This window comes from Pelobates fuscus, chromosome 4, assembly GCF_036172605.1.
Source record: "Pelobates fuscus isolate aPelFus1 chromosome 4, aPelFus1.pri, whole genome shotgun sequence".
Taxonomy (NCBI): Eukaryota; Metazoa; Chordata; class Amphibia; order Anura; family Pelobatidae; genus Pelobates; species Pelobates fuscus.
Window position 1 is genome coordinate 15,076,366 of NC_086320.1, and position 144,179 is coordinate 15,220,544.

General features: G+C 43.5%; 3 protein-coding genes and 1 long non-coding RNA gene across 4 annotated transcripts; 2 read left to right on the forward strand and 2 right to left on the reverse strand.

Annotated features, from left to right (window-relative positions):
• Nucleotides 1-14,146: 14,146 nt before the first annotated feature.
• Nucleotides 14,147-56,836, reverse strand: OPLAH (5-oxoprolinase, ATP-hydrolysing). Its single transcript, XM_063450995.1, has 29 exons — nt 56,744-56,836; nt 56,419-56,507; nt 53,121-53,307; nt 52,351-52,542; nt 49,182-49,296; nt 48,576-48,699; nt 47,951-48,146; nt 46,942-47,107; nt 45,434-45,572; nt 44,736-44,803; nt 44,295-44,560; nt 43,073-43,185; nt 42,304-42,474; nt 41,566-41,703; nt 40,704-40,842; nt 39,918-40,030; nt 30,557-30,708; nt 30,278-30,438; nt 29,786-29,887; nt 23,534-23,708; nt 22,848-23,032; nt 20,773-20,919; nt 19,950-20,084; nt 19,723-19,872; nt 19,420-19,577; nt 19,155-19,315; nt 17,533-17,630; nt 15,022-15,173; nt 14,147-14,575 (listed from the first exon to the last, which is right to left on the reverse strand). Exons 1-28 carry the CDS (start codon nt 56,801-56,803, stop codon nt 15,024-15,026), a joined length of 4,050 nt encoding a protein of 1,349 aa, XP_063307065.1. The 5' UTR covers nt 56,804-56,836; the 3' UTR covers nt 14,147-14,575; nt 15,022-15,023.
• Nucleotides 21,033-21,727, reverse strand: LOC134608300 (uncharacterized). Its single transcript, XR_010090732.1, has 3 exons — nt 21,508-21,727; nt 21,351-21,470; nt 21,033-21,306 (listed from the first exon to the last, which is right to left on the reverse strand). It is a non-coding gene; the product is annotated as an uncharacterized LOC134608300 (long non-coding RNA).
• Nucleotides 56,837-62,672: 5,836 nt separating the features above from the next.
• On the forward strand, nt 62,673-66,588 carry EXOSC4 (exosome component 4). The gene is made up of 3 exons (XM_063450245.1): nt 62,673-62,854; nt 64,622-64,828; nt 65,933-66,588. The coding sequence occupies exons 1-3, from the start codon at nt 62,684-62,686 to the stop codon at nt 66,302-66,304; spliced, it is 750 nt and encodes a 249-aa protein (XP_063306315.1). The 5' UTR covers nt 62,673-62,683; the 3' UTR covers nt 66,305-66,588.
• An 11,368-nt stretch (nt 66,589-77,956) lies between these two features.
• On the forward strand, nt 77,957-104,224 carry GPAA1 (glycosylphosphatidylinositol anchor attachment 1). The gene is made up of 13 exons (XM_063450994.1): nt 77,957-78,053; nt 81,320-81,431; nt 81,714-81,893; nt 82,592-82,703; nt 85,058-85,205; nt 85,538-85,639; nt 94,367-94,563; nt 94,808-95,004; nt 97,038-97,191; nt 99,387-99,461; nt 100,895-101,091; nt 102,172-102,342; nt 103,477-104,224. Exons 2-13 carry the CDS (start codon nt 81,358-81,360, stop codon nt 103,718-103,720), a joined length of 1,851 nt encoding a protein of 616 aa, XP_063307064.1. The 5' UTR covers nt 77,957-78,053; nt 81,320-81,357; the 3' UTR covers nt 103,721-104,224.
• The last annotated feature ends 39,955 nt before the right edge of the window (nt 104,225-144,179 follow it).

Consider the following 144,179-nt stretch of genomic DNA (forward strand, 5'->3'; position numbering starts at 1 on the left):
TCCCACATTTTCTTTATTAATCGACAATTCACCACATCTGCATCATACGTCTTTGTCTTTCCACATCTCCAACAGTATATTTCTGCTACTTTTCAATGTACCGTATATACTCGAGTATAAGCCGAGTTTTTCAGCACATTTTTTGTGCTGAAAAACCCCAACTCGGCTTATACTCGAGTCAGTGTCTGTATTATGGCAATTTACATAATATTGCCATAATACAGACTGGGGGCTGGCAGCGAGCGCTTACCTCTCCTGCAGCTCCTGTCAGCTCCCTTCTCCTCCGCGCCGGTCCTTTCAGCACCTCTGTCAGCTCCCAGTGTAAATCTCGCGAGAGCCGCGGGGTCATAGTGCGGCTCTCGCGAGACTTACAGTGTGAGCTGACAGAGGAGCTGCACGGACCGGCGCGGAGGAGAAGGGAGCTGACAGGAGCTGCAAGAGAGGTAAGTAAACTCACTGCCAGCCCCCCTCCTACACAGTGCCCATCCACTGGATCACCAGGGAGTGACAGCCCCCCTCCCTGCCAATATATCAAGCATGGAGGGGGGACGAAAAAAAAAATTAATAATAATAAAATAATAATAATAAAAATATTTAAAATGCCCACCCCACCAAGGCTCTGCATCACACTCACACACACTGCATTCATACACACTGCATTCACACACACAAACACTGCACTCATACACACACTGCATTCATACACACACTGCACTCATACACACACTGCACTCATACACACACACTGCAGTCATACACACACTGCAGTCATACACACACTGCAGTCATACACACACTGCACTCATACACACACTGCACTCATACACACACTGCATTCATAATACATACTGCACTCATACACACACACACTGCAGTCATACACACTGCACTCATATACACACACACTGCACTCATATACACACACACTGCATTCATATACACACACTGCATTCATTATATACACACACTGCATTCATTATATACACACACACTGTAAATAAATATTCAATTAATATAATTTTTTTAGGATCTAATTTTATTTAGAAATTTACCAGTAGCTGCTGCATTTCCCACCCTAGTCTTATACTCGAGTCAATACGTTTTCCCAGTTTTTTGGGGTAAAATTAGGGGCCTCGGCTTATATTAGGGTCGGCTTATACTCGAGTATATACGGTAGTTATACATTTCATGACTTCTTTCTCTTCAATTTGAGTATTTAACATTTCTTTTTAATCTGTTGTTAATTGAGGTAAATCTATATATTGGAATTATTCATTCATATCTATATTATTGGTCTTAGGTTGTAAATTACAGTGGAAAATGTATTCATACTTACCGTAATTTTCTTTTCCTGGCTATTATTCATGGCAGCATATACATCATGTATTGCTCCGCCCCTTACAGCCGATAGGACAGGAAAAACACTCAAACCTTTAAAGGAGGACCCCTTCCTAGAATCCCCAGTCAGTACCAAGCTATACAGAAAAGTCTAAACACAGATTAAAAGGGTGGGGAGTATATGCTGCCATGAATAATAGCCAGGAAAAGAAAATTACGGTAAGTATGAATACATTTTCCACTTTCCTGGCCAATCATGGCAGCATATACATCATGGGAATACCCAAGCTAACAAAAGTGAGGGACCAAGCCAAAATAGCTGCAAATAAATTTATTCAAATGAACAAATACATTAACTGTGACCAGCACTATGAATTGAATTGAGGACCAAAGTGAGTATCATTAGCGGATCGAACGTCCAACTGATAATGCCTGATAAAGGTGTTAACAGAAGACCATGTGCCAGCTCTGCAAATACTGTCTGGAGAGACCTTTGCCACAGATGCCCAAGAGGCAGATACTGCTCGGGTAGAATGAGTCTTGATATCTACAGGTAGAGGCGTATACTGGCAACGATAAGCCTTGGAGATAGAAGTTACTATCCATTGTCTCAGAGTAGAAGTAGAAGCTGCTTCACCTTTTCTACGGCCCCCAAGGTAAAACAAACAGTCTGGAAGATTTGCGGAAAAGGCTTGTCCTCTCAATGTAGACAGAGAGTGCTCTAACAACATCCAGGTTATGCCACCTCTCTTCCTCAGGAGAGGTAGGGCAAGGATAAAAGAAGGGTAAGACCACATCCTCATTCAAATGAAACTTCGAGACCACATTGGGAAGGAAATCTGGCACAGGGCAAAGAATCACCTTATCCTGATGAAAGACAGTAAATGGAGGTTCACAAGACAAGACCACAAACAAAAGTGGGAACCACATCCAATAAGCATACAAAAATTGGAATACAACCTGGAAAATAGAATCCGGAAAAATTCCAACTCTGGTATATCCTCTGTGAGCGAAAAAGTGGAATAGTGGTTGATGGAAGATATATCAGGCCTGATTTGTTAAACAGCAGCCAGAGAATTTTCAGTTAAATGCCCCAGGGAGAGAGGTTAAAATTTGCAATATACATTGCTGATGCTCTACAAAACACGGTATGGGTCCCTGGGGCGGAGTATTTGGAGAGCAGGGTGGGCCAATGCTCCAACAGCACTAGTTGCTGTGTAACTAACCAGAATTTTGATTTAGCTTAAGAATTAACTAATTGGCACTCACCTGTAGCTGGTCGAGGAGAGGAGAGGAAAAAAAAAAACAACAATTGTGTTTATTGCAAATCCATTTTGTTTTTTTGGGAAAATTGGTAAGTGGGAAAGCCACCCAATTACAGATAGTGATTTCTGTCTAGTAAGAGCAAGGAATTTTTGTTTGTTTATTATTATTTAGAGCACCTGTTTTTCTTATCAAATAAAAAAGGAAAACCGAGCTGAATGTGTCCTGGACTTTGTATACCCTAGAAGGCTGTGGTTACTGCAAGATCAGTGACAAAATCCTACCTGTAAAATAGGTGGTTTGTTACACCTCCTATATCTTTATATGCAATTAAGGGGTATTGCATTGCAATTTATTGTATATTGACACTGTAGGTCTCCAGGGTCATATGATTCAATTATTATATTTTTTTTGCGTTATAAGTATTTTATGCAGTTTATGCATCTACTGCAAGTTATATTATTTTCATGTTTTTTGATGAGGTTTTTTACTTTTTTATATAGTATATATTTTTACATTATTTATGCAAATGACTCGGAGACACTTTGAGTGTACTAACTCATCTTGTGATTGTCATCTAATTTATGTGGGGTTTTTCATTTATTGTCCTGTTCATTTTTCTTTAAACTTTTATGGCGACAGATCGCCTGTATTGTGTATTTGTTCTCTTCTGCATAGATCTCTTTTGTGTGCGTTATAGCACGCTTTATGGTGGTTATGCTTCAGTGTTTGAAACTCTGTTTCGATCTACGCTTGCGCCAGCTCCCCGCTGGATGTCACAAGTACGTCATTGCGTTCCAGGGTGGAACGCACGCCGCCAGTGAACGGCTTTAAGGTGAATTACTACGGATATAAGAAGCTCCTTCATTGAAAGATTTACCACATATCCCTGAAGAAGTCCCTTATACTACTTGGATGAAACGCATCAGATATTGGACTCTTGATTTGTTTTATTTGTTATTTTATTATATTTCTTTCTGCTTTTCCATTTGCCTGCGGTCAGAGTTGGAATTTTTCCGGTTTCCAGTTCCACCACGCTGCGGTTTTGTTCCACTTGAAGTGGAGATATGCCTGTTTACATCTGTCTGTAAGTGTAATTTAATAAACGTATTTTGTACTTTAACATACTTCACCATGTATGGTTCTTCTCATCCATTCCTTTGAAGACATTCCTATAACCAGAATCTACTATCAAGTTCATACTATATATACCCCAGGGGGGTGAAAGGCCTGATTTCGACTTCTGTTAGTGTGTTTGCTACTAGCACCTTATTTCCTATATTCATTATACTGTGTTACGCTATGATATGTATTTTCTATTATTCTAGATTCACTATTATTCTTGTATAGAATATTTCAGCCTTGGATTCTATTTTTCAGGTTGTATTCCAATTTTTGTACGCTTATTGGATGTGGTTCCCACTTTTGTTTGTTGTCTATATCTGTGGGTGTTAGTGAGGTACACCTGGGATCCCTTCAATTTAGCAGATTACTATTCTGTCTTTAGTGTGTATACTGTTTTTTTTGTTCACAAGACAAGGCCTGAAGTTCACATATCCTCCTAGCTGAGGAGATAGCCGTTAGCAAAAGGACCTTTTGGGACAATAGTATCTCAGAAATACTCTCCAATGGTTCAAAAGGTGCCGCAGTCAAGGCACGTAACACCAAAGGCAAATCCCGGGTTGGCATAAAAGCCTTGAGTGGAGGTCGGATCTTCATAACAGCCTTCATGAATCTCATAACCAAAGGTTGTAAGGCCCACCTGGTGCCGGTTAGAGCAGAGAGAGCCGAAACATGGACCCTAGGGGTGTTATAGCCAAACCCCTTATCCAAACCTGCTTGTAGGAAGCTTAGAACTGCAGCCAAGGATGGAGGAATGATAACAATCTTATTATCACAGGCCCAACTGACAAAAGCCTGCCAGATCCTGTAATAGGTAGATGAAGTCGAGACCTTACGAGTCTGTTTAACCAAATCAGTTATACCCTCCTTCAAGAGAGATTCCCGCTCAATCTCCAGGCCCTCAAATGTAGAGCATGAGACTCTGGATGCCTCAAAGGACCTTGCATCAGGAGGTCTGGCCGGACTGGGAGTTCCCACGGATCTTCCCGACTCATCCGTGTCGCCATAGGGAACCAAGGTCAACATGGCCAAAATGGGAGAATGGCAATAGCCTCTACCTTGTCCCTCTGTATCTTCCTCAACACAGTATAGATTAGAGGTATCGGAGGGAAGACATAAGTCAGTTTGAAGTCCCAATCAGGTACTCTGTTGCCATGCGTAGGTCCCAAATTGTGTCACGGAGATCTTGTCTTTTGACACCTCTTTCCACATCAGAGTCCAGTTCTCTCAGCCAACTCTTCATAGATCTGGACACTGCCATAAGGGCCACAGCAGGGTGACAGCCAGCACCTGTAGCAGTATAGATCTTGGATAGATTAATATCCAACTTGCGGTCCATAGGTTCCCTCAATGAAGCGGAACTGTCAAGAGGTAACATCACCTTTCTTGCCACTCTTGAGATAAGAGCATCTACCTTTGGTGGGGTTATCCACATCCTAGAGGTCTCTTCCTCTAATGGATAGAGCTTTGACAGTTTACCCTGGAAGGGAAGACGGTTCTCCGGTCTTTTCCATTCCGACGTCACTATCTCTTTAATGGCTCTATGGAGTGGGAAGGACAGCTTTTGTTTCTGCAGATCAGCAAAATGCTTATCTGATCCCTCCACCGTGTGTGTATCATCAGGAATTTCAAGTGTCTTCCTTACCATAAGAATCAGTTTCTCCACTGATTCATCCAGGGATTCAGAATGCATTTCACTTTCACTCTCACAGGAATCTACCTGGTCCAAGATCTCGAATTCGCCAAAGGGTTCCAATACATCTGAATTAGATGAGTTAGAGGAGTCCAGCCTTTGTCTGGGTCTCTTCTCAACCCGGTTTCTTACCTCCATAGCAGCAGAGATGCCTTGAGCGACCTCCTTTCTAATCCAGGCCAGTATGTCTGGAGATTGGGCCTATATAGTGGAGGAAGAAGTGGCAATCTTCTGGAGACAATCCATACAAAGTTGTTTCCCCTCTACCACCTTTCCTTCAAAGCCGGAACAGTGGGTAGCTTTCTCCCTTCTTTTCCTGGGAGGAGATGATATTATCCGTTCCTCATTACTAAAAATCAATTGGAGAATAGACTCAGATACCACGAAAACATGAGAGGAAGTTTAACTAATAAAAGTGAACTTTATACATACCTAGAAGGAGCAGTGGATAAATATAGCCTTGATTGTGAAGCCATAATGGGCTAAAAAATAAATAAATAGATAAATTCTAGAACCCCCTAAGGAGTGTTAAGAAGCTACAAAAAAAATAATAAAAAAAAAATAAACTTACCTGTGACAAAGATCTTGAAAGAGTACTGGCACTTTAAGAACAACTTCCAAACACACCAAACTACTTCCAGGAACACACTGAGGCAAGAATAGGTGCCAAGGCACCTACCCCAAGCCCTCAAGGGCCTTAACCCCTTAAGGACACATGACATGTCTGACATGTCATGATTCCCTTTTATTCCAGAAGTTTGGTCCTTAAGGGGTTAAATACCGTCACTTTATGTTTTGCATTCATTCAGGGCCAATTTCCGTTTTTGCCCATACTTAAAATGGCCGCCGCGACCTACTATTCCCTTAGTACGCGTCATCGGTTTCGCCTCAAAATTGCACAATTGCGCATGCGCGAGTGTACTTATCATGCCGCCAGCCTGTTAAGCCTGAATACCAGGTTTAAAACACTACCAGGCAAACACACAGGGGCCGTGGAGAGAGAATGCACTAATGGGGGATGATCCCCAGGTAAGTATATGAATCCTCTGAAAGAGAGGAAGTCCCAGAGATCCAAGGTAAGTAAACCTTAAGTAAATATTAAAGTGACAAGTGCAGAATACTTTGAAGCATCACTTAAAAGGTATATTCTGTTAAAAAACAAACCTAAAACTGAAAGGGAAAAAAAAGTAGTACTTATCTTTGTGGGGAGCTCCCAGCTCCCTTGCTAAGGGCTGTAGGACAGGAAAAAGACTGGGGATCCTAGGAAGGGGATCCTAGGAAGTGGAAAATGTATTCATACTTACCGTAATTTTCTTTTCCTGGCTATTATTCATGGCAGCATATACTCCCCACCCTTTTAATCTGTGTTTATACTTTTCTGTATAGCTTGGTACTGACTGGGGATCCTAGGAAGGGGTCCTCCTTTAAAGGTTTGAGTGTTTTTCCTGTCCTATCGGCTGTAAGGGGCGGAGCTAACCCATGATGTATATGCTGCCATGATTGGCCAGGAAATAGATTATAATAATATTTAGCAGGGGGTGAATGAATCCGTCAAGGATTTTTTGGTTGATACATTTTTCTTCTGTGCTCTCTCTCAGGAATTTTACCACATGACAGGAGGCTTCATATTTGCATATCTTTCTTTACTGAAAACTCCAGCAGCATAGAAACAGTAACAACCAATCAGAGAAAAGATATGGTGCCCATAAAAGGCCCTGTCTATGACATCACTTCCTCTTTCTTTGCTGCTGCAGCCAAGATCAGGTCAGAGTATTTTGCCTCTCTGGCAATTGCTTACTATACTTTGTTGTTTAATGAACTTTGTTTGTTTCACTGTACATTGATTTATTTTTCGATTGCCCCTACCTTGGTCCCCTTATCCCTGTCCCTGTATTCTGTGACTTTATGCTTATGCCCCCTGTTAGTTCCCACTTTTCTGCCGTTACCCGCGAGCACAACGGCTCTCAGTGCCGCACGCGCCACGCGGGCCGGCCCCTTCTAATTTCGTGGGGGCCTGTATGGGGACGGGTGGAGGGAGACTGGGGTCAGCGGTTATTTCGTGTATCTAATTCCCTTCACGCGGGCGGCAGCCATCTTGGATCTCGCGGCTCGGGAGATACCGGACGGCCGCCTTCCCCGCTCGCTCGGCGGATCGGAAACTCACCCGACCGCCGGGCTCCACATCTGTATACCCTCCCTAGTGTACACTAAGGGAGTGAATTAGAAAATTATAGTTATTTTGTTCCATGTTTTTCCCCCTGTGGGGATTTGCCTCAGTGCCTGCCAACTGTTCTGGCTCAATTACAATGCACGCACGCATTTAAAGAGACAAACTCATTATTTTCAACACAATGCAATGTCTGGCTTAATCCCACATGAAAGGTGTGTTATGGGAAATGACAGGCAGGACATGACATTGTATGGTGGCTCAGGGGTTACAGGCTTGCACTGGGAATTTTCCTCCATGAGTTCAACTCCCCTGTACAGCAAGAGTTCAATCTGCGGTGGAATTACACACTGGCTAGAGGATCATGTGTGCTGATTTTTCTTTAACATTCCCCTGTTGCTATTTTTTGCCACAATGCCTGCCAACAGTGTCTGCCAAACAAATACTTACAGGCAGGCATTAAAGGAGACACAATGTTTTTCCTATACCCCAGGATCTTTATGTCTTTGTACCTTACTCAGGGTCACTCTATATTACTATACCCTATCCAGGGTCATACTATATTACTATACACTACAGGAATCACCCGATCACCGCGCCCTGCATCTGGGATAAACCCCTTCAGGGGTTCCCCTCTCTGGGCACATTCATTTATTTATACAATTATACATTTTATTCTCAGGGATATATCTCTCATGGTGCTTTACACTGGATGACTATATGTTGAGCACGCACACAATCTAGGTATTATTGTGAAGCCATACAACATCACAGTTGTTATACAAAACATATACTGTACCTATTACAAGATCAACTATATCACTGTACCCCACAAGGGCATTTTGTATTACTGTACCCTACAAAGGGCATATTCTATTATATTATTGTACCCTACAAAGGGTCATATTATATTACTGTACCTGACGGTGCAAATTTATGTGGGTGTCCTCTGGGTATTTTTTCATGGCACACCACCTGGGGTGACCCCCCCAGATATGCATGCAAGGTTATTCATAGACCATTACGTTGATGTGGGTGTCCTCTGGGTATTTTTCATGGCACACCACCCGGGGTGACCCCCCAGATATGCACGCAAGGTCATTCATAGACCATTACGTTGATGTGGGTGTCCTCTGGATTACCATGGCACGCCACCCGGGGTGAACCCCGATGAAATGCACGAAGTCCTATGCCTCAACGTTATCACTGATTACTGCATACATATATGGATGTTTTAACACTGCCTGGCAGTTCTACATTAAAGCAACAGTACCACCTTGCTGGATACGATTTGCAGACAGGATCATGAGTGAACTGAGTGTATTGCGGAGTACCCTTCACAGGGATACATATCTGTACATTTACCTACCTGGCGTACATATTGAACGTGGGTGTCCTCTGAGTAGATTCTCATGGCACACCGCCTGGGGTGACCCCCAGACATGCATGCAATGCTTGTAAAGTGCAAACAATTATAATGTGGGTGTCCTCTGGGTTTACCATGGCACACCACCTGGGATGACCCCAGTCTAATACACGTGGGCCCTGTTGCTGCAGACTTTATGGAAACAGGTCCCACGGGCTTCTATAATAAGCCTGTATAGTTACATCCGTGCATACAGCTCTGGCGTGCATTTATGGTGAACCCGGCTAACCGGACCAGCACTACCGGTCAATCGTGCCTACGCCACAGCTCCCAATAGCCGGATTAATTTAATGGAAGTGACCCCTCTACAATTGACACGAATATTTCATACACTCTGACAATCTGATGCAGGTGATTCAAGCTGCTTTACCTGGGTGATCCCCAGTGCTACCAGGAGTCTAGCACCCCTACGTGCGGACCCTCAAACTCTACTCCCACTGACGGGTCATGAAGAACACTCTCAACCCCCTAGGACTTCTGGGCATTGATAAACGACGCAGTAGCGGCCTCGGTGGAGAAGGTTTTCTTGTTATGAGCTCTGCCCCAAACTGCTTGCTGGAGACCTCAGCAACAAGGTAGCGTGGCCGAGCGGTCTAAGGCGCTGGTTTTAGGCTCCAGTCTCTCTGGAGGCGTGGGTTCGAATCCCAGCCCCACGAGCCTTCATGTAAAAACGGCAAGAGAAGGGCTCCAACCCCCCTGCCACTAGGGTCTAAGGCAAGTCGCCCATGGAACAGACCAAGTAGATGGAACACTGGGAATTCGTGACCCGGTCCACCACAATCTTCCGACAAAGAAGACTACTATCCACCATGCATGTTGTACAATAATAGATCACTCACACGAAGACTTCTGAGGAAGTGGAATGTAAGAACGACTAATATTCGGCCCTGAAGCACAAGATCTACTATTTGACAGCGGGAACTTACCCACCACACTAACTTTAGTCCAAACCTCGCTGAAGCAAATCCTCCACACCCCTTTGGGGAAAGGTGTTTTGGGAAGACTGGTTGGTAGCGGAACCGAACCACCAACCGCTTAATCTACTAGTGAGCCATCCTATCATCAAGGAAACGTGGTATATCCTACGTGGTATACAAACGCTTCAGGATAGAGAAAATCGACCTTCTACTAGACCTCCTGAATGATAACGACTGGTTTACACATCTGGACCCCGAGGACACATACTTGTCAATATCCGCTACCCTACACTACCTAATTTTCCTCCGATCCCAGTGATGAGGACTAACACAGCAGTTTACGACTCTGTGGTACCCACAAAGCTACTGAAGACGGTGAGGGCTCACATCCGTGAATTTGGACGTGCGATGTCTCGGGTACCTGGAAGACTTGCTGACCCTCTGCGAATCCAGGCTACGTTTGCAGTCAAAGTGGCGTTCACGTTCTGGACTCCATGGGTTTTTTGGTAGTACGCAGACTAATTGTTCCCCCATCTGTGTCGCGTCAGTTCCTCGTTTCGACATCGGCTTGGAAAACTACGTTCCGCGTCGGTCCCCGACAAGATAACACCTATACGGATGGATGTCGGACACGCTCTAAGGTTGGATACGATTCATCTCAGAATACTCACCGGATGGTGGGATCCCTCTCCTCCTCTCCTCTTCCATACAATCGAGATTCCCTGGCCCACTACACTACGGGACCATGCAACGACTGCTGGCTAGATACATACACGCCGGTCACTCATGCGACCACTGGATCCCACTGTCGGCAGAAGTGAGGATGGAATTTCGATGGTGACTACTTCACTTGCAAACTTGGATCGGCAATCGATCTTTGACTCTTCCTCTGGATACGTAGTGGCGGATGAACCCATGCAAACGGACCCAACCGCTCTCCACAATGGCAAGGGTGCTTTGAAACACACACACACACACACACTGGTTATTGCTCATACTCATGACACCCCTCGGACAATGCCAACCGTGATTTCCCGGATCGCCTGGGGACATCTCGCGAAGACCCTCTACCACTCCCTACCTTCCCTCTGCTTTTGACAGGACCTCAGGGGAAGCCCACTCCTTTGTCAGGGAAGTATGACTGGCCCAAGTGGACTGGACGATTTCAGGGCCTCCAGAAATGTCCACGACCTATTGCATCAACTAAGACCTCTGATGGGACTCAGGTCCCCGGCACCAGGAAATGCTATGTTTCTGCCTGACCGGCCTGGAGTGTTTGTAGGGTGGAAAGGGATTCCGATCCCTTTACCGCACCTGCCCCACTGATCCTTAACTATCTGTTACACCTGGTCTCGTTGGGGCGGTCATATCGATCCCTCAACGTGATCGGATCCGCCATATCGGTGGCGCACGTTCCGGTACAGGACGGACCAGTAGGTCAAGATCCACGGGGTTGTCGACTACTACGGGGTGCCGAATTATCGAGACCCGGCACCCAAGTATTCACACCTCTGGCAGGTGGACGTGGTGCTGTGATTCCTTGAGGGAATAGCAGGACAATCCTTACTTGTCACGGAAACAACTTTCAGCCAAACTAGCCCTCTTGTTATGCCTCGTCTTATTTAGACGGGTGACGGACGTTAGGGCTTTCGATATGAATGGTTTTCTCTATGACACCACATGGGATTACCTTTACCATATCGAGACGAACTAAGTCCAGTTCATCTTCGGTGTCATACCCATACTTTGTGTCAGACACCAAACTAGGTGTGGTCGGAACGCTAATGGAGTATACCGAAATCATTCCCCCTTCGTATTCATGCAACGGGTCTACTCCTGACTTCTTACGTGGAACCTCATGGAGAGGTGCCTACCGCTACACTGGCCAGATGGAGCCGCTGGCTATTGCATCTGGCGGGCGTCAAACCTTTTTCGGAGCCCACTCGGTCAAGGGAGCGGTGGCCCCACAAGTCCTTTTCGGCCGACGCTTCCCTAACCGACACTACACGATGCGCAGTTTGAGCGCGAGAGGGTACGTTTAGAACGCTCTATTTCAGCAAACATCTCATACTTCCTTCACACTGGTCAATTCTAAGCTTTAAAAATGCAAATATGAAGCCTCCTGTCATGTGGTAAAATTGAAGATTATGCTAGCTTTAGTGTACTAATAATCTTAATTTTAGTAATGACAGGAGGCGAATATTTCCCACCCTATAGGATCCCTCCCATGTTTTTCTCGTGTTTAACAGAATATGCCCTCTATGTTCAGGAAGGTAAGTACGTTATGGTTGTATGTTTGCTACTTAGATATGTGGCTTGAGAGACTTGTATAGGTTGAATAATTAGACATGTACCTTGAATTATGTTGTATTTATAGATTCTTAAATATCATTGCTTTAGAATTAATATATATGGATATGTTACTCATTCTAGTATCCATTGGTATATCAGATTCTTAATGTTTATTGTATGCGGACAAGTTATCACGCCAGAGTCCTTTCACCTTTTTCTTATTCTTACAGCGTGAACGTCTTCTCCTCAAGACAAAGACTCACCTCCCATAACTCTACATCACGGAACTACTGGAGTTGATTATTCTACTATGTTGTGGAACTGTTGACGTAATATGATTATGTTTATTGTTGCTATTTATTGTTTCGCTTCAAAGAAAGAGGAAGTGATGTCATAGACAGGGCCTTTTATGGGCACCATATCTTTTCTCTGATTGGTTGTTACTGTTTCTATGCTGCTGGAGTTTTCAGTAAAGAAAGATATGCAAATATTCGCCTCCTGTCATTACTAAAATTAAGATTATTAGTACACTAAAGCTAGCATAATCTTCAATTTACAATGAAAACATACATATTTACATTCTTTCAAATGCATATCAAAAACCTAAAACAATCAATATTCTTCTGTACTTTCATGCCCAGAGCTATCCCCCCCTTTAGTTCTGTCATGCCAAATCTTTTTCCCCTTTATGTTTCTTCCTTCCCTTTTCTTAATTATTTATTATTTTTCCTTCCTTTACCTTCCTCTTCCTTTCCTTTTTCATATTTTTCCACTTCTTTCTTTATTGCTGAAATTTGATTACTTGCTATCAACACATGTCTGGCACTCAAAACCAGATTTCCAAAAAAAACAAAAAAAAAACAATTGTATTAGCTAGATAGTTTTCCCTCATTTTTTCTCCTGTTTCCTTCTCTTCTTCCCCCTCCTCCTTCAGTTTTATAATTGCTTATAGATCAGCTTTTAAACCTGTTTAACAGGTTCAGCAAGTTTTAGCACGGTCAAGCAAGTTACCACAGTCTCACCACAAGTCTACAGCAGGCTGCAGCATGGCTCGCCAGAGCTCGGCCGGAGACAGCCAAAATCACAGACATCTGTTTTATCTGTAGCAGTCCGAAAGCAGTGAACATGAGGGACGCTTCGGCGTGCTAGGGCTTCATTAATTAATGGCTTTGCCCGTCGGCTCCCCTTCTTGGCGCCAGGGTATGAGCCTCACAGCGGGCGGATGATCAGAAGCGCAGCCATACGTGCAGCGTCACATCTCTCCACCCTATCAGGTGATTGCCTTTGCAGGTGTTGTAGTTTAATTGAAAACAATAGCTTAAATACAACTACCAGAAATCAAAATCATGTGTAGCAGAAGGTTTTGAGAAAAAATTGTAAACAGTGCAGGTGAGAAAGGAGGGCAAAACGGGAGCGTTTATGGTGCAAGATAAAATAAAAATATACTCACATAACTAAAATGTATCTAAGCTACATATGGCACCAAACAGCTGGAGTTGCCTGGAGTATCCCTCAATTTGCATTTTTTAAGAATGATACCCTATTAGAGCAGACTTACAGTATTTACTCTTTCTGTCATGATGAGTACTTAAACCAGGAAATGTCTATGATCTCCCAGCCAATCCTAGTCCTCCACTGGCTTTAGGTGAGAGTGCTAAATGTATCCCATAAACTCCTGTGATACAACAATGAGTAATAGGAGCACTCTCAGGTTCTCATTCATTGAAATCGGAGATAAATCGAAATAATGTTCCCACATTCAATCTTTACATACACAGTATAACATTCAACATTTGAAATAGACAAAAAAGGACACTAATTTTAATGGTGTGTGTGGCCAGGGGCAGGCTGTTCTGAGAACTTTTAGGTGACTTATAAATAATTTATACGACTAAAATGTCATTTAGAACAAGAAGATTTACACAGACTGATTTATAAACTCATTTATTGTAGTTTAGACACACATTATTGTGAGTTTTCTTGTGGTTTTAAACTTGGATACACCAACAATATGGCGCTCAAAGAAAAGAGAGACACTAGGATAGTGAAAGAGGGAGAGAGGGTTTGGGCCCAAATTAAAGACTTTCTCTCTTAAATAGGGACACTTGGATGGTATTTACACAGTGATATTATTCATGTGATCCAGTTAACGTTTTATCATGGAAACTACATAATAAACTCCACCGCTCAGTCACAAATCGGATGACTTGTTTTGGTAATCTTAAGTACTATAATGTTCATCAGCACCTTCATGCAGATAAGTCAAAATGGTCAGTAGCCTTCACGAGTCCATCTTGTTCAGTATTTCAGCATCTTCTTGGATGGACATGCCTGGTTTCTAGAATCATTCCTTCTGTCTAAAAAAAAAAAAAATCTAAAAGGGATTGTATCCATGGGAGCTGAAGCTGACTTTATACTATATTAGGGATCTTAAGGACAATCTTGATGTACCTTAGTGTGGAAGAAAGAGCTATGAAAGCTTCAGATTTGGGTAGAAGCATTCTGTTACTAAGCTGTAAGAGCTTCTAACATACAAATATCTTATTTATATAATCACTTGTGATTATGGATCATGGTAGCGGACAACTACTAGCCTTCTTCTCCAAATTCTGGGCTGATATGGCTACTGGGGACCAACTGACAGAGTTAAAGCGGTTTACAAGTAATCTGTGATTTTATTTGGCCTTTAGACCTAATAACTGTAACCTGCACATCTTTTCTTTCAACACTCTCTCCGTATCATGTCCCATCTCAACGTGGCCATGAACAGTTTATACACATAAGGTTAACAAAGGTATGGTACTTTTACACGGTTTCCTGAGCCAATCGGTACTCAAACACGCTTCCTCGTTCTACAAAGCTGTGACTCTGGATCTTGGAAACTAAGTGAGCTTCTTCGATCTCTTTGTTGTCACCATAACCACCTCCAGCTGGGGTGTGAAGAGTGAACACATCCTAGGGAAAGGAAACAGGACCCAACACACATTTACATTATGCAACAAAAAGGATTGGATTGCTTATTATATGCACAAGGCTATTTTGTACAAAAAGTATAAAAGTCTGAAATTTCAAAATGTGCCAACCATCTAGATGGGCTGGTGAGATCTATTTATTGGTATATCTGTGTACGAAGTACGAATAAAAATCTAGAAACAATTTTAAAAGGCAGATAACAATTTGAAGAAAATAGCAAAATGAAAATGTTAACCTTGCAGTCATATACCATTTAAATCCTTTTAAAAAATCACAACAATTGTAGCATTATAAAAAAAAAAAATGTAAGCCTTAAAACCGTTTGTGAATGCAATGCTTACATTTTCCTCACTACAAAAAAAAAAAAAATACGAAAGCTGTAATGAACAATGTGAAACCCGCCCGTACCAGAACGGTGTCTTTAACCAGAGTTCTGTAGTATAGCGATTAGCACTGTTTATTTCTGTGTATTTATTCCCCATTCATTATCCAGACTTTATTCTGGATTTTATTTCTCCATTCGGTTAAGTGTCAAGTCTAACCCTCTCTCCATATTACTGGTCCCCAGCAAATCACCTGGAAAAATATGTCCCTTTCATCTACACATCCTTCAGTTAAATTACACATTGAGATCTTGCTGTCTACCAGAGATAGACCTAGATTTGCAGTTGGTGCCATACAGAGCCGCCATCACACATCCCACTGCGTTTCTCTTGTTCTCAGTATAAGTCACATCTTACTTTCTTGGTTTTACTTAGAATGTGAATTCCTCTCAGAATAAAATAAATGAGTTTTTTCAGGCTCATTCATCAATATTATTTCATAATGATTGAATCTTTATACTCATTAATACTGAAATTCCAACCCAGTCAAGATATATACAGAGACAAACTAGGGACTACTAGTCTAAGTGTCAATCCTGACAGCCGTCACCAGTACAGGGAATTGGCTGTGTCTATGGAGAATCCTGCATAGACCTTGTGAAGAAATTACCCTTTTTATACATTATTTCTTCATTCTCCATTCGGTAGATGTAACTACCGAACAAACACCACCCCCTGGCTCATTAAACTTCAAAGCCTGCTTCAATTAAACTCTCTATGTGTGCGGCCAGCGTTCGTACTACCGAACGCCACGTGGCTGAGAAAACCGCGGCCATCTTTTTTCAGACGAACAAAGGCAGCGGGACTTGGTCGTCAAGTGTCTGGAACTAAAATCGGACACTCGACTTCCCGAACACCGGTCCCTAACACACGAACGCTGGATCTATATGTACCGATTAGATAGAAGAGCGCTATTCGGTACGGTTGTGCATACGAATGAGGGGAACAATTGCTGCTAGGAGCCAGGGGGATCCATTCGGTACTTTGTTCGTTTTTCCCCTTTTACTGAAGTGACCAGCAAAACCACTCAAACTTGTGGAACTATTTTGGGCAGCCCACTCACGCTGAACCGGTCACAGAAGACTTCCATAGTTTTTGAGAACCCCTGAACCGATCTGGGTGAAATTTGAATATGTTGGTCACCCAGATCGGGGCTATCAGGGGACATATTGTGGGGATACCTCATGTATAAATGGGTGTTCCAGATATTGGGGAAAACTGTGATTTTTCTGCCTGGAGATAATCAAGTTACTACTTTATCAGACTTGATTATCTCCAGGACTAGGGAAGGGAATTGTAGATGTGTGCTATGTTTTTGCTGTGCCCGATTGGTTAATCTCTGTCCCTCCTTGTGGGATGTCCCCTTGCATGGGGACTTGCATAAAAGCCTGTGTATGATCATTAAAGCTCAGTTCTATTTGTACCCTTCTTCTTGACTTCGGCTGATGTTTGGGGATTCGTATGCTTTATTAAGGGAATTATCTTATAAAGCTATTTGTATTTTGTATGGATTTCGTCTACTTTAACTGCCGATCGGAGAGCTATATTCACTAGGCTCTGGCGGTTCGGGAGGAAACTACCGAAGGAGGTTTAAATGCACTTCGTTTCCTTACAGATCTCAATGCTGTACTCTTGCACATGCATGAGAGTACAGCAGTCATGTTGGAGCAGACTGAACAAGATGTCCATGCCCATGACGTACAGGCTCTGGTATGTAAATCTCACCCTTACATGCCCCCTGGGCGATATCACCATCCGAGGACTTTACGAATTCAGCAAAGCGCCCAAACTGTGACAGTGTCACTTTGAACTACATTTTGCTGAAATTAACAGAAACCAAACCAATAATCAATAAAAGGATAGACAGGGCTCTTGTTCTTACAGCCCGTTCTTCATCATGTGTTATGGAGGCAGTGTAAGGTGACTGATAATTATTTCCGATGGGGAGGCATTCTTACCCCAGGCTTTACAGGCACTGATGTCTTCCCTCCTAGGTTAATCGTTCTCCCGTCTCTGCGGCGCAGAAGATTTAGCCCTGGAGCTCCAGGAGACCCCCCTGGAGAGAAAAGAGTGTGGGTGAGAATGTTCTGGAAAAATTGAAAAAAGGGTGAAAAATAAGGAAAAGCAAAGGATGTGACTAGATACTGAACAAGGAACAAGAGCAGGGAAGAGCCAGGAATAGTAAAATGCACCTACAGTGACACACACACAGAAATGCACCTACAGTGACACACACATAGAAATGCTCCTACAGTGACACACACATAGAAATGCTCCTACAGTGACACACATAGAAATGCTCCTACAGTGACACACATATAAATACCCCTACAGTGACACACACATAGAAATACCCCTACAGTGACACACACATAGAAATGCTCCTACAGTGACACACACATAGAAATGCTCCTACAGTGACACACACATAGAAATGCTCCTACAGTGACACACATATAAATACCCCTACAGTGACACACACATAGAAATACCCCTACAGTGACACACACATAGAAATACCCCTACAGTGACACACACATAGAAATGCTCCTACAGTGAAACACACATAGAAATGCTCCTACAGTGACACACAAAACATTTGGACACTATTACACAAACCGTCCAAGTATTTAACCATGAATGAATGTGTTGATGTATTGATATTTGAATAGATTATTGGGGTGTTCCCTGAACCCCTGAGAATTATAGAGAATTGACAGATATTTTTCCAAATGGTCATTTTGCCAAGAGTTTACAATTTCTGTCTCACTTCATCACAATTCCAGTTTAGTAACGATACCCTTATATTATTGGGAAGACTATTTAATTATCCTAGTTACCTTAGAGCACCATAGCCACCTCAACTGAACAAAGCGAGTAAAACAAAAGAAATAAAAAAAAAAAAAAAAAAAGCAAAACAAACAAACTAATATCTAGATGCCCAGATAAAGCTAGTAAAAGCCTTTTCACTGTTATGTCTAGAGAGAGTAACTGAAGTAAGGATCCGATAGGTCTAGCAATCTGGGTCAAATGCTGCATAGTCACCTAAGACTGTTAGGTTCCATAACCCATGCATATCTAGAACCTTCTGACTACAGAGGACATGAGGACATGAGTTTCTAATAGATATTATATGGAATTTCATCTTATGGCTACGTAATGAGCGCAGTCTTAAAAAACAAAACAAAAAAAGACAAAAACAAATTGGTGCAAAGCACTAATTTCAATGTCAAACCTACTGTTCAAGGTCTAACTGGAAACATTTGGTGTTGTGTTTCCCCAAATGTATTGTGATGAACAAATCTAAGCACACACACACTTCTAAATATCCTTACCCTGCAAGTAATTAAAGAAATGTTAACAAAGATAGCTTTAAAAGAAAGCAAACAGACAAATTGATCAGTGAGAAGACCTGAACAGCTTAATTATGTAATGAGTTTGAGGGGGTGGGAGGGGGGGAATGGGCAGGTTTACTATCAAGTTTGATCAATAAGTTTAAAAGGCTGATGATGAGAGCAGAGATTGGAGAAATGTTACATGAAGATGGTGGAATAAGTATCATATCCATGCAGAACATCACCTTGGAGTCCGTAGGGTTTGAACACTCTACGTTCTGTCAACACCGACAGAATAAAATCATTCCTAAAGAGCAGCTCCCGGATAACTCCATCCCCACCACGGAATTGACCAAGACCACCTGATCCAGGTGACAGCTCAAATCGCTTCAGAACCACACCGTATCTAAGAGTTAAAAAGACATGACATGGTAGCCACACACTTTGTGATTGTCGTCAACATGCAAATGGCTAACAACCACTTTATATTGTAATTTGTATGCAATGTACCGCTTCTCAAGGATCTCAGGATCCGTGATGCGGGTGTTCGTCATGTGGGTGTGGATGCCACTCCTTCCATTCCAGTGGGGTCCTGCACCTGCTCCCCCTGCTACAGTTTCATAGTAACTGGTTCTCTGATTCCCGAAGGTGATATTGTTCATACAGCCCTGTGGTACAGACAAAAAATAAAGAAAGTAATAGTTTGAGGTTCTGAATAAATGAAAGCAGTGTCTTTACCACATCTTGCATTCCTTCCAATACAAACTATGTAGACACAGCTACACCTAGGTTTGTATTTCTAACACATCTTACTTGTGATGCAGCACAGACCCCAAAAGCTTTAAAGATCACATCAACGATCCTTTGTGACGTAAGAACATTTCCCCCCACAACAGCAGCATCTGGAGATGGGTCCAGTATGGATCCTTTGGGAATGACGACATGAATAGGTACAAGGCACCCCTGAAGATGAGAAAGAAGACATGTCAAAGGCTGAATCACAGGAGACATGGAAATATGTGCTTGCATTTAGTATCTACCTGATTTAGCGGAATATCCTGACCAACCATGCAACGCAAACAGTAAATAAGAGCAGAGAAAGTGATGGCACGAGGGGCATTGCAGTTCCCGAAAACCTCATGGCCAGATCCACTGAAGTCAAATATAGCCCTGCCCTGCAAGAGAACAAAGAGCTTTTTATCTTAAAAAGTAATACATTTATCACTGTATCTTTTCATCGCTTGTATGAAACTCCCATCCACCCTCAGTCATTGCTTATTATAGTCTATGAAAGTTAGCAAACTGTGCAATATATTAAAATTACTATAGTCTAATTATTAGATGGGCCCCATGACACCTGCTCTTCAAATCTTCACAGTAAGATGATGATCTGCACATAACGTAATAGTAGTCCCACGTGCTAGTACCAGCTGTAACTCGATCCAACTATATACTGTTTCAGTGGACAGGGTTACTTCATGTACAAGGCTAATATGCAAGCTTATCGCAAGGACAAGTTGCCCATACAAGGCTAATATGTATTACTATGGTAGATACAAGGCTAACACGTAGGGGCCTACAGGTGCTGCTCCCCGTCTCCACTACTTTCCATGGAGAGCCAGGAGCTTCTACGTTAGCTCTTCTGAGTCATAACTTGGTCCTAACTTAGGAAGGCTAGTCTAAAATCTGTTCCTATATGAGATCACTTTAACTCCTTACATTATTATCATTAAATATTAAGGGAGATCATTTATGGCACTTTCAAGCTCTACACAGAATCAGGCAAGGCAAGCACAGCGACACTTTGAACGCCTATACCTTGTAACATCTTAGCTGCATTTTATTAGTGACACATAGCGTTACCTCCTCCTTATTAATTTGTACTCTTAGTTTGATTGGCGAGCCATCGTCCATGTGATCGACTGACTCCACCTCCAGCACACCTGTCTGACGTTCCCATCGGTCTGCAAAGTCCTTCAACATGTCTCTCACAGCTACCTCTGCATTGGCCTGAGGGTCGGACCACAGAAATATCAGAGATAGAGATACGATCACAGGTCAAATATAAGAACATATGTATATGTATATGTATATATATATATAAAAACACATTAAAAAAACACTCTAACATATATAACAACACCCATTAAGGGTCGTAGTCTGCATGTGTGGTCATGAGTTCCCACCTATGGCAGTGCTTAAATAAGTACTAGGGACTGTAGTAGTTTTGGTGCTAAGAATGTCCCTTTAAATCTTATTCTCCTGATCCTAAACTAAACTCTGGTAAAGCTAGTTCTCCTGACACTAAACCCTTACTGATGGAGTCTGGGGTTTTGAGGACAAGGAAATCAAAGAAATGTGGTTATAGGGCAAGGAGAATTGAAAATAATTCTCAAACTTTCTAAGACTACCCATAATATGCAAAAATAAATCTTCCAAACCTCTTTCTCTTAAATCACTCAACAAACCCTGACACTAAACACCCCTCCAATAACAGACACCAACACGATACACACATACACCCCTCCAATAATAGACCCTAAAAATACACACATACACCCCTCCATTAACAGACCCTAACACTATACACACATACACCCCTCCAATAATAGACCCTAAAAATACACACATACACCCCTCCATTAACAGACCCTAACACTATACACACATACAGCCCTCCATTAACAGACCCCAACACTATACACACACATACAGCCCTCCAATAACAGACCCTAACACTATACAAACATACAGCCCTCCATTAACAGACCCTATTACTATACACACATACAGCCCTCCATTAACAGACCCTATTACTATACACACATACAGCCCTCCATTAACAGACCCTATTACTATACACACATGCAGCCCTCCAATAACAGACCCTAACACTATACACACATACAGCCCTCCAATAACAGACCCTAACACTATACACACATACAGCCCTCCAATAACAGACCCTATTACTATACACACATGCAGCCCTCCAATAACAGACCCTATTACTATACACACATACAGCCCTCCATTAACAGACCCTAACACTATACAAACATACAGCCCTCCATTAACAGACCCTATTACTATACACACATACAGCCCTCCATTAACAGACCCTATTACTATACACACATACAGCCCTCCATTAACAGACCCTATTACTATACACACATGCAGCCCTCCAATAACAGACCCTAACACTATACACACATACAGCCCTCCAATAACAGACCCCAACACTATACACACATACAGCCCTCCAATAACAGACCCCAACACTATACACACATACAGCCCTCCAATAACAGACCCTATTACTATACACACATACAGCCCTCCAATAACAGACCCTATCACGCTACACACATACAGCCCTCCATTAACAGACCCTATTACCATACACACATACAGACCCCCAACACTATACACACATCCAGCCCTCCAATAACAGACGCTAACACTATACACACTCATACACCCCTCCAGTGAAAGATCCTAACACTATTCAAATATACACCCCTGCTTTAGCCATCCCTGACTGTTTACACAAATACGCCCCTCTCATAACAAATCATACCAGACATGGTGAGCATTTGGGGTAGGGCACTGCTGTGCTAGATACAGATAGATATAAATGTTTGTAATGCATTTGTAACAAAACCTGCAAACCCAATTTACAGCAGGAATGCAACCAGGCAAAACACTTAGTGCAATGTTATGAGTGGTAATTCAATAGAATATTCATTCGAATCCATTTTTCTCACATAGATGCAGACAGTATCACATTTGTGTTGTCTACGCAGATTGTAATTATTTACTCTGGATAAATGTGTCTCGGCAGGGTGTTCCGGTTAGCCAAGAGCATGGTCAATGTCTAAAGAAGTTTTAGGGTTCATTCAAATTTGCTCGCTTCCAGTGTATGAGCATCTTACCTGAATATGACTCATGTAAGCCTGTACTACCTGCAGCCCATACACATCAATCAATTCATTAACTAGCTGGATGCCCTTCTGATTGGCTGCCACTTGTGCTCGAAGGTCCGATATATTGTCATGTAGACTACGGGTTCCACTGCTCCCTGGGATAAGACCTGGAGCCATCAAGGCCTCTGTGACAGCTGAAAAGACAATAGACAAAGAAATATGTCACATGAAATATGCCCTGTGTAAGAAAAATGAACAAAATGCAAAACTTGTAATAGCCAATTTAGAATCTCTTTAGGTCTCAGGTACATTGTTCTTATTACAGGTTTCACTATAGCAAAGGTTCCCACGTATAACATAATGGCATTGCATTTTATAACAAACAAAAAAGGTTCCATGAATAAAGGCGCTTTTGTAATCTATAAGCAATGTATATAATAAACCACATTTTATTAGCCTCTTCCCACACTAATGATATATACTTTAGCACACTAAATAAAAAACAAACAATAGTGTAGAGCTTACAATCAAAATATGGGAGAAGTGTAAGAATTGTAAGCGTGCCGCTCATTTTCTATGCTTTCAATCTCATATTGGACATTCTAATTGATTAAAAATGATTAAAACCAATCATCTCCTGTTCCGCACTAGAGTTAATCATTGCCTACCCTTCAGTCATACAAGGCTGCTCTCACCTTCCTCCTGAAATTCACCGCCTCGCACCAGTTTAAAGGATGTGAAAACAGCTCCCTCTTCCTGCAGGGATTTAGAGTGTGGCGGCATGGAACCTGGTGTTACACCACCAATATCAGCGTGGTGCCCGCGAGAAGCAACAAAGAAAACAGGACGAGGGACTTCAACACGAAACACCTGCAGCGTTTAATAGACAAGGATGTAACACATTGCAAACATTTTTAAATTCATGCCCAAAGTGGGAAATCACTAAAAATTGATTTATGTTTTTTTTTGTCTATAAAAATTTAATGAAACAGATTTATAACTTCTCTAGGGCTGCACCGTTCCTGTGGAACTCCCTTCCCTCCTCCGTTAGATGTTCACCCAGTCTCCACTCCTTCAAAAAATCATTGAAAACTCACTTTCACAAAAGCATATCAATTAAACTGTTAATAGCTCCAAAAAAAATAAATAAAAACACATTAAGTCTTCAATGAATACTATTCTACCAATCTACTTCCCTAATACTTCAACCCAATCCCTCTAGCATGTAAGCTCATTGAGCAGGGCCCTCAATCACTCTGATTCTGTGTGTCCAACTTGACTGGTTACATAGTTACATAGCTTAAAAGAGACTTGCGTCCATCAAGTTTAGCCTTCCTCACATATGTTTTTGCTGTTTGTGGCGAAACCAGCTTCGCCACTGTGAACTGGAGAGGCCTGGTTGCTAGCCTCCTGCCCGCTGACTATGGCCCCTGGACATGCTGCACTTTAAAAACTATATTTGGGCATGTAATAATTTATATTGCTGCTACTGGCCCTTTAAAATCAGCGATGGACATTTTGGGACTACTGTCCCTTTAAGACTGTGAAGCATATTCTATTGTACTGCCTGTATATTGTATATGTATTCATGTGTTAAGTTTAACCTGGGTGATATGTATGCAGCATTCATCTGATTGTTCGCTAGAATCACTCCATTCATTATATTGAGTGAAACTACCGAACAACCAGACCACCCAGGAATAAGTGTGCCTCCAATTACCGTTTGCAACAATGTTGCAAACAGGTAATTGGCAATCCATGTAATGTATTCTTTGTCCTCTGGGTGGCCGCCATTCGGGAAACAAACACGTGGCGGCGGCCATCTTAAACTACCGAACAGCGGTGTTTTGCCGTCGAGTGTCTGGAACTGAAATCGGACACTCGACTAGGCAAACACCGCTGAGACCTCCATACTCCCAGAAATTCGTATAGAAACTACCGAATGACCCGCCGTTCGGTAGAAAGAAACATACGAACTAGGGGATTCATGCGAATCCCCCTTAGTCTCTATAACCCAAGTAATTCGTCTGTTTCATTCACTTGTTTGTGACCGACCGCAGGGCCAAAATGCAGGGAACTGTTTTCGGATACTTTACCCATGCGGTCGGTCAAATCTTTGGAACCTCATATCTCCCGAACCATTCATCCGAATGACCTGATTCTTGAATATGTTGTCCCCCTGAATAAGGGCTATCAGGGGATACCTGTTTTGGAGGTGTAGCATATGTATTTGGGGTACATCCAGGAATTGGGGAAAAGGGTGTACGGTATAATTATGTTAAGTGCTAATCTAAGGGGAGGAAATGTGTGGGAGGTACATCCATGTGATTGGTTAAATTCATCCTCCCCCTGGGAGTGTCCTGTATGTACTTGTTTGTAATAAAAGCCAGACTGGGTGTCCCAGTCCAGAGTTCTTGTTTAACCCTCAAAGCGATGTGTCGTCTCGGTCTTTGGGGGAATGGGATTGTATGCTGACTGCCAAGAGTGTAAGCCGATGTCTGCTTTTCTTGTTCAGCTGTTCCAGTGTTCGTGTGGTTCCAGTCGGGAGAATGGTGTTTGCAGTAGCTGCCTGTGCATCTGGAAAGGGGATTATCGCCTAAACTGGGTTTTATCCTCCTGTAAGTGAAACGGTCCGTTACACTGTTGATCCAAAAGAAGGCAAAAAACCCAGTCTGAAGCGCTTCCAATTTTGCAACAAACTAGGAACAAATTCCTTCTTGACCCCAAAACAGCAGTCAGATGTCTCCTTGGATCAAGCAGCTATTACCCCACTAATTAGAAATTATATCCCTGTATGTTGTGTTTTTGCAAGTATTTATCCAATTGCAGTTTAAACATCTGTATAGACTCTGACCAAACCACCTCTTCAGGCAGAGAATTCCATATCCTTATTGCTCTTAATGTAAAAAAAAAAAACCTTTTATTTGCCTTAGATGAAATCTCCTTTCTTCCAGCCTAAATGTGTGACCTCGTGTCCTTTGTATAGCCCTGTTTATGAATAGATTTCCAGATAATGGTTTATACTGGCCCCGGGTTACAATTACAGGTTTGTTAGTCCACCCATTGTAAAGCTCTGTGGTATATAAATAATAACGCAACATAATAATAAGCACAAGCTATATAATAATAATAATAATAATAATTATAATAACCACCTAGATGCAATTATGTCCCAATAAACCAATATAATAAAATCATATAAAATGGAAATTATGGTCATGAGAAGTGCATGTCTAGTGTTCCATATTGCCGTACACTAAACAGCCATGCCACTTGGGGCAGCAATTATTAGTCATGAATCAATATCATCACCAAGGAAGCCACTGAAAGAGCAACATTACAAATTAGCAGACGTATTCACTAAAATGGAAATTCAAAGTGAAATTTAAATTTCAGATCAAAATGTCCTTAAATCTAAATTACCCCATCCTTAAGGGGTTAAATATAGTCTCCTCCTTTACTGTGTTGATTCCCTTTATGTATTTAAATATTTCTATCATATCCCCCCTATCTTGTCTTTCCTTCAAGATATACATGTTAAGTTCCTTTAACCTTTCCTTGTAAGTTTTATCCTGCAATCCATGAACCAGTTTAGTAGCCCTTCTCTGAACTCTCTCTAAGTATCAATATCCTTCTGGAGATACGGTCTCCAGTAATGCGTACAATACTCAGAGTGAGGTCTCCCACTTCCCTCTTTCTACTGCTAATACCTCTCCCTATACAACCAAGCATTCTGCTAGCATTTTCTGCTGCTCTATTACATTGTCTGCCTACCTTTAAGTCACCTGAAATAATCACCCCTAAATCCCTTTCCTCAGATGTTGAGGTTAGGACTCTATCAAATATTATGTACTCTGCCCTTGGGTTTTTACATCCAAGATGCATTATCTTGCACTTATCCACATTAAATGTCAGCTGCCACAACTCTGACCATTTTTCTAGTTTAATCATTTGCCATTTGGCTTATCCCTCCTGGAACATCAACCCTGTTACATATCTTAGTATCAGCAGCAAAAAGACACACCTTACCATCAAGACCTTCTGCAATATCACTAATAAAAATATTAAAGAGAATGGGTCCAAGTACAGATCCCTGAGGTACCCCACTGGTGACAAACCCATGCTTCGAATATACTCCATTGACTACAACCCTCTGTTGCCTGTCACTTAGCCACTGCCTTACCCATTCAACAATATTGGAATCCAAACTGTCAGGATCGGGACAGGGATCCAACACGCAGAGTACAAACAGTAGCCAGATACGTATACCGGACCTTAGAATGGCCGGACTAACGTAAGTAGTACAGTATAGAATGGTCAAAGACAAGCCGAGGTCGAGGGTAACAGAAGACAGGTAAGCGAGAGACAAGCCGAATCAAGGGTAACAGAGATAAGCAGAGTAGGTAAACAAGCCGGGTCAAAACCAAAAGGGATAATAGAATACACAAGCACTGAGTGACTAGAACAAGCTAGAATCACGACAGGGCAATGAGCTAATGAAAGAAGCTCTGTTAAATACCCTGTTCAGAGCAGTAACCACGCCTCCGAGGCGTCCTGATTGGTCCTGCAGCAATTGACTGACAGGTCGTTCCCGGGGGAGTGTCCTGATGACTACTTCCTGCCTAGATGCTGTAAAAGGCAGTCACTCCCTCGCGGCCGGCCTAGCATGACCGGATGGACCGCGGGGAAGGGAGCCATCAGACCGTCTGGATGGAGGAACAGCTAAGTCTCTACCTCTTTCGGAGGTAGAGACCACAGGTACCCTGACACAAACTTAAAGATAGCAATTTATTAATAAGCCTTCTATGTGCAACAGTGTCAAAAGCCTTATCGAAATCTAGGTAAGCAATGTCTACTGCACCACCCTGATCTATTATTTTAGTTACCCAATCAAAAAAAATCAATAAGATTAGTTTGGCATGATCTCCCTGAAGTAAACTCAAGTTGTCTTTGATCTTGAACATCTAAAAATACATGGATTTCAATAGTGATGTCGCGAACATGACATTTTCCGTTCGCGAACGGCGAACGCGAACTTCCGCAAATGTTCGCGAACGGGCGAACCCGGCGAACCGCCATAGACTTCAATAAGCAGGCGAATTTTAAAACCCACAGGGACTCTTTCTGGCCACAAAAGTGATGGGCCACCACCCACCTGAGCGGCGGGTGGGGGCCCTAAATACCAATAGGGGGGGTACACCAATTGTCCTCCCCCCTGCCCCCACCCCTGATCGGCGGGTGGGGGCCCTAAATATCAATGGGGGGGGGAAACCTATTGTCCTCCCCCCCGGCCGCCACCCCTGAGCGGCGGGTGGAGGCCCTAAAAAAAAAATGTTGTCGTCCCCCAGGTGACTAGGGGTCCCCAAACCCCTAGTCACCCCCTCCCCCCCCCCAAAAAAAATGATCCCCCTACCTACCCCCCTCACCCTAAATATATGAGGGGGGGGGTTCAATAAAGCTAAAAACCTGTAAATAAATAAAAATAAACTTACCATTAGATGTCTTCTTTTTTCTAAAATCTTCTTTCTTCAGCCCCCAAAAAGGCCAAATAAAAAGTCAATATAACCGTCGCACTTTGAAAAAAAAAAAAACAAGCGCAAAAAAAATTAATCCTTGTTCACTCTTCGATGGCACGCCGCGTACTGAGCTCCGCAGGGCGGGTCAAGGCTTATAAAGCCTTGCCACGCCCTGCAATACGGCTTAGAACACTCTGATTGGTTGGTTTAAGCCAATCAGAGTGCTCTGTGTCATTTTACACAGCGTGGGAAAATACCAAAGAACTTTCCCACGCTGTGTAAAATGACACAGAGCACTCTGATTGGGTGGCTTGAAATCCACCCAATCAGAGTGCTCTGTGTCATTTTACACAGCGTGGGAAAGTTCTTTGGAATTTTTTTTTTTTTTTTAAAGTGCGACGGTTATATTGGCTTTTTATTTGACCTTTTTGGGGGCTGAAGAAAGAAGATTTTAGAAAAAAGAAGACATCTAATGGTAAGTTTATTTTTATTTATTTACAGGTTTTTAGCTTTATTGACTCCCTACTCATTATTTTTAGGGTGAGGGGGGGTTGGTAGGGAAATATTTTTTTTTTGGGGGGGGGGGGGGGGGGTGACTAGGGGTTTGGGGACCCCTTGTCATCTGGGGGGGGGGGACACATTTTTTTTAGGGCCCCCACCTGCCGCTCAGGGGTGGGGGTCGGGGGGGGAGGACAATAGGTCCCCCCGCTATTGGTATTTAGGGCCCCCACCCGCCGCTCAGGGGTGGGAGGACAATAGGTCCCCCCCCCCCCCCCATTGGTATTAAGGGTCCCCACCGGCCGCTCAGAGGTGGGGGCTGGGGGGGGGGGGGGAGGACAATAGGTCCCCCCCCCCCCCATTGGTATTTAGGACCCCCACCCACCGCTCAGGGGTGGGAGCCGGAGAGGGAGGACAATAGGTCCCCCCCTATTGGTATTTAGGGCCCCCACCCGCCGCTCAGAGGTGGGAGCCGGGGGGGGGGGAAGGACAATAGGTCCCCCCCCTATTGGTATTTAGGACCCCCACCCGCCGCTCAGGGGTGGGAGCCGGAGGGGAGGACAATAGGTCCCCCCCTTATTGGTATTCAGGGCCCCCACCCGCCGCTCAGGGGTGGGGGCCAGGGGGGAGGAAAATAGGTCCCCCCCCTATTGGTATTTAGGGCCCCCACCCGCCGCTCAGGGGTGGGGGCCAGGGGGGAGGACAATATGTCCTCCCCCCTTTTTTTACTTTAGGGCCCCCATCCGCTTACTACCTCCTTACTACCTTTCTTGTGAATGGGCACAACACTTGCTTACTTCCAATCTTCTGGGACTACTCCTGTTAATAAAGGTACAAAGATTTGAGGAATGATGTAAGGTCAGAGTGCTCAAGCTCCCTGATCATCAAATGTCACAATTATCATCTCTAGCTGATGACCCATTGAGTACTTACCGGGGTAATGACTGTGAGGTCAGGAAGGTGACTTCCTCCAGCACATGGGTGGTTGCTCAGGAGGACATCTCCTTCTTTCAGGTCATCCTGAAGATTTCGAAGCTATGTTTCAATTACACAAAAGATACAGCAGAAATGTAGTCAGTCTGGATACGTTTGTGCTACATATTGTCTGATACAGACACATCCCAAGCAAATTTTCTCATAATACTCTATTTGTTAATCTTTCCATTTACTTTTAATTAAACTGGATGACATATAAAGGTGGTGGATTGAAATAAAAAGAATAGGAATAAATCACTGAAAACTATTTACTACTGATCATTTATTAAGTATTGCTTTGTATAATTTTTACGGATTTTATTGCTTGATAAATACGTAAATTAATTATGAATTAATACAAAATGGATGTTAAACTCCAGCCTGAGTATTCCGCAAGCCTGGAATCTAAACCAACAATATCTTTTTGAGTTATTTTAGGTCTGATCTCACCTGGAACTGGACAGCTTCTTGCATTGCACCCAAGTGGACGGGTATATGGGGGGCATTAGACACCAGACCTCCATCAGGGCCAAAAAGAGCACATGAAAAATCCAAGCGCTCCTTGATATTGGTGGATATGGCTGTCCTTTGTAAGATACGACCCATTTGTTCTGTAAAACAGTCAGAAGTACAAACTGTAAACTAAGAAAAAACACGTGCAGAAAAAAGCCAGATTGGACAAAAGTATTGAATAGTAAAGAATAGAGGAGCATGGGGATCTGTAATGACCTGCAATGCTCATGAAGCGATGGGAGAAGATGGACAGCTGTATCGTGTCAAGCTCTGTCCCAATTGGTCGCTGATGCTCACTTCCTACTGAGATCTGAATATCTCCATATTCTGTAACAGTGGCTGTGCAATTGGGTTCAACAAGGATGGTGCTGTAAGAAAAAAAAAAAAAAAGAGGCCATATTTGGACTTCTTAAACGTCTACAGTCATCCAATAAGAAGCAGTAGGAGGCTTCCTGCCTCCATGTTACATGTCATGTCAATGACAAGTATTTAGAGACCAGTAATGTAACTCCTGAGTTTTAGCTTGGCTGAGGAACTGCAAAGATCAATAGATGGCCGGGTCACTGATTGCCAAGCATTTACCAAGTTTAATCCTTATTGATTTGAAATAGGACCCTCTTGGGGAAAACAATCTGAAATCCCAAATAGTTGCAGAGCCATTAAATTTCCATTGAGTTGGGGAATAGGGAGTCACCAAATGTCCATAGAGTTAGGAAATGGGGAGTCACTGAATTTCCATATGGTTGGGTATGGGCAGCCACTGAATCTCTATAGGGTTGGGGAATACAGAGTCACTTAATTTACAAAGGGTTGGGGAATGTGGATTCACTGAATTTACATAGAGTTGGGGAATGCGGAATCACTCAATTTACATAGAGTTGGGGAATGCGGAGTCACTGAATTTACATAGGATTAGGGTATGGGGAGTTACTAAATTTAAATAGTGTTGGGGTATGGGGAAATGTTGGGCAAATGGTTTGCTTGAGGACACCAAGTCATAGACAAGAGTTTACCAGTCATCTAGATTGTTACATGATCAGTAAAGTCACCCACATTTTATTCAACATAGTAAAGGAGGACGCATCATATATTACTTATTTTAATTATACTGGAATTACTGGTAAACTCTTTAGGCCGGGGGGCGGAGCCTAACACCGTACCGGAGCAGTCGCCATTGCTCAGAGCTCCGACGAAATTTTTCTAAAATCCGCTGACATCGGGGCCATACAACGAGCCCGGTGATCCCCAACAGCGACGCAGCACTCAGACCACCCCTCCAGTAAAGCTGATGCCGTTCTTTTCCACACCCGGCACGAAAACTCGTAAACGAGGCGGTAAGGCCTACCGCGCGGGCGGACGATACGGAGAGCGGGAGGAGAGGGACTGGCCGTGGCAAATCTCTGCCTTTGGGGATCTGCAGTCATACCAGCCTAGAGAAGGTGAGATGGGACGGAAAACCCCAAAACCGACCCCGGCCGCCGTGAAACCGCGGCTGGACATCAGCCAAATGCTGCAAACACCCAGGGCATCGCAAGCTCCCACCCCCTGTGGGGCCTCACCAGTGCCCTCAGACGAAGAACCCACATATAACAGCCCCTCACCTGACCCCCGTGGCCCAGAACCTTCACTGGCACCAAAGGACTGTACCCCTGCCACGAAAGGGGATATTCAAAGCATGCTGGCAGGCCTCCAACATAATCTCAAACTAATGTGGGAAGCGGATCTGGCAGCACTCAACACAAAAGTCCAAACAGTGACCGCACGCACTCAGGCCACGGAAGGGGCCATAACAGACTTGACACACAGCATCCACACAATGGGCGACAAGATCCAGCAAATACAAACTGCCCAGGACAATCTTGCTAACCACGTCCACCTTCTGGACGACAGGAGCCGGCGGAAAAATATAAAGATCAGAGGGGTACTAGAATCTGTGCCACTGGAGGAACTGCCTCATTATGTTAGACGCCTAGTAACAGAGATAATGCCGACAAAACAGGCTAAATCTTTTCAATTTGATGGGGTGTACAGAATCTCCAAGTCGCCGCAGGCACCCAACACAGCATCACGAGACATTATACTCAGATGTCAAACGATGTCAGATAAACTAGGGCTATTGGCTGCACTTCGGGGCAAGACCCCATTGGAGTTTGAATCATGTCGTCTTTCATTCTTCCAAGACCTAAGCAGAGCCACGCTCCTCTGGCGCAGGGACATGCAAACGGTTACTAAACCGCTACATACCGCTGGAATAACCTACAAATGGGCAACCCCCAGAACTTTGTGGGTGACTGCAAATGGAGAACAACACAAAGCCACGAACCCCCAGGAAGGCCAAAGTATACTGGACTTTTTAGGACTCCCACGCCAGAGCCGCACGACGGCTACACAGCCTCACCCTCAAACGGCAATAGCTGACAAAGCTCCAATCTTCCGGCCCAGAGAGGCGAAAACTCCTAAGACATGAACTGAGACCCTTCATCGGCTCCCTGTACTTGATCCGGTGGTCCGGTACCAACAGTACGGACCTGTCTTACCTCTCGACTATGCTTATTATGTTTATTACGCTTATTATCAGTTTATATTAAGTTTGGTTATGTGTTAGAAAATGCAAACACACTGATCCCCGGGGGCGAAGATGGGACCTTCACGGGGATGCTCTTAGCTGCTCTGGTAACGACCCCCCCCCCCCCCTCACCCCTAGGATATGGGGACATGCACACAGAGAGCCGCCAACCTTACACTCACACCAGACTGCAACTAGCGCCACGACGCTATACAGCAGCACACGACAATCTAGGCTCTACACTACATGATAGGATTGACATAGTTGTGCCTATTTAATGGCGAAAAATAGCACTAACACTCGACCACAATATATTGTGAGGGTGCGTATCGCCCTCAAGGCCACCACTCGTTATGACATCCCAGAATGTAACGCTATATAAGCTAACCACTAGTTGTTTAATTAGTTGCTCTCCGCACAGATACTAGACGGCACTGTTTGGAAAATTACCCATTTAACTGAGCATACCAATATTATAACGATTATGCCTCATTGTTTTATTTGCTTAGTCTGTTTAACCTGTACGGACAACTTTACTGTTAAACTTTAAAAAAAAAAAAAAAGAGGCTGCTACTCTTGGGAATACATGCAACTATTGTGTACACTTAAGCAAACTGTATGTTTTACATGCATTAACCCATCACTTTATTTTCTGTACTGAACCATCATATGCCTCAATAAAAACAAAGATTGACAAAAAACTCTTTAGGCCAATGGGTCTGAAACCTTTTCTTTAAAGGTACCCAGATTATGTACATTACATAGTATGGCAACATCGTCTCCAAATTCAGTGACCCATTCCTCAAGTTAAATAATTGTAGATTATGCTAGCTTTAGTGTACCTATAATCTTAATTTTATTAATGACAGGAGGCGAGTATTTGCTTAAGTCTCTCTTTACTAGAACTCCACAGCAGCACAGAAAAAACAACCAATCCGAAAAAAGTTAGGTACTATAAAACTCCCCTCCCCATGCATCATTTCCTCTTTCAAGCTGCGACAAAACAGAATAAAAGGCAGAGAACATCATGGGGAAGAAATGAAGTCCTAGATACGATGAATATAACGATGTCCACCATCCGAGAGTAACCGTCAAACTAGATAGTGTTGATGGACTGTAAACTGAAACGAGAGAAAAACAGAATCGAACAGGTTGATTATCCAATTAAATGTACTCAGAATAAACATGTAGGTACCCAATGTAGCAACCAAAATTAACCCTAATATGTAGATATCCCAACCCTACTTATGAAAAGAAACACAGACATAATGAACAAGCGACCGGTATCAGAGACAACAAACAGAGTTGCATACGTACCTGATAATCTAAACTATAACATTAAACAAGGGAGGGACAAGAATGGGTGGGAAATACTCGCCTCCTGTCATTAATAAAATTAAGATTATAGGTACACTAAAGCTAGCATAATCTACAATTTTATAACATGACAGGAGGCTTCGTATTTGCTGTTTCAACGCTCAATTCACCAATCCAACGCTGTTTGTGTCGCTGGTATCTATTGCAGGAAATATCAGAGTAATCCTAATTGAACATTCCAAGTTCGATAATTGACAGTAGACGGATAAAAGAAAATGCCAGCCGACGAAGCATCTCAATTACGGAAAAAAGTACCATCCGCTGGTAAATCCATTGTATGTGGTTGCGACTTGTTTCCTAGCAGCCGGTCCATGAGCTGGCAAGCTGACCTATCAGCCACCTTCCTGTAGTTTTAATATCAAAGGTCAAGTTCGGACCTGGGGACGCGAGAAGAAACTGTCACCCTGTCACAACTCATGATCCGTATGGCCGGTCCTCCGATCGTGCCAGGGATATTCGGCGATGCGGTCTTGCAGGTAGATCTCCAATTTCAAGGAATGCGCCCAAGTCCACTACCAAAATCGCATTAGAAACCGAGGAGGATCTTTCGTTCCTTCCTGTCCTACCCGGTGATATGTCTCATCCGAGAATAATTTCATAATGCAGGCAAAAGCGTGGCCAAACTAGCCGTATTCTAAGTGATTCTAAGATTCCAAATGGACTGAGTAAACCTTGGACGCAGAAGAGAAAGACTCCAAAGGACGTCCATTCAGGGTTCCGAACTGAACTTGTGTGGAAGGACGGTGGTCGACTATACTGGGAATAGCGAATCCTGGAAACCTTCAAAGGAAGGGAAAAGCCAACCGGAACGCAGATTTCCATCCAGCAATGCCCTCATCAAAGAGTGAAAGATGTCTGTAGGAGTCGGGGTACACCAGGTACCTCCGTAAAGTCTCATAGATCCTCTCGACGGTAGTTGAAAAAAGGGGGTAGCGCGAATCCAAAAACAGACGGCTCCCGTGAGGGATGAATAAAGTATAGACGAAGGGTCCTCCATCTCCGAACCATGTTCACCAGGTATGCGCTCCGATTTTATCCCAAGATCGTAAAGACCGGAGAAGTCAAGACAAACGAGGATTCCTGATTTACCATATGACCCATACGTACGGTTTTACCTTCAGACCGGGCAATAGTCCTTCCTTAATGTTGTTACCCGAGCAAGGCGGTGCCTGTTTGCTCCATGAAGGTCTCCGTATCTCCCGACATCTTGACATGGGGGAAACTTTCTGCTCAGTTTGCTAGTAATGGTCTGGATATCTAAAACAGAAAGCAAACTCTGTATTATATGGTGCCGAATATGCCAAAAACCTGCACTCTCAAAACACCGGAGGACCATCCGTTAGTGTACCATCTCCAGGAGTGTGTGTAAATAAATGGGAGACTCCCCCCGTTATACCTCTGAGTATTTCTCGCGTGTTTTACAGCAGCCCGGATCCAGTAGATCCATCACGGGAGATAGAATAGAGGGATCTAGTCCAAACATGTAATACTTGCATGACCAGGCAGTCCTCTAGGACGAAGCCAGTAGCGTGGATGGCAGCTCTAATTGAATTCCGGAGGGACGCCCCTCTATGTAGTCATCAATGTCTTGCACAGGCACAAGCCTGTGTGATGAACAAATGGCCGGTACTGTAGAGCGTCGAGTGCATGAAAGAGCCGCGCTCTCTACTACTGTGATCGCATACCGTGAGAGCGTCCGGGTGCTAGCCTGAGCGGGCCGCACCCGTTAATAACCAACAGCAGAGTCTACATCCGAGACCGGTTCTCTCTATGAGAATGGGTCCACCCAACTTGTACTTTGTATCCAGCCCAGTATCTGGTTGATGACGAGTGAGGGGCTGCGCCCTCTAATAACAAATCAGTATCCGGTTCCGTATGAGAGGATTCGCCCACTGTTCCTGAAAATAAATATACTCGGATCGAGGTGATGGAGGGCCGCACCCTCCTGTGGTGCAAACTAGAGTCCCTAGAGATTCAGGGCGACCAAAACCGTAGGGCGCACCAATTACAAATGTCAGCATAAGGCTGAGGGCAATCTGGGAAACAAGGAATGGAAAACTATCAACCGACTATCCGGATCCCGTGCGCGCGCGCGGGGTCCTGGTAGGCTGTTGGTAGTCCAAGGAAAGCTGGAGACGTTCTCCGCAATCCACGAGTGCCCGGGAGGTCGGAGGAGACCAAGTCAGGCCTCACGACGACCCGAGCGAATAGGAAAAGGAAGTCATGAAAAAAACAAAACAAAACAAAAAAGCAACAATAAAAGTAGATCCCACTGGACAGGGCCAGGAGCTAACCTAACGCAGGAAAAAACTACCGAACCTATAAGGACTCCGGGAGGCATATACAGAGTAGATGGTAAAGACAAGGGAAAAACACAGCTTTCTCCTGAAGGAGTCTGAATACCGGTCCCTGCCGGTGCGAAGTTCTCCTTGGAGATGTGCAGTCGCCGGTTTGGAGTAAACCGTGGATGTGTCCGGGGTCTTCATAAGAAACTTTGCCCTTCAGGCATGAGGTTTAGGGCCTTCACCCTTCCCGCCATATTCAGATGGCCGTATACTGGTGTCCTCTCGAACACTATGGCAATGGTGTTTGCCCGGACACCTGCCTATCTCCATGTCACTGGTGTGCACTGGGTTTTCCTCAGTGATATTACCCCAGGCCTGCGGCCAAAAGGGGTTCGGTACCAATAGCGTAGGCCCGTCCTTAGGGCATAGTCTCAGCAGGTCAAACGAATGGACACAGAAAGGTTAGCCAAGCAAATAGTCACAGGCATAGCCGGCCATCCGAGTAGGCACCGACATAGCAGGCTATCCAATGGGGCACAGACATAGCAGGCCATTTTATTGGGCACAGGTATTGCAGGCCAATCTTATGGGCCAGACCTAGCAGGCCAATCTTATGGGCACAGACATAGCAGGCCAATCTTATGGGCACAGACATAGCAGGCCAATCTTATGGGCACAGACATAGCAGGCCAATCTTATGGGCACAGACATAGCAGGCCAATCTTATGGGCACAGACACAGCAGGCCAATCTTATGGGCACAGACACAGCAGGCCAATCTTATGGGCACAGACACAGCAGGCCAATCGTATGGGCACAGACACAGCAGGCCAATCTTATGGGCACAGACACAGCAGGCCAATCTTATGGGCACAGACATAGCAGGCCGTTCTTATGGGCACAGGCATAGCAGGCCAATCAATGGGGCACAGACATAGCAGGGCATACCCCGGTGTTGTATTCCGACAATAGCAGGGGGTCAATCTGTGTAGAGCCCCCTATATGTGTAATGAAAACCAGGGAAACTAGGGTGAAATAACTCCAATATGCAAACCCAGGCAGAGGTAATGTGTCTACAGATATACAGGAAACTGTTAGACCTTAATGCTTGTGGCCAAAAATAAGGATATCCTGTTGCAGGAAAACTCAGAAGTACAGGGTGTATTGCCTACAGGCTGTTCTCCAGCCCTTGAAGAAATATAGAAGTAAAAATATATAATATATATGCTTCATCACATAATTGCTATATGTCTCTATATGGATATGCACCCTGAGCAGGGTGGGAGGTGGTCCTCCCAGACTGCCAGCGAATTAGGTTGGGGTCTGAATACACCCTGACTATAGATGGGGGAGGAGAAAGCCCCTCCACAGACCTCCGCCAAGAACGGTACTGGCGGGGAAGGAGCTGCGCGTGGGCACACCCCCCCCCCCCTCCCGCACATACGCGGTCCGCGGGCGGAGGCGGCCGCAGTGAAGCCTCTACGTGGAGGAAACGATCCGACCACCGGGTACTCGCGCTCACTCGCGAGTACCCCTGCGACCGCGTAGAACACACAGGACCCACGTGGTCCGCGGCGGAGACGGCTGTTGCGAAGCAGCCATGTGGGAAAGAAGATCCGGTCGCCGGGTACTCGTGCTCACTCGCGAGTACCCCTGCGACCGGGTAAAACACACGGGACCCACGGGGGGGGGGGGGGGGGGGGGGGGGGGACGGCTGCAGCGAAGCAGCCACGTGGGAAAGAAGATCCGGCCGCCGGGTGGTCGTGCTCACTCGCGAGCATACCGGCAGCTGGAAAAAACACACTGGGCTGGCGGAGATGAACTCCGCGGTCCCCGATCTTGGGGGACAGAGGAGGCAAATGCTTTGGAGGTAGAAGCAGCGATGAGCCGAAGTACAGACACCGAAGAAAAATCCCACAAGGCCTATAACCTACTGCATTTACAGGAAAAAAATCCCATAAGCACAAAACACACTGCATTATAAAAAATAAAATGCCACAAGGCCTATAACCTACTGCATTTACAGGAAAAAATCCCATAAGCACAAAACACACTGCATTATAAAAAATAAAATGCCACAAGGCCTATAACCTACTGCATTTACAGGAAAAAATCCCATAAGCACAAAACACACTGCATTATAAAAAATAAAATGCCACAATGCCTATAACCTACTGCATTTACAGGAAAAAATCCCATAAGCACAAAACACACTGCATTATAAAAAATAAAATGCGACAAGGCCTATAACATACTGCATTTACAGGAAAAAATCCCATAAGCACAAAACACACTGCATTATAAAAAATAAAATGCCACAAGGCCTATAACCTACTGCATTTACAGGAAAAAATCCCATAAGCACAAAACACACTGCATTATAAAAAATAAAATGCCACAAGGCCTATAACCTACTGCATTTACAGGAAAAAATCCCATAAGCACAAAACACACTGCATTATAAAAAATAAAATGCCACAAGGCCTATAACATACTGCATTTACAGGAAAAAATCCCATAAGCACAAAACACACTGCATTATAAAAAATAAAATGCCACAAGGCCTATAACATACTGCATTTACAGGAAAAAATCCCATAAGCACAAAACACACTGCATTATAAAAAATAAAATGCCACAAGGATAAAACACTGTATATAAAAATAAAATGCCATAAGGATAAAACATACTGCATTATAAAAATAAAATGCCATAAGGATAAAACCTACTGTATATAAAAATAAAATGCCATAAGGATAAAACCTACTGTATATAAAAATAAAATGCCATAAGGATAAAACATACTGCATTATAAACATAGAATGCCATAAGGAAAAAACATACTGCATACAAAAGTAAAATGCCATAAGGATAAAAATATTGCATTTACATGAATACAATCCCACATGGATAGAACATACTGCATAATAAGAATAGAATCCCACAAGGATATAACATACTGCATATAAGAATAAAATCCCACAAGGATATAACATACTGCATATAAGAATAAAATCCCCTAAGGATTACAACAATACTGCATTTATAAGGCTAAAAGACTGAATATAAGCAATAAAAACCCAAAGCCACCCACTATAAGCAGGAGGCAGTGGTACTCTGACCTGTACTGACTGCAGAGCAGCAAAGAAAGAGGAAATGATGCATGGGGAGGGGAGTTTTATAGTACCTAACTTTTTTCGGATTGGTTGTTTTTTCTGTGCTGCTGTGGAGTTCTAGTAAAGAGAGACTTAAGCAAATACGAAGCCTCCTGTCATGTTATAAAATTAGCTAAAAACTCCTAACATTTCACTAGTAAATGTCACCATTAACATTTCCACTATTTCTCATACCTGTTTTTGTCAATTATGATGGCCGGCCCTTGAATGGTGTGATCACATGCCAGTTCTTGCAGGAGATACACTGAGGTGTCCTTATACCCATCTTCAAAGTAACATTTAGTGACCTATACAGTAAGGGCAGAAACCTATTGGGTTAATAATGCTGCATATGGGAATTATTTGTATGAGGAAGCACGGAACAAATTAAAAAGTGTTCTTAAGTACTCTAATGAAGACACAAATTATAGTGTTGCACACAGAAAAGTATTGTTGCAATTAAAATTGTAGCAAAGTGGAGGTAAAAAAAAAACAACAACTTAAGTCCAACCTATCAAGTCTGTTGATCCCAAAGAAGGTGAAACCCCTACATGAAGCAACATGTCGTTCTGTACAGAAGGGAAACACTTAATGGGTGACATCAGAAAACACTTTTTAAAAGAGGTGGAGAAGGTGTAAAGTCTGCAGAAAGAGGGCGTTTTTACACAAATGTCCAATGATTTAGACATGCTCAGTTGTTCTCATCACAGATTCTCCAGATGGCCATCTATCGAGGGAGAGGAACCTGCAAAATGTGAACCATTACAGAGACAGAGATACATGTTTTTTAATTCACATATTTAGCCTTATATAAGACAGTTTACTTAATTTTTTTATTCCATTTTTCAAGTTATCCCCCCCGTTCAGATGAAAAAGATCTTAGTGGTTTTAGTGACTCTTATTCCAAAGGGCCCCTAGACTTGAACACCCATTGATACATTTAATGACAGAGAAAGAATACCAACAATGACAAGCACGTACGGTCTCCACGCGGGCAGGCTGTCCGCTAGGCTTGATACAGCTCTCACAGCGGATACCAGTGCTACCAGTTCCCCGGACACGGATGTCGTCCACTACAATGTTACGAGATGGAATCGTGAAGCCAAACTCTGTCATGTATCTGTGAGTGATTACATGCATACATCTAGATTCTCAGTACAGCTTGTATAATAAAATATTATCTTCTAAACTCTAACCAATTTCCTAATCTTCAAACACAAACAGGCAAAGAAATGCAAGATGCAAATGAGCCAATAAAACCCGCTTCCCTACCCTTTGCTCCACTGGTGTGTGGTCTTCACTTTGCACAGTAACTAGCTCCATACTACCCTCTGCATCTCTGAAGAGGGACTTAATGGTAACTCTCATTCTCCCACCCCATATGCTTCCTAGGTTTCAAATACATGTAATTTTTAAATTAAAACAACAATAATGAAAAGTTATAAGCCATTAATTGACAGATAATGTAGCAGACCATTAGTAATACGAAACTTGGTCACGGATAACACTATACTCCATTTATTTTAATATTCCTGCTGTGGGTTTTATTTACCAAACAGTGAAAGTTCATGAACTTAAAATCAAATTAAAAAATTTACACCAGAACAACAAATAAAATAAAAATCCATCTGTATTCCAGAAGTATTAATATAAAATACAAACACTAAATCTCAACTGTTAAAAGAGAATGGTCCATAAAAGAGGGTACCTAATAATTAGCATGCATTCAATTTGATTGCCAGTTTTTATGGACTTTTATATAGAGTTAGGAAGAGGTCCAATTTTAGTCCATTAACATGTTTAACACTAGTTTTATCCCCATTATCTCACTATACATCTTCACCTGGAGCAGAAGGCCTTTCTGAAATCACCGACTCGACATGAATCGGCAGTTGCAGGGTATCCCTTGGAGGAGCACATGAGGGAACAGTCTGTACCCTCATATCGCAGATGTAAGAACGGCTCCGAGTCAATCTGAGACCTAAACAAGAAAAACAATCCATTTGTTCCCAGAGACATGCTGTGCTCGTAATATGCAAATAAGTAAATTGGAGGCCTTAGCAAATTGCATGTAGGTCTCTACAGAAATGTTCCTCAAAGGTTTCCTCTCTCACTCATTCCCTCTAGATTGTTAGCCAAGCTCTTTTTATACCTCATTTTTATGCTGTACCCAATTCCATCTAGATTGCAAGCTATTTCTATACCTCATATTTTCCCTCCACCCCATACCATCTAGATTGCAAGCTTGTATGCCAAGCTCTTTCTATACCTCATTTTTACTGTCGTAGATTCTCTGTATATTATAAGCTTATAAACTCTATATGTTGTTTCCCCCTGTACCCATTCTCTGTAGATTATAAAATTTATACCACGTGTTTCCCCTGTACCCATTCTCTGTAGATTATAAGCCATCTCGCTTTATACCACGTGTTTCCCCCGTACCCATTCTCTGTTGATTGTAAGGTGGGCTCTTTCTATACCTCGTGTCAGTGAGCTTGTCATTATCTTTAAGTGTATAATCTCAGTTAGCCGAACTTGGTGGCACCCATCCCTAATTTGAATTATGCTGCCATCGTGTCACCTGTGAAATCCTTGCTTTTGTAGTTCCTCAATACACTGTTTCTCGAGTGCAGCAATGTGCTCCTCCAGGTAGCGGTAGGAATTTGCGTTATACACCATGGAACAAGGTTCCTGTGCCTCATGTACAACATCGGCAAGAGCCATGCCAAATGCTGAGAGGATGCCTCCATACCTATTCAATGAAAAATATGGTGAAATCAACCAACTGTGGAAAACCAGCATGTAACAAAAAAATGGTATGGGTGACAGTAACCTTCCAGCCTCTTACAGCTGCCCGTTGCTGGAATGAGCTAGTGGCTAAAACAAAGTATATTCTCCACCTTAGCCGTATCTGCTGCGGGCGACAAGCTGCAAGCTGCCATGGACCCTAATTCAGTGTTAAACGGTTAAAAATAATTGCTTAACACTGAATGGAGGGATAGCACCAGGGAACTCCAAGCACCACGGAACTCCAAGCTCCATAACTACTCCAATGAAATAAAGTGGTTATATTGCCTAGAGTGTACCTTTAAGTATTGATATCAATATCTGAACAAGCATAATAATATGACATTTGGTCACGGATAACTCTATACCAATCCCCTATGCTTCACAATAGATTAATTACAAATATCAAGATCTGATCAAATTATGGTGGAAGGGGCTTGGGAAGACCTCCCTATGTCTTTCCCATGTAGGTGATGCTCCCCAATGGCCAAACTCTAGAAACCAACAACCCCGATAGTTGTCGGTGGATTTAACAGAGATCTCTTTAAGAAGTTGGAACATACTTGTGGATAAACACGGATTTCATCCCTAGCGAACGAGCAATGGCACATGCGTGCTGACCCCCAGCACCCCCAAAGCAGGACAACACATGGCGGGATGTGTCATGACCTCTGGCCTGAGCAAAAAAAATAAAACAAAAATACCACAAGTTGTTACAAAATAACATTATGGACAAAAAAATAACTTTATTATAAAAATTGTTTAAATACAGGAGTTCGGGCTAAGATTGTCGCAAGGGTTTACATAAAAGGCGTTGAGAGCAGAATCTATGATAAAATCATTGTTTACGTGATAGTAAATGAGAGCTCTCTGCAAGTTCCAAAGGACAGGCTATGTTTCCAGTGTGCATGACCATGCTTTCACTATATAATCCCAGAAATATGATGCAGTGAACCATAGAAACATAGAATGTGATGGCAGAATTTGGCCCATCCAGTCTGCCCAGTTTTCTAAATACTTTCATTAGTCCCTGGCCTTATCTTATAGTTAGGATAGCCTTATGCCTATCGCACGCATGCTTAAACTCCTTTACTGTGTTAACCTCTACCACTTCAGCTGGAAGGCTATTCCATGCATCCACTACCCTCTCAGTAAAGTAATACTTCCTGATATTAGTTTTAAACCTTTGTCCCTCTAATTTAAGACTATGTCCTCTTGGTGTGGTAGTTTTTCTTCTTTTAAATATAGTCTCCTCCTTTACTGTGTTGATTCCCTTTATGTATTTAAATGTTTCTATCATATCCCCCCTGTCTCGTCTTTCCTCCAAGCTATACATGTTAAGATCCTTTAACCTTTCCTGGTAAGTTTTATCCTGCAATCCATGAACCAGTTATAACCAGATATAAAGACTCTCAGTGATATGCTTTCAGTTTGGCTACTCTGGCCTTAAATGTAAAATTCCCTTTAACCCCTTAAGGACACATGACATGTCTGACATGTCATGATTCCCTTTTATTCCAGAAGTTTGGTCCTTAAGGGGTTAAATGTACGTACTTTGAATTTTCACATTAGTAAATAACCCATTCTCTGTCACTGTGGTAAACACTAATCTCAGTTAATTTAGTGTTGAAAAAATATATATATATAAAATTGAATCTAATGGCAAAAATATTTAATGCAAGAGAAATAAAAATCTGACTTTGGAAACCTGGATTATTTTGTCTGTATCTCATAACAGAAAATATGGAATTTCCGATTCAGAGTTTTGAAACCTGCCCACGTTACCTGGGTGAGCGACCTGATTGGCCGACACATGGCTTCATTGGCTACTCTAATAAAACCCATAGCCACTTCCTCTACGGTCAGAGACTCTCCTGTACCCATCCTTTCAGACTGGAAGAGGTTAATTTCAGCCGTGAGTTCCTGAAACATACGCAACGTGTCATCTTTAGAAAGCGGCTGGTCCTCTGAAGGGCCGAAGATTCTGGGAAAGTAATCTGGAAGGAGTCGGCCTAGGCACAGATTGGCATCAGTGACGGTTAAAGGGCCTCCTGGAATGATTGGAAGGAAGATTCTAGTTAGTGATAAATAAACAAATTAAGGTCCCCCCCCCCCTCCCCAGAGTATAGGAGGATACAATTATAGAAAAGAAGAAAAAAAACTACTCAGTTAAAAATGATCCTACTGTATATAAAACAAACAAAAACAAGAAAAAAAATCCATTACCTTTTCTGTAACAAGCTGGGCCAGGGTGAGCACCTGCTGATTCAGGGCCAACCACAAACAATCCTGATCTGTAATTTCAATATTGAGTCATTATAATCATTAATGCATTATCTGCTGCACAGCTAGTTCACAGCTCCTCCTTAAACATGCAAACCTTCCCCTATCAATATGTAGGTCAAAGCCTTGACCCTGCTCTTAGCACCCGATAGATAACATAACACCTTCTATTCCTGTATTTTATCTTCCTTTACTCCCAAAAATCCCACCAATTATCCCAACAGAAATAATGACGGTATCACTGCCCTGCGTCATGTACTATTATACCTGCCCAAAGCAGACACATTATTCTCCTTAACCGGTTACCTCCAGTTTAAAGTGGACATTAAAAGGGAAATTCTGGGGTGGGCACCACAGAGGGTGGTAGCCTATTAGTAGCTCCCTATTCACAAACCAAGTGAGAAACATAAATACTTAGTTTCACTCACTTATGTGAATTTGGAGCCATTGATCGGTTGAGAGCTCCTACAGGAAGGCTTCCTGTTTAAACCCTCAGAGGAATAAACAAAGTGCCGGGGCATAACTTTAACTTCGGGATTAAAATGTTCATTAAAAGGTTTAACCCCTCGAGGTAAGTCAGAATTTTAGACTTCTTCATTCTGGTGAAGAGGAGGCTTTCACAAAATCCCTGTAACCCCCACCTGAAGAAGAGCATGGAGCCTCCTCCTGCAGCCACCGTGTTCACATCCAGCTGTGGGGCTTGGATACTGATTCCAGCTGTTATGGCTTCAAACACATGTTCATATTCTCCGGCATATCTGCTGACGTCTGTGGACGTTCCTGTTAGTGTGAATGAGACATTGTACAAGAAAAAATGATTGGAATTGCATAAACCAGAGATAGCAGAGCTGGTAAGTGTGCCAATTGCAGTATCTCTAGAAACAAACCTCAGGCTTGTGATTTCAACCGCAGTATAGCCTCTCACCCAGCCATTAAACAAACATCCCTCAAAAGGCCAGTCTTGCCCACAAGGTTATTATTATTATTATTATAGTGCCACCATATTCTGCAGCACTTTACAATTATAAAATTGGGATATTTGACAAGTGATTGACATACAGAATATACCATAAGACAAGAGGCGAAGAAGACCCTGCACAGATAAGCATACAGTCTATAAAAAAGGGGTAAAGACAAAAAAAAGAAATAACAGCATGTCAGAGGGGGTAGGGGTTGATGGATAAGATACTTGTGTCAAAGTAAGCTGGTAACAAGTGTTGAGTGGAATGAGAGAGTGAAGGAAGCAAGGGAACCGACGGTCAATTGTAATGAGAGAAGGGTCAGCCAGGAAGATGTTAGATTCTCCTAAACAGGTCTTTGACTTCTTATAGGACTGGAGGCTAGAGGACAGTCTGATGGCAATATCAAGTAGTAGGTAAACATAGGGACACAGGTTTGAAACATATATCCACCTACCTCAAATCCTCATAGATTGGTAGCTCATTTGAGCAGGAACTTCATCTCTACATTTTTTTCTATGATTAATAATGTAATTAAAAAGTGGTAAGGATTATGTTGGTACTATATAAACTATAATCGTGTGTCATTTGGGTTTGTGCAGTTTATTTTACAACCACTAGATGGAAGCACCTTGCATTTTTCTTTTTTTAAATATTATGATGAGAGCAACCTCATGTGATACCCCTGTGAATTAATTCTGTGATAGATACAGGCGTGCTGCAAGGTTCCAGAAACGCTTAATGCTTGAACCCTAAGGAAAATTGAATGGACAATACTCTAATAGAGTGGAGGGCAATGGCATGCCATGACATCTCCCCACCTTTCTATATTATTTGTACCCATGAATAGCATGCGATTGGTGCTCTCTGGGATCTCAATGAAAGCACAGTCAGAAACAAGCACATGTTGCTCAGCAGGTATTCAATGCAATCACCACACTACCTAACTAGTAGGCTGTTGGAGCTCTATACTACTATGCTGCATTCTTCTAACACACTGCAGCTTTGAGAGCTACCGAATGGAAAATGAAAACACAAATTTAACTTGGGTGTCAATAAATATCAGCACCATTAATGTAACAATACTACCAGGTGTGTGACTAGTTAATTACTCAATGGAATTTTATGTACAATAAAATAAAACTTCATTTTAGGAACTTACAAAAACACCCACACTATTCATTCCTCACCTCCCATATCAAAACCAATGACAGGCTGTGGGTGATCATGATTATAGGTGGTGATAGCGTAACCAACAACGCCCCCTGCTGGACCCGAGAGGATAGCGCGAGACCCACTGAAGCTGTGCATTGGTGTCAGCCCCCCATCTGATTGCATGAAGAGCACTTGCAAATCCTGTGGAAGAAAAACACTTTCAGGCTGTTGAATAAAGAACCTGCTTTGGCGGGCAGTGCACTGTTAATTCAAACCATAACCAAGTTAATTAATAATATACGGTGACATTGGCTTTGAGGTATAGGATCTATTCTGCCTGGTCTCAGTGTGAAAGTTCCTTTATTGGGGGTCTCATTGCCCATTATGAAATGGAACATTGGGAGAGATGGATACAATCTGGTTTGTATGTTGTGTTAGCCCTATAGAGCGTAAAAGCTACAGTATGTATAACTCATTTACGATATCTCACAAAGGAACACAAATCAACGCAGGAAAAAATGACAAGAGGAAAGTATTATTATCACGTGGCAGGAACTCATTCCAGAAAAGCATGCAGACAGTCAACCATTTCTGTTTGTTGTTAAAAACCAACATCAGAATAGGGGATTAAATGTGGTCAAAGTGGTTAAAGGTAATAGCTCAGCAACACAACCGCTTCAGGGACTTGAAGTTGTCATGGTGCCTTGAGTTTGTATGTGCAGCGTCTGGCTATGGACCGATGCACATATGGAGATTTATACTACAGTAGTGGTTATGGTGCTCTTCTCCCCAAAAAATAAAAAGAAAATTGGTAAAACTCCCCTCGATTTCATTGTCAATTTCTCCCTCAGCCCGATCCTTCATCGCTGACATCACTCCCCCTCTAGGAACGGCTGTCAGGGAGGGCAGACTAAGGGGAGGATATGGAAGCATGAAGGAGGGTGCTGCCATTGGCAGTCTGTTGACAGCATGCCGTGCGTGTGGATGGTAGGCGCCAAACATGCACAAAATTAACTGGGATAACTGAAAGTCCTTGCCTCTTACCTTTAGCCGATTTTGAAATCCATTGCTGAACCCATCCAGATATCTTTGTATGCAGGGGGTGAGATATGCATCAGCACAGGCTGTATACCCACGGGGGACCATGCGAATCATTGGCATCACCTCTGAAGACAGCGACACATGGGTAAATCCCAAAGAACGGGCCAGCTCTCCTATCTGACGCTCATGTTCCGACCACCTAAGATATTTTAGCATCTCGTCTCATAAGTGTAATACTCCAATTCAAAAATGTTACAATAACCACTGAAACCACTATTCTCATAACACTAGAGGGCTATGTATCCTTAACGCTGTTGAGTAGTTTCACAGTTGGCGCATTTAGAAAACTTATTTTTCAGACCATTAGTAGCAAAGTATTTGAATGAATTGGCTGCATATTCACTAGCTATTAGATGACCGTGTATGATAATAACATTAGCTACTCAAGTCAAGATTAGCTGTAGAATGACAAGATTCTATTTAAAGTGATCCAGGGCCTTGGTGTTAGAGATACTAAATAAGCAAATAATAAGGGTAAAGTAGAGAGCAAGCCTCATGGATGTTAAAGCTATGGCAGAGACTGACATTAAATACAGATTCACTAGTATATTCAGATCGATATTCTCACGTGTAAGAATGCATGAGGACGACAGCCAGGCTCCGTATCCCACGGGACAGCACACCCAACAGCTCGACCTTCAACTGCTCCAGGTTGACCGGTTCCCAAACTTCCAATGAATCTCCTGTGGAACCTAAACATAGGAATTTCTACGACTTCAATGCAGAACGGTAAATTGAGAATATATTTACTGTAGTGATGTCTTAGGGGAGGGATTTATAACATATGGAGGAACTAAACCATAGAATAGTGGAGCAGTCACCATGGAAACCAAGGACAAGCTTCTGTAGTTTGCATTGTAATTGTCCACTTTTAGGGTTTTGTGCCAATTTTCCCTTTCTATTTATAAACTCCCCATTTTGTGATTGTGGATCTCTGTAAAAAGATATTGGACTTCAGTGAAAAACTTTAACACTAGGATTGGACTTTTCTTGTGAATAATACATTCTACAATGTATACCCAACAAACATGCAAGTAAACCCAGAACAAACCATATATCAATAATTGAAAGACAGAAATACCTGTCCTGACAGTAAGTCAGGATCCAGTTGCCTCCAGTTGACCTTTTAGAAATCACTTAAATAAAAGCTGACTAAACTATAACCGCTACTCACCTACAAATGATTTTATGCATGGGTCCTTGGGGAGACCACAGTCTTCACGCTGCAGGACAACTCGTTCCTGTACCTCAATAACCTCCTCATAGAGAACGTCGGGCATTTGGATTTCCTGAGGACAGAGGACCACGAGATGTCACAGAGGATGATTTGCAAACACTGTAGCATTGTGATGACAGCTGCCATCGTGTTATATTCACAGTGACAAATAATAAAGTGATGGTTCAGCTTGTCAAAGAGGTTTTTTCTTCATTGTTAAGCATTTTGTACAAGACTTGTATAACTCTTAATTACCTTCTGGTGTTTGTTTGTCTGTTTTAATTAATCTGGGCACAGATTAAATATCTCATCGTCAGGCTCTAAAACAGCCACCTAACAGCTAATTAGCTAAACTGGACAAACGTCAGGTGCTGCTTGTGTCAATCACATGGACACTAATCTACAGAAGGCTAGAAACAGTGTTTTTTTTGTTTTTGTTTAATTGGTTTCTCCCAAGTCACTAAAGTGGTTATATTTACACCATAATAATGTAAAAATTATCCTGGAAGGAAGGGCACATCTAAAGATCCAGCAGGTGTGGACTACAGCTGTCACACACATATACACAAGAGGATTGCACAAAGGAACCTAAATTCCACAGTATTATATGATTCTGTGAAGAGAAGTAGATTTGTGTCAATACAAAGAAGAGTTATTGTTAAGTATTGTATATATTGTTATATTGATCCGGTTGGATGGGATACAAGACAAGATATTATGTTTCAGATGACATGCATCATACAGCTGACATGCATCATAGGATTTGAAATTTGTTGATAAACTTTTATAATAATATATTGAAAGCTATTTTATTATAGGTATATATGTGTGGCAGAACCCCTGCCTGTTCGTGGATTCCTTTTTTATATTAGGTGTATGTTTTCGTGTATTGTGCCTGTTTCCCATTCGGGAGTGCTTCCACAAAGGGAATCCATTCCCATCCCGAACAGGGACCACCCCGAGATCTCATTCAGAATGTTAGGTTAGAATGTTCTCACCTCGTCACATAAGTGGCAAACCGCAAGGGAAACAATTAATAAGCACTTCCTGGGTGGCCCCCATTTCATTAGATGAACGCCAACCAGGGGAAGCGTTCATGGGTTGTTTCCCGGCCTGTTCATTCCCCGAACAAGGACCTCCCCAGCGCCCCATTAGAACGTTTGCACAAATTAATCAGAACGTTCGCACTTGCAACATAGGTGTGAAACAGCAAGGGAAGTATTTAATGAATGCTCCCCTGGTTGCACGCCATTCGTACCGACGAACGTCGGGAAAATTGTGCAACCATGACTTCCTGTTTCGCAGGGGTATAAATAGGAGATAACACATAGGCCAAATTCCCATAGTCATTCATCACAATGGGTAAGACCAACGGATGTAGCTGTGATGTGCATCAAAAGGTTGTTGAGCTTCACAAAATTTGAAGTGACTATCAGAAAATAACAGAAGCATTGAAAATGACAATTTCCGCCATTAAGGCAATAATAAGAAGTTCCAGTCAGCTGGAAATGTTATGAATCAACCTGGAAGAGGACATGTGTCTATATTGTCTCAACGCAATGTATAATGATGGTTCAAGTGGCCACAAAATCTCCAAGGATCACAGCTGGAGAATTGCAGAAGTTAGTTGCATCTACAATTCAACGTCACCTACATCACCACAAGTTGTTTGGAAGGGTTTCAAGAAAAAAGCCTCTACTGTCATCCAAAAACAAATTCAACCAACTTCAGTTTGCCAGACTATACTGGAAGTTCATAATGGGATCGGCTTCTATGGTCAGACAAAACCGAAATAGAGCTCTTTGGCAGTAAACACCAGAGGTGAGTTTGATGCACACAGAGGGATAGCCATATGGAAAAGTACCTCATGTCCATGGTTAAATATGGTGATAGTCCTTTAATGTTTTGGGGCTGTTTTTCTAACAGATGACTTGGACATTTTGTTAAGATAAAAACAGCATTATGGACTCTATTAAATAAATACCTGACTACCTCTGCCAGAAACCTTAAAATGGGCCGTGGTTGGATCTTCCAGCTGGACGAAAATGGTTTACTGATCACAAAATCAATATCCTGGAATGGCCATCCCAGTCCCCTTACTTGAACCCCACAGAAAACCATGAAATGAAGAGGAGAGGCCACGAGCGTCAATGAAAGGGACACTATAGTCACCAGAACAACTACAGCTTAATGTAGTTGTTCTGGTGAGTATAATCATTGCCTTCAGGCATTTTGATGCAAACACTGCCTTTTCAGAGAACAGGCAATGTTTACATTTCCCCTAGGGACACCTCCAAGCGGCCACTCCTCAGATGGCCACTGGAGGGGCTTCCTGGCTCAGGGCTGCACAGTAGGCAGCTCTGCCGTTCAGCGTCCACACGCTCTGCATGGGGATGCTGAATTTTCCTCAGAGATGCATTGATTCAATGAATCTCTATAAGGAGGTGCTGAACGGTCACGATGGCCCCCTTGCCGATTTTAGCCAATCCAATGTTTTCCCCATGGGAAAGCATTGGATTGGCTAAAAATCGGCAATTCTTATGATGTCACAAAGAGGGCGGGGCCAGTGCCGGCGGACCAGCGCGGTGCTGGATATAAGGTGAGCTTTTCATGCTTTTAAGGGGGGTAAGGCAGGGAGAGGGGGGGAAACCACCTAAATGGTGGGTTTTGCACTAAAGGGTCAGGGATACATGTTTGTGTTCCTGACCCTATAGTGATCCTTTAAATTTTAAGGATCTGGAGAGATTCTGTATGGAAGAAATGTCTCAGACCCATTGCCATATATTCTCCAAACTCATCAGGATTCATAGGAGAAGATTCAAAGCGGTTTTCTTGACAAAGGACAATAGTGCAAAGTATTGACTAAAAAGGCGCCACAAATACAGACTGTTGTTTTTATTGGTAAACCTGTGTTTTTTGTTTGCAATTGTTTGATATCCATGAAAGTAGAACATTTTTGTGTATTTTTTTTTTAAAACTTTAAAATAAATAGTAAAGGGTGATTAGCTGCTCTAACTCATCCTTCAAACCTAGTGAATATGGTAGCTGACTGTATCTAAACACATCCAATTTTCTATTTACAGTTTTTGCTACACAATATGCTTAAACACAGTGATTTGTAACATACCAGGTCAAAGATCTTTGGTCGAGACTGGTTCCCGATATGGAGAAGGTCCCGAAAGCCACGGGTAATGAGCAGTGCAATACGTTCCCCTTTCCTCTCCAATAAGGCATTGGTAGCTACAGTGGTTCCCATCCTTATCCATTCTATGTGGTTGGTATTGAGTGGGCAATCACGTGGGAAGGCAAGCTTGGTTTCCTGTGGTATACAGAACTACAAAGTCAGTGGACTCTTCTGGGAATTCTTCAATTCTTTCAGCAACATAATGAATATTATACAGACAAAACACTCATCACCCACTGAATCACTAACTAACAAAGTCAGTCACAGAGTGAGATGTCACACAACAATCACCTAGAAGTACCAACAATCCATGCCAGGCTCTACCACTTTGTCAGATACACTGTCAGATAGAACAACTAACTCGCACTACAATTACACTTATTCAGATCACCGGTAAAACTATGTCTTTAGAATATTTTATTTTATTACCAGCTATTTAACTTCATAATTGGAGAGAACTTGCAATTTGTAAAATGTTTGGTTTTCAAGACAAATACCAGAATAGCCCACCTGTTACATTATTGAGATTGACAAACCATTATAGGAATCCCTATGGCCCAGGTATCTCAAACTCTGGCCCTCCAGTTGTTGCCAAAACAATTCTTAAGACTCTCTGGCTATCTATTGCATTCATATTTTTATAGGAGTTGCAGGCCATCAACATCTGGGGAATTAAAGTTTGAGATCCCTACTGTAGCCCCTGTGTCTCGTACCTCCTCCAAGATCCGACGTATACCCTCTGTAGGGGCATCTTTATAGTTTGCCGGATCCTCGGACAGCAACTTCATTATACGAACTTTCCCCCCAGGGCACCGAGCGAAGACATCTGTGAACGTACCACCTCGATCTATGGCAAACTGGAACTTGTGTGGACCGTCCATGGTCACAGATCTGCCCTGTCTGGTGAGAAAAACAAATCATGGGGCATGGACGATCAGATGGAACATTTACATGCTTATAGCTCGGGATTTATATAATTAAAAAGCATTGCCAAACAGGAAATAAGCATGCAGCCTACGAATAAGGAGCACGGATTAATACCCTGGGCATTTGTGTCTAATTTACTCACAGCATAGCATTCAACAGTCTCAGATCTGCTGTAGGAGCATTGCGAATATAGATAATGCAAAATTAATGTGATAAAAACCACAATTAAAAAAAATGACAGTATTAAAACTAAACAATTGAAGTTATAGTGCATTGATTTTTTTTTTATTTAATATTCATTTTCATTTGATATAGAGCAGATATATGATATGCATTGTGAGTATATACACATTAAAGCACTATCACTTTAAATTGTTTAACATTGACACTGTATTTTTTTTAAATTGTGCATTATATAAGTTTTCATTAATTTTCCATTTATATAGATTCACAATACTCTTACAACATATGAATTAAATACAGTCTGGCTCATTTGGCACTACCACTATATAATTTGTCTCATACATTGGTATTAGTGTATTAGGACCCACCGATATTGGAGTATTGTGAAGTGGTGGTGGGCTTAAATGACACTGTAGGCACCCAGGCCACTTCAGTTCATTGCAATGGTCTGGGTGCAAAGTCCCATGTCCCTTAACCCTACAGTGGTAATTAGTGCAGTTTCTGAGAAACATTAATAATTACCTCTGAGGGTTAACGCCTCCTCTAGGCTGTCTACCAGACAGACACTTGAGAGACTTCCGGAACTGACCTACAGCATCAGATTTTTCCCTATAGGAAAGCACTGAATAATGCTTTCCTATGGGGAAGTCCTAATGCGAGTGCGGCCATTGCCGCGCATGCGCATTAGGTCTCCCCGCCGGCTGATGTCGGCGAGGGAGGAGCGTGAGTGGAGACCGACCCAGCACCGAGGGTCATCAGCGCTGGATTCAGGTAAGTGACTGAAGGGGGAAAGGGCGGTGGGAGGGGGAGCGCTGTAGGATTCTATAAAATCAGGAATGCCGGCATGAGTTAAACGATTTAAAGGAGCATTCTGCTTTAATCACACAGCATAAATGCTGACATTCTTCAGACTAATTATTAACCCAGTCTGCACTCAGACCCATTAGAAATCAAATGTCTGCTTCATAATTGCAGAAATGAAGCAGGTTTGGGTGTAGATTGGGATCATAACTACTACAGTGCACTGTATTGGTTATGTTGCCAAAAATCCCCTTTGTGCCATCCCATGGTAACACTTTTATGCTAAAGTGGCAGTAAGAGTCATAATATGAATTCTTCATTGTGTTGGAGAGGGTTCGAAGGTGCTGTCTGACTGTATGTGAAATTCATAATCTCCAAATACGAGTCCAGTTCTTCATGACCAGAATCATTACCGTGATTTGAAGATTAGGTTCACACCAGGAGCCTATGAATTCCATCTACTGCTGGGTAGCACTTTCAATCATTGTCCCGAAAAATAAAGAATTCATAATCAGCCCCCCCTCTGCAACAATTGAAGAGCTGACAGACTTCTGTGAATACACAAAGCTAAACGGATCACATGGGATTACTACATTACATTATTATATAGATTTGCTTTCCAAACTCTATGCCTCGGTGAACACTTGGGAACATGTTTTGGGCAGATCCCTGTATCACCACAACTCACGCAATTAATTTGTGAGTAATTAACCCATCAGTGCTGACACAGAGATCAAAGGTTAAACAAGGACCGACTGTAAGACTCTCTCGTGACTGTGATTTATTTCCCAGCTACACATTCAATGTGTTTATACTTCATGGGGCTCGGCTGTGTTACTGAGGTTTACGTTCTCTGCTCTGAAAGAGTAATGCACATTATATATGTTGTAGCTTAAATAAGCAGATTAGGTTTTATTCCGTTCTCCAGCGCCCTCTCACTCCATCAAAGCCTAGCAAGATGCGGTCAGTGTTCCCAGCAACTAGCTATATTTATATCATGCTATGTATACTCATCTCATTTTATGTCTGGGGCAGGGACCCCCATCCAAACTAAACTTACTGTATCTTCCTCTACTGCAATTTACATCTGTAAGCGCTATATAAATAAAATATACATACACAGTATACCTACTGTACCTCCCTCTACTGTAATGTAACCTGTAAAGTGCTGAGTACACCTGTTAGTGCTATATAAATATAATATACATACACTGTATACCTACTGCACTTACTGTACCTCCCTCTACTGTAATGTAACCTGTAAAGTGCTGAGTACACCTGTAAGCGCTATATAAATATAATAGACATACACAGTATACCTACTGTACCTCCCTCTACTGTAATGTAACCTGTAAAGTCCTGAGTACACCTGTTAGCGCTATATAAATAAAATATACATTCACTGTATACCTACTGCACTTACTGTACCTCCCTCTACTGTAATGTAACCTGTAAAGTGCTGAGTATACCTGTTAGCGCTATATAAATAAAATATACATACACTGTATACCTACTGCACTTACTGTACCTCCCTCTACTGTAATGTAACCTGTAAAGTGCTGAGTACACCTGTTAGCGCTAAATAAATAAAATATACATACACTGTATACCTACTGCACTTACTGTACCTCCCTCTACTGTAATGTAACCTGTAAAGCGCTGAGTACACCTGTTAGCGCTATATAAATAAAATATACATACACTGTATACCTACTGCACTTACTGTACCTCCCTCTACTGTAATGTAACCTGTAAAGCGCTGAGTACACCTGTTAGCGCTATATAAATAAAATATACATACACTGTATACCTACTGCACTTACTGTACCTCCCTCTACTGTAATGTAACCTGTAAAGCGCTGAGTACACCTGTTAGCGCAGTATACAATATACCTACATTTTCACGCTAAAGTCTGTGCTGCACTGTGGTTACAATGTAGACAACGAGTGATTACACACAGAGCCAAACGTTTCAGATAAATTCACTAAATGCAAAGAAGGAGTTAAAGAGTATGACAATGGAACACAGAGGCCACGTCTCCTGCTCTAGACGTGCCTCTTCGTGGCTCCTTTAATCCTGCGCTGTGTCCCTGCTCTCACCTGGTCTCTTCAGGATGCAGGCTTTTTAAGGTCACGGAGCTGGTGTGGCGATGGTCTTGCGGTGTAGCTAAAGACAATTCCAATAACTCCTGCAAAGAAAATCCAGGGAAATAATTAGGTGTCAATAGTACCCACACTGTGACTCTCTCTGCTCACTAAGTCTATAAACCCCGCTGTGCAATTATACTTATAAGGCAGCATATGTGTTTCAAGCACTGCCTGCTAGTGCAAAGTGCCTTAGGCACTGGAATAAAGAACACGCCAGACATGTACATCTAGTTATCCTAACCGAAAGAGACAGACAGACAGACAGACAGAGTCTGACCAGCAGGCACTGTGTCCCAAGACTGAGTGATCTCTCTCTGATAAACCAGTTTCTGCACATGTAAATGTCTCAGGCACTGAAAGAGTTAACCATTTATCCAGGACCACATTCCATTACCGGGTTTCTCGACACGCCTCCTGGTCAACCAATCATGAAGCAATTAGGATAGGAAGGCATCTGTCATTGGCTGGATACCCGTCTTGGGCCCCACCCTTTACCCTGTCATTGAAGAAAAAAACAATTGTATAAGGAGCCTACCCCATCTCCCTATGGATAACGATGGCAAATATCTTTCCACATACACATGGGGTTAATAATGGGTGTACCCTGCAATCTAACCCATAAAATACAAGGGGGAAATAGACTTTAGGCTATAAATGTCTACCGGCTGTTTGCATATGTTAATCCAATATATATATATATATAATATGCATTGGTATACAAGAATAAACTAAGTACAAATAAAAGGGAAAATAAATATATATTTGGGTACCTGCAGCTTCTGCACTTGCACAGACAAGCTATAACTGCAGGAATCCCCTCCCAGATTGGGAAGGGACGCCATCAATCAAGTGTCAGAGTCAGATTTATGGGGTCTGGTCTTATCCCATAAACCTCTGTATGGGTTTATAGGTCAGTGTGTGAATGCATAGGTGCATTTGTGGGCATTGTTTATGTACGTAAATGCAAAAAATAAATTTGTGTGCAGCGTCAGTATATTTTAATATATTGTAGTTTAAAGACACATTGCTGGGAGTAATAATTTTTGTGGAGCTCTGTTATACAATTACACACCAACAATATGGAGCTCCTAGATAAAGAGAATAGTATAGAAAAGAGGGACAGAGGGATTTGGGCCTAAAATTGGGACTGTCCCTTCTAAATAGGGACACTTGGGAGGTATGCTCTCAGAATGTCCATTCGCCATAAAGTTCCTTTCAGCAGATGTACAGGGTAACTATACTGTGAATTGGTGGGAATGTGGAAATGTTAGGCAAAAATAGTAGAATAGAAAAAAAAATAATAAAAAAAAGATGGTGGACTGCTAAACTCTACCCCAAGAATTCAGACATCTCAACTCTCCCAGGCGCTCCGGGAGTATCCCGCATTTTAATTGTGGCTCCCGGACGCCCGCGGATTCTATGTAAAATCCTGGTAAGCGATCTGCTGGCCCAATGTAAAGGTAATAGGTGATACCACAAATCATGGTAAAGCAGACTAAGCATGTCTGAGGGCTCTATATTCAGAAAATAGGGAATCAGAGTTTGACAGGCTGAATGTTGTCGGAAGGGAATATGATGGGCTGGCTGAGGGTTGGTTGGCAGGGAATGTGGTGGGCTGGCTGAGGGTTGATTGGCGGGGAATGTGATGGGCTGGCTGAGGGTTGAGTGGCGGGGAATGTGATGGGCTGGCTGAGGGTTGATTGGCGGGGAATGTGATGGGCTGGCTGAGGGATGATTGGCTGGGAATGTGATGGGCTGGCTGAGGGATGATTGGCGGGGAATGTGATGGGCTGGCTGAGGGATGATTGGCGGGGAATGTGATGGGCTGGCTGAGGGATGATTGGCGGGGAATGTGATGGGCTGGCTGAGGGTTGATTGGCGGGGAATGTGATGGGCTGGCTGAGGGTTGGTTGGCAGGGAATGTGATGGGCTGGCTGAGGGATAATTGGCGGGGAATGTGATGGGCTGGCTGAGGGTTGGTTGGCGGGGAATGTGATGGGCTGGCTGAGGGTTGGTTGGCGGGGAATGTGGTGGGATGGCTGAGGGTTGGTTGGCGGGGAATGTGATGGGCTGGCTGAGGGTTGATTGGAAGGGAATGTGATGGGCTGGTTGAGGGATGATTGGCGGGGAATGTGATGGGCTGGCTAAGGGTTGGTTGGCTGGGGCTGGCTGAGGGTTGATTGGCGGGGAATGTGATGGGCTGGCTGAGGGTTGATTGCAGGGGAATGTGATGGGCTGGCTGAGGGATGATTGGCGGGGAATGTGATGGGCTGGCTAAGGGTTGGTTGGCTGGGGCTGGCTGAGGTTTGATTGGCAGGGAATGTGATGGGCTGGCTGAGGGTTGATTGGAGGGGAATGTGATGGGCTGGCTGAGGGTTGGTTGGCAGGGAATGTGGTGGGCTGGCTAAGGGTTGATTGGCGGGGAATGTGATGGGCTGGCTGAAGGTTGATTGGCGGGGAATGTGATGGGCTGGCTGAGGGATGATTGGCGGGGAATGTGATGGGCTGGCTGAGGGATGATTGGCGGGGAATGTGATGGGCTGGCTGAGGGATGATTGGCGGGGAATGTGATGGGCTGGCTGAGGGATGATTGGCGGGGAATGTGATGGGCTGGCTGAGGGATGATTGGCGGGGAATGTGATGGGCTGGCTGAGGGTTGATTGGCGGGGAATGTGATGGGCTGGCTGAGGGTTGGTTGGCAGGGAATGTGATGGGCTGGCTGAGGGTTGATTGGCGGGGAATGTGGTGGGATGGCTGAGGGTTGGTTGGCAGGGAATGTGATGGGCTGGCTGAGGGTTGATTGGCAGGGAATGTGATGGGCTGGCTGAGGGTTGATTGGCAGGGAATGTGATTGGCTGGCTGAGGGTTGATTGGAGGGGAATGTGATGGGCTGGTTGAGGGTTGGTTGGCAGGGAATGTGATGGGCTGGCTGAGGGTTGATTGGCGGGGAATGTGATGGGCTGGCTGAGGGTTGATTGGCAGGGAATGTTATGGGCTGGCTGAGGGTTGATTGGAGGGGAATATGATGGGCTGGCTGAGGGATGGTTGGCAGGGAATGTGATGGGCTGGCTGAGGGTTGATTGGCAGGGAATGTGATGGGCTGGCTGAGGGTTGATTGGCAGGGAATGTGATGGGCTGGCTGAGGGTTGATTGGCAGGGAATGTGATGGGCTGGCTGAGGGTTGATTGGAGGGGAATGTGAAGGGCTGGTTGAGGGTTGGTTGGCAGGGAATGTGATGGGCTGGCTGAGGGTTGATTGGCGGGGAATGTGATGGGCTGGCTGAGGGTTGATTGGAGGGGAATGTGATGGGCTGGCTAAGGGTTGGTTGGCTGGGGCTGGCTGAGGTTTGATTGGCAGGGAATGTGATGGGCTGGCTTAGGGTTGGTTGGCTGGGGCTGGCTGAGGGTTGATTGGCGGGGAATGTGATGGGTTGGCTGAGGGTTGATTGGAGGGGAATGTGATGGGCTGGCTGAGGGATGATTGGCGGGGAATGTGATGGGCTGGCTAAGGGTTGGTTGGCTGGGGCTGGCTGAGGTTTGATTGGCAGGGAATGTGATGGGCTGGCTGAGGGTTGATTGGAGGGGAATGTGATGGGCTGGTTGAGGGTTGGTTGGCAGGGAATGTGATGGGCTGGCTAAGGGTTGGTTGGCTGGGGCTGGCTGAGGTTTGATTGGCAGGGAATGTGATGGGCTGGCTGAGGGTTGATTGGAGGGGAATGTGATGGGCTAGTTGTGGGATGATTGGAGGGGAATGTGATGGGCTGGCTAAGGGTTGGTTGGCTGGGGCTGGCTGAGGGTTGATTGGCGGGGAATGTGATGGGCTGGCTGAGGGTTGATTGGAGGGGAATGTGATGGGCTGGCTGAGGGATGATTGGCGGGGAATGTGATGGGCTGGCTGAGGGTTGATTGACGGGGAATGTGATGGGCTGGCTGAGGGATGATTGGCGGGGAATGTGATGGGCTGGCTGAGGGATGATTGGCGGGGAATGTGATGGGCTGGCTGAGGGATGATTGGCGGGGAATGTGATGGGCTGGCTGAGGGTTGATTGGCGGGGAATGTGATGGGCTGGCTGAGGGTTGATTGGCGGGGAATGTGATGGGCTGGCTGAGGGTTGGTTGGCAGGGAATGTGATGGGCTGGCTGAGGGTTGATTGGCGGGGAATGTGGTGGGATGGCTGAGAGTTGGTTGGCAGGGAATGTGATGGGCTGGCTGAGGGTTGATTGGCAGGGAATGTGATTGGCTGGCTGAGGGTTGATTGGAGGGGAATGTGATGGGCTGGTTGAGGGTTGGTTGGCAGGGAATGTGATGGGCTGGCTGAGGGTTGATTGGCGGGGAATGTGATGGGCTGGCTGAGGGTTGATTGGCAGGGAATGTTATGGGCTGGCTGAGGGTTGATTGGAGGGGAATATGATGGGCTGGCTGAGGGATGGTTGGCAGGGAATGTGATGGGCTGGCTGAGGGTTGATTGGCAGGGAATGTGATGGGCTGGCTGAGGGTTGATTGGCAGGGAATGTGATGGGCTGGCTGAGGGTTGATTGGAGGGGAATATGATGGGCTGGCTGAGGGATGGTTGGCAGGGAATGTGATGGGCTGGCTGAGGGTTGGTTGGCAGGGAATGTGATGGGCTGGCTGAGGGTTGGTTGGCAGGGAATGTGATGGGCTGGCTGAGGGTTGATTGGCAGGGAATGTGATGGGCTGGCTGAGGGTTGATTGGAGGGGAATGTGAAGGGCTGGTTGAGGGTTGGTTGGCAGGGAATGTGATGGGCTGGCTGAGGGTTGATTGGCGGGGAATGTGATGGGCTGGCTGAGGGTTGATTGGCAGGGAATGTTATGGGCTGGCTGAGGGTTGATTGGAGGGGAATGTGATGGGCTGGCTAAGGGTTGGTTGGCTGGGGCTGGCTGAGGTTTGATTGGCAGGGAATGTGATGGGCTGGCTTAGGGTTGGTTGGCTGGGGCTGGCTGAGGGTTGATTGGCGGGGAATGTGATGGGCTGGCTGAGGGTTGATTGGAGGGGAATGTGATGGGCTGGCTGAGGGATGATTGGCGGGGAATGTGATGGGCTGGCTAAGGGTTGGTTGGCTGGGGCTGGCTGAGGTTTGATTGGCAGGGAATGTGATGGGCTGGCTGAGGGTTGATTGGAGGGGAATGTGATGGGCTGGTTGAGGGTTGGTTGGCAGGGAATGTGATGGGCTGGCTGAGGGTTGGTTGGCTGGGGCTGGCTGAGGTTTGATTGGCAGGGAATGTGATGGGCTGGCTGAGGGTTGATTGGAGGGGAATGTGATGGGCTAGTTGTGGGATGATTGAAGGGGAATGTGATGGGCTGGCTAAGGGTTGGTTGGCTGGGGCTGGCTGAGGGTTGATTGGCGGGGAATGTGATGGGCTGGCTGAGGGTTGATTGGAGGGGAATGTGATGGGCTGGCTGAGGGATGATTGGCGGGGAATGTGATGGCTGGCTAAGGGTTGGTTGGCTGGGGCTGGCTGAGGTTTGATTGTCAGGGAATGTGATGGGCTGGCTGAGGGTTGATTGGAGGGGAATGTGATGGGCTGGCTGAGGGTTGATTGGCAGGGAATGTGATGGGCTGGCTGAGGGTTGATTGGAGGGGAATGTGATGGGCTGGCTGAGGGTTGATTGGCAGGGAATGTGATGGGCTGGCTGAGGGTTGATTGGAGGGGAATGTGATGGGCTGGCTGAGGGTTGATTGGCAGGGAATGTGATGGGCTGGCTGAGGGTTGATTGGCAGGGAATGTGATGGGCTGGCTGAGGGTTGATTGGCGGGGAATGTGATGGGCTGGCTGAGGGTTGATTGGAGGGTAATGTGATCGGCTGGCTGAGGGATGATTGGCGGGGAATGTGATGGGCTGGCTGAGGGTTGTTGGCAGAGGGTGAGCTGGTCTCTCTGTAGTCACACAGGCATGTTTCAGTGATATACAGCAGTTAGAAGGAGCTGGGACTACATTTCCCGGCAGGCATTGCTTATATATATTTATGCGCCATACCATCTATCCAGTAGGTGAACGTATTCCTGGAGCTGGCAGTGGCTGCCGGGAGTTGTAGTTAGTCAGTGGAGGCTGCCGGGAGATGTAGTCGGATTGCCGCAGAGCCTGCCGGGAGTTGTAGTTAGTCAGTGGAGGCTGCCGGGAGTTGTAGTCGTATTGCCGCAGAGCCTGTCGGGAGTTGTAGTTCAGTGGCAGTCTGTCCCCCCACGTGTGCTCCAGCATGGCGGGCTTGGAGCTGCTCTCCGATCAGGGGTACCGGGTGGATGGCAGGAAGGCCGGGGAGCTCAGGAAGATCCAGTGCCGGATGGGAGTGTTCGCTCAGGCTGATGGCTCCGCGTACATCGAACAGGGCAACACCAAGGCCCTGGCTGTGGTCTATGGCCCGCATGAGGTGAGTGTGAGTGGGACTCCCGAGGTGAGTGAGGGCCCGTGTTATATAGGGGAGGGGGGGTGATGGATGGTGGTGAGGAGTTGGGGGGGGGGGGGGTGATGGATGGTGGTGGTGGGGGGGGGTGATGGATGGAGGTGAGGAGTTTGGGGGGGGGGTGATGGATGGAGGTGAGGAGGGGGGGGGGGGGGGTGATGGAGGTGAGGAGGGGGGGGGGGTGATGGAGGTGAGGAGTTTGGGGGGGTGATGGATGGAGGTGAGGAGTTTGGGGGGGGTGATGGATGGAGGTGAGGAGTTTGGGGGGGGTGATGGATGGAGGTGAGGAGTTTGGGGGGGGTGATGGATGGAGGTGAGGAGTTTGGGTGGGGGTGATGGATGGAGGTGAGGAGTTTGGGGGGGGGGGTGATGGATGGAGGTGAGGAGTTTGGGGGGGGGGTGATGGATGGAGGTGAGGAGTTTGGGGGGGGGGTGATGGATGGAGGTGAGGAGTTTGGGGGGGGGTGATGGATGGAGGTGAGGAGTTTGGGGGGGGTGATGGATGGAGGTGAGGAGTTTGGGGGGGGGTGATGGATGGAGGTGAGGAGTTTGGGGGGGGTGATGGATGGAGGTGAGGAGTTTGGGGGGGGGTGATGGATGGAGGTGAGGAGTTTGGGGGGGGGGTGATGGATGGAGGTGAGGAGTTTGGGGGGGGGGGTGATGGATGGAGGTGAGGAGTTTGGGGGGGGGTGATGGATGGAGGTGAGGAGTTTGGGGGGGGGTGATGGATGGAGGTGAGGAGTTTGGGGGGGGGGTGATGGATGGAGGTGAGGAGTTTGGGGGGGGGGTGATGGATGGAGGTGAGGAGTTTGGGGGGGGGTGATGGATGGAGGTGAGGAGTTTGGGGGGGGTGATGGATGGAGGTGAGGAGTTTGGGGGGGGGTGATGGATGGAGGTGAGGAGTTTGGGGGGGGGGGTGATGGATGGAGGTGAGGAGTTTGGGGGGGGGGTGATGGATGGAGGTGAGGAGTTTGGGGGGGGGTGGTGATGGATGGAGGTGAGGAGTTTGGGGGGGGGTGGTGATGGATGAAGGTGAGGAGTTTGGGGGGGGGTGGTGATGGATGGAGGTGAGGAGTTTGGGGGGGGGGTGGTGATGGATGGAGGTGAGGAGTTTGGGGGGGGGGGTGGTGATGGATGGAGGTGAGGAGTTTGGGGGGGGGGTGGTGATGGATGGAGGTGAGGAGTTTGGGGGGGGGGTGGTGATGGATGGAGGTGAGGAGTTTGGGGGGGGGTGATGGATGGAGGTGAGGAGTTTGGGGGGGGTGATGGATTAAGGTTAGTACGGCCTCTAACACCAACTACCGTCTCTAACACCAACTACATTTCCAATTACTACTGCCCCTCTCCCGTCAGATCCAAGACAAGTTGTCAAACTTCTTCTAATGGTTTGGGTACTTACTCTTGGGGGGGCACCACGGTACTCCTGACATCATAACCACTACAGAGGGCTGCAGCGGTTATTGTGCCTGGAGTTTTCCTTTAAATAATCTACTAGTGCCCCTTCCCAGACTAGGTTATGGATCAGGCCCTGCTGGAGGGGGAGTGCGCCTGCTTTGGACTTGATGGATACCTATCAATCCCTTGCATGGGCAGGGCGAAACATAAGATTTGGCAACTTTTTACTATATATTATTCTGTAAACTATTCAGTCTATTCACTTTGTGATAAAATTATAACTGTTTTGGTGTTAAAGTTTTAGTGGAAATAAGAAATCTTATGTTATTAATTCTTTAGATCCGTGGGTCCCGCAGTAAAATGCTGCACGATCGTGCTGTTGTGAACTGCCAATACAGCATGGCCACCTTCAGCACCGGAGAACGGAAACGCCGTCCACATGGTGATCGCAAGTCATCTGAGATGACGTTACACCTGAAACAGACTTTTGAAGCCGCAATTCTTACCCAGCTTTACCCGCGTTCACAGATTGATATCTATGTGCAGGTGAGATTTCTCTGTCCCTACATCTGTTAATGGGCCTGAGAAATTAGGATTTTCATGCTCACCAAAGAGTATTGGAAGACAAGATCCAAACCTGTTCCTACATGGTCACGTTTTGCCTTTAATGGAACCGTCACATTTACTATAAAATTATGTATTTGGGATATATTCATGTTACAAACTGCAAGTTAATACTGTAAGGGTCACTTTTCTGTGTGTGCTTGCGAATTCCATGTATTGGATACATATTCATTATGTCTTTTTGTGCTTTTGCCCAAGCATCTTTTTAAATTCAAGTAAAATGTTTTATTAAAGCATGAGTTTTAACATACGGTAACTTAATTCTAACCTAACCTAATTCTGGTTTCTTGAAATACTAATAGTTTTGTTTATTGGTGTGATACAGGTGTCATGCACATTATTTGTTATATCTTTTACCCATCACTAATACTGAACTTAAAATATTTTGCTGTCAGTCAGAGCTTATCCTTTTTGTTTATAAATGGTTTAACTCCTTGAGTTAAGACACGTCTAGAACAGGGTTGCTCAGAAGGTAGGTACTCAGATGTTGTAGAACTAAAAATCCCTTGATGCCATAGTTTTAAAACTTCTGGGGGTCTACCTTTTGGGCACCCCTAGTCTAGAACCTCCAGCCACCATAACAACTTCATTGAGTTGTCATTACTGTGCGTAGAGTGCCTCACAATGCTGTTACACCCAACCTAAAGGCACTGAGACAACACCATCACATTGCACATGGCATCAACGTATTAATTACATGTTAATTATCTCACATGACCTTTTTATCCAGTTTATATTGGCTAGATTAAAAAAATAAGAGGTTACAAAGCCAGTGAAATAAAGAGATGATTTTTAAATGCATATACACATATAATACAATATATTGCTTATGACAATTTTTGTGATGACCTTAAGGGTAGTAGAACTAGGTTTCCAATGGTGCTCATTCAGCCAGATTTATCTTGATAGAGCATCATGGGAGACTTAGTTTTCATATATCTTTATGCAAAGCTTTAACAATACTGGTATATGTGGTGCAAAGCAATCAATATAATAAAGTTTCTTGTGTGCCTCATTCCACTCTAGATCCTTCAGGCTGATGGGGGTAATTACTGCACCTGTGTAAACGCAGCCACTCTGGCAGTGATCGACGCTGGCATCCCCATGAAGGACTATGTGTGCGCCTGCTCGGCAGGTTTTATTGAGGACACTCCACTGGCCGATTTAAGTTACGTGGAGGAAGCAGCCGGTGGTCCCCAGCTGGCATTGGCCCTGCTTCCCAAATCAGATCAGATTGCACTCCTGGAAATGAACTCGCGGCTGCACGAGGATCACCTTGAGCGAGTGATGGACGCTGCTAGTAAAGCCTGTAAGGATGTCTATGCTGTGCTGGACCAGGCGGTGAGGGAACACCTGCAAGAAGTCAGCACGATGCTGGGGGATAGGGGATCGGTGTAAAGGGCGCTAAGTCATACGTTACATGTGCTCTTTCTGGTTCTACTGTCTTCATTTCCTGGGTTCTAGATGGCGTTAACAAAGGTCTGTGAGAAGAGTACGGAATAGATACCACAGGATTTATAGCTCCCTGTTTTGGGAAGTCTAAAACTCCAGATGTTGACAGAGTTTTGTTTAAATCAAAAAAAGGAGTTACGTTTGTCAAAATGTAGAGCTGTGACATTCAGCAAAGGATGTTGTTGGTTAATGTATAATTAATAGATGCTGAATCTTCAGATCATGGCTGAAATGTACCGTATATACTCGAGTATGAGCCGAGTTTTTCAGCACATTTTTTGTGCTGAAAAAACCCAACTCGGCTTATACTCGAGTCATAGTCTGTATTATGGCAATTTACATTGCCATAATACAGACTGGGGGGAGAGGGAGGCTGGCAGAGCTGTACTTACCTTTCCTGCAGCTCCTGTCAGCTCCCTCCTCCTCCGCGCCGTCCGTTCAGCACCTCGGTTAGCTCCCAGTGTAAATCTCGCGAGAGCCGCGGCTCTCGCGAGACTTACACTGGGAGCTGCACAGACCGCGCGGAGGAGGAGAGAGCTGACAGGAGCTGCAGGAGAGGTAAGTACAGCTCTGCCAGCCCCCCTCTCCCCCCCACTGAACTACCAATGACACTGGACCACCAGGGAAGGAGCCCCCCTCCCTGCTATGTATCAAGCAGGGAGGGGGGACGAAAAAAAAATATAATTAAAAAAATAAAAATAATAATAATTAAATAATAATACAAAAAAAATAATAATAATTAATAATATATTAAATGCCCACCCCCACCAACACATACACAAACACACACTGCATCACACACACTCACACTTCATTCATATACACACTGCACTCACACACACACACTGCACTCACACACACTGCACTCACACACACACACACTGCACTCACACACACACACACTGCACTCACACACACACACACTGCACTCACACACACACACACTGCACTCACACACACACACACTGCACTCACACACACACACACTGCACTCACACACACACACACTGCACTCACACACACACACACACTGCACTCACACACACACACACTGCACTCACACACACACACTGCATTCATACACACACTGCACTCATACACTGCATTCACACACACTGCATTCATACACACACTGCATCACACACACTCACACTTCATTCATACACACTGCACTCACACACACTGCACTCACACACACTGCACTCACACACACTGCACTCACACACACTGCACTCATTATATACACACACTGGAAATAAATATTCAATTAATATATACGCACACACACTGCACTCATACACGCACTGCACTCATACACGCACTGCACTCATACGCACACACTGCATTCATTATATACACACACTGTAAATAAATATTCAATTAATATAATTTTTTTTAGGATCTAATTTTATTTAGAAATTTACCAGTAGCTGCTGCATTTCCCACCCTAGTCTTATACTCGAGTCAATACGTTTTCCAAGTTTTTTGGGGTAAAATTAGGGGCCTCGGCTTATATTCGGGTCGGCTTATACTCGAGTATATACGGTATATTGAAAACGGTGACTCCAGTTTGGCTCACCAAGTAAATGTACAAAAGACGACTACATGGGCTAAAATGTATATTATGATACATAATGTCATTCATCACTGATTTGGGCTATTTTCTGCTCAGGATTTTTTATTTTTTTTTTGTTAAATGTTTTTATAACAGTTATTACATATAATCTCTAATCTACATGCTGCACAAGCATGCGGCTGAAAATGTATGACCAACAGCTGATGCAAATGTGTTCCTGGATTGGAAACCTGTATTTCAAAGAGAGAGAGATTCTGGTATGTGTTCAGCATCCTGCTCCTAGTGTAACGGGTAAATACACAATACATCCTTTTCCCAATCCCTGCTGTCTGTGTGTTATTTAAATCAGGCCTTTTAATGTCTTCTATTCTAAAGAGGAACTGTCATTCACCAGGATTTTAAGAGGTTTCTCCAACGTCCATAACGACTTTTGCTTATATAAGCGGTCGTCGTGGTGGTAGGAGGCTTGAAACACTGCACATACAGAAATATCAGCACTTTTGTGCCGGTGGGCTAGTTGCATCCCAGCACATGTGACTTGGGCATCCACTGGATCTCTATTCCAGACTAACCAATGTCAATTCTGTGCATCTTACATCTGCCATCAGCACTCCGTGCAAAGAGCAGGTGTAATCTGCAACCTCACTTGCAGGTAGAGCTACCTGTATTGTGAAACCCTTCTTCCCCCTTCGCTTCGAGTTAAAAAAAAATCCATCTCTCCCTCAGTGCAGCCTTGCCTCTTACACCTTTAAGTACTGTATAGGCTCTGCCCTCTCTGTGCAGCATCCATCTCCTTCCTCTTCAATCCATCTATTAACCCCTCCTCTCCCTTTGGGCAGCTCTGGCTTCTTCCCTTTTACTTACTCTATTATTTTAAAGCTCCCTTTGTGGAGTGCCCCCTTCTCCTTCAAATAGAAATAGATAGGAGAGAACTTGGTGCAGTGCTAGATTCAAGGTAAGTTTTCACTATATTTGTTTTGACAATTGAACTTTATTGAGGATTCATGAGAGAGAGAAGAAGAAAGAAAGAAGGAATGGTAATAAGGGCATCACCACACAATGGTATATTACAAATGGAACAAAGTCTACAATACATCTATTGAATCCAAGCTCCCAGTATAATAGACCAATAATGTTACCCTGAAACATGTATACCAGATCTCCGTAAACCACATTTATACATTCCATGTATCCACTCATTCAACTATCCCAATCCAACAATCTCACCTATTGGACAAATCTCTTGAGCTAATGCTGGTATTTGCACCTGATCTCCATGTGCTCCACAACAGCCACGTCTTATGAAAAAATATGTTTTTGGTACATATACCAAAGTGTACTTGCTCTCATATGTTCTGGATATCGATTGATTTCTTTACCATTGACCATTGGTTGTGTTCGGGATTTCTATGTGTTGTATCGTCAATATAAGGTGTAGAATCAAGTTTTAAGAAGCTGTCGGATACTCCAAGATAAACCCAAATAGCAGGTATGCTAAAGGTGTAAAAGGTAATGAAATACCAGTCAGACACTAAAGACTAGGTGGGAAAAATGTTATGTAAGCCAAGAGGCACCATATACCATCTATATAGTATTTTTCTCTGCTTTTCCACTAGGTATGTAGAGCATAACTTACCTTTATGTACTGTGAGTATTCTTGCCCATTGTAGTAATAATAATAATAATAAAGTATTTTACCAGGAAAGGCACATTCAGATTACTCTGGTAATGGTGGAATTTTAATACGTGAGTCTGATTCCCAGCTGCTGGCTATGTACGACTAATAAAAATGTATGTGCGTGGCCAGTAGTTTGTCACATGGAGATGGATTTGCATTCTGGCAGGAGTTTGCCATTGATACATGTTTGTTGAATAGCAGTTAACCTAGGCTAAAGGTGTGCTGCCCAGTACCCTTGTTTTTTTTTTGTTTTTTTTATCCTATAGTCATATAAGATTTAGGTTGAGAATAAGAATACGGAGAGGTCTTGGTGTGTTTTTGCATGGTTTTAAAATCCAGTGAAGCGTAATCTTTCGCAATGTGATTTGGGTTATTCCATACCCTACGAATAAAAGGTAGGTAAGGCAGAGATCGGTGTGGTTAAAGATAACTGTAAATTAGAGCAACTTAAGGATGGCTATTCGTCCCATATTTTTATTTTATTTTATTATTTTTGCAGTGCTTAGAGTTACAAACATGCTTGTGTTGCCATGACAGCAGGTACAAGCTAATAAGTAAAACGGCAAACAGTATCATGGCATGCAAGAAACAGCACAATTTTGTGTTAAGTTCAGGTTAAGAAGGTATGTCTGAGGCTTTCTCTATACTTAAGTAGGAAATATAATCAGAGGAGGGACAAAGACAGAAACATATGAGATACAAGCTAGGTCATCTGATTATGTAGCTTTGACAGGTGTAAATAAACGAGTAGTGAGTGATTTATAGAGCGACTTCTCACATTATGTATTCAGGAACGAACTGCGAGTGGTAAAGCGGGTGAGTCCATATGGGGTCAGCCGATGCCCAGTCTGGAGGCTGTGGTTACATGCCTGGAAGTAACCTTGATGAGCCACCCCAGCTGCTCTTCGGTACCCCGTGTGTCCTCATAAGTCTTACAGGACAGTCCGGATGAGGCGCCCCTTCTGCCCTGAGACTTTCTTAGAGCCCATTTGTCCCATATTCTAAGGATTAGGATGGTCAACTGGGAAGCCCCAGGCAATTGTGGAAGGGCCATAGGAGGCGAGAGATCAAATCTGCAAAGAAGAAAAGTTATTTGTGCACTATTACACATCCCTATGCATCTTTAAATAAATGGAGGTTATCAAGTAACTACAATGTCCATTAGATTTCAGCCCACCTGCCATGTCAAGGCAAACCTCTTTGGTGGGTCCTACACTAACAATTCACATTGCTTGCTTCAGATTCAGGCAAAAAAATCTCTGAGACAGAATAACCTTTTTCTTTGTATTTTATTATATATATATATATATATATAGAGAGAGAGAGAGAGAGGCTGATGTGTAGTATGGTCATTGCTGTGGCCAAGGAGTAGTGTGAATCTGAGCCCAGGACTTATTTTTGAGAAATCAAATATGGTTGAATAAGAATTTTTCATATTTACTGATTGAGGTGGGTCTACTCGATGAAAGTGAGGGAATACTGAAGCTGCAATGAAAGCATTAAAATATATTTGTAAATTAGGTACTCCCAAACCCCCTGAAGAGATTGGCGCAACGTAATTCTTGACCTCCCGCCAGCCCACCCAAACCTTACCATGTCAGAGGTGACTTATTTTAAAAGGGATTTAAACAGCTCCAGAGGGATTGTCTACAATGTGTACATCAGCTTAAATAATACTGACATCTTAAAGGCAACTAACCTATCTGACCACGTCAAAAACATGGGGTTCCACTGATGTAATAGTGATCGACACAACATAGTTAGAAGAGTGTAACTCTGATCTATTCTTTGTGAGTTGGAGGCCTAAATATTTAAAGTCATTCTGTACCCATTCAAAGTTAAATTCCAACACATAAGGCTTGTGTCTTGGAAGTGTTCAGAGAGTAATAAGACACATTAAGTTATACTCTTGGATAGCTGAAAAAGATGATTTCCTCACGTATAGTGGCAGTACTGTAACAAGTGGGTTGTATCTTCTCCAGTGGACAAGTGCTCCCCCAAAATTTAAATATTCAATTGAGATCCTGCCTGCTGCTTCCCTTATAATCCCTGTACCTCCAATGTTCTCCAGTTCTTCTTGTCCCAGCACACAGGACGGACAGGCTCCTCCAGGCATAGGTGAAAAGAAATCGGTCTGGCCAACATAGGCTGTTGGCCGGGGAGGTGGGTGCCCGTAAGCTACCCAGGTGGGAGCTGAGCGGCAGAGTCTTCTGATCCGTTGCGTTGCGGAACGCAACTAGTAGCCGCCTTATGTGGCCAGATCCTAGGAGGTCCCTGGCAGTGGAATGCACGCCCAGAAGGCGTTTGCGTTCCACTGAACTTTCGATCATGCCAGATCGGAAGTTTGAGAATTTGGTGCTAAATTCAAAATTAAAAGCTGTGCAGGACCTGTCTGACCCTAGGGGTGGTTGCCAGAAGGGTGATGGGAGATTCGCGGATTTGCTTGCTATTTATGCTGTTCTTCTTGTAATATCCTGCTTGTTCCTGAGTAGCTGTTGGAGTACCAGCAGAGGAGAGTACATGCTGAACTAGCACTCCGCTACATTCAGAGAGCTGAAGGCAGTTATGAATGCTCTGGTAGCTTTCAGTCCTGTTATTGCAGACTTAAGGATTCAGTCCAACGCCACCACGGTTGCTTACTTGAACCGTCAAGGAGGCACAAAAGTAAATTCTCTACAGGGTCTGTGCTATCATATCATGTCTTGGGCACAGTCAAAAGTAACATCTCTCTCAGCAACTCATATCAGAGGTACTCAAAACATCATCGCAGACCTCAGCAGACAACGTTGGTCTCAAGCGGATTGGTCTCTAAAACCCCAGATATTCTTGAGTCTGGTATTCCAATTCGGTTTACCAGACATCGATCTTATGGCCCAAGAAAAAACTGTCTCACGCTTTGCTTCTATCCAGGCACTGAATTTTCCAGACTTCCTAGACGGCTTGTCCCTCATCTGGAACTTCAACACGGGATATGTTTTCCCTCCGGTAGCCTTGATACCAAGGATAATTCAAAAGATCACATGGGAAAAAGCAAGGGTTCTAGCCATTGTTTGCTTCTGGACAAACTAAAGCTGGTTTTCCGAAATAGAGCGTATGACTATTTCACTCTGACTTCTTCCAATTTCAAGCAACTTCATAGAGAAGGTGGATCTTCCAGAAGAGACTCTAGAAATGTTTAAACTGACGGCATGGTTGCTGCAAGGATGATCCTCCGTGAGCAGGGGCTTTTGGAGAAATTGAGTGAGGTTATTTTGGCATTTGTCCGTTCATCCACGTCCATGATTTATTTTAGGATTTGAATAAAGTTCCTGAACTGGTGTTATCTGAAAGTCTGCGTTCCAGATAATCCCTCCATACCTGATATTCTGTCTTTCCTGCAGGATAGGTTTCTAGCTGGTCTAGGTGTATCAACACTTAAAGTCCAGATTTCAGCATTGAGGCACTTCCTTGTGCGTTATCTAGCTTCCAACTTTCTTATCCGAAGATATTTTAAGTCAATCTTGCTGAAATTACCTCCTAAGCTTTCAACTTTTCCTACCTGGGATTTATCATTGGTTCTTGAGACTCTTTGTGAACCTCCATTTGAACCATTACAGGATGTTTCCTTGAAGATGCTTTCACTCAAGACGGTCTTCTTAGTGGCTATAACTTGCGCAAAGAGGATAGGAGTACTGCAGGCTCTTTCTTCAGCATCCGAGTTTACCATTTTCCATCAAGACAAAGTGATCTTGCATCCCAGGCTTTCCTTTTTTCCTATAGTTATTTCAAGAAAATCTACGGGTCAGCCCATTGTTTTGCCTTCCTTATGCCAGTCTCAATCGTCAGAGTTGGAAAGAAAGTGGCTTCTTATAGAAATTAAAAGATCTTTGGAATCATATCTTCGGAGGTCACAGGACTTAAGAGTCTCAGATCACCTCTTTGTCACATTTCAAGGCTCTGGAAAAGGTAGAGAAGCTTCCAGACCTACAATCGCCAGGTAGCTAACAGAAGCTATAAAGCTGGCGTTTGTAACCCGTGGTGTTCCCTTCAAGTTTGCATTAAAGGCACACTCCAGGAGTGCGATGGCTACTTCCTGGGCAGAAAGATCTGCAGCTTCTCCTGAAGACATCTGTAAGGCGGCTACTTGGTCTTCATTCCATACCTTCATAAAATATTATAGGTTGGACATATTCTCTTCCTCTGAAGCTGCTTTTGGGCGAAAGGTTCTTCAGGCAGTAGCCTACTGAATTCCCACCCTATTTTGTTGTAGGGATCTTGCCATATCCCACTATACATGAGGAAAAAGTCATTTTACTTACTGTGAATTCCTTTTTCCTTAGTATAGTGGCAGTACTGCCTTTTCCCTCCTCTTTTTGTATGGATTAAATTATTTAGCAGTTTACGGTCTCCGTTTAGTTCTATTTAATGATTGGGGAACCTTGGAGGAGGTACAGGGGTTATAAGGGAAGCAGCAGGCGGGATCTCAATTGAATATTTACATTTTGATGGGAGCTTCTTGTCCACTGGAGAAGATACAACCCACTTGTTAATTGTGTACTGCCACTATACTAAGAAAAATTGAATTTACGGTAAGTAAAATTACTGTTTTCTGGCTGCATGGTGGAAAGGAGCACATTGTCCACCAATGCACTTTACTTTGTGCTCCCTTACACCATCCACGTGCCGTGAATGTAGGGATGAGATCGGATTGCTTGCAAGAGAGGTTCTAAAGCCAAAATATGTAAAAAGGGTCAAAAAAGCCAGAGATACAAAGCCTACATCTAAAATCTGTGCTTTTGATGCAGTCAAGTGCAAAAATAGTTGTAATAAAGTAAGTGGGAAACTAAGTATCTCAAGCACTGCTCTCTGGAATCTCCAGATCAAGTGGTCAAAGGCCTTCTCCACATCTAATGCTAAAAGAAGACTGCCTTTGCCGGAGATCCTGAGTTACCTCATGACCAAAGCCAGATTCCTCGTATCGTCCACTCCTTGCTGTCAACACACGAATCCCGTTTGGTCGTTGTTTATTAATTGGGTTAGAAATTATTGTAATCTATTTGCTAAGAGTTTGGAATATATTTTCTCGTCAATATTCAACAGTGATATAGGGCAATATTTTTTGCATAAAGTAGATTTTGGTAAAGTAATAATGGTAGCCAAGAGCATCTACTGTGGTACAGTACTCGATACTACTGCTTTTTGAAATAATTGTGAAAGTAGTTATGGTGCTAGGATCCTGTCAGATTTTTTATAATATGTCCCAAAAAAATCTGGTTCTCAGAAGTTCTTCTAGGGTAATAGGGCGTGTCAGGACTTCAACCTTTTTTGAGTTTAGTGATGTATGACTATATTATCTACCGTTTTCCCCCCGAAAATAAGCCCTAGTTGAGATCGTTGCTAGTTCGCTAATCTATGTTCAGGAATTTTCACCCGTCATCGCGGGATTCCACGCCCTAGTGAACTGGTCTATGTTCGGGGGAATCCCCCGAATGTAGACCTGCTTTCTTGCACATGCTTGCTACAGTTTTAACCCAAAAATTAAGACATACCCCGAAAATAAGCCTTGGTGTGTTTTTTTTTAGCAAAAGTTTATATAAGACTGTGGCTGTATACCCTTCTGAAGATGGTTTTCTACCGCCTCTGGTCGCCCCTTCCTAGTTCTGATAGCTCCAGAGTAATTATAGCTGCCAGTAATTATAGGTATTGCTGAAGGGGTAACCGCAGTATCACCCAAACACGAGTCGAGGCTTAGGGAAGGGTGAACAGAATCTGGTACAGTAGACACTCCCCAAAAAATGCCCATAAACACACCCACAAAATGTCCACAAAATGCATTGTCATTGTGACTCAGCAAACACAGTAAAAAATATGAAAAACCATAAAAACACTTCCCACATACGAGCCTCCACAGTCTATACATCCCCGGATAGCCTGGATTTGAGAGCCCAACATATCCGAAAAGTGCTCAGATCCCACGAACAGAGCCGAAACGCCACCGCGTGGAAGTTCTGACTGGCCGCACACATAGTCCTGTGCCCAAAACAGTTCCAGGGCATTTTGTGCTTTTGGCCAGTCAACTTTCAACACTCTGGCTTCTTGGTAGTGTTTGTTCCTATGAACCATACGAACAAACCTACCGAATGGCGCTCTCCTGACGGGTGTGGGGAAGGAGCAGGCGTTCGTCCAAGTTCAGTGGTGTTCGGGAGTTTCAGTGTCTGATTTTAGTTCCATGCGATTGACGCCCAAACACCGCTGCTGGAATTCTCGCAAACAAGATGACCGCCACACAGTTCCCACACGTTCGTGCATACGAAAGGCGGCCACCCAGCCGCACAATTAGAACCCACACTGATAGAACTGCCAGGGGAAGTTAACAAGGGTCCATAAGCTCAGACGTGGTCCGCAGTGCGTGGGTTGGTTCGGTTCCCGAACAGTCCAAGGGAATTCCATGAACCCAGTCTTTCAATAACCTTTTAGCATGGCCCGTAGTCCTGAGCCTGGAGGCTAGCAAGCAGGCTCCACAAAGATCCGGTCTTATTTTCGGGGGAAAACGGTAGGTATCAATGAGTATCTTGAGGAGTGGGCTGGGATATCCATGGTCCTTAAGTTGTAGAGCATAAAACTTAGAAACGGCTGAGCAAAACTCACAACACTGCCTTCTTCATTAGATTAATTTTAGAATCAGATTGTACATAGTCTTAGGTAACTGGTGCTTCTTTTCAAAGAGAGTTAAAGATGGCAGGGAGATTCACTGAAAACAGCATTGAACCCTGCAGCTCTACATAGACAGTGCTGAAACCTGCTTTACATAGACCTAGTTCTGAACCCTGCATCTCTACATAGACATAGCGCTCAACCATGCAGTGATACATAGATATAGCTCTGAACCCTGCAGCTCTACATACACATAGCTCTGAACCCTGCTTTGCATAGACATATCACTGAACCCTGCAGCTTTACATAGACATAGCACTGAACCCTGCAGCTTTACATAGACATAGCTCTAAACCCTGCAGCTCTACATACACATAGCTCTGAATCCTGCTTTACAAAGACATACCTCTGAACACTGCAGCTTTACATAGACATAGCACTGAACCCTGCAGCTTTACATAGACATAGCTCTGAAACCTGCAGCTCTACATAGACATAGCTCTAAACCCTGCAGCTCTACATAGATATAGCACTGAACCCTGCAGCTCTACATAGATATAGCACTGAACCCTGCAGCTCTACATAGATATAGCTCTGAACCCTGCAGCTCTACATACACATAGCACTGAACCCTGCAGCTTTACATAGACATAGCACTGAACCCTGCAGCTCTACATACACATAGCACTGAACCCTGCAGCTTTACATAGACATAGCACTGAACCCTGCAGCTTTACATAGACATAGCACTGAACCCTGCAGATTTACATAGACATAGCACTGAACCCTGCAGATTTACATAGACATAGCACTGAAACCTGCAGATTTACATAGACATAGCACTGAACCCTGCAGCTATACATAGACATAGCACTGAACCCTGCAGCTTTACATAGACATAGCTCTGAACCCTGCAGCTTTACATAGACATAGCTCTGAACCCTGCAGCTCTACATAGACATAGCACTGAACTCTGCAGCTCTACATAGACATAGCACTGAACCCTGCAGCTATACATAGACATAGCACTGAACCCTGCAGCTTTACATAGACATAGCACTGAACCCTGCAGCTTTACATAGACATAGCTCTGAACCCTGCAGCTATACATAGACATAGCACTGAACCCTGCAGGTTTACATAGACATAGCTCTAAACCCTGCAGCTTTACATAGACATAGCTCTGAACCCTGCAGATTTACATAGACATAGCACTGAACCCTGCAGCTATACATAGACATAGCTCTGAACCCTGCAGCTCTACATAGACATAGCACTGAAACCTGCAGCTTTACATAGACATAGCACTGAACCCTGCAGCTATACATAGACATAGCTCTGAACCCTGCAGCTATACATAGACATAGCTCTGAACCCTGCAGCTTTACATAGACATAGCTCTGAACCCTGCAGCTTTACATAGACATAGCTCTGAACCCTGCAGCTCTACATAGACATAGCACTGAACCCTGCAGCTCTACATAGACATAGCTCTGCAATTCTAATGTTTGGGGTTTACTTTATAAACTAGGGATAGTGAAGGTCTGGCAATGGAGATGCAATGTTTTGCTCCAAATAGATAAGTGAGAAGAACCCAGCAGCTGGAATGTATGTCCAGCTCACAGCTCCAATATTCTGCTCAATTGTTCAATCAGCTCACTCAGCTCATTGTCATCCTGCTGGGTCTCCTGACTCACAGACTGCACTGCCTCCTCCTCACCACAGGGGGCGATGCCGCCGGACAGCCAGTCTCACCGCTCTCTGATCCGGAAGCTGCTGCAGGTGTAGTGACAGCAATCAGTGAGAGGGTGAGTATTGTGTGTAATACAGAGTGTGCTTTATATAAACCCTCTAATACAGAGTGTGTGTAATACAGGGTGTCCTTTATATAAATCTTCTAATACAAAGTGTGTGTAATACAGAGTGTGTGTAATACAGAGTGTGCTTTATATAAACCCTCTAATACAGAGTGTGTGTAATACAGGGTGTCCTTTATATAAATCTTCTAATACAAAGTGTGTGTAATAGAGGATATCCTTTATATAAACCCTCTAATACAGAGTGTGTGTAATACAGGGTGTGCTTTATATAAACCTTCTAATACAGAGTGTGTGTAATACAGGGTGTCCTTTATATAAACCTTCTAATACCGAGTGTGTGTAATACAGGGTGTCCTTTATATAAACCCTGTAATACAGAGTGTGTGTAATACAGGGTGTCCTTTATATAAACCTTCTAATACCGAGTGTGTGTAATACAGGGTGTCCTTTATATAAACCTTCTAATACAGAGTGTGTGTAATACAGAGTGTGTGTGTGTAATACAGAGTGTGCTTTATATAAACCTTCTAATACAGAGTGTCTTTCATATAAACCTTATACAGAGTGTGTGTAATACAGAGTGTCTTTCATATAAACCTTATACAGAGTGTGTGTAATACAGAGTGTCCTTTATATAAACCTTCTAATACAGAGTGTGTGTAATACAGAGTGTGCTTTATATAAACCTAATACAGAGTGTGTGTAATACAGAGTGTGCTTTATATAAACCTTCTAATACAGAGTGTGTGTAATACAGAGTGTGCTTTATATAAACCTTCTAATACAGAGTGTCTTTCATATAAACCTTATACAGAGTGTGTGTAATACAGAGTGTCTTTCATATAAACCTTATACAGAGTGTGTGTAATACAGAGTGTGTGTAATACAGAGTGTGTTTTATATAAATCCTCTAATACAGAGTGTGTGTAATACAGAGTGTGCTTTATATAAATCCTCTAATACAGAGTGTGTGTAATACAGAGTGTCCTTTATATAAACCCTCTAATACAGGGTGTGTGTAATACAGAGTGTGCTTTATATCAACCCTCTACTACAGAGTGTGTGTGTGTAATACAGAGTGTGTGTAATACAGAGTGTGCTTTATCAACTTAATCAACCTTCTAATACAGAGTGTGTGTGTAATACAGTGTGCGTTATATAAACCCTCTAATACAGAGTGTCCTTTATATAAATCTTCTAATACAAAGTGTGTGTAATAGAGGGTATCCTTTATATAAACCCTCTAATACAGAGTGTGTGTAATACAGGGTGTCCTTTATATAAATCTTCTAATACAAAGTGTGTGTAATAGAGGGTATCCTTTATATAAACCCTTTAATACAGAGTGTGTGTAATACAGGGTGTCCTTTATATAAACCTTCTAATACAGATTGTGTGTAATACAGGGTGTCCTTTATATAAACCTTCTAATACAGAGTGTGTGTAATACAGAGTGGGCTTTATATAAACCTTCTAATACAGAGTGTGTGTAATACAGAGTGTGCTTTATATAAACCTAATACAGAGTGTGCTTTATATAAACCTTCTAATACAGAGTGTGTGTAACACAGGGTGTCCTTTATATAAACCTTCTAATACAGAGTGTGTGTAATACAGGGTGTCCTTTATAGAAACCTTCTAATACAGAGTGTGTGTAATACAGAGTGTGCTTTATATAAACCTTCTAATACAGAGTGTGTGTAATACAGAGTGTCCTTTATATAAACCTTCTAATACAGAGTGTGTGTAATACAGAGTGTGTGTAATACAGAGTGTCCTTTATATAAACCCTCTAATACAGAGTGTGTGTAATACAGGGTGGGCTTTATATAAACCTAATACAGAGTGTGTGTAATACAGAGTGTCCTTTATATAAACCTTCTAATACAGAGTGTGTGTAATACAGAGTGGGCTTTATATAAACCTAATACAGAGTATGTGTAATACAGAGTGTGCTTTATCAACTTAATCAACCTTCTAATACAGAGTGTGTGTGTAATACAGAATGTGCGTTATCTAAACCCTCTAATACAGAATGTGCTTTATATATTTATATAAACCCTCTAATACAGAGTGTCTTTTATATAAATCTTCTAATACAAAGTGTGTGTAATAGAGGGTATCCTTTATATAAACCTTCTAATACAAAGTGTGTGTAATACAGAGTGTCCTTTATATAAACCCTCTAATACAGAGTGTGTGTAATACAGGGTGTCCTTTATATAAACCTTCTAATACAGAGTGTGTGTAATACAGAGTGTGCTTTATATAAACCTTCTAATACAGAGTGTGTGTAATACAGAGTGTGCTTTATATAAACCTTCTAATACAGAGTGTCTTTCATATAAACCTTATACAGAGTGTGTGTAATACAGAGTGTCCTTTATATAAACCTTCTAATACAGGGTGTGTAATACAGAGTGTCCTTTATATAAACCTTCTAATACAGGGTGTGTAATACAGAGTGTCCTTTATATAAACCTTCTAATACAGGGTGTGTAATACAGAGTGTTCTTTATATAAACCTTCTAATACAGAGTGTGTGTAATACAGAGTGTCCTTTATATAAACCCTCTAATACAGAGTGTGTGTAATACAGGGTGTCCTTTAAATAAACCTTCTAATACAGAGTGTGTGTAATACAGAGTGTGCTTTATATAAACCTTCTAATACAGAGTGTGTGTAATACAGAGTGTGCTTTATATAAGCCTTCTAATACAGAGTGTCTTTCATATAAACCTTAAACAGAGTGTGTGTAATACAGAGTGTCCTTTATATAAACCTTCTAATACAGGGTGTGTAATACAGAGTGTCCTTTATATAAACCTTCTAATACAGGGTGTGTAATACAGAGTGTTCTTTATATAAACCTTCTAATACAGAGTGTGTGTAATACAGAGTGCTCTTTATATAAACTCTCTAATACACGGCTTCGGCTTTTGCCACCCGGAAGAACGCCTATAACTGTTGTGACATGGTGAAATCCCCTATAGAATAGTGGAATGTCTGGCTGTATAGAATTTCCAACCATAAACCTTATGCTTTCTCAAATATATGTGAGCTATAGGGACCAGACTAAGATGATAGGATAAAATGTCATTAGTCCTTAAGGAGTTAAGTAGCCATTTTCCCCCAGTTCATCCAATTCTTTAAAATATAGTGATTATCTATTGTTATATATGCATTGTTATACCATACTAGAGAATTCTATTTATATTATTTATAAATCTAATACGGCTTTGATCATGTTTAAGTGTCCTTGTTACAAAGGGGAGACTGAAATAGAGGCAGCATGGGGCTACTCTCGGATCCAAACCGCCGGGAGGCCCTGTCCCGCATTGTTACCCGTCTGAACACCCCTCTCTGGTGAGTAAACATTTCCAGACAGCTACTCCAAGTCATCTTAGTGTTAATTATATTTTATTAATTAGAATGTTATTAAATGTGCCTCAGAATATTATTGTTTTTTTCTTCCCTTGGTCTCCACTATTTGCACTCACCTTAAAGAAAGCATCACTTAAGCAAAGGACAGTACTATTCTTAAGGTTCTTCATTATGATTGATTCTGGAATACATTCTGGAATACAAGTGTTATCTCTGTTATGAGTTGTAGATATAATGTATCCTTTTCCATCATGTCTTTTACAGCATCATCTGTTATCTGATTGGCTTAGGCTGGTTTCTGGGCCTGGCATTTCATCCATTTACCCTGCGGTCTTATATATCAGAAAATTCAATGGGATCCACCATGGTGGAAGAGCAGTTCGTGAGTAGTGACCGAGCTCTTTCCTACGCTCGGGAGTTTGCAGCGCACAAAAAGGCAACAGGGTAAATCTTCCCGGGAATTAAGATAAGTTACATGACAAGGTGGCATAGTAACACGGCAGCCTCATTCACTGGTACATCACTGTAGAGTACAGACCTGTGATATGTCCGATAACGTGACATATCGCCTGGTATTTTATTTGTTCCCGAATAAATATCGGGAGGGAAGTAAGCACAGTAGCGTGCAAACCTGGCAAGGAGGGAAGAGAGCAATTTGAAGGGGAAACCCAGGCAAAAGAAGCGAATAGACAGAGCAGTAGAGAGCGCTCTAGTAAGCACAGCAATAAATATTGGCCTATAAAAAAAACACAAATAGAGAAAACAGCACAGAGTTATATGAGGACATTTATCTGTATTCCAGGGAGCAGCAAATAAAAAGGAAACTCAAGGTGTTCTGGAGGGTTTTTTTGTGGCTGGCATCCTTTTGGGAGGGTTGTGCAATTTCATCAGCATTTAGTTTAGTATTTTTTTATTTATTGTCTTTGCTGCTGTGGAAGTAACGTATATATACTCTGTGTCTTTCTTAAAATCATGACTTTCTGTCATGATATAGCAAAAACATGTAATTCTGTGACATAATAAGAAAGCAGCACGATGAGGCTCTCTCATAGAGTACTCAAACATGATAGAGCAGCAAAGCTCCTCTTCAGTAGAATTTGGTGAACTGACTGAATACTTGCTCTGAATGTCCCCACCTGCAGGGGGTCTCCTGTTTCTTGGCTGGAAAGGACAATGCGTGGCCTTGGATTAGAGGTGTACACACAGAGCTTTGTGCGCACTCTGCCCTTTCCCGATGAGGCAACAGAAAGATACGTAAGTATTTGTTCATTTATTTCCTGAGAAGTGTGACAGTGGGTGTCTTATAGTAATGAAATTATATTGTGATATAAATGTGTGCTTTGCAATTTTTCTGGAAGGTTTTCAGTAGGAAAGTCCCCTACTGGTCACTGGTAGCACCTCTTCCCCCTCTTCTTCTTTGGTTGCTGAGTTTAGTAATCTATTTTTATGTTGGCTTTTTAAAGGGGTACTACTACTCCTCCTGTATGTGAGGTAACCTCCCCTGTAGCAGTTAGGGTGCCAGTATGCCCACAGTGCTGTCCCTTATGTGTGCTTATTTGGGCAGATTGACACAAACCCCCTGCATGTGCCGGTAAGCTCTTTGAGGTACATATTGCAAATTCGAAAATCACATTTCATCTTTAGCAATACTCACCTTGACCAGTTTGGGGCAGCATTCATTGACTAATTGTGTTGGCTGACATCCTTACTTGATGAACTCCATCCAAATATAGAAGTTTATGGTGCTTAGAGTGCCCCTTTAAAATTTTATTTTTGGTACCTAGAGTTAGAGAAGTCTATGGATGTGAATCTTTAGCTGTTCCAGCAATCTGGAGCATCTTGAGCATGTTTGTCAGTCACCTAAGTTTTTCAAAATTTTATCGTATAATGTTTTTATAAATTACCTTTAAATACATTTTATTTTCACCCAAGTATGCGATGCAGACCATTATCGTATTTCTAATTTCTACAAATTGTTCCCATAACAAATACTGATAAAATCCTTCTTGTTCTGTGTTAAAGGGACACTTTAGACCCTCAAAAAAACCTTAGCTTGCTAACGTGCTTTATGTGTACAGTGTGTCCTCTTTGTTTCAATTTACAAAAAGTGCATATTTCAATAGAAATTGGATCTGCTACATCCATTAGCTGTCAGTCAGAAAGACAGTCAAGTTACTTCCTGGTTTGTTTAGCTCTGTGGAACTAAACTCAAGAGGCATCAATTGCACACAGCACCTGCCTTGCAAAGACTTCTCATTCACCTGCATTGGGAAGCTTGTGATTGAACAGACACAGAAAGTCTAGCTGTTTTGCGATATACCTCCAATGGAAATGCATAATCAAAGGAACACTTTAGTGGTAGGAATATAGATGTATGTGTTTCTCTGCCTCAGTGCCCCCCTTCCCGAGGTGTAAAGGGTTAAAAAAAACACATTTATTTTGCTCGTCCTCTGCCAGAAACTAGAGGCAGCCTGAACCCTGCAATGCAAAATCCAAAAAATGCAATGTTTTACATCGCAAGGATAAGGGAACAGGAACATTGCACCCAGCCCACTTCAATGAGATGAAGTGGTCTTGGTACCTATAGTGTCCCTTTAAATATATACATGTTTGTATTGGTGGTATATCCACTTAACATTGATTTTATTTTTATTTTGAATGTCCCTTTAATGTCATAGGTTTGTGGCGGCTTAGTTTAAGCACCCATCATTATTATTATTATTGTTATTGGAATTTATATAGCACCAGCTTACTCTGCAGCACTTTATAATGTTACAGAGGGGGACATTTAACAATAAATAAGACAATTACAAAATGTTACAGGAACAATAGGTTGATGAGGATCCTGTACAAACGAGCTTGCAGTCTAGAGGCATGCCAAACTTAGAACTCTATAAAGCATGTGTTCCTAACCCTGGCCTTATAGCTATTGTTGGACTACACACCACATCATTAACTGAAAGCCCATTGTTTGCAAAGATTTAAGGTGCGTCTATTCTAAACTCAGCCGTCTTGCTAGGTCTGGACTTCACTACTGCCTCTTACAGAAATGCTTAGAAAAATGCTGGCATAGTGTAAAATTATTCAGATTGTTTATTAGTTATGTATTTAACCGTTTCTCAACACTTCATAATATACTGTGTTTTAACGCATTACAGGTGTAAATAATACATTATTTCTACAGTATGGTGTCTCTCTCTATTTTAAACATCAAGTAATGTCTCCCAGTCTGTGAAACTACAATAAATAGCTTTAGAATGGATTTTGCAATTTGCAGATAAGATAGAATGTTGTCTACTCTTACTGGTATAGACTGAATACTATGGTGTCCACTAACCTCCGAACTCTATGTTGTAAGCTCTCCCGAGCAGTTTCCTCATCAACATATTGGTTTTGAAACAATTTACAATGGTCTCATTTATTGTTAAATTTCCCCCTTTATAATATTCTAAAGTGCTACAGAACAAGCTTGTGCTATGTAAAAGCCAATAGTAATAATAAATGGTAGTACAGTTCTCGTGCATTAAAATGGCTTGGGAACGAATTGTATCTTTCATGTTTCATTCTTTTGTATTGGTGAGTTTAATAATTTATATTCGTTGCTGCAGATGGTTAAAGGCACCAATGTGTACGGCATTCTTAGAGCCCCACGGACAGCCAGCACAGAATCTCTGGTCCTGAGTGTGCCCTGCAGTGAGGGCCAGAACAATAACCAGGCTGTGGGCCTCCTACTGGCACTGGCCTCATACTTTCGAGGTGAGACATTTGTGCAGTTAAACGTAGGATGTGATACAGGAACCCCTACTACTCAAAGCGAAGACATAAACTTACAACCTTTTTATTAGCATTGGCTGCATAATCCAGAGCATCCTATTGATTCATACCCATGACGTTCCTGGTTCTGTCTCTTGGGCTAGCTCTAACTTTCTCTTACCTAACTTTATTCAATCCTCAACCCATTATAAAAGCTCTGACAGGCACTCCTATAAAGTTTGAACGGCACCGATTTCCAAAGAACTGTTTTAATCTTCTAATTCTTTGGAAAAACACGTGCAGCTAATAGAAATGTCATGTCCTTGTATCCATAGGGCAGATCTACTGGGCTAAGGACATCATATTCCTGGTGAACGAGCACGACTTGATCGGGATGGAGGCCTGGCTGGAAGGATATCATGATGTGAATGTTACCGGTAAATACTGAGGCCATTGCACCAGCCAGCATTTGCATAAACTGGCTAGGAATGGGTTAATCAGTTGAATTAGTTTGTTTACTGTGATAGTGATATTTTTGGGATGGGGAGGGTATTTATTCACATAACACTCCAAACACTCCACGTTTAGGAATGTGAAGGATTATTAAGGCAACACTACAGTGTCAGGAACACAAACATGTATAGTGGTAAACTAACTCTTTAGGTCCCCGGCCTCCTTAGATCGCATAGGAAAATGAACCTTTTTTCCCACATCGCACTGGTCTAGCTGCAACTAACTCCGCCTCGATGGCTGAGATAATCAATCTTGATGATCTAAGCCAATCTAATGCTTTCCCACTGGGAGGCTGTGCTGCGCATGCTATCTCTATCCTCATAGAGATGTATTGAATCAATGTATCTCTATGGGGAATGGAGGTGTTGAATGCCAGTGCTGCACACTTCAGGGACAGGGTATAGACACCAGAACCACTACATTAAGCTGTAGTGGTTCTGGTGACTGTAGTGTCCCTTAAATGCTTCTAAGGGTAAGTGCGGATTTGTTTAATATTCATTTTTGTCAATAGTTCAGGGATGCATAAAAACATCATCATATAAAGACACCTGTGTGGGGGCGGGGCTTGGCTCTGAAGGGAGATGGCCGCGTAAATCTTTCCTGCTCCACTGCCTCGTGTAAATTTGAGCTATAATCCCAATACATCTGCTAACAATGGGAAAAACCCAGACCCTCCACCTCCCAGAAGGTTCCTGAACCCAAAAAGGATCTCTTACCCCATCACTCCGCAAATACCTCTCAACACCGGGGAACCTGGCGTCCCAGGCCGTGTCAGAGGAGGCCTCTGATGATCAGGGCGATGTTTCACCATGTTTTTTGCTGGAGGACCGGATTTTGCTCCCGGAGGAGAGGTACTGGATGACCCTATTGCGAGCCCTGCTGACTCGCGCTGATATAGCAGCACACTCCAGACCTCGATAAGAGCTGACATCCAGGCACTCCGTGAAGACCTCCAGGGCTTGACCGATTGAGTGGTCCGCCTGGAGGCCACGTCATATGCTCCACACGTACCAGGCACTCACCTCGTAAACATCTGAACGTCGGGCAGAATACCTGCGGGGCCTCGCTCTCCACGTGGAAATCTGGAAAATCAACTTCGAGGCTTCCCCTATTCTGAGGAATCCCATGCGCAAACTGTGCAATAACCTGGAGGTAATCTTCAGAACTATAAAAGTATATAAATAAATGAAAGGTAACTGAAGTTTTACGGAATATAAGGAAGTATTATAATCAGATAAATTCACAGTGGCTGCTTCACAACACAATGATAAACGACTGATAGAATAATGCCAAATATAATAAGGGTATGTGTGAGCGCTCCAAGATAACCCTAGATACGTACCAATTACGGAAAAGCGATAAAACACTTATGTATACACGATATATTTCATTTAGATAATGCAGTAAATAAATCAGTAAGTATCTACTGACAATTATCTCTCAAAGATGATCAAATGAGAGAAAGAATCAGTTCAAAGATTAGTATTCAATCAATATATATTTGCACACTATATAAACTGAATGGAATTCGCAAATGGATAAATCACAGTAAATAATGCATAAACCCATCTGAACTATTATAAAAATGTGCAAAGATGCATTTATTGAGAAAACTTCAAAAATTCAATAGGATATTCTAGTAGATCCACAAAATTAAAATCCAAACAAACTAATGAAGTTTGCTCCAGAGGGTGGGCCCCTCTGCTGGAGTTGGTACTGAAACTATTGTATCCAGACTTGTATACCTTGTTGAACTATATTGGCTACTTTTAGATCGATACTTTTTTATCAGTGATTGATAGGTCTTTGGACCGATATTTATTTATTAGTGATTAATGTAGGTTGCTTTATTATGTATCCAACACTTTTTATAGATCAATAAATGCATCTTTGCACATTTTTATAATAGTTCAGACGGGTTTATGCATTATTTACCGTGATTTATCCATTTGCTGATTCCATTCAGTTTATATAGTATGAAATTATATATTGGATTGAATACGAATCTTTGAACTGATTCTTTCTCTCATTTGATTATCTTTGAGAGATAATTGTCAGTAGATACTTACCGATTTATTTACTGCATTATCTAATTGAAATATATAGTGTATACATAAGTGTTTTATCCCTTTTCCGTAATTGGTACGTGTCTAGGGTTATCTTGGAGCACTCACACACACCCTTATTATATTTGTCAATCTTCAGTACTTTGCTTTCCAGGGACCAATCAACTAAAATAGCGTTCATTAGAGCGCACCGTGCACTGTGCCCCAGAGGACCGTCAGAAGCTCCGCCACAGGATGTGACTTTCTACTTTGAGCAGTTTGCCGAATGGGAGGCTATCCTGCAAGCTGCTAGAGAGGCTAGCACAATTCGCCACCTTCAATCCGAGCTCCAGCTCTATCCCGACCTCTCACCTGCCACACTCCACTGTAGGAGGATGCAAAGGCCTTTTACCCGGGCCCTATAGTCAAACGGGGTCAGATACAGATGACTCTTCCCAACAGGACTGTCCGTTACTGGCCCTGTGGTGCTCTGATCTCATGCCGACTTGGTTCATCTGGGGACCTTGATCTCCCCCCACCACTGAACCTGAGATGGCCAGACCCGACAGAGTTCTACTCACCGTCAACAGGCCGGTCTACTGACCTACCACAGACCCCGCCAGATGACGTCCAGAAACCCAGCTTAAACTGCTACCACCAATACCCGGGCAGGATCCCATGTGCCTACAAGTCCCTGCTGCGGAAATGTCCCCTGACGTGCCTCAGATCTCCCCTCTTGTTACCCACTTTTCTTGTGTCCTACGCTTTCACCACAATGCTGCTTCCTTATGACTTGGTATGCATTGATATAGAAATCATGTTCTTAATGCATGTTTAATTTCCGTTGCATGGCGTTCTGTTTATGTTTATGGTTTTTTTTCCACACCTAGCTGAACAACGCCTGATGTCACCACACCTAGCTACTGTGCATGTCAAATTCCGCCCTCACACTCACCTAGACACACACTGCAAAGATATTCCCCTACAACATTGTGATGCCCAACTGTGTATGTTCTCTCCCCTATGGCGACAATGACACGCTGTGCGCGTTATGAGGGACTTCCAGTGCCCCACTTTTGCTATATTCCTCACCCTCTCCCACTCCTTCATCTCTTCCCCCTCTCTCCTACCCCACAGCCTGGAGCTAATGCAGAGATACACTACTCTCTTGGCCGATGACATTGTAATGCATCCGCTAGTCACTGCACACTGGATCTCATGGTCAGGATAGCGGCTATCTCGCTGTGCTGTTCACCTTGTTTACTATGAGTGGAATATTGTTATGGTTTTTACACGTACTCTGCTCTCACTGTTGTACATGAGCCTGTATCTCTAATGCTTTAATATCGCACAATGTTAATTACTGTTTAAATGGGCTCTGAACTTGACCTATGCTCGATTACCTTTTATATGACACCACGTTCCTAGGCATCGCACACAGACGAAGCCTACATAATGGGTACTGCTAACATGACCTGACTACCCCTGTAGCTCCAATTTTCTAGCTTTGGGATTGTCATACTGTTTGAGGAGCTTTTAGACTGAGGTATTGTGACACAAGGAAGATACTTGTTCCACGAGAGCTTTACTTCTTAACAGCTATTCACCGGACACTTGAACCTTTGCTGCCCCCCCGAGGTGGTTTTATTAACGAATAGTATTAGAGAGTGTGGGCTTCTCAGACTCAGCAGGTCTAAGTGGGAACCTCGACCCGCCTCCGTCACTCCTACCGATTACGACTTAGGGTTCTATTATTCAACTTGCTATTCTAGCTTTTCCATAACGGGGGCTGCTCACTTGGGCTCTTTCTCCTACCACTTCCACGCCTAGCAATTGTCTTCTGTCGCTGACCCATCCACCATGCGGCCTGGGACGACTGAGCATAGTAGGGCTCTATTCTGCCAGGGCAGCTGTATACCCATGTCGAACCATGCCTCTCCCTTACTGTAACAGACCTGAAACTGATATTGATTAACGCAAAATGCCTGAGAAAACGCTCTCTTGCGCTTTTGGAGTTTAAGGCACGAAGAGCACACATAGTATATGTACAGGAAACCCACTTTAAAGAAGGCTCTTCCCCAGAACTGACCAATCACATTTACTCCATGGGTTATTACAGGAACAACCCACAGGGCAAATAAAAGGGCACCACTATCCTCATCCACAAATCCATCCCCTTTCACCATTGCGCAACACTTGTAAGCCAAGATGGGCGTTACATTTTCCTCAAGGGGGAGATTTTAGGCCACAGATACACGTTTGCCAATATTTACGCACCAAACTCACGGCAACGCTGGTTCATGAAGGCCACGCTGAAACAACTCATGACCTTTGCGGAGGGCATCCTGATTTTGGTGGGTGACCTTAACATTGCCTTACACCCTCAAACGGACACTTCTATATGCACATCGACAGTCCCAGAACACGTACTCCATACGATCAGGAATCTCTTACATACTCACAGACTGCTGGAGGGCTTTACACCCAGATTACTCACACTATTCTATAACCCACTGGACTATTTCTTTGTGCCTTACTATTTCCTCCACGTGGTATGCAAGCCCGATTACTACCCAATGACCTGGTCCAACCATGCCCCACTCTCGGTGAGCCTGACGTCCCCGCTATCCAGACCCAAGACAATCAACTGGAAACTGAATGAGGCGCTACCTGAGAACCCACTGGTCTCACAGGATGCACACACTGCCCTGATGGACTATTTCTCTGACAACACGACTCCTGAGGCTTCTCCCCCGACTGTTTGGGAAGCACACAAGTACACCATTAAGGGATTCTTCATGGAACTGGGAGCCAGGATCAAATGGGAAAGTGAGGAGAGGGTGCACAAGCTTACCGAGGACATTCAAAGATTGGAGCTCCTGCATAAGTCCCGGACGATCCTGGACACCTTTGAACTGTGAACCCACAATAAAGCTCATTTCTATCTACAGAGCGACAAATGCAGCAGACTGCTTACCTGAATGATCAACAAACAGAAATTGAAGTCCTACATAGCCCACTTACGGGAGGACAGAGGCTTGCCACACAAACCATGGTAGCTAACATCGCCCTGATCCCTAAAGAGGGCAAGGATCTGGAGCAGTGTGCCAGTTACTGGCCCATCTCGTTACTGAATTGTGATCTAAAACTAGATTGAATCCATAATTACCCAGCCTCGTGAAGTCTGATCAAGTGGGTTTCGTCCCCCATCGGGAAGCAAGAGACAACACCACACGCTTCATCTCCCTGATATACCAGGCTCATATAAATGACGAGAGCCCTCTCCTACTATCCACAGATGCAGAGAAGGCCTTTGATAGGGTGGGCTGGAACTTCCTCTTTCAGACATTACTGGTTATTGGACTGGGCCCGCACATGCACGCCTGGATGGCAGCCCTTTATGACAACCCGACGGCAAGGGTCTGCATTAACGAGGCTTACACCGAGCCTTTCCGGATCAGAAATGGCACATGCCAAGGCTGTCTGCTGTCGCCGCTGCTGTTTGCCCTGGTTCTTGAACCACTACTGTACACAGTGAGATGAAACCTCAGAGATTAGGGGGGTTTGGGCTTGGGCTGGCAAACATAAAATAGCTGCATACGCAGATGACTTGATGTTTTTCATGACCTCCCCCGAGACTATGCTACCAAACATCATGCAGGAATTTGACCTTTACAGGGAACACTCCAACTTAAAAATCAATTATTCTAAATCGAATATATATATATATATATATATATATATATATATACAAAAAGGAGGTGGACTAGGTGGTGCTGTGTAGTATTAACGTGTAGATTGGAAGTAAGTTTTAGCTGCTGTACACACTCTGTGGGTACTCCTTACACCCCACCACACATAAGTATTCACCAAGACAAAAAAACTTAGGATCTAATAGGTGTTACCACCTCTCAGACCTTCAGTTTTTAGAGTGCAGCGCTATATCCGAATGAGAGGTGAGTGAATTCCTCTCCAAAGTGTATAAAACACTTGCCCTCTATGTAACACTTAGTATATGGTGTACATACAAAGGAAACAGAAACAAATATACAAATAACTGTGCAGTATATTAAGTAGTGTCCCAAAAGGTTTTCGTGAGTTGTGCATATAAATAAACTCACATTTTTTAGAGCCTTTTCCAGTTATAAGGCTCTAAACTTCCAGGCGACTGTTTCTTTAAGGGTAGATCACACGACCTCTTTCTCAAAGGAAAAATGCGTGTGTTCCTCTCCACATCATATGTAATAGACACAAATAATACAATCTAAGTGCAGTATCTTAGATAGTGATGGTAAATGCAGGTAAAATAGTAAGTGTTCACCTTGTTTAGAGCCTTTTGGTAACTGGCTCTAAGTGTATAGGCCTAGTGTCAAGTTGTGTGGTGACACTACCCTTTCCCTGGAATCACTTGTGCAGGATGCAGTTGGAAGTATAAAAATCCAAATTTATTACAGAAAAAAGAAATATAAAAAACTGATATTCTAGAAAACAAAAACAATAAGCACATATAAAAACAATACTAATTTATTTAGTGGTCTATAATATAGGTCCCACTTGTAGCCAACTATAATATAGGTCCCACTTGTATCTAAATCGAATCTGCTCAACGTCTCCATCCTGCTACCAAAGCCGCTGGAGTGCACAAAAACTTTGAATTCCAATGGACGGAGAGAGCCGTGAGGTACCTGGGTGTGTGGATCACTAAAGATCTCTCCCAGCCTGGTTGGCAGTTCCCGACTTTCTTTTATACTACCATGAAACCCACCTGCAGAGGGTACTGGAGTGTGCCAAGGACGGGGTGGTTAAGCCATGGAAGGACGTTGAGCAATCCCAGACGGGCGGACCCTTGACAGCACTGATATGGATGAACCCCAAGGTGGGTAGGATGAAATCGGGCCAGCAACCATGTGTTAGGGCCACTTTGGAGATATGGCATAGTATATCACCTAGATTGAGGGGTTCCTGTCCCCTTTATACCCTTTCACTAACAAGCCTGGGAATGGAGGGTTGGCACATGCTTCTTTCCTCATGGTTAGGTTCAAGTTCGTCATATGCTCAGGGGACATGAGCTCAAGATACTGAGGGGACTTACTGGAGGGAACCATGGGGACCTTCTTACATACACTCAAATACGAACAGCTGAGCATGTTCCATATACAGATCCACCACAAATCTGACATATACAAGACACTCACCTCCTTTGAACGACAATGCATCAACCCCGACCCGCAGCAGCATGACATATCACTTTTGTACTCTCTACTGCACACACAACTGGGTACATGGGGAAGTGGGAAGTCGCCCTGGGTAAAACCTTTACCTTAAACCAATGGGGGAAGGTCTGCTACACCACTGCGGATTAGCTAGCAAAACTCAGGCGTATAAGGGCCTGACACTCTGGTACAGAATGCCTCATCTCCTCCAGGGCATGAATCCTGCTCTGGACGGAGACTGTTGGCTATGTCGAACTACATTAGGTACTTTCTTGCACATCTCGTGGTACTGCTGTAAAATCAGGCCCTTCTGGTTGGCGATTAACACCATCCTACAGAAATTTTCGGATAACTCCCCCCACCCTTCTGACCAGCCCCTTTTTTTCCTGCATGATACCATCACCTTGACAGCTAGATACAAGAAATCAATGTCCATTCGAATCTTAAACACAGCCAAACAAGTAGTGCCCCTCTACTGGAAACAGGAGACATTCCCCCCCCCCTCCCCCACACTGACATTGTGGTTAGAAAAAATGGAGGAGCTGAGGTTGCTCGAAGAACTGACATTCATGGCCCAAGGACGCACCCAATCTTACACTGACATCTGGACTCATTGGCTAATGGTCGCATATCACGCTGACTTTCAGGCCCTGCTGACGTATAGGACGGGGGGCCCAGTGGGATAAGGGGTGTCGTGTTGCGGGCCACGTGCACTTCCTAGCTGGCGAAGAGCAGGGGAGGTCTCTCTCTATTCCATGCACTCCAGTCTCACTTTGACAGGATACCCAAGCGAAGGGAGCAGTAAGGGACACTCCTGACTCAGGCTGCATTATTGGTTAGAGAATTGACGTGACTGACGTTTGGATACAACCACCTTTTTATACCCTTGAAAGCAAGTTCACCCGAACGTGGCATCACTCTTGTTTAAGTAAGAATGCTAAGCTTGTACAACTCGCTTCATAATTGAATTGCGGACCTTGGAGTCCTTACTTATCTTTATGTTCTATGTTTATTTGGACATGCGTGGCTGTCTGATTTTAAATGTAATTAATGGAAAAATGGTTTCTCTGAAATTCTGCAAAAACTGCACCTGTCCTACTTTGAACACAGAGACTGATAAAAAGATTTTTATCAAAAAAAAATATTAACAAAAAAAAAGACATAGACACTTTGGTTTTAAATACTGTAAGACATTAATACATTTTCAGACAAATATTTGGTAAAACAAAATACAACAATTTCAGTTTCACTTTAATGTTTATTAATATTGAACGGGGAGCAGCCACTTGGCCGATTCATGATAATGAAAGGCAATTAATTTAACAACCTCTGTTACTCAAATGGTTAAAGGAGATACGACCCTAATCTAATGTCCGGTGTTATCTCTATCCAGAGATCAAGTCCTCGGTGATGATGGGTCGAGCTGGTGCCATCCAGGCGGCTGTGTCTCTGGAGCTAAATAGCGACGTCATCACCAGCTTCGATGTGGTGGTGGAAGGGCTCAACGGGCAGCTGCCTAACCTGGACATGGTGAACCTTTTCCACGCCTTCTGTCAGAAGAGCACTCTGCTCTGCACCATCCAGGGCAAGGTAATTATGTCAGTTGTGACTGCTTACTCCTCCTTGCTCTTCACTCTCTTTGATACTGCTCTGCAGTCAGTGGTAGCCTCCTTCAGGGATGCCTGACACAACTACACAGCTTTCTATCACTCATTAATCTGACTTGGACATACAGCGAGTAGGATCATTTCACTGTCCTGTATGTGAGATTCATATTATCCTGCTTCGTCCTCTTCATGTGACATTGATCTACTCTGCTTCCATTTATGTACAGCTGCAGCGCAGTGACTATGACACCTTCCAGGGGTATGTTCACAACCTGCAGACCATGCTGCTTATGGTGCTGAAGCAGGGCTCTGGCCGGCCACAGGGGGATCACGGCCTCTTCCTGCGATACCACATTGAGGCCATCACCCTACGTGGAGTCAACAGTTTTCGTCAGTACAAATATGACTTGAACATTGTGGGAAAGTGAGTATTTGTCTTCTTTTACTGCAAGTTATCTGTTCATTGTTTCCCAGACTTTCAAGCAAATAATGACTTTCATCTATTTCAATCCCCCAATCAAGAAGATGATTAACACATGTATAGAGGTAGTTGGCTTTGTTTTAATTTCCTTATAATAAAAAATCATGGGTCTCACGAAGCACCATCGCTCACTGCAGAGCTGTTGTTTTTTTACATTACATTCCTATTTCTGAGACTCCTGCACTAAGCAAGGTAGATCTTAAAACTGCGGCAGGTATAAAGCTTTCCCTAACTAGTGCTGACAAAAGGTGGTCCCACGTGCTCCCCGTGGTTTAGGAGATTGCTGTACACAGTCCCATTCACAGAGCTGCAAGGAGAAGGAAAGATAAACTAGCATATTTCAGAAATGTCTTCCATACTCGAAAAAGCTCATATTGATATCAAGCAATCAGCAGTAATCCTCACGGTATGAAATTCCTGCATGTGCTTTAATGCGTTTTAAATCTCTAAGTTTACCTTGCTTAATATGGATGCTCTAAGTTGGCATTTGCCAAGAAAATAAATTCTGCAGAATTTAGTTACACAACTTTAGCTTTTATGTCCAATTGCCACAAGTAAAGGGAATGAAACCGAATGAACCATTACTGCGTCTCACTGCAAAACAGTGTTTCACCAAATGCTTGTCATTGAAAAGCAGCGAATTATAATGCTCTCTTGTCGTCACATTGTGTGTGTGTTGGTGTTCTGCATTGACTGGCTGAAAATTGTTCAGCCGTTTACTTGTTGCTGCCAAATGGACACGACTCTGCAGAGAGGAATCTATAAGTAGTATTATTATTTTTTTTGCTTATTTTTATTCTGCAAAATACATAAATCATTGTCAATATAGTGTGGATGGTAGGGGGGCATCTAGGACATTATCCCTGGAAAAGAATTCTCACCAGATGGTAGGATATTTGTTTCACATTGTTCTGACCTGTGTCGTTAAAGGGACACTATAGGCACCCAGACCACTTCGGCTCATTGAAGTGGTCTGGGTGCAGTGTCCCTATTGCACTTAGTGCTGCAATTTTAAACATTGCAGTTCCAGTGAAACTGCAATGTTGCAATGTTTACATTGCAGCACTAAGTCTGTCTCCAGAGGCTGTCTACCAGACAGCCACTAGAGGCACTTCCTGGATGTTAACTGACTTTTGATCCGGTAATTGAACCTAGACGTCCTCACGCTCTGCATGAGGACATCCAGCGTCAGCTATTTCCCCGTATGAAAGCATGTTGGAGGAGACAGAGCTGCAACCCAGCACCGTGGGACATTGGTGCTGGGGTCAGGTAAGTAAATTAAGGGTTTTTAACCCTTTATTTACCACCGCGGGGAGGGGTGCGAGGGAGGAGGGAGGCAGAGAGAGCTATAATACCAGGAATACAGCTTTGTATTCATGGCACTATAGTGTCCCTTTAAGCTGGCAGACCATCTGGGAGAGGAGTAGTAGAATTATTGAAATTTTCGATTTTCCATTTGGTGCTAGATGAGCCTTTTTTATCTTAAATTGGAACAATTCCTTGAACAGTGTATCTTCCCCTCCTCCCAGCAAACCAGTTATTCTGTTTAATAATGCAGCAGAGGTAGATAAAATACACTTCCCTCCGAAGCACTTCCATTTTCAGGATGACTTTTCTGCTCCATAATGCTTTTACAGAGAAGTACGGTACCAGCACATGTACGCTGGAGCAATCCTTCTGTAGTGCTGAGATATTTGTATTCGCAGTAGTGACCATAGCTGACACCAATATCGAGTTCATGCAGAGATACATTTTAACACTGTTTTTTTGGAACAGTAAATTAGAAATCTGCAGGTTAGTGCGTTCATGATTTGCCATTTTATGAGAAAGGCTGCCCTCTCATTCTTGCGTCTTGGCTCCATCTTTGTGGCATTATTAAGGACATGTTTTGAAGCTGAACTTAACCACATATAATTTGCATGCTAACTTGTTTAAAGCAACTGATCTGTTTTTATTTCTTTTTTTTTTCTCTCCAGGACCCTTGAAGGGATGTACCGCAAACTGAATAACCTCTCAGAGCGTTTACACCAGTCGTACTTCTTTTATCTGCTGCCTTCCCTTTCGCGTTTCGTATCTATTGGCATTTACATGCCAGCCATTGGCTTCCTCATCCTAATTCTCATCCTCAGAATATCCTTCTATAATAATATGCTTGTTATTTAAGCTCTTAAATTGATCCCATACTGGGCAGTAGTTCTCTAGGATCTGCTTCTATCCGCTGTCTTACTGGAATGTGAACGGTACGTGAGAGTTGGACTGACTGACAGAGCAGCTACCTGGCCTGTACTATGGTCTAGTTCAGGGGTAGGCAACCTATGGCACTTGTGCCATGCACGGCACTCGAGGTGTCTTTGCACGGCACTCAAGGCTGCTAGAGCTAAACAGGCTCTGGCCATTTAGGAGTCCCAGTGATACTTCAGATATCTGCTAATACGAAAAGGTGGTGAAGGACAATCCTCGATTTATGCATTGCAGCACAATGGGAATGGGAATCCACACTGGAGTAGAGCAGCTGCTGTTGCAGCTCCTGTCCTTGAGCTGTACCTGGCCAGCCTGGTCCCCACTGAAACCCAAAGGAAGCCACCCACACTGCTAGATATACACACAAATGCATAATACACTCCCCTAAAACAAATAATAGGAACAGTCACACACACAATCCCCACAAACTCAACACCACTAACAATCCACATACATGCACACAACCCCACATGCAGCCTCTCACGTGCACTACCCCAAACAGCCCCACACATACACACACTACCAAACACACAATGTGACATATCTATCCACACACACAATTCCAATAAAGCAGCCCCAATACACATTCATAGGTATTATGCACGATACCAAACTACTTGTTAGGCTGCAATATTTTACAAGGTCTGTAACCCTTAAGCTGCCATGAACTTATGCAGTTAACACATCTTGCTTTTCTTTGTCTCTTTGTACACTCACGGCAGAGAACAATTAATGCAGACCAGTCATGTTGACGTTTAAGAAAGTAGTGTGTATTTAATGCGTGTGCATTGTATATTAGAAAATACAGTTTTTCTTAGGGGTGTATACCACAGAAGGCAAAATCAACCAATCATAGATATCCAGTGCAAAAAGTATTCCTATAGCATTACGTATTGCTGTAAATCTACTGTGCATGTCTAGCACGTCTTCTCTTAACTAATGTACATGACAGTCTTTGATTTAGTTACCCAATTAAAATGTGCAGGTGCTCAGAAAGAATGTTATGTTTTCCAAAGGCAGGATGTTTATACAAGATAGTGGAAACTAGTGTCAGGCACTCACACAGAAAAATATGGTATATTTAAAGAATGCAAGTTTAACCCTTTCAAAGCATGAATATCTTGTATTATAATCAGGCCTACCGACCATTCAGTCTTTCAAGCCATGTATATAGTATATACTTTTAGCTAGTAATAACAAATACAGAAGTAGACAGCAGGACATTAGACTGACACCCTGTAACAAAATGTAAATATATTTATAACTCTGTATGTCTAGGGGAATATTCACTAAGCATTGCATAGGTAAATCAATTTATTCTCCATCACTACTCATGAATATATACAATATAATAGCTCATATACGCACAAATAACTGCAGTACAAATAACACAAGCCGAATACGGCAACATACATACCTCAATTTTAAAAAAAATAGGACCGGCAGGCTACAGGACATCTCAACCCTATTTTGGCACAGTGCTGCTAAAAGGTTGCCTACCCCTGGTCTAGTGAATGGGCGGGAGTAAAATTCACGCCTTCAGAGTGATCGTTATGCCAGATTTCAATTTCTGTTTCTCTTAAAGTAGAAATGCTACTTATGACTGGGGTGAGTTACATGGAGAACAGTTTGTAGGAGATCTGATCTTGAGGCTTGGGTTAAATGGCAGTAATCGTCCTCCTATTTAAAGGGACACTCCAAGCGGCTTGAGAACGTATATGCATAGTAACGCTTACCTTAGCTTGCTTGATGCCCATGCTGTGAAGTATCCGTAAGGCAGATCCTAGACTCTACATTCAGCTACCAGATAGACATTCCCATATGTTTCCTTGCACAATAATGCGTGCAGAACACTCACATCTGCTTGCCTAAATGTTTAAATACATTTATTTTTTTAATAAAGGATCATTGCAATGCATATTTCACAGTGCATTACAAAACAATCCAGCCTGCAGTACACCTTCCATTACTACATTTAGTAAATTCACAGCAACCATGCTACATGTACCCTGCAGTAGGGGTGGTAATACCAAAATAATAGTTTGTCATGTGAGCTATTGCATTCTCTTTAACTATTATATTACTCCTTGGACCTATGGATTAAGCTGAGCCGTTCCGGAGCAGTGACAGAAGATGGAACGGCAGAAGGAGAAGATCAGGTGTGAATTTGTTTGGGAAGTGACTTGTGAATGACTTGAAATCGCAAGGGCTGATGTGTTTTAAATGCTAGATGTGCAAGCCAAATTATGCTTAAACACTCAGGTTTCTTGTATATTTATTCTCCTTAATCTTTTCCATGCAGGTGGCTACCTGGTGACAGTATCTGCTTAAAGTCACCAAAACAACCTTATCATAATAATAATGTAGTTTTTGTGTAGATCATGCCTCTGAAGTCACTGCTCAGTTATCTACCATTTAGGAGTTAAATCACTTTTGTTTCTGTTTATGCAGCCCTAGCCACAACTCCATGAAAAATAATGGTTTCACTTTCAAACAGATCATACTTACTTTAAAGGACCACTCTAGGCACCCAGACCACTTCAGCTTAATGAAGTGGTCTGGGTGCCAGGTCCTTCTAGGGTTAACCCATTTTTTCATAAACATAGCAGTTTCAGAGAAACTGCTATGTTTGTGAATGGGTTAAGCCTTCCCCCTAATCCTCTAGTGGCTGTCTCACTGACAGCCGCTAGAGGCGCTTGCGTGATTCTCACTGTGAAAATCACAGTGAGAGCACGCAAGCGTCCATAAGAAAGCATTATGAATGCTTTCCTATGTGACCGGCTGAATGCGCGCGCAGCTCTTGCCGCGCGTGCGCATTCAGCCGACGGGGAGGAGGAGAAGAGGAGGATCGGAGGAGGAGAGCTCTCCGCCCACCGCTGGAAAAAGGTAAGTTTTTACCCCTTTCCAGAGCCGGGCGGGTGGGGGACCCTGAGGGTGGGGGCACCCTCAGGGCACTCTAGTGCCAGGAAAACGAGTATGTTTTCCTGGCACTAGAGTGGTCCTTTAAAAGATTTTATTTCCTACTCTATAAATTGAACTTTAATATATACAGGAGGCTTCTGCAGGGCCTAGCAAGTTTTTAACAGAGCAGGCGATAATACATTTTACAGAATTTGCAGTAAAGTAGGTGTAAACATTAGATGACTCTTTACAGGAAGTGTTTAGGAAGGCTGTGTAAGTCACATGCAGGGAGGTGTGACTAGGGCTGCATAAACAAAGTGATTTAACTCCTTAATAAGAGAGAATTGAGCAGTGAGACTGCAGGGGCATGTTCTATACACCAAAACTGCTTTATTAAGCCAATGTTGTTTTGGTGACTATAGTGTCCCTTTAAGTACAAAAATTAGAGAAAGGCACTGCAGTCAGAAAAACACGTCCTTTATTGTAACATCATGATATTTCACAAAATTTCAGCTTCAAGCCATAGCCAAATGATTTAACTGGTTTATCCTGATGCTATGATAAAAGCTGCCCTTTTCCATTTGCAGTAGTGCCTCCTTTTCTTTCTTGGATACTAAACATACATAGACTGGAAGAAATGTCATGTCCTTCTTAACTTGTGTCTTTGACCTGGTTTTGTGATATTTTATAGAGCTCTAAACCTGGGTTTCTGTCCCTTGCCACACCTGTTGTTATCTGCCATGCCACGGGACTGAGCCTCTATTACCTCCCAACGCTGAGTCAAGAGATGGCCACGGACCACTTTCCAGTGTCTGAATCAGAGGCTGTTGTGCTCATCAGCATTGCTATATATGTAGCCGGACTGGCCCTGCCGCACAATACCCACAGGTACTAATGTAGTAATGGCGGTGGGCTGGCACAATCAATACACCATACCGAATGATATAACACCGTACCGGGAACTACCAGGTCTATTGCCACTCATTGTAGAGATCTACAGACCAACAATGTTGCATAGGTGTTACCACTCACCATTCATACCTATAGTACACACTGGATTGGCATTACCCAGACTGCGATAATGCTAGCATCACCCACTGTACGGTTTATAGCACCACCTTTGTTAGCAAGGCCTCTTTGGCACTTCATTCTACCACAATGTCACCCTTTTCGGTCTAAGTGCACCCACACATATTATATATATATTTTTTAAAGGATAAGTAGTACCGGTAGGTCCTTCTTTTGATACCCTATATGTATACATAACACAGTATTAAATATCAATATAATATTAAAAATGAACAAAATTGAAAAATAAACTGTTTTCTCAATTTTACATTTTATTTCTGCACTAAAAGAAAACTTAACTAAAGAACTGTGTTCCCAGCTGACAGAGGGACACCGATATCCAATGATGGCTGAGGATCCCTGGTACCAGCAGGGATTTAACAATGCTGGTACTTTTAATGCATGACCGTCTATGCCAGTGTTTTCCAATTGGGGGTTTCATGATGTTGATTTGCTATCTCAAAGGGTTCCACTGTAAAAATTAATTGGGAACCCCTGGTCTATGCCATCAACAGGATTTAACGCCCTGCACTGTGTGATGGCACAGAATGTCATGCGGTTCTTTACATCTAGGACAGATCCTGCACTGACAAACACAATTAAATTTACTGTGTCCGTGAACGCCTAAAATACTATTTCTGTGGTATTCATAGATGTACTGAGTGAGTATTATATTCATACTGGTGTAGGTTCTGTTTATACTCACCGGTTATAAGTACTGACTGGATGTGATTGCATTTATATTCCTGATTTGTAGTGCCTGAGTATTCCATTCATACATGTGATAGAATACAAGTATATTTTTATCATACTTGGCATGGGCCTTGTCAGAGTATTTTATCCGCACACATATATACTGCTATGTGACTGATGTGATCTCCTGTGGTCTTTCCTTCACAGGACTCTAACAGGGGCTGCATCAGACCAGGGCTGGATGACATTGAAGCTTATTTCTCTCTTGTACTTGGCTGTCCAGCTGGGGTGTATTGCTCTGATTAATTTCTCACTGGGATTCATATTGGCTCTTACTATAGTCCCTGTGGCAGCTATTGTCCAACCTACAGGTCCCAAGTAAGTGCATTCATTTACTACCATGAATCAATCAATTTAAAATGTATAATAAGTGCTTATCTGCTTTCAGGAACTAAGTGTAAATGGATAGTGTGCCCATCTGTTACCAAGAACCCAATGTAAATAGATAGTGTGCCCACCTGTTACCAAGAACCCAATGTAAATAAATAGTGTGCCCACCTGTTACTAGGAACCCAATGTAAATAGATAGTGTGCCCACCTGTTACCAGGAACCCAATTAAATGATTAGTGTGCCCACCTGTTACCAGGAACCCAATTAAATGATTAGTGTGCCCACCTGTTACCTGGAACCCAATGTAAATGATTAGTGTGCCCACCTTTTACCAGGAACCCAATGTAAATGATTAGTGTGCCCACCTGTTACCAGGATCCCAATGTAAATGGATAGTGTGCCCGTCTGTTACCAGGATCCCAATGTAAATTATTAGTGTGCCCATCTGTTACCAGGAACCCAATGTAAATAGATAATGTGCCCGTCTGTTATCAGGATTCCATTGTAAATAGATAATGTGCCCGTCTGTTACCAGGAACCCAATGTAAATAGATAATGTGCCCATCTGTTACCAGGATCCCAATGTAATTAGATAGTGTGCCCGTCTGTTATCAGGATCCCAATGTAAATAGATAGTGTGCCCGTCTGTTATCAGGATCCCAATGTAAATAGTGTGCCCGTCTGTTATCAGGATCCCAATGTAAATAGATAATGTGCCCATCTGTTACCAGGATCCCAATGTAATTAGATAGTGTGCCAATCTGTTATCAGGAGCCCAATGTAAATAGACAGTGTACCAACCTGTTATCAGGATCTCAATGTAAATAGATAGTGTGCCCTTCTGTTATCAGGATCCCAATGTAAATAGATAGTGTGCCCGTCTGTTATCAGGAACCCAATGTAAATAGATAGATTGCCCTTCTGTTATCAGGATCCCAATGTAAATAGTGTGCTCACCTCCTACCAGGATTCCAATGTAAATAGATAGTGTGCCAATCTGTTATCAGGAGCCCAATGTAAATAGCTGCTCTCAGAAATATGGGATAGTGTTTGATGAAAATAACATTGATCTAGTGGACAAGTATGTAAATACCAAATGTATCATCTGGTGGTCATTTCAGGTTCCTACACGCAACGCTTCTTGTCCTGGTCACACCAGCGATCACCCTTCTAGGAAGCATCTTCCTGTATCGAGAGCTCATTGAGTACCCAGTCACGGTGCTCGAATGCTGGCAGATTTTCCTTCAGGCTATTGCCGGGGGCATGCTTGATCATTACCTCTATGGATCCTTACTTTTCCCATTTATTTCCTTCTTCGTGTACCCTTGCTGGCTGCAGTTATGGAATGTAGTCTTCTGGAAATAAAATCAAAGCACATGGTGTCCTTCAAAACCCTTCATTTCTCAGATTGGGTATGGTAAACCATAGCTGAGAAGTCCTCCAGGCTGGATGAGAAGAAGCAAGGTTTTTGCAGCTTTCATGTCTCATGGTCTCTGACACAACAGAGTTCCCTCTAAAGTCACATCTGATGGAGATCAGCCTCAGGAAGAACTGAATTTGGTTATGTGGAGAGGTGAAGGAACAATCGTATTAAGGATGAGGAGAGCTGGGTGTTGATTGCATGGGATTTTTTGTCTGAATGTTTTGTTTTTTTATTCTGAGAGAGCATTTGAGATTATTCACTAAGACCTGTTTGCCATGAAATCAGCAAATGGACAGCAGAATGTAATTGTTGATTTATCGGCCCCTCTGGTTAAATTATTTTTTCCCTCATTGTATTTAAAATCACTTGGAAAAAATAAATTAACTGCTTGATCTCCAAACACTTTATTTGACAAAAAAAAAAAAAATAAACAATACTTTTTTTTGGTATCCTTTATTATTATTGTTTTATGTTTGTCCTAATTCTACCTGATGTGACTGGAAGCAAAGATAAGGTTGGAGGCAACACATTCCTTTATTTTACAAAAACCCTCTTTCTTGGCAAGGCTTTTATAAAGCTTACGGAGAACAACCTGGTATACTATAATAAATTCTCAGTTAGGCCCTTATTCTAGATTCTCATTCCCAAATGAGAATAAATCGTTAATAGCTAGAGGAACAGCCAAGTATGTGACATATTTTAATGTTGGCTTAAAAGACAGTCACCACTGCAAGCCTGGTGGGTTCATGACCAGGGCCGCCATCAGGGGGTGACAACCGTGACAGTTGTCACGGGCCCGGCGGCCCTGGGGGGCCCGGACTGCTCTGGCAGTCCTGGGCCCCACTTTCTTTCTATGCACACATAGATAGCGAATATCGCTATCTATGTGTGCAGCCGCGGGCCTCCCAGCTTCCTGTTACCGCAGGGGGGGCCCAGGCAGCACACAGCCTCTTCTCTTCTCCACCCTGCTAATAACTCTCGCGAGACCCGGTTGCCATGGCAACGCTCCGCGGGTCTCGCGAGAGTTATTGGAGGAGAGAAGAGGAGAAGCTGTGTGCTGCCTGGGCCCCCTCTGCGGTATCAGGAAGCCGGGGGGCCCCACCATGCCACCGGACCACCGGGGATGGAATCTTCCCCCTCCCTAGACACAGGTAAGCAGGGAGGGGGGGGAGAAACAATTTAATTAATGCAATTCATTTTTTTTTTTTTTAATAATGTTAAAATGCCCCCCCTCCCCCTCCTCATTGGACATTTACACACACACACACACTACATACACTGACACAACACACACACACACACACTGCATACACTGACACAACACACACACACACTACATACACTGACACACACACACACACACTGCATATACTGACACAACACACACATACTGCATACACTGACACAACACACACTATATACACTAACACAACACACACACTACATACACTGACAAAACACACACACACTGCATACACTGACACAACACACACACACACTACATACACTGACACACACACACACTGCATACACTGACACAACACACACACACACACTACATACACTGACACAACACACACACACACACTACATACACTGACACAACACACACTGCATACACTGACACAACACACACACACACACTACATACACTGACACAACACACACTACATACACTGACACAACACACACTGCATACACTGACACAACACACACTGCATACACTGACACAACACACACTACATACACTGACACAACACACACTACATACACTGACACAACACACACACTGCATATACCAACACAACACACACTGCATACACTAACACAACACACACTCTGCATACACTGACACAACACACACTACATACACTGACACAACACACACACACTGCATACACTGACACAACACACACTACATACACTGACACAACACACACACACACTGCATACACTGACACAACACACACTACATACACTAACACAACATACACTGACACAACACACACTGCATATACCAACACAACACACACTGCATACACTAATACAACACACACTGCATACACAAACACACACACTGCATACACTAATACAACACACACACTGCATACACTAATACAACACACACACTGCATTCACTAATACAACATGCACTCTGCATACACTACACACTAACACACACTCTGCATTCGCTACACATTACCACACTCTGCATTCACTACACTAAACCACACTCTGCATCCGCTACACACTAACACACTGTGCATCCGCTACACACTAACACACTCTGCATTCACTACACTAACACACACTCTGCATCCGCTACACACTAACACACTCTCTGCATTCACTACACATTAACACTCTGCATTCACTACACTAACACAGACTCTGCATCCGCTACACACTAACACACTCTCTGCATTTACTACACATTAACACACTCTCTGCATTCACTACACATTAACACACTCTCTGCATTCACTACACTAACACACTCTCTGCATTCACTACACTAAGACACTCTGCATACACTAATACAACACACACACTGCATACACTAATACAACACACACACTGCATTCACTAATACAACATGCACTCTGCATACACTACACACTAACACACACTCTGCATTCGCTACACATTACCACACTCTGCATTCACTACACTAAACCACACTCTGCATCCGCTACACACTAACACACTGTGCATCCGCTACACACTAACACACTCTGCATTCACTACACTAACACACACTCTGCATCCGCTACACACTAACACACTCTCTGCATTCACTACACATTAACACTCTGCATTCACTACACTAACACAGACTCTGCATCCGCTACACACTAACACACTCTCTGCATTTACTACACATTAACACACTCTCTGCATTCACTACACATTAACACACTCTCTGCATTCACTACACTAACACACTCTCTGCATTCACTACACTAAGACACTCTGCATTCACTACACATTAACACACTCTCTGCATTCACTACACATTAACACACTCTCTGCATTCACTACACATTAACACACACTCTGCATTCACTACAAATTTACACACACACTACATTCATTACACTGACACACTCTGCATTCACTACACCCTAACACACACTCTGCATTTATTACACACTAACACACACTCTGCATTCACTAAACTATGCACACACTCTGGATTCACTATACTGACACACACTCTGCATTCACTACACTAACATACACTCTGCATCAACTGTACACACAGCATCCACTACACAAACATCCTGTATTCACAGTACACACACTACATCCACCACAAATTGAAACATTCTGCATTCACTATTCAGACACTGTGTCTAATACACACACTACATCCACTACAGACACTGCATCTACTAAACACATTTCATCTAGTACATACAAAAACTACATCCACTACACAAACACACACTACATCACTGTACACACACTACATCCACTACTCAAACACTCTCTGCATTCACTACACATTAACACTCTGCATTCACTACACTAACACACACTCTGCATCCGCTACACACTAACACACACTCTGCATCCGCTACACACTAACACACCCTCTGCATTCACTACACATTAACACACACTCTGCATTCACTACACATTTACAAACACTCTGCATTCACTGCACTAACACACACTACATTCATTACACTGACACACTGCATTCACTACACACTAACACTCTGCATTCATTACACACTAACACTCACTCTGCATTCACTAAACTATGCACACACTCTGGATTCACTATACTGACTCTGCATTAACTGTACACACAGCATCCACTACACAAACATCCTGTATTCACCGTACACACACTACATCCACCACAAATTGAAACACTCTGCATTCACTATACACAGACACTGTGTCTAATACACACACTACATCAACTACAGACACTGCATCCACTAAACACATTTCATCTAGTACATACAAACACTACATCCACTACACAAACACACACTACATCACTGTACACACACTACATCCACTACTCAAACACACTCTGCGTTCACTATACACACTGCATCCGCTACACTGATGTAGATTAATTTAGAAATAAACAAATGTGTTTAAATGTCTATCTGTTCCTGTCCAAATCTGAGATGATTAAATTGCGTATACGCAGAAGTAAATTCACACTGACGCACAGAGTTCAGGTTAAAATAACTTCGAGAAAATTTATTAGCATCTGATTAAAAGCGGGCTCGCAGACCCTTATAAGAGCAAAATTACATCATCATTGTATATCAAGATATCAGTAAATAAACATCATTAATTGGATTAAATGTTAAGTGGCTATGTCAATGTCCACCCATCAATATTATTAATTGGCTCAAGAATTAAGTGGTTAGCTAGGTGTCCTCCCACCGGGAGGTGGTATTGTTCTGGACACGGGTGTGGACAAATGGCTCAAGCACCATCTTACCCAGCACGAGGCTTACTCGGTGGGAAGGGGGGTTTGGGCGTCATTTTGCGTAGTTAGTGATATCAGACTCGTGGTCAGGTTCAGGGTTCTTTTTATGAATAGAACATTTCATTAGGCCAGCTTCCCATGGCCTTGGCTATACTTTGTTGCACGTTACAGGAGATTCAATAATTCCGGGATTAGTCATGTCTTTATAGAAAATACAGTCTCTATTCATTATACTAAATGCTGTTAGGAAATTCTGTCATGTAATGTAGTTTAAAATGGAGGATCTGTCAGGTAATGTGGGTTAAAATGGAGTTAGTGCAAAAATTCAACACAGGTTCAATACAGGTTTTTAATAATTCTACATCAACACTAACACACTCTGCATTCACTGCACAAACAGTATCTAATACACACAAGCACTACATCCATTACACACATTCTAATTCACTTCCACTATACACACCACATTCAGTCCCGCATCATTGTCAGCGGACTAGGTAGGGCGTGGGCGGGCCCGGGAGGGAGGGGTCGGGGGGCGGGGTCGGGGGGATCCCAGACCTTGTGCTTTGTCAGGGGCCCCAAAATTTCTGATGGCAGCCCTGTTCATGACACACCTATCAGGGCTAAATTTCCACTGGCCAATGGCTAGGAGAGTATAGACATTTTTGAGACAACCTCATGCACTAACTCAACAACCATTTAATAGTCTTTTACGGAATATGACAGAAATAGGATGTAATAGCTCAAAAGACATCAAAGCAACGTGTGTGTTATACCAGGAGTAATACCAGCAGAATACTTGGGTGTATAGAGAAAGGGATTAATAACAGGAAATGGGCGATTATGATTTCCTTCACAGGTTAATTTTATGACCTAGACCTCTGCCTATTTTTTTGTGTCATTTCTGGAGACACCTTTACAAAGACCTCACAACAGAGAGTTCAGCGAAGGCACTACATGGATGGCTCATGATTTGTGTAATGAAGCAGAGTGAGCATTAATTACAAATACAGTCAACATTTTTCACTGATGTAAATTTTAAAGAATTCAATTCTATTTACTCAAGTTAGAATTATTGCGAATTCAAAGTGAATTTAAAATTTAAGGCGAAAACAGCTGAATTGAAAAATATCTCAGTTCCAGCTTAACATTTGCCTTACATTTTTAATTCTCTCTTGAATTCTTAAGAATTCTCACTGTGAATAACACCAATTATTTTGTTGTTGTTTTTTTTTATCACTGAATTGTAATGAATTTAAACCTAAAAACCTGAATTGCTAAATTTAGGGAAGAAATTTGTGATTTAAAAAATTCTGTATCTCTGCTATAATCGCAGCTTGACTAAATTTGTCTAAAAATTGCACTTTTGTTTCCAGTCCTCTTGAAATTGTTAATCTTAACTTTGCTGATTTGCAGAATGTTTCCACACTGACTACTCTGGTCTAAAAAGTAGAATAAATGTAAAAATTCTCTTAATTAACATTTTGCGAATAACCTTGCTGCATGTCTGGGGTGTGGATTTCCCGATGCCCAATTCACTGCCAATTTATCCAAAATATACTAAATTTGGAAGGAATAATAGGCTGTAAATGTGGAGTTTAGCAGGATTTACCTGTAGTTTTAGGTAATATGTAGAGATTTCGTCACAAAACCATGAATTCTTAGGATATGCCTCAGTTTATCAAGCTGGTGACACTAGCACCTCACAATAAGTCAGTCAGTTAACCGGAATCCGTACCTCGTTTGCCCTACCTTACAACTGACATGTTGATTTAACTATTGTTGAAACTGCTTTAAAATATAAAATGTGCAATGTTCAGATAAGCCATACAATTGTCTATAAATGTAGACCTAAAAACTGGCAATAGCTGTTGTGGCACTGCTGGTATTGTATTTTTCATGCACAATAAAATAAAGAATTTAAAAAAAAACAAAAAAAAAACATGAATTCTAAGGAATTTTCAACAAAACTTTAATCAGAAATAACAAATTTGAAAAAAAAAATAAAATTTTATCGCAACTTTTTTTGCTTAAAATCAGCAATTCAGTTTTTAGTTTGATCTCCTTCACCATTTAGCAAAATCCGTATATACCCTTTAAACTTTAATTTCAACTTGTGCATTCATCACTGAATATGAACATAGCACAGTGAGGCGAGAAGCCTCTGATCTCCAAAATAAAAGCCTTTTTATCTCCATCTGCATGTGACTTGCTTGATGCAAGTTGACGTATGTTTTGAGTAATTTGTTAAGCCTCAGTAACTGCTTGAACTGCCTAGAGTTATGTGGGTCGACATGAACTAGGACTTGAAAAATAATCACGCTTTTCAGGTGCTTAAGCTAGGGCCCAAAATGGAACTCTGTGGTCTTAAATCTGGAATGTGCAGAAAAAGCAAAGAAATGCGATTTGAGCTGATAAAAACAAAGCAGGAGAAATGATGTGGTTTAGGTGTAAAGCTCCAATCAAGCAAAACATTTAAGGAACCGTGACCAGACAAGTACATAATGAGCATTCAGCAGCGTAGACAAACTGTCTGAGACTGTTTCCGAACACTCATAACAGCTGAGTGAAGTGTAACCAGAAGAACATAAGTGAGGAGCTCTACCTAGAGCATTGCTTAAAAGGTCACTGAAGTCACCCAGACCACTTCATCTCAATGTCTGGGAGATAATGTAGTGTACCTTGCCTAAACTAATTATCTCCCAGGCACTCGAGTTACAAATCATAAAATATTAAAAGAAATACACATAATACATAGAGGAACCCCCACAAATATTATATCCCCGGATAGCCTGGATCTGAGAGCCCAAGTTGTCCAAATAGCGCTCAGATCCCACGAACACCGACCGCACACGTGGCGCCAGCCCAAATTAGTTCCATAGAATCAGTGGTAGTGGTCGGTCAATTTCGGGAGTTTCAAAAAAAAAAAAAAGACTAACGGCTCATAGGCTCATGGCTCATAGGTAGCGATTGTTCGCCTTGTTCGTGTGAAAAATCCTACTGAACAGCGCTCTCCAGGCTTGTCATGGAAAGAAGCAGGTGTTCATGTGAATTTGCCGGTATTCGCGAGGTCGAGTGCCCGACTTAGAGTTCCAGACACTCGAAGGCCAAGTCCCGCTGCCTGCTTTCGTGCGACAAGATAGCCGCCGTTTTCTCCAGCACGTGTTGTTCGGTTATACGAACGGCAGCCACACAGAGAGAGCACTTAAGTTTGTGGCTTATTTGAAGTTAATGAGCGAGGGAAAGTAACTGGGAGAATAAAGTACATAGTTTTGTCAGAGCAATGTTTACATTACAGGGTTAGAGTCACAAGGCAGCCCACAATATCGCACATCCAATGCGATTATATTAATGATAATTTACTGCTACACAGACGCAGGGGTCGCCACTGTGACCGGGCCAGTCACTTCAGGGGGCCTGGCCAGAGTGGCAACCTCTGTGACCGTGGGCTGCCAGCATACCTTCAGGGCTGATGCACAGCCGCACCGGCCTGGAGCCCGTGGTTGCCAGGTGACCGGCAGTAGCTGAGCGCTGTTCTGTAACCCTCCTGCTGCTGTATCTAAACTATCTGACAGGAAGTGCTTGCTGCTCCGGCTATGAGCAGGTACAAGAGAAGGGGGGAGACACATGAAAGGGTTGGGGGAGAGGGAATGAGACACATGTAGGGGCTGGGGGAATGGGTTACATGGAGAGGCTTGGGGATGCTGGAAATGGGACACATAGAGTCCAGGGGCGAGGATGTGGGACACATAGAGGGGCCTGGGAGCAAGGGAATGGGATACATGGATGGGCTGGGGGGGAATGACTCTTAGGGGGGCCCAGGGCAATTTTGCCTCTGGCTACATTGTAAACCAATCTCCATGTGTTCTAAAATGATTTCAGACCATGTTCACTTTCAGAATCCAGCCCTGCCAAGCAGTGGGAATCTGATCTTACTTTATATCCCCAAGCATTGGGAAAATATGATTACTGCCACGCTGGGTCTACTTAAATCCTCTGACGACATCGAACAACACCATAAAGTGTTATACAGGTGGTACTTGGTACCGACCAGATTACATGCCATTTCCCCCAATTACCCTCCACGTGTTGGAGTTGCCCACGCACTGAGGGCACTATGATGTACACGTGGTAGCAATGTGAACTCTTGGCAAAATTCTGGGAGAAAATCCTAAGACGCTGGAGGAAATAACGCTAAATTTTGCAGCAATCACATACCTTCTTTGAGGCTTTCCACAGATACAAACTAAAATTGATGATACAAGTCATTTTAACAGCCCAACGTCTCATTGTGAGAGCATGGAAATTCCCTACCCTACTGAATGAAGCAACTTTATTTGCTGAAATAGACTCTCAGCGATAGTATGAGATAAGCTTCACAAACACATGGAGTTAGGGGATGCTCAGAACACTGTGAAATGATTTGCTCTACATGCATTAATGGTAGAGATGATAGCCACTATGCTAAAAGCAGTTGAACACGCACTATAAGTGTTGCCCAACCTTAGATTACTGTAACAAGTGTATTCACTGTAAGGTTATGAAGCTTTAGCATAAACCCTGAAATATTCATAATATCCTTATGCCTCTTCCTATATTACACAACACTGCAAGTGCTACTTAAGATTACAGACGAATAATATGTTGTTGATGTGATTATGTCATTGAGCATTTTGTAAGAGATTTCCCGTAAGACGTAGCTGGGAACGGAAAGTAGACTGGGCGAAAGATACCCCCTCACTCTCCCTCTTTTCTTTTTTCTGTACCCCTCCTTTTGTTTGTTTTTTGTTACATATGACAAAAAAATAAAAAAAAGTTCAAAAATATAAAATAAAAACGCAGGTGAGAACAACTTCTACACTGACTGGTTTCACCAAACATGGTTTTCTCAAGGAGTAAATGAGTCCGCACTTTCTGCTTAATAAACCCTTCAATGATGTTGAAAAAACAAACAGTAGATGCGGGAACCAAGTAGATATGGCCGCCACGGATCCCTTATGAGCGATTCAAGTCGTGCAAGCGCCATATGTTTATGAACGAATCCTTATCATATAGAAATATTTATTTCCATGGCTGCTCATAACTGATGCTCTAATTGTATACATACTGTAGTTACACAGATTTGCATATTCAAAAAGACAAATTACATTGAAATCTAATAGTTACACGAAGACCACCTTGAATAACACTTAAATTTATGGTGACATAATAAAACAATTTATAAACATTTATAGAAAAAACAGGACCTTCCAAACCGAGGCAGGTAAAATGTCACAAGGGGGAAAAAAAAAAGAGAAATATAGAATGAAAATAATATACATAACATATAAAAAAAAAAATAAAGAATATATTTTCGTTTTTATTTTCATATTCATTTTTATTTTCTTTTTCATTTTCATTATGTCATCTTGGTGCAATTCAATATCTAATAATCGCAACAGTCTTATCAGTCAGTTTTGTTTTGTCATCCGGAGGGTGACTATTTGTTACAAGTCGTAATTTCTAAAAATATTGTCTTTACAGGTTTGTATTGTCTATGAGTAGCAAGTCACACCTAGTACCAATCCCTATAGTACGCTGTGCACAAACATATGTAGAAATGTCAGTTTCTTGCTACAGATCAATTCACCTCTTTATCTCCATTGTATCTGAATCTTGTCACAAAGAATGACTGGGTGTCCTACGAATGTCTACATGGTGCATAGAAAGTAGGCTTTTTTACTGCCAGCTACGAACAGTATTGGAAGCATTGCAAGAACGTTTCTTAGTAAGAAGACTCACACATCCCTAGTGCAATGTCTTACGAGAAACCCAGAGTTCCATATGGATTAATAGTCATCATTCTGGCAACGTATGGTAAGTTAATGGCAGATGTTAGCTTGGTGGGCGAATTTGGCCTTTTAGGAGATAGTGGGGTGACATCTTTAATGAAATTTAGCCAAAGAGGAAGATTGCTTTGCCTGAGAAGATGCTAATAATGAAGGGTTATTAGGCATTATTATTATTCACTCCAGTGGAAGTGTGAAATTAGGGGAAATCATTGTTTTCATACAAAATAGTTTAATAGTATATTTTGATATATCCACATATAGTTTAATCTGAGTATTACATTCATATACCTCTACCCTAAGCAGTTTAATACCTACACAAATATCTTAATCAGGCTAATTTAATTCCTACATATTTAGCTCAATAAGTACATTTTAATTTATATGCAAAGAATTCAATCATTATATTTAATACATATATACATTTCTTAATCAGGTTATTTTAATTCATACACATATAACTCAATCAGTGTTTTTTATTTGTTTGTTTAGTTTGGCTTATATTATGATGTACTGTTGCCAAATTCAGCCAGGAAGATGTGGATTTACATACGTAGTTTGTGTGTGGCAGCTGGGGTTTGAAGTCCTGAGGCTCGCAACCACCGGTGCTGCCGCGTTTTTTGTTACGTCTCCATGGATGTACAATACAGAGGTCAATGGATAAACCCATGAAAATCAGGATAGAATATATTTAGATTATGTTGAAATTCTGAAACAGTTAACATCGTATTTCATGTAGATTTTATCTTTATAAAGTAACCAGAGGTGACAAGGGTGCTTTAATATATACATTATTTAATCCAATTTATCCATGTTGCTAATTTTAGATTATACAGTGCATGGATTGGTTAATTTCACTTCTGACCTATTTCATTTTATTCAATTCAATTGGTGTATTTTAATTCTAATCCATATAATCTAATCATACCACCCTCACAAAAGTGTTGATGCTTAAATTGATATGTATACATTCATTTTAGGGTATCTTTTGGAGCGTGGTCCCTAATACCAGCACCACTAGGTCCATTGAGTGCCAGTACCGCATTTTGTCTTTTTTGTATTTGAATTCATACATATAGAGTCCAATTTGTTTTTTGTTTTTTTAATGCCTGCATTTGTCATTTAATCAATGTATTTGAACTCGTACATATATAGTTCAATCAGTGTATTTTATTTTATAAACATATTTCTTGATTTTATATTTTTAAATGAAGTACATGCAAATAAATCAGAAAAACCTCATACCTTACGGTATAGGACAGGATCCTTCAGCCATACACAAACACCTGGGGTTGGCCAGTGTTTAAACCGACAGTTAGTCTCTATGGTCTTTTCTGCTTCACTCCCTTCACAGAACATGGGAAGACCATAGAGACTAACTGGTGTTTTTGAAGCACTATCTGACCACCGGTGTAAGCGTATACCTGAAGGATCCTGTCAGATACTAAAGGTAAAGGTGAGCTTTTCTCTCCCAAATTTAAATTTAAACCCAAATTACCTTTTTATCAGTGCCCTGTCATGGTTTCCACTAGCTGGTTAGCCGAGAGTGTGTTCCTGACCGCGTTTTTTCTGGTATTTGACTTTGGCTTCGTTAGGACTTCCCTGATTTCTGGTATCCTTGACGTTTGGCTTTCTCCATCTCGTTGTGTCTCTTTCTGTGTCCCTGACCTCGGCAAGTATTTTGACTATGCTCACGTACGTTAAGTCCGGCTATTCTAATGTCCGGTTAGATGTTATCCTTAGTTCTAGGTGTGATACTATTCTGCATGCTGGATCAACTATAATCCTGACATTCCGACATGGCCATAGATCCTGCAGATTTGTGTCCGCACATAGCAGCTTGCGAGAGAAAGCTAGAGGAAAATGATCATCGTATGGTTCAATTTGCCCAGGCTTTTAAAACGCTCCTAATACGTACGGCTCATTTGCAGCCTAAAGTTCCTCCAGCAGTTACACCCCCGCCTACTGTACCTACACCTATAGTGTATAAGGCACCAACTATCTCTGTATCTCCACCTCCCCATTTTGAAGGTAATACTCAAGAATTCCGGGGATTCCTTAACCAGATTGAGTACCATTTTGAAGCCTCACCTGGGTCCTTCCTCACGGATAGAGCTAAAATTGGGTACTTAATGAACCAACTAAAAGGTAAAGCATCTCTGTACAGTCTGAACCTGAACCTATGCAGATAGGGGTTATGAGACTGTCAGAGGCAGATAAACAGTTTAGGAGAAAAGAGGGCCTCTGCCTATACTGTGGCAAGAAAGGACACATAAGAAATGCTTGTCCCATACGTCCGGAAAACGCATGCACCTAAGAACAATCAGGGGACCGGCCTTAGGTGTGATGTATATGTCCCCTGGTACTACCCAAAGTAGATTTCTCCTTAGTGTTGCTGCTCAAATTGATAAGATTGATTGATTGACTCAGGCGCTGCAGAAAACTTTATCGATCGGCAATTTGCCAGTAAACAACTCCTACCCATCAAGGAGAGATCATTAGCCCTGGCTGCCGAGGCTATTGATGGGAGACCACTCTCTCAGCCTTCAATTACTCACGAAACACTACCCAGCACTACCACGATAGGAGCGTTACACAAAGAACTCATCACATTCAAGATAATTGCGTCACCTTCTTGTCCCATTATACTTTGATTCCCATGGCTTGTTAGGCATAACCCCGTGTTGATTGGGCTTAAGGGGAGATACTGGAAAGGGGTAAAGAATGTAAAGAGAGATGTATGTTACCTATTACTAAAAGAGTGGTTATCTTTACCTCCTCCTACGCCTCAGCCTACCAAAATTCCTGTGCATTATAGGGAGCTTAAAGAAGTGTTTAGTAAAAGTTACACTGATACGCTACCCCCTCACAGATCCTATGATTGCTCCATAGATCTGTTACCCGGCACTATACCCCCTGACGGGGGAGTATATACCTTATCACAATAGGAAAGTAGAGTTATGGAAGATTACATTAAAGAGTCTCTACAAAAAGGCCACATACATAAATCTTCTTCTCCTGCAGGTGCAGGGTTCTTTTTTTGTTACCAAGAAAGCATCTGCTGATGCCGCTGGGAAACAGGAAATGACGCCAATCAGGCGCCGGCGCGGCATCAGTGGAGGGAGCAGTGTTGGAACAGCACGTAAGCCGGTGCTCCCTCGCAGCTCTCCATCCCACGCACCAGTGCCATCTTAATAACATTATGGGACCCTGGGCAAAGCAGTGCACTGGGGCTCTGCCTTCACACAAATCACAGGAATACAAATTAAAATTATAGATAGAATTAGGCTTATATTTATTAGTATCTCCAACAAATGCAATACATACATAAAATACATACACATAGACTACTGAACACATTCACAAACCGACTGCTGTATACAAACACACACCGACACACACACAGTCCGCTGAATACACACACACACACAAACATACACACAGAATGCTGAATACGTACACACACAGACTGCTGAATACACACATGGCTGAATACACATACAGACAGACTGCTAAATGCACACACACACAGAATGCTGAGTACACACAGACTGCTGAATACATACACACAAACACTGACAATGCATTGAGGGGTGCAGGGTATGTGTTTGTATGTACGGGTGTGGAGTGTATGTCTGTGGAGTGCTGTGTGTGAGAGGTGCTGTGTATGAGAGGGGTGCTGTGTGTGGGGGGGTGTAGTGTGCGTGTGTAGGCAGTGGCGTAGCGTGGGTTGTCAGCACCCGGGGCAAGGCAAGTAATTTGCGCCCCCTTACCCGTGGATTTTAGCATAGTGCTTGGAGAGAGTGCCGTTTGTGCGTGGAGAGAGTGCTGTTTGTGCGTGGGGGGGTTCTGTGTGCGTGAAGGGGTTCTGTTAGCGTGAAGGGGTTCTGTGTGCGTGAAGGGGTTCTGTGTGCGTGGGGGGGGTTCTGTGTGCATGGACGGGTTCTGTGTGTGTGGAGGGGTGCTGTTTATGTGTGGAGGGGTTTTGTGTGTGTGGAGGAGTTTTGTGTGCGAAGGGGTTCTGTTTATGTGTGGAGGGGTTCTGTGTGCATGGAGGGGTCCTGTTTATGTGTGGAAGGGTTTTGTTTATGTGTGGAGGGGTTCTGTTTATGTGTGGAGGGGTTCTGTGTGCGTGAAGGGGTTCTATGTGCGTGAAGGGGTTCTGTGTGTGGGGGGGTTCTATGTGCGTGAAGGGGTTCTGTGTGCGTGAAGGGGTTCTGTGTGCGTGAAGGGGTTCTGTGTGTGGGGGGTTCTATGTGCGTGAAGGGGTTGTGTGCGTTGGTGGGTTCTGTGTGCGTGGGGGGTTCTGTGTGCGTGGGGGGGTTCTGTGTGCGGGGGGGGGGGGTTCTGTGAGCGGGGGGGTTCTGTGTGCGGGGGAGGTTCTGTGTGGGGGGGTTCTGTGTGTGTGGGGGGTTCTGTGTGTGTGGGGGGGGTTCTGTGTGTGGGGGGGTTCTGTGTGTGTGGGGGGGTTCTGTGTGTGTGTGGGGGGGTTCTGTGTGTGTGTGGGGGGGTTCTGTGTGTGTGTGGGGGGTTCTGTGTGTGGGGGGGGGGTTCTGTGTGTGTGTGGGGGGGTTCTGTGTGTGGGGGGTGCTGTTGGTGAGGGGGAGGAGTGTAGTGTGTGTATGGGGGGGGTTAAAGCATTGATATATTTATATTTAAAAAAAACAAAAAAAACCCCACTTTTTTATTACTCCCCTCCCTCCTTACCTTTGGTCAGGGCACAGGGGGAAAGGCTACTCTTCAATCCCTGGTGGTCCAGTGCCTGCTCGGCCACGCTACATTCTGTGACCGGCAGGAGGGGAGCGCTTCCCCTCCTGCTGGTCACCCTGTAATTGCTGCCGGGGCTGGTGCACACTAGGCGGCCGCGCACCGGCCCCCTAGTGTGCCGGCCCACCGGGAAATTTCCCGGTGTCCCGGTGGGCCAGTCCGCGCCACCCAGATGTTGCGCCCGGTGCGGCCGGCCCCCCCTGCACCCCCCACGCTACGCCTCTGTGTGTAGGGTGCTGTGTGTGGGGTGTGTGCTGTGTGTGTGAGAGGAGTGCTGTGTGTGTGTGTGGGAGGGGTGCTGTGTGTGTGAGAAGTGTTGTGTGAGTGGGGGAGGTGCTGAGTGTGTGGGGGGGTGCTGTATGTGTGCGAGGGGTGCTGTGTGTGTGGGGGGGGGTGCTGTGTGTGTCAGAGGGGTGCTGTATGTGGGGTGTGCTATGTGTGTGTGTGGGGCTGCTGTGTGTGTGTGAGAGGGGTGCTGTGTGTGAGATGGGTGCTGTGTGTGGGGGGAAGTGGTGTGTGTGTGTGAAATGGGTGCTATGTGGGGGGAGGTGCTGCGTGTGTGAGAGGGTTGCTTTGAATGTGGGGGTGCTGTGTGTGGCGGGAGGTGCTGTGTGTGGGGGGGTGCTGTGTGTGGGGGGAGGTACTGTGTGTATGAAAGGGGTGCTTTGTGTGTGGGGAAGAATTTGTGTGTGTGAGAGGGGTGCTTTGTGTGTGGGGGGTGCTGTGTGTGTGAGAGGGGTGCTGTGTGTGTGAGAGGTGTGCTGTGTGTGGGGGGGTGTAGTGTGTGTGTGGGGGGGTGCTGCAGGTATATTAATAAAATCTTTGGTGAATGGGGGGGACGACACACTCACAGACAGCCTTGGTGGTCCAGTGGTGGTAAGTATGTAGGACAGGTTCTGGCTGCAGCTCTCCTGTCCTCCCACGTGCAGAATGCTGTTTGGAGCGTTGCCATGGTAACACGCGGCAACGCTTCACACAGCCTGCTCGCGGGAGGACAGGAGAGTTGTTTCCCAGATCCCTCCCCTTGCCTCCAGGTCCTCCTGATACGAAAGCAGAGTAGGCGTCTGCCGTTTTGGGCAGGCAGGTGCCTACTCTGCATTGCTGCTGTAGCGGAACCCCTTTTTGGCTGTCCCATCTCTTGTTTTACTGTTGGCACTGCAGAGGTTTTTCATGCCTGGAGTACACGGATTTACATTGCACCATCTATGGCCATACTTTGTTCGGTATACAAACAAAGTACCGAACAACCGGACCACCCTGATGTACATTATTCATGTAATTTACCTCCCTGATCGCTTCTCCTATTCCCTTTGTTCATACGAACACGCTGCTATATTACCTGGGTGGCCGCCATTTCGGTAGCCGAACACGTGGCGGCGGCCATCTTAAACTCACGAACAGCGGTGTTTGGTCGTCGAGTGTCTGGAACTCAAAACGGACACTGGACTACCCGAACACCGCTAAGACCTCCAGGACGGCAGAAACTACCAAAAGAAACCCACGAACGGCCCGTTGTTCGGTAGGATGAATCCCACGAACTAGGGAATTCATACGGTTACCGACTCCATTATGTGTGGAGTCTTTCGGGAGTTTTTGGGCACGAATAGAGACCGACTGCAGGGCCAGATTTCATGGAACTATTTTCGGCATCTTTACCCATGTGGTCAGTCAAAAGTTTACCTTCCTATAACTCCCGAACCCCTGGTCTGATCTGGGTGATTTTTGGATATTTAAAGGTATACTGTTACTGTGGGCTGAATTAACCAGAAATAATGCTACCCATGACTCATCTCAAACTGCAAACTGATAAAAGGCGGGGTGCCAACCCTGTTTACCAGGTGGGTGACAGGGTATGGCTCTCCACGTGGAATATTAAACTCAAGATTCCTAGCATGAAGTTTGCACCCAAGTTTATTGGTCCATTTCGAATTATCCGTACTCCTGGAAAGGAGGAGTATGAAGTCTCCTCTATTATCGACTGCAGGTTTTGTCAAGGGTCTTTACAGTATTTGGTTGAACGATCGACCTGCTGGTCGTTCTTGGGTTTTTGCTTCAGGTGTAAATGCGGGTCGCAAAATATGTTACTTCCATGCCATTTTCCCCCTTTAGCCTGGTCCTGCCCACCCGGTGGGTGGTCTTCAAGTGGGGGGTACTGTCATGGCTCCCGGTACCTCACGCCAGCAGAGATGTTTTAGACTTGCCTTGGTCAGGCAGGCAGCTGCCCGGTCTTCCTCCATTCCGGTCCACAGCGGGTACGACGTTCTTAGGAACTGCGGTTCTGGCTTTTATAACAAACTTACCATCATAGACGCACTCGTACGTTTTGGGGTCAGAGTTCAGATACAGCCAATTACAGCCTAAGGAGAGTTATTTAAACCCAAATTACCTTTTTATCAGTGCCCTGTCGTGGTTTCCACTAGCTGGTTATCCTAGAGTGTGTTCCTGATCGCGTTTTTTTCTGGTATTTAACTTTGGCTTCGTTTTGACTTCCCTAATTTCTGGTATCCTTGACTTTTGACTTTCTCCATGTCTTTCTGTGTCCTTGACTTCAGCACGTATTTTGACTATTCTCTGGTACATTAAGTCTGGCCATTCTAAGGTCCGGTTAAACGTTATCCTTAGTCCTGCATGCTGGATCAACTATAATCCTGACAGGTTATTTGGTTATACTTGCGGTGTATTTAAAGTGAACGTCACAGCATTTAATGTTAATCATTAAATGTTAATCTAAATCATTTGAAGGAAAATGTGTTACAAAAAAAAGTTAATTTAACATTTTAGGAAATTAAATAGTTTAAATGAAAACATTATTGAATTACAGATTTTTTACAGTTTGGGTATTTGCACCTACAATTTTAAGCTCCATTTAAAGGTGGTTCTACAAGGCCGTTTTCCTGGCACTTTAGAATCCTACAATGCCCCCATACCTCGCATCTCCCTCCCCCCCCCGGCACTTACCTGAATCCAGCAACGATTTCCAGTGGTGCAGAGTCAGGCTCCACCCACGCTCCTCCCCTGTCAGCCGGTGGGAGAGACCTAACGCGCGGCAATGGCCACATTAACATTAGGATTTCCCCATTGGAAAGCATTAAAGGAACACTATAGCGTTATATACAAATACGTATTCCTAACGCTATTGAGCACTAGCATTTATGTCAGTTTACTCTGGGCATGTTGTCCCTTTCGGAAGTTCTGGTTACATGATCTGCGTGAGTGACCTATCCTTTTACATCACCCATTGACTTCCTGCTTCACTGGACACTGCTGTTAGGTGGTATGGATTTACTTGAAAGATGGAAGCATGAATTAAAGAGAGATTGGCATATTTTAAGAGAATCAACATTTTTTTTTTTATAGCTGCGGCAACATCTCCACCAGACAGGGCCGGACTGGCCCACCGGGATACCGGGAAATTTCCCGGTGGTCCGTCGGCACCTGGGGCCGGGGTGACCTGCGGCCGCAGGGAGAACTTGAAAGGCGGCCGCAGGGGAAGCTTTTCATGAGGCCGCTGGGGGAGCAGGCTCTTCTGGGGGAGCAGGCTGTTTTATCTCTGCTCCCCCTCCCTCACGTGCTAGAAAGGTTCCGGTCTCATTAAGCTGCGCGCGAGGGAGGGGGAGCAGAGACAGAACAGCCTGCTCCCCCAGAAGAGCCTGCTCCCCCAGCGGCCTCATGAAAAGCTTCACCTGCGGCCGCCTTTCAAGTTCTCCCTGCGGCCGCCAGCACAGCAATCAGTCTGCCCACCCACAGGTACCAAAAAGTATGTATGTCAGTGGGAGTGAGTGAGTGTGTGTGTGTGTCTGTCTGTCATGCTATGTGTGTGTGTGTCTGTCTGTCATGCTGTGTGTGTCTGTCTGTCATGCTGTGTGTGTGTGTGTGTGTCTGTCTGTCATGCTGTGTGTGTCTGTCTGTATCATGCTGTGTGTGTGTGTCTGTCTGTGTCATGCTGTGTGTGTGTGTGTGTGTCTGTCTGTCTGTGTCTGTTTGTGTCATGCTGTGTGTGTCTGTCTGTCTGTGTCATGTGTCTGTGTCACGGTGTGTCTGTATCATGGTGTGTGTGTGTCATGCTGTGTGTGTGTCTGTATCATGTTGTGTGTGTGTGTCATGCTGTGTGTGTGTCTGTGTCTTGCGGTGTGTGTGTGTGTGTGTCTGTCTGTGTCATGCTTTGTGTGTGTCTGTCTGTGTCATGCTTTGTGTGTGTCTGTCTGTGTCATGCTGTGTGTGTGTCTGTCTGTGTCATGCTGTGTGTGTGTGTCTGTCGTGTGTCTGTGTCACGGTGTGTCTGTGTCATGCTGTGTGTGTGTGTCTGTGCCATGCAGTGTGTGTGTGTGTCTGTCTGTGTCATGCGGTGTGTCTGTGTCATGCTGTGTGTCTGTCTGTGTCATGCAGTGTCTGTGTAAGGCTGTGTGTCTATCTGTGTCATGCTGTGTGTGTGTCTGTCTGTGTTACGCTGTGTGTGTCTGTTATGCTGTGTGTGTGTCTGTCTGTGTCGTCTGTGTCACGGTGTGTCTGTATCATGGTGTGTGTGTCTGTGTCATGGTGTGTGTGTCTGTGTCTGTCATGGTGTGTGTGTGTGTGTCTGTCATGGTGTGTGTGTGTGTGTCTGTCATGGTGTGTGTGTGTGTCTGTCATGGTGTGTGTGTGTGTCTCGTGGTGTGTGTGTGTGTGTGTCGTGGTGTGTGTGTGTCAGTCATGGTGTCTGTGTGTGTTTTTAAAAATAGTGTTTTAGTGTTTTTCCAACGTCGTGTTGGTCTCTGCCTCTATGACTGAGATCATCAAGCTTGATGATCTCAGCCAATCCGCACTGACACAGGAAGCGCCTCTAGTGACCGTCTGAGTGTCTGCAGGGCCGTTTGAAGGAATTTGGGGGCCCCAAGCAAAACGGACATGGAGGCCCCCCCAAACTCCAACCCCCCCCACCCCCCACATGCACGCTCAAGGTCTGGGCCCCCCGGCGCCTGCACCCGGGTCCTTCCCCCCCCCCCCCCCGAGTCCGCCCACAGGGATGCAGTGTCTGCAGGGCCGGTGCAAGGATTTTTGCCGCCCTAGGCAAAAGTAAAGTTTGCCGCCCCCCGGCAAAACTTTACTTTGACATCACAGTGCCCCACCCATATGATCTGCCATGTTAACTAACAGTGCTGCAGTGCCGCTGTGTTTACAATAAAAGGCCTGCAGGGACAGGCTATAGACACCAGAACCACTACATTAAGCTGCAGTGGGTCTGGGGACTATAGTGTCCCTTTAATGTGAGGTAAATTAGAGATCAGTGCCACGAATAATATACTAGATTGCCTACTTACAACCAGATGAGGATGATGATGGGCTTCAGCTGCCGTCTGGCTCCACTGGTCTGGTGTAGAACAGGCTCTCTGGAGGCGGTTTGTAACAGTGGTCACAAAAATCAATGTTCTGGGAGAACGGGAAGCAGCTCCATTTTTTGAGGGCTATTTACACAGCTCAAGGTCTGGATCCCAGGGTCCACCTTCATGTTCCACCAATGAGTTTGTTCACAGGGGTGTGTGTGTGGGGGGGGGGATGTCCTGATGTGTGTAAGGAATGCATTGTGTGAATCTGTGTTTGTATGTGTAAGGGCTGCAAGGTGAGTTTGTGTATGTATGGGATGCAGTGTGTGTGTCTGTAAGGCAGTGTTTCCCAACCCAGTCCTCAAGGCACACCTACCAGTCCAGGATTTAAGGATTACCCAGTTTTGTCTAAGGTGTTTTTAGAAAAAAAGAAAAAACACCTTAGACACAACTGGGTCACCCCTAAATCCTGGACTGGTAGGTGTGCCTTGAGGACTGGGTTGGGAAACACTGCTGTAAGGGATGCACTGAGTGTGTGGAAGGGGTGCATTGTGTGTTGCTGTGTGTAAGGGATGCATTGCTTGTGTATGTGTGTCTGTGTGTAATGCATTGTGTGTTTTTCTGTGTGCAAGGGGTGCATTGTGTGTGTGTGTGATGGATGTCAATCTCTCCCCCTACCCCCGTCAATTTCCTTCTTCTCCCCCCTCTCCAATTTCCTTCTTCTCCCCCTCCCTCTCATTGCCTTCTCCCCCCTCCAATTTCCTTCTTCTACCCCTCCCTCTCATTTCCTTCTCCCCCTCCAATTTCATTCTTCTCCCCCTCCCTCTCATTGCCTTCTCCCCCCTCCAATTTCCTTCTTCTACCCCTCCCTCTCATTTCCTTCTCCCCCCTCCAATTTCCTTCTTCTCCCCCTCCCTCTCATTTCCTTCCTTCTCCCCCCTCCAATTTCCTTCCTCCCCCTCCAATTTCCTTCCTCTCCCCCCTCAAATTTCCCCCTTCCTCTCCCCCCTCAAATTTCTCCCCTTCCTCTCCCCCTCCCTCTCCCCCTCCCTCAAATGTCCTCCCTTCCTCTCCTCCCTCCCTCCCTCAAATTTCCTTCCTCTCCCCCCTTCAAATTTCCTCCCTTCCTCTCCCCCCCAAATTTCCTTCCTCTCCCCCTTCAAATTCCCTCCCTTCCTCCCCCCCCCAAATTTCCTTCCTCTCCCCCCTTCAAATTTCCTCCCTCTCACCCCCTTCAATTTTCCTCCCTTCCTCTGCCCCCCAAATTTCCTCCCTCCCTCTCCCCCCCCACTCCCCCAAATTTCCTCCCTCCCTCTCCCCCCCCACTCCCTCAAATTTCCTCCCTTCCTCTCCCCCCCAAATTTCCTTCCTCTCCCCCTTCAAATTCCCTCCCTTCCTCCCCCCAAATTTCCTCCCTCTCCCCCTTTAAATTTCCTCCCTTCCTCTCACCCCCAAATTTCCTCCCTCCCTCTCCCCTCCCACTCCCTCAAATTTCCTCCCTCCCTCTCCCCCCCCACTCCCTCAAATTTCCTCCCTCCCTCTTCCCCCCACTCCCTCAAATTTCCTCCCTCCCTCTCCCCCCCCACTCCCTCAAATTTCCTCCCTCCCTCTCCCCCCACTCCCTCAAATTTTCTCCCTCCCCCCACTCACTTAAATTTTCTCCCACCCCCCCCCCACCCCCACTCACTTAAATTTTATCCCTCCCCCCACCCCCACTCACTTAAATTTTCTCCCTCCCTCCCTCCCTCCCCCCACCCCCACTCACTTAAATTTTCTCCCTCCCTCCCCCCCACCCCCACTCACTCAATTTTCTCCCTGTCCCTGACACCCGGCGGGCGCGCGAGGGAGCACTCTCCCTGGCTGAGTGCTTCCTCTTCAGCTCCCTCGCACGCCGCGTACTGATGCCGGAGCTGGAAGATGACGTCATCTTCCGGCTCGGGCATCAGTACGGTGCGCGAGGGAGCTGAAGAGGAAGCACTCAGAGGAGAGTGCTCCCTCGCGCGCCCGCCGGGTGTCAGCAGGGCCAGCCTCTGGGGGGCCCTGAGGTGACCGGCTGCTGGGCCCCCCAGGAGAAGAGGCTGGCCCAGTGGGTACATACCGGGGTCGCAGGGCCCCCTGCGACCCGGTATGTACCCACTGAATGTGGGGCCCGGACGACCTGAGCAGTCCGGGCACCCCAAGACCGCATGCCCTGATGGCGGCCCTGCCGGCTCTGCTTGGGGCCCCGAGCCAGCTCGGGGCCCCAAGCAGTTGCTTGGCTTGCCTGTCGGGTAGCGACGGGCCTGAGTGTCTGTCACTAGAGGTGTCACTAGGAAGCAATGTAAACACTGCCTTTTCTCTGCAAAGTCAGTGTTTACATTCAAAAGCCTGCAGGGACAGGCTATAGACACCAGAACCACTACATTAAGCTGTGCGTGTGTGCGCCTGCTAGTGAGCTTGCTTGCTTGCATGTGTATGTGTGTGTGTGTGCCTGCTAGTGAGTGAGCTTGTGTTTTTATGTCAATGAGCTTATGTATATTAGTGAAATTGTTTGTCTATGAGGCTGTGTATCAATGAGCTTGTGTGTGTCAGTGAGATTGTCTGTGTCTGCATGTGAGTATGCTTACTGTATAATTAAATGTTTTACTCTGAAAGGACCAATATATTATATTAGAAAAAGCTATATATATATATATATATATATATATATATATATATTTATTACTCTATTATCTGGGGTGGCAAGACATATCCTTACATATTACATGCGACAATATATGGCGCAATGACTTATGGGGCTGGCATAGATTTTTTTTTTCCAGGGCTGCTTTGTATCCCCAGTCTGGCCCTGCCACCAGATACATAACGCTTGAGAGGTATGACTGTTTTAGGTCGATAAGATTCTGTACTTAGGCCCCTCATAATTGTCAGTACCAGGCCCACTGGGCACTTAATCTGGCCCTGGTTGTAATGCAATATAAAATATACGTTAAATAATATCGCTAAGAACATCCACCCAGGTTTGGGAGGACGGTTATGATCCTGTTGTATAAATATGTAATAGAAAATACTGCATTACTCAATGTATCCATTGTGTAATTTTTGTCCAGCTGCCGTGCCTCTATATGGACAGACAACCAATCAAGAAACTCCACTGGTGTCCATTTCTAGTGAAGTCAACTCTGAAACTGATACAACATCGGAATCAACATCCAGCAATGCGCTAATTCCAGTCAATAATGTCAGTACAGCGGCACCAGATACAACAACGGAACCCCAGAATAACCCAGTGGATCCTACCGATAAAGGAGACACTACTAAACCTGAAACCAACATACCTGACCTAACATCTACCATCAGCACCACTCTAGAACATGATACCACAGAGGGCACCAGTACCAACCTACTTGACCTAACATCTACCACCAGCACCATTACAGAATCTGATACCAACCTACCTGACCTAACATCTAATACCAGCACCATTACAGAACCTGATACCAACCTACCTGACCTAACACCTAATAACAGCAGCAGTACAGAACCTGATACCAACCTAACTGACCTAACATCTAATACCAGCACCAGTACAGCACCTGATACCACAGAGGGCACCAGTACCAACCTACCTGACCTAACATCTACCATCAGCACCATTACAGAACCTGATACCAACCTACCTCACTTAACATCTAATACCAGCACCAGTACAGCACCTGATACCACAGAGGGCACCAGAACCAACCAACCTGACCTTACATCTACCACCAGCACCAGTACAGCACCTGATACCACAGAGGGCGCCAGTACCAACCAACCTGACCTAACATCTAACACCAGCACCACTACAGAACCCAATACCACTGAGATCACAGGTACAATCGTTCCTGAACTAACCACCAGCACCATTACAGAACCTGATACCACAGAGGGCACCGGTAACAACCTATCTGACCTAACATCTACCACCAGCACCACTACAGCACCTGATACCAGAGAGGGCACCAGTACCAACTTACCTGACCTAACATCTACCACCAGCAAAACTACAGAACCTGATACCAACCAACCTGACCTAACATCTAACACCAGCACCACTACAGAATTCAATACCACTGAGATCATAGGTACAATCCTTCCTGAACTAACCACCAGCACCATTACAGAACCTGATACCACAGAGGGCACCGGTAACAACCTATCTGACCTAACATCTACCACCAGCACCACTACAGCACCTGATACCAGAGAGGGCACCAGTACCAACTTACCTGACCTAACATCTACCACCAGCAAAACTACAGAACCTGATACCAACCAACCTGACCTAACATCTAACACCAGCACCACTACAGAACCCAATACCACTGAGATCATAGGTACAATCCTTCCTGAACTAACCACCAGCACCATTACAGAACCTGATACCACAGAGGGCACCGGTAACAACCTATCTGACATAACATCTACCACCAGCACCACTACAGCACCTGATACTAGAGAGGGCACCAGTACCAACTTACCTGACCTAACATCTACCACCAGCAAAACTACAGAACCTGATACCAACCTACCTGACCTAACACCCAATACAAGCACCATTTCAGAACCTGATATCACGGAGAGCACCGGTACCAACCTCCTAACATCTAATACAATAACCACTACAGAATCTGATACCACAGAGGGTATCGATACCAACCTACCTTATATAACACCTAATACCATCACCACTAAAGAATCTGATACCACTGAGGTCACCGGTACAATCCTTCCTGAACTAACATCTACCACCAGCACCATTACAGAACCTGATATCACAGAGGGCACCAGTACCAACCTACCTGACCTAACATCTAATACCAGCTCCACTACAGAACCTGATACCCCAGAGGGCACCAGTACCAACCTACCCGACCTAAAATCTAATACCATCACCACTACAGAACCTGATACCCCAGAGGGCACCAGTACCTACCTACCTGACCTACCATCTAATACCATCACCACTACAGAACCTGATACCACAAAGGACAACAGTATCCATGTAACTAGTGACTCCATTATGGATTCAGCTTTTGATACAAGTGTCTCTTCCAAAACCGAAGAACCTGTTGGCACTGAAACAACCACTCACACCGACATTCAAAATAAATCAACATCTGACAGTGCGGCCGAGCTTACTACCACTATGACAACTAATACCGAGCTCACAACCTGTACATTTACTGATACTGAGCCTACCAGTGCTATAACTGATACAGCGCTTACTGCCAGTAATCTAACTAATACTGAGCTCACTACCAGCATGATGACTATTACCGCGCTCACAACCTGTACTGTAACTGAGACTGAGCTTACTACCAGTACTATGACTGATACCGAGCTCACTACCGGTACTATGACTGATACCGAGCTTACTACCAGTGCTATAACTGAAACCGAGCTCACTACCAGTACTATGACTGATACCGAGCTCACTACCGGTACTATAACTGATACCGAGCTCACTACCAGTACTATGACTGATACCGAGCTCACTACCGGTACTATGACTGATTCCGAGCTCACTACCAGTACTATGACTGATACCGAGCACACTACCGGTACTATGACTGATACCGAGCTCACTACCGGTACTATGACTGATACCGAGCTTACTACCAGTGCTATAACTGATACCGAGCTCACTACCGGTACTATGACTTATACCGAGCTTACTATCAGTGCTATAATTGATACCGAGCTCACTACCAGTACTATGACTGATACCGAGCTTACTACCAGTACTATGACTGATACCGAGCTCACTATTAGTGCTATAACTGATACCGAGCTCACTACCAGTGCTATAACTAATACCGAGCTCACTACCAGTGCTATAACTGATACCAAGCTCACTACCAGTACTATGACTGATACCGAGCACACTACCGGTACTATGGCTGAAACCGAGCTCACTACCAGTGCTATAACTGATACCGAGCTCACTACCAGTGCTATAACTGATACTGAGCTCACTACCAGTACTATGACTGATACCAAGCTCACTACCAGTACTATGACTGATACCGAGCTCACTACAGGTACTATGACTGATACCAAGCTCACCACCATTGCTATAACTGATACCGAGCTCGCTACCAGTGCTATAACTCATACCGAGCTCACTACCGGTACTATGACTGATAACAAGCTCACTACCGGTACTATGACTGATACCGAGCTCACTACCGGTACTATGACTGATACAGAGCACACTACCGGTATGATAACTAATACAGAGCTTGCAACTTGTACTATAACTTATACTGCACTCACTACCAGTACTATAAATGAAACCGAGCTCACTACCAGTGTTATAACTAATACCGACTTCAGCACCAGAATAACTAATACCGAGCTCACAACCTGTGTAATAATTGATACCAAGCTCACTACTAGTATAAAAACTGATACTGAGATCACTACCAGTAATATAGCTGATACTGAGCTCATTACCAGTACGATAACTGATAATAATTACGGTCTTATATCAGACACCGATCTCACTACTGCATTGAGAACGTATGATACAACTGAGCAAACCAGTTATACTAGTAATGAGATTTCCAGCATGATGCCTTATGATACAGCTAATACTCAGCGTGACTTGGTAACTAATATGATGACTCAAGCACGAGCCACCGTAACAGGTGATATAACTACACCAATTGCTAATATGACAGATAACCAAACTGCTACCAGCCTAACTATTAGTAATTCATCTCAACCTGCTACCAGTCTGGTAACGAACACTATCACCAGTACCACAACAATTAATAAAAACAATCAAATAGTATCCAATATCTATAAACCTATATACAATCTAACAGTTGATCTTACAAATTACGGTGCTGATGGGTCTACCACTACCGTGATAACTACCACTGACAATTCAACAACAAACACTACAAGCTCTACTGAGGCCAGTCTTGTAACTAATAGTACCAATCAGTTAACTTACACTCCTAGTGGACCTAGTACTAGTCTAATAACTAATTCTACTAATAAAGCTACTACAGAGTCAATTACAAATACTAACAGTGAGATTACTACCCATCAGTTAATAAATACCACTAGTGAACACGGTACCAGTTTCATAACTAATGGCTCAAATGGTAGTATTTCCATCCTCACATCTTATACATCCAATGACACAACAACCCATGGGTTATATAATAATACAAGTGATCATAGTACCAGCCACACAACAAATATTGAATTCACAAACAATCTGGTAACTCACACTTCTAGTGAGTCTACAAGTAGTCTTGTCATAGATGCTAGTAGTGTCAAATCTAATGATATGTATGAACCCAGCAGCAATCTGATAAATAAAGTTACAAGTGAACCCAGCAGCAATCTGATAACTAACATTACAAGTGAACCCAGCAGCAATCTGATAACTAACGTTACAAGTCAACCCAGCAGCAATCTGATAACTAACGTTACAAGTCAACCCAGCAGCAATCTGATAACTAACGTTACAAGTCAACCCAGCAGCAATCTGATAACTAACGTTACAAGTCAACCCAGCAGCAATCTGATAACTAATGTTACAAGTCAACCCAGCAGCAATCTGATAACTAACGTTACAAGTCAATCCAGCAGCAATCTGATAACTAACGTTACAAGTGAACCCAGCAGCAATCTGGTAACTAACGTTACAAGTGAACCGAGCAGCAATCTGATAACTAACGTTACAAGTCAACCCAGCAGCTATCTGATAACTAAAGTTACAAGTGAACCCAGCAGCAATCTGATAACTAATGTTACAAGTCAACCCAGCGGCAATCTGATAACTAACGTTACAAGTCAACCCAGCGGCAATCTGATAACTAATGTTACAAGTGAACCCAGCAGCAATCTGATCACTAATGTTACAAGTGAACCCAGCAGCAATCTGATAACTAACGTTACAAGTGAACCCAGCAGCAATCTGATAACTAACATTACAAGTGAACCCAGCAGCAATCTGATAACTAACGTTACAAGTCAACCCAGCAGCAATCTGATAACTAACGTTACAAGTCAACCCAGCGGCAATCTGATAACTAACGTTACAAGTCAACCCAGCAGCAATCTGATAACTAACGTTACAAGTGAACCCAGCAGCAATCTGATAACTACCGTTACAAGTGAATCCAGCAGCAATCTGATAACTAACATTACAAGTGAACCCAGCAGCAATCTGATAACTAACGTTACAAGTGAACCCAGCAGCAATCTGATAACTAACGTTACAAGTCAACCCAGCGGCAATCTGATAACTAACGTTACAAGTGAACCCAGCAGCAATCTGATAACTAACGTTACAAGTCAACCCAGCAGCAATCTGATAACTAACGTTACAAGTCAACCCAGCAGCAATCTGATAACTAATGTTACAAGTGAACCCAGCAGCAATCTGATAACTAACGTTACAAGTCAACCCAGCAGCAATCTGATAACTAACGTTACAAGTCAACCCAGCAGCAATCTGATAACTAATGTTACAAGTCAACCCAGCAGCAATCTGATAACTAACGTTACAAGTCAACCCAGCAGCAATCTGATAACTAACATTACAAGTGAACCCAGCAGCAATCTGATAACTAACGTTACAAGTGAAGCCAGCAGCAATCTGATAACTAATGTTACAAGTCAACCCAGCAGCAATCTGATAACTAACATTACAAGTGAACCCAGCAGCAATCTGATAACTAACGTTACAAGTGAACCCAGCAGCAATCTGATAACTAACGTTACAAGTGAACACAGCAGCAATCTGATAACTAACATTACAAGTCAACCCAGCAGCAATCTGATAACTAACGTTACAAGTCAACCCAGCAGCAATCTGATAACAAACGTTACAAGTCAACCCAGCAGCAATCTGATAACTAACGTTATAAGTGAACCCAGCAGCAATCTGATAACTAATGTTACAAGTAAATTTAGCATTGGTTTTATAACACAAACTACAGAGGAACTCAGAACCAATCTGTTAAGTAATGCTACAGGTGAACTCAGCACCAATCAATTAACTTATACTATAAGTATACTCAATACTACAAATGAACCTCGCACCAGTATGGTAATCAATACTGCAAGTCAACCTATGAACGGTCAAACGACTAACAATACAAGTGAACCCAGCAAGAATTACATAACTAATGCTACAGATGAACTCAGTATTAATCAAATAACTAGTACTGCAAGTGAATCTACAAGTCTAGTATCTAAAGGTACAGGTGAACCCAGCACTAGTTTGGAACCGTATTCTATTAAAGAACTCAGCACCAGTTCAATCAGTGATATGATAAGTAACTATTCTACTAATCTGACACCCAGTACTGTGACTACAGACACATCTGGTCTTGCTACCAATAAAGATGGGATCATTGTGTCCAAGGACATGACTTCCTCAGGATTTACTGGTGAGTCATATCATGAAACTAGTCTGTAATAATTACTGATCCAACAAAAGCAGTGGCAAATCTACTTTTCTGACACGGTTTAATGCAGCATATATTATAATTCTTTATACTCTGCTGATTAATAAAACATTCATTTTGGGGAGAATGGTTCCCTATAAGTATAGGTAAATCAGGGATGTTGCTGGGTGGTAAAAATACCAGGGGCTCCAGCCCAGGGGTGGATTTTAAGGCCATGCTAACTCCAAACATGCAACATTAAACCTGCACCCACTGCATTAAAACCATGCACCGATAGTAATAACCTCACGCTGCTCTGTATTAACTCCAACTATGGTGCATTGAAGCAGCACTGTCACAACGATGATTTAACACAAAAGGCAGAGCTTTTAGTATCAGCAACGGACTTGGGATTACTGTTTTAATATTATTGGATAAGCTTTTAAAATAATATTTAAAAAATATTAAAATATCAAAATATACCATATAAAAAAAAAATCAATATATAACAAAAATTATTGAAATTTTAAACATTTTAAATAATTTTCATAATGTTTAATTATCTTTAAAATTCATCCAAAAATATTAAATCATCTGAAAAGGCCTTCCAACAATATTAAATTGAGATGAAAGAGTTCTAAAAATGAGGTTTGGGGGTTTTCAGCAGCCCACGTGGAAGGGTCCACCCCAGATAAGGCTCTCTAGCAAATTCCTTATGGACAAGCAAGATTTAGTGGTTATTAATTTATGTGAAATATGCATTAATTAATCTTATCCTATTATTAAAATTCTTCCTATTTTTTTTAATATAGAAAGAACATATTTGAAACTAAACATTAAGAGCACAATTTCTTCAGAGATAAACATTACGAAGACAGTTGATGAATTTATACAACAGGTATTTCTTTTTTACATTTGGGAAGCAAAATCCAAAAAGGTTATGGTGGGGAAAAATTGTGATTGAAAACCCCTTCCACCTGAAGTCTGTGGATATTTAATACAATGTTAAACAAAAATCTGCACACCATTCAAGCCATAAGACTTGCTTTTCCCACAGAAATCACACATTTGCAGTGATGTTACTACTGCAAAGGATTCTGGGTGGGCATATGCAAATTAGTTTAACAAAGATTCACATTTTTGCCTCATTCCATTTTAAACATGGATTCATTTTAATCTGTGTTTGCAGTATACAAAAGCTTGGAACGCAACTTAGGAAAAGATGCAAAACCAGTGAACCACTCATGGACAGCTGTTTCGTTGTAAATGCAACTCATCAGCATGAGGTTGGTTACTGGTTTGCTAATTGAGGCTTGGTAGTGCTTGGGAGCAAAAAACAAATAGGTTATGGTTTACATTTGTGAGATATAAGGATTTACAGATTATTTATTTTATTTTCCTGCAGAGGTATTTGGAATATTTCTTGGTGCAATGCTGACACCATGTGGCAAATATATGTATTTACTCCAAATACTCAATTTAACCCCTTAACCCCTTAACGCCGTTACAGCGTTCTATGCCGTCCCGCATTAAATGGGCTTTAAAGCCGTTGCGGCGGCATAGAACGCCATAACGGCTGAAGCCCCCAGGAGATCGGAGGTACTTACCTCCGCCGCGATCCTCTTCTGGAGGGCTGCCTGACAGCCCAGGCAGCCCTCCTATGGCAAATGAGGTTTTAAAGAGTGATCACATGGCCTCCTATAGCTGGCTGTGGATCTGCCAGCAGGGGGACTGTCTGAAATGTCAGACAGTCCTCCTGCTGATGGGTAGTGTAAAAAAAAATATTAAACATGTTTTAAAATAAATTAAATGTGTATATATGTATATATAAAATATAAATGTATTATATAGATAATATATGTACATCTTATATATATGTAACGTAATGCATAGTGTATTTTAATATTAATATAACTATATATCTTAGTATTAAAATACACTTAGAATGACGTTACATATATATAAGATATATATTATATAGATAATACATCTATATATATTTTATATTTATATATACACATATAATTACAATAATAAATAAATAAAATAATAAAATAAATAAATGAAATATTTTTTAAAAAAATTAAATAAATTATATATACATATGTAATTTCATTCTAACTGTATTTTGTTATTAATATATATATATATTGGTAACAAAATACACTTAGAATGACATTCTTTATCTATCTATATATAAAATACAAATAACCGCAAATATATATACAGATAAATATATATAATTACATAAATAACTACATAAGTGTACACATAGACTTTAAATACATATATATGTATAAATATTACATTTTTACATGTATATTTAAGTAATATTTTAACATAATTATGTGATTTAATTAGTTAAAATTTAATTGACATGCCTGACAACACAGGGAGAAAGTGCAGAGACTTAGAATTGCAAGCACTATATTTAACCCTGTAACTTTGCAAGACACCATAAAACCTGTACATGTGGGGTATTGTTGTACTCGGGAGACTTCGCTGAATACAAATATTAGTGTTTCAAAATGGTAACCTGTATTAGAACAATGATATTTTTAGTAAAAGTGAAGTTTTTTGCATTTTTCACACATGAACAGCACTTTTACTGACTATATTTTTGTCTTAATACAAGTTAACATTTTGAAACACTAATATTTGTGTTCAGCGAAGTCTCCTGAATAAAACAGTACCCCCCATGTACAGGTTTTATGGTGTTTTGGAAAGTTAGAGAGTCAAATATAAGGCTTGCATTTCATTTTTTTCACATTGAAATTTGCCAGTTTGGTAATATTGCCTTTGGGACCATATGGTAGCCCAGGAATAAGAATTACCCCCATGATGACATTCCATTTGCAAAAGTAGACAACCCAAGGTATAGCAAACGGGGTATGTCCAGTCATTTTTAGTAGCCACTTAGTTACAAACACTGGCCAAATATTAGTTTTTTGCTTTTTTCACACAAAAACAAATATGAACGCTAACTTTGGCCAGTGTTTGTGACTAAGTGGCTGCTACAAAAGACTGGACATACCCCACTTGCAATACCTTGGGTAGTCTACTTTTTCAAATGGTATGCCATCAGGGGGTAATTCTCATTCCTGGGCTACCAAACGGTCTCAACGGTAACATTACTAATCTGTCAAATTTCAATGTGAAAAAACTGAAAAATGGAATGTGCTATATTTGACCCTTTAACTTTCCAAAACACCATATAAACTGTTAATGGGGGCTACTGTTGTACTCGTGAGACTTTGCTGAATCCAAATATGAGCTTTTTTGGCAGTAAAAGCTAACAGTATCATGACATTCACAGCTAAAATGTGAGGCGGAACTACAAATGTTTAAAAAAAAAAAAATTCTCACAGTTTTTTTTACATTTTATTTATAATAAATTATGTTTCATATATAAATATTTGATATGAAATGAAAGCCCTGTTTCTCCTGAACACAATCATATATAATAAGTGTGGGTGCATATAATATGAAAGAGGTGAATTACAGTTGAACAGACATATAGCTCAAATTCCAGTTTTTGTTTACATAATGTTTTGAAACACAAATATTTGTGTTCAGCAAAGTCTCCCGAGTAAAACAGTACCCCCCATGTACAGGTTTTATGGTGTCTTGGAAAGTTATAGGGTTAAATATAGTGCTAGCAAATTAAATTCCCTATACTTTCGGCATGGGTTGTCAGGCAGGTCCCGCTAATTGTAATTAATTAAAATATCTAATTATGTAAAAATATTTGTATTTATATATAGGTATATATTTATGTATATAGATATATATATTATTTTGTTCTATGTGTATTTTGATAAAAAAATATATTAATATCACAATACAGTTAGAACGAAATAACACACATCTATATATTTTTTAATTATTTATTTTTAAATATTTTTTTAATTTTATTTTTTAACGTATTTACATATTTTCTTTATATTATTTATAAATATATATAACAATAATTATGTATGTATTTAATCAGTATCAGTCTACGTGTAATTTGATATTAATATATATAATTATATATATATATTAATAGTAAAATACACCTAGACAGTGTATGTATATGTGTATATATATACTTAGATCATTTATATATAATATATATATATATGATCTAAGTATATAATTATTATTTTTTTACACTGATTGTGTGGGATTGCCGGCGATCAGGTAAGTAAGAAAAACTGGAGGGCGTACTATTACGCCCTGCGGCATTTAGAGCCGCTTAGAATAGGGCGTAATAGTACGCCCTCCAGTTTTAAGGGGTTAAGGACGGAGCCAAATGTACACGTTGTGATCAAAACAAAACGTAAACAAAACCTGGAATTTGTGCTATATGTCTGTTAACCGTAATTCACCTCTTTCATATTATGTGCACCCACACTTATTATATATAATTTTATTCAGGAGAAACAGGGCTTTCATTTCATGTCAAATGTTTATATATGAAACATAATTGGATGTGAATAAAATCTAAAAAAGTATGAGAAATTAAAGCAGCACTGTCATGCCGCACTTACCTTTCTTTAATCGATTCCTCTCCTCTTCCTCTCTCAGGATCTGTTCTTTATTTCTTCCTGTCTGCTCTAGTTTTCTTTAAAACATAAGACAAAGTAGGGACTATTTGGAGGTTTCCTACGCCTGACCATCTCTGACCAGCGGAGGAGCAAATTGTGCTTCATTTCCGGTGGTTCCTGTCAGTATTCCCGAAGGATAAAATCTTAATTTTTCAGCCCCAAAAAAGGGCAGATAAAAACCATAATACCCGTCTAACTTGTAAAAAATAAAATAAAAAACCAGAGCACAAAAAAACAAAAACAGACTTATTGTTATTTATGGCCCCCACCCACCGCTCAGGGGTGGGGGACAGGGGGAGGACAATAGGTTCCCCCCCATTTTATTCTTTCGGGCCCCCACCCACCGCTCAGGGGTGGGGGCCGAAGGGGAGGACAATCACTCCCCCCCGATTGTTATTTAGGGCCCCCACCTGCCGCTCGGGGGGGGGGGGGATATTATTATTATTTTTTTTTTTTTAACAGTGAGCAGCACAGGCTGCTCAATGTTTAGTAGACATGCCCCTACTCGCGGTATAGCGAGTAGCGGCATTCGGGAGATTTTAATCTCCCTTATGCTATTATGGGGGCCATATTGATCCCCATAGAGTGAGGGGGAGGACATGGGGGGATTAGGAAGTGGTGGGGAGCACTGCTCCCTGCCACTTCTATCTTTACATATTACAAGGAGGGAGCTGTGCGCTGGTAGCTCCCTCCTTGTAATAAACTGAATGAACAAACGAACACTGATATTCAGTGTTTGTTTGTTCGCCTGACATTATTATTCATCCATTTGTTTTTCTGATGATTGAATAGATGAGATTCCCGTTCGCATGCCCAAGTGTTTAACTGGGCATGCGCGGGAATCTCACAGCGCTGTCTAGTGTGGGCAGATAACGTGTCCAACAGGGACTTCATCGACCCACACAAAGAAGGCGGCGCCCAGAATATAGGTCGGGGCAGAAAATAATTGCAGGATTTGGAGGGAAGAGTGACAGCGCTGGAAAATGCTGGCCCCACAATGCAGGTACATCACCCCAATCACACCTATGACAGGCAACTCACTGACCTGCGGCTCCATGTAGAAGACCTGGATAACAGGAGCCGTAGGAACAACATTAGAATAAGAGGCCTCCGCGAACCCATAGGCCCAGAACACCTAAGGGAGACATTGATCCCGCTGTTTAACCTAATACTGCACAGACCCCCAGAAGCACGCCTGTATATTGATAGGGTACACCGTGCCCTCCGCCCAAAGCCACCTCCGTCTGCCCCACCGCAAGATGTAATTTGCTACATACAAGACACTCAGCTAAAGGAAGATATCATGAAAGAAGCAAGGACGGACCGATCTTGGCGGTACAAGGGCCAAACGGTGGAGTTGTACAACGACCTTTCCCATCTCACCCTACAAACTCGCCGGGCCCTCCGCCCTATCACCACACTACTCCAGGACCACCAGATAAGGTACCGGTGGCACTTCCCATTCGCGCTCACGGCACGCATGACAACATAGAAGCCACAATCCGGCTCCCAGCGGACGTTCCCATCTTCTTTGACACCTTGGGACTGCCGGCCACCGCGATACAGGACTGGACTGACTGCCCCCTCAATGAAAGATACCTGGGCAGACCGGTGGCTCGCGCATTGGAAGCAGACGGTCCGGTCGGGGATACAGTACCACCCCACCAGAGCGCCCATGGAGAGTAATGCACAGAGCCCCTTTGACGGACCCACCAGTTGAGCAACACAAGAGTTGCCCCGTAAACCATCCAGCGCACCTTACCCCTTGGAAACGGACCTGCAATGACCGCCACGACCCATACAAAACAGGACACGACTACGCTGACCCTACCACGGATAATCTCTCTAGTCTTTCCCTTCTCCCACCTACACGGCAGCTCCAACAGCGAGAAGGCCACCCGTGCCTATATGGCTCCCATAAACTATGCAGAGACTCCGGTAGCCTAGCAAATTGGACTACGTGGACCATACCACAGAAGGGGGGTGGGATTACATCTGTGTCTTTTTTTTTTCTTCTTCTCTCTTCTCTTCCTCTTCCCTCCTTCCCCCCCACCTCATCCCAAATTCTCAAATAAACACTACCCACTGAGCTTCCATGCCACCAACCCAGACTCCGAGACCAAAGGGGTCACAATACTCTTCGCGGCAGACATACCGGTCCTGCAAAGAAGAGGAACTTGCAGAACCAGGAGGCAGATTTCTCTTCCTGAAAGGAACTGTACATAACACGCGATTCACGTTCACCAACTTATACCTCCCGAACAAGGGACAAAAACCCTTCCTAGGGAAAACCCTTGCACTGCTAGACTCCTTCAGTGACGACAAACTAATCCTTGGAGAGGAGACTTCGATGCGCCGCTAGAACCTAAACTGGACACCTCAACAGGCCACTCGACCCTCCCGAACCATGTCCTCCGAGGCATGAAAGCCACCCTACACGAACTCCAGCTATCAGATTGCTGGCGGGCCCTACATCACCAAGAGAAAAAGACTACACCTTCTTCTCCCCCCCCCCCCCACAACTCATATTCGCGAATTGACTATCTGTTCCTCCAGCACCGCCACCTGGATGACCTCCTTACAGCCACGACCTGGTCGGACTATGCCCCGGTCATCATCACACTCACCTCACCAAACCCATTCCAGAAACACTGGAACTGGAGACTTAATGAATAACTACTAGAGGACCCCCTAATTCACCAAGATGTGAAAACACACATAGACCAATTCTTCCAAACAAACAGTGCACAGGATTCCCCCCCGGAAAAGATATGGGAAGCACACAAATGCATGAGCAGGGGCGTCCTGATCAGACATGGCGCGCAACGCAAGCAACTACGCACTCAAGAAACTGCCGAACTTGCACGAAAGGTGGCAGACCTGGAGAGGCAACATAAGTGAGCGCACTGAAGCGAATCCCCAACCTACCCTCGGCAGTCAGACCCCTGACCACGTTTGAGGCCATCTGTACGCAAGACGCTTCCCTACTTTACCAGATACTGGGAAAGAGACCTCGGGCATCCGCTGACCCAAGACCAATGGTCCACAGCATTCACGATGACACACAAAACCTCCATAAGCACTAGATACCAAGAATCGGGATACAAAATGTTATCGCACTGGTATAAAACACCAGACAAACTCGCTTCTATGTATGACACAAGCACACCAGAATGTTGGAGATGCGGAACTGAACTGGGCATGCTATACCACATCTGGTGGACATGCCCACGGATCAAACCCTTCTGGCACGACATACACCAGGTGGTTACGACGCTCTCAGACAATGCCATAGAACTCACACCAGAAAACTACCTACTACACCTGACACCTCTACAGCCCCCTGCCTACAAAAAAACGATTACCCCGTATCTGGTAAATGCGGCACGTAGCCTGATCCCAACATTCTGGAAAAAATCCATAATACCAACACTGACGGACTGGATAACAAGGGTAGAAGACATAAGGATCATAGAGGAAATGATCCTGACAGCAAAAGGAAGACCCCAGACATAGCTGAAGACATGGTTCCATTGGCTACAATGGCTCACCACTAGACAAAACCCAGGACCACGCCCACGAAGGACGGACAACGACGGTTGAGGGCCTAAGGATCCAAGGGCAACACACCCCGCAGACCAGGAGATCACTGCACACACACCTGGAGACAGGGCACCTGAGGACCAAGGCAGCGACACCCGAAGACGGTGCAACGGGAACACATGCAACAGACTGTACCGAGGAGGGGCCTGGGCGCTGGCGGGATGCGGGGGCTCAAGCCCCCTGGGGAGACCCCACCCCTATACCTCCCCCCAGGAACATGACATGCTCCCCCACAAAACACGAAGACAGAATGAACACAGACATACCACCACCAGACCCCTCCCCACTGTCCTAACCTCCAGAAGACACAAGTGACAACATCACGCCCAAGTGGAGAGGAGGAGGGAGGACACCCAAGAACTTACCCCGACTCAATCATCTGCCACCTGAACACCCCTAACGCACACACGGTCCGATGGGTCGAGACACGAACCTGCCCTGAACCAACACTGAACCCCGACCGTAGACATGGGAAGGTTGAGACTGAGATCCAGGGCAAATGAGACCGGACTCAAGGACCAGGGCACCAAACTAGATAATGGGAGGCTAACACTACCCATAGAAGCCCGCCAAACGAGCCCCCCACCCATCGGGACTATAAGCTTTTAACCCTAAAAATACTAAACTAACACCACCAGCGGCACACCCACAAGCACACATCCCCCATACCCACAACCACATGAAAACACGCAGTTAGCCCGACTGACCCCAACACGGAGACAGCCTCGAACAGAGCGAAATAACACAAGGGCACCACGACACGGGTTCTGAACACGGACACTCCTACAAGGCAACTGTCAGGATCGGGACAGGGATCCAACACGCAGAGTACAAACAGTAGCCAGATACGTATACCGGACCTTAGAATGGCCGGACTAACGTAAGTAGTACAGTATAGAATGGTCAAAGACAAGCCGAGGTCGAGGGTAACAGAAGACAGGTAAGCGAGAGACAAGCCGAATCAAGGGTAACAGAGATAAGCAGAGTAAGGTAAACAAGCCGGGTCAAAACCAAAAGGGATAATAGAATACACAAGCACTGAGTGACTAGAACAAGCTAGAACCACGACAGGGCAATGAGCTAATGAAAGAAGCTCTGTTAAATACCCTGTTCAGAGCAGTAACCACGCCTCCAAGGCGTCCTGATTGGTCCTGCAGCAATTGAGTGACAGGTCGTTCCGGAGGAGTGTCCTGATGACAACTTCCTGCCTAGATGCTGTAAAAGGCAGTCACTCCCTCGCGGCCGGCCTTGCATGACCGGATAGACCGTGGGGAAGGGAGCCATCAGGCCGTCTGGATGGAGGAACAGCTAAGTCTCTACCTCTTTCGGAGGTAGAGACCACAGGTACCCTGACAGCAACCAATAGAGACGGACCGCTATACACCTCTACGAAACCTGACCTAGATACATTATATAGCACTCTAACATCGGCTAACCAATTCCCTATGGAATGCACGCAACAGCGACCACTATGCAATATATCGTAAAACAATATCACCATAGTGACTATGCCCCATGAGACCACACACACCCAATGTACTTAAGAAAGGTATAATACAAAATGAAACAAATTGCCGGCCTAAAAAATCACAGGGATCATACGTTATAAGCCTCTGCGTAGGCTAATGTTGCAAAGCTACTGATGTAACAATCCTGCATCTTAAACCATCTACCAAATCTACAACACTACCCCTGCGTGGGTAAACTGTTCCCTATCAAATGTTATGAATTGCCCACCTTTACCTAGGTCGGAACCACTACGAAATATGTAATAAGCCTTACTTTTGTTTGTTTGATGTACTATGCCTCTGCGTAGGCAACAATTCACCCTCTTTTCAAACCTGTTACATGTCTTCTAACATCTTGCATACAAAATAAAAAACAAACAAAAAAAAACAAAAAACGGGATTTGGCCATGACAGTGCCGCTTTAAGAACAATTGTTATTTTTAAGTTCTACATGACATTTTAACTATGAATGTCATTATACTGTTAGATTTTACTGCAATAAAATATACATATTTATATTCAGCAATGTCTCACGAGTACCACAGTACCCCCATGTACAGGTTTTATGAGTTTTTGGAAACTTACAGGGGTCAAATATAGGGCTTTCCCTTTTTCCATTGAAATTTGCCCGATGGTTTGCTGGGCCTATGTTGCCTTTGAGACCGTATGGAAGTCCAGGAATGAAAATTAAACCCATCATGGCATACCATTTTCAAATGTAGACAACCCAGGGTATTTAAAATGGGGTATGTCCAGTGTTTTTTAGTAGCCACTTAGTCACAAACGCTGGCCAAAGTTAGCGTTTATGTTTGTTTTTTGCAGTTTTTACCCAAAAACTGCACTTTTACTGTTGATAGCATTGTTGTGATAAGTTTTACTCTTTTATAACACACATATTTGTGTTCAG

Coding starts and splice junctions, on each gene's coding strand:
- EXOSC4 (XM_063450245.1), top strand. CDS start 62,684: ATGGCGGGCTTGGAGCTGCTCTCCGATCAGGGGTACCGGGTGGATGGC. Junction 62,855..64,621: donor TGGTCTATGGCCCGCATGAG/GTGAGTGTGAGT, acceptor TTAATTCTTTAG/ATCCGTGGGTCCCGCAGTAA. Junction 64,829..65,932: donor AGATTGATATCTATGTGCAG/GTGAGATTTCTC, acceptor ATTCCACTCTAG/ATCCTTCAGGCTGATGGGGG.
- GPAA1 (XM_063450994.1), top strand. CDS start 81,358: ATGGGGCTACTCTCGGATCCAAACCGCCGGGAGGCCCTGTCCCGCATT. Junction 81,894..82,591: donor GCGCACAAAAAGGCAACAGG/GTAAATCTTCCC, acceptor CCCCACCTGCAG/GGGGTCTCCTGTTTCTTGGC. Junction 85,640..94,366: donor TCATGATGTGAATGTTACCG/GTAAATACTGAG, acceptor ATCTCTATCCAG/AGATCAAGTCCTCGGTGATG.
- OPLAH (XM_063450995.1), bottom strand. CDS start 56,803: ATGTGCAGAAACTGGTTTATCAGAGAGAGATCACTCAGTCTTGGGACA. Junction 47,108..47,950: donor GATTTCAAAATCGGCTAAAG/GTAAGAGGCAAG, acceptor TTTCTTCCACAG/GATTTGCAAGTGCTCTTCAT. Junction 44,561..44,735: donor CCCAGCTTGTTACAGAAAAG/GTAATGGATTTT, acceptor CAATCATTCCAG/GAGGCCCTTTAACCGTCACT.